The following is a 121,896-nucleotide window of genomic DNA, read 5'->3' on the forward strand; positions in this document are numbered from 1 at the left end:
ACTGAGCAGTGTGGAGCAGCTCAAGGGGTGGGAGCGTTCTTCCAGGCTAGGGCGCAGAAGTGGCGGGTGGCATTCGCGCCCCACTGATCCTGGCAAACGCCTTCCCTCCCCAGCTGGTCCCGGCTTCCTCCCCCACCCTCCGCCCGCCCCATCCCCGGGCCCGCCCAGCTCGCGCCAGCTGCGGGCCGCGGGGGCGGGCGCCGGCGCCTTCCTGCTGCCCTTGTATGGTGACCCGGGAGGCCGGCCCAGGGGTACTTAAGCCGGGGCGCCGCCCAGGGCGCCCAGAACCCTCCTTTCGGGCAGCGCGGAGGCCGTGAGAGTCCGGGAGCGCTGCGGATTACAAGAAGAGGAAGCGCGGTTAGAGGGGCCCGAAGAGCCACGGCCGTCGCTATGGGGCTGGAGGCGGCGCGCGAGCTGGACTGCGCGGCGCTGGGCGCGCTGCTGCGGGAGCCGCGGGAGGCCGAGCGCACGCTGCTGCTCGACTGCCGCCCCTTCCTGGCCTTCTGTCGGCACCACGTGCGCCACGCGCGGCCTGTGCCCTGGAACGCGCTGCTGCGGCGCCGAGCGCGGGGCCCGCCCGCCGCCGCCCTCGCCTGCCTGCTGCCCGACCGTGCGCTGCGGGCGCGCCTGGCCCGCGGGGAGCTGGCGCGGGCCGTGGTGCTGGACGAGGGCAGCGCCTCGGTGGCCGCGCTCCCGCCCGACGGCCCGGCACACGCGCTGCTCTCCGCGCTGCTGCCCGAGACCCGCGCGGGGCCCACGGCCGTCTGCTTCCTGCGAGGTGAGCGCAGCCCGCGCCGGCCCCCTCCCGGCCCACGCTCCCAACCCGCCGCCCCCGCCGGGCCCACCCCGCTAACCGGCCCTCTCCCTCCCTGCAGGCGGCTTCGACGGCTTCCAGGCCTGCTGCCCCGATCTGTGCTCCGAGTCCCCCACCCCGGCCATGTCGCCTGTTGGGGCCGAGAACAGCCGTTCTGACGCCAGGGCTCCCTTTTACGACCAGGTGAGTTGAGATCAGGGCTCCGTGCACTGCTCTCCCCGCTACCTCCGTATTTGCCCGATAGGCACCTCTGGGGAAAGAGGCCGCCACTTGTGGATGCCAGGAGTCTCTCCATGTCCGTATTCGTGTGTGTGTGTGTGTGTCCGCAGCAAACGGGAGCACATCTATGTGTGTATGATACGGGCTGCTCACGTGAATCTGTGTGCCTGAAGTGTATTTGGGGCCTTGATGGGGGAGGTGTGTGTTTGTGTGTGTCCCCTTGTGTCGTCGTATTCTTGAGTGTGATCCTGGTCAGGATAGGCTGAGGGCTCCTCTTGTCCAGGCCAGCCTGCCCTGTCTTCCCTCACTGGTGTTCAGGCTCTCCAGGCCTGGGCCGGGAAGACCTCACCATCACCCCCGTCCTCCTCCCCATGCAGGGCGGCCCCGTGGAGATCTTACCCTACCTGTTCCTGGGCAGCTGCAGCCACTCCTCCGACCTGCAGGGGCTGCAGGCTTGTGGCATCACAGCTGTCCTCAACGTCTCCGCCAGCTGCCCCAACCACTTTGAGGGCCTTTTCCGCTACAAGAGCATCCCGGTGGAGGACAACCAGATGGTGGAGATCAGTGCCTGGTTCCAGGAGGCCATAAGCTTCATTGGTAAGAGGGGGGCCCTCAGCCCAGGGACCTGAAGGGGCACCTGTCAGCTCCCCTGCCTGCCTTCTTGTCTGACCCTCCTCCCCTTCCCCACCTCCTTTGCAGACTCGGTGAAGAACGCTGGAGGCCGGGTGCTCGTACACTGCCAGGCGGGCATCTCACGCTCCGCCACCATCTGCCTGGCTTACCTGATCCAGAGCCGCCGCGTGAGGCTGGACGAGGCCTTCGACTTTGTTAAGCAACGCCGGGGAGTCATCTCCCCCAACTTCAGTTTCATGGGGCAGCTGCTACAGTTTGAGACGCAGGTGCTATGTCACTGAGGCAGGGCCGCACCTTGCTGGCTCCCCCAGGGCCACCGGGTCCCTCCGTTCAGGGCAAGCTGCCCCTTCCCTGGAATTCCAAAAGCCCCCAGCTGGTGGTGCTGGGAATGTGGGAATGCTGGACTTTCTCACCTGGTGCTCTTCTGCTAGGTTTGAGGGCTGGCCCTCATCCCGGGGGGACCAGAATGGAGGGCGTGTCTGCTTCCCCTCGCCCCTCTGTCTCCTGGCAGAAACTGACTGGACTCTACACCCATGGATTCCCACTGGTCCCACCACCGTGTTGAAGCCCTTGGCAGCCCGAGAGCTCTAAGGGAACAAGCTGTGACAATCAGGAGCCCCGCCTGCAGGGGCGGGGGGGGGGTTTCCACTACAGGCCTGGAGTCTGAGCCCTGAGCTCCTGGGGAGCTGGGTGTTGGGGAAGTGACGCGTCTGTGGCGTCCGGACCTCTGTGCTTGCGTGTGCGCACGTGTGTATGTGTGTGAGTGTTTCACGCCTGTATTGGCCAGGCGCTGGAAAGTTATTTGTGTTCAGCTGACATTTAACACTCCCTCCCCCACTTCCTCCCGGCCCTGTGGGCGGGGGTTGGAAACTTAGCACTTTATATTTATACAGAACATTGAGGATGCATCAATAAAATATTGTTTTGTTTAAAAAACAACTTCTCGAGCGTCGGTCTCAAGTCAGTGCCTGGGAAAATGCTCGAACGCTGTTTCATCAGACCTCGCCTTTCCTCGTGCCGGCAGTATCCAAGAAGTGGAAGGAAGAAGGTGCTGGTGGGGGGCCTCACCTGCAGGAGGAGCCCCTCGGCTCTGCCCCCCACCTCCGCCCCACCGTGTGGGTGTCCTGGCCCAGTTCTGTCTGTCTCCAGAGCTGAAGGAGGCAGTTTCAGGGAGGCTGTCTCCAACCTTATTCCTGTTACTGGCTTTGGACCCTGTGGGGAAAAGGCCATGTGTCCATGGCTCGGGCCCCACTTCCTTTTTGGAACGTGGGTGCATATGTACGTGTGCGGGTCTATGTATGTGGCTGCTGCCACGGGTGTGGGTGTCTGTGCTCGGCTCGCACACACCTGCATGCCGTGTGTACTTGAACGTATCTGTGTGTGTGCCCATGTGTGTGGCTCTTCCCGTGGCCGTACGCACGTGTGTGTGCTAGGCTGGGCCCCCTTTTCCCTACAGGAGGGCAGCACAGCCTCTCTCACCTCTTCTCGCACACACCCGGGCCGGGCCCCCAAGCCTCGGAATGCCCGTTTGCGCCGGGGCTCCCGGAAGCCCCGTTCCAGAGTTCCTTCTTGTCCCCAGGAGTCATGTGGCCCGGGGTCTGGTGTGGAGAACACGTCACCAGGCATGGGCTTGGTTGTTCTTTCCACCCACTCAAGTAGCATGCCTTGACCGAATATTGGTTACTTGCCTGGTTTGAGACTACGCTGTCTGGGGAGGCATGAGTCGTGGGCCCAGGCCAAGCCAGAAGTGGAGGGGTGCATGCTGGGGCGGCCGGAAACGGGTACTGTGATTTGCCAGAGGGCAGGGGTGCTGAGGCCCTTGAGGACAGCTCTGGGACAGCTCACCCTGTGTCATTCAGCCTCCGCTCTGATGCTCCTGGCCGCTTGGAGTGTCATCTAACTCTGTCTTTCCAAACTCAGCTCAAGGGTCATCCCCGCGGAGGGCTGGCTCTTCCTTAGGAAATTCTGAGCGCCTGGCAGGGTGCACCTGAGGGGTGTAGTTTGATGGTTAGGGAGCCAGCTTTGCTCGCTGTATTTCAGTTCCCTTATGTGTAAAGTGGGGTTTTATTATGAGCCCCTGGCAGTTAGGGTGGTCTTGAGAATGACACAAGTCAATCCGTTTAAGGGGCTTAGCCCAGCACCTGCACATAGTAGGTGCTCAGGACATGTTAGCGGATGGTCGGTGAAGGTTTTCAGGCGTGCGGGTGTGAAGGTATGCGTCTCCACTGGGCTGGATGCTCATGAGGGCAGGGCCTGTGGTCTGCTCTGCCCTCTGTGCCCGGGGTCTGGCACACACGGGCACTCGTTCCACAAGGCCGGTGAAGGACGAACAGCCCGCCCCCAGTGTCTAGCTCTCTCGGCCGTCTAGGGGTGGGTGAGAGCTGGGCAGAGCCGGGCTTACTATCCGGGCTTCCTTAGGTCCTGAGTGGGGCTTCCGTTTGGATCTGCCACCAGCCGCTCAGCTTGGGGTTGGGGGGCGGGGAGAGCATGGGGGGCCCTGAGTCCCGGGAGCCTTCCCACCACACGGTCACATCTCACAAACAGCAGGACTGGTGGCTGCCCACCCCACCCTCACCGCTACCCCATCCCTTCCATCTACCCTCCCCATCCAGCCTCCCTTGCCTGTGTTTTTAAGTTTGTTTTCTAAACAAACGGCATTTCTGTCTCTCCCCCTCCTTCCTTCTTATTTATTTTTTAAATATATATATTTTTTTATTTGAGAGAGAGAGAACATGAGCAGGGGAGACGGGCAGAGGGAGGGAGGCGGGGAGGGGGGAGAGAGAGAGAAAGAATCTTAAGCAGGTTTCACGCTCAGCGCATAGCCTGATGCGGGGGGGGGGGGGGGGGGGGGGGCGGTGCTCAGTCCCACCGACCTGGAACATGACCTGAGCTGAAATCAAGAGTCGGATGCTTAATCGACAGAACCACCCAGGCACCCTTCCTTCCTTCCTTCCTTCCTTCCTTCCTTCCTTCCTTCCTTCCTTCTTTCTTTCTTTCTTTCTTTCTTTCTTTCTTTCAAACTTTTAAATTGTGGTTAAAAATATACGGGGCGGGGGGAGGGGGCGCCTTGCCTCAGTTGGTTAAGCACCCAACTTCAGCTCAGGTCATGATCTCACGGCCTGTGGGTTCAAGCCCCGCATCGGACTCCGTGCTGTTGGCTCAGATCCAGGAGCCTGCTTCAGATTTTGTGTCTCCTCCCCTCCCCTCGACCACCTCTCAAAGATAAGTGTAAAAACAAAACAAAACAGAACACTGCAAATATACAGTCGTCCCTCCTCATCCGAGGTTTTGCTTTCTGTGGTTTTAGTTGCCTCTGGTCAACCGCAATCTGGAAGCAGGCGATCCTCTCCCTGACCTCTCATTGGAAGGTCAATACTACCTAACACTGTGTCACAGCGCCGACACCGTGCGCCTCACCTCATCTCACCACGCAGGCATTTTATCTCCCATCGGCACAAGGAAGGGCAAATGCAGTGCAGCATGACATTTTGAGAGAGACCAAATTCACATAGCTTTAATTACAGCCTCAATTAGTTGTTGGGGCGCCTGGGCGGCTCAGTCAGTTAGGCATGCGACTCTTGATTTTGTTGTGATCTCACAGTTCATGAGTTCGAGCCCCACGTCGGGCTTTGCGATCACGGTGTGGAGCCTGCTTGGGATTCTCTCTCTCCCTCTCTCTCTCTGCTCCTTCCTCACTCTCTCTCTCTAAAATAAATAAATAGACTTAAAAAATAATTACAGTGTTTATTAGTTGTTGTTAATCTCTTACTGTGCCTAACTTGTTTTCTTCCTTCCTTCCTTCCTTCCTTCCTTCCTTCCTTCCTTCCTTCCTTCCTTCCTCCCTCCCTTCCTTTCTCTCTCTCTTCCTCTTCCTTCCTTTTTTCCTTCCTTCCATCCTTCCTTCCTTCCTTCCTTCCTCCCTTCCTTTCTCTCTCTCTTCCTTCCTCCTTCCTTTTTTCCTTCCTTCCTTCCTTCTTCCTTCCTTCCTTCCTTCCTTCCTTCCTTCCTTCCTTCCTTCCTTCCTTCCTTCCTTCCTTCCTTGGCACTATATCCAGCATGGCGCCCAACACAGGGCCTGAAACGACCCTGAGATCAAGACCCGAGCTGAGATCAAGAGTCGGACGCTTAACCAACTGAGCCACCCAGGCGCCCCTACTATGCCTAATTTGTAATTTAAGTGTTTATCATAGGTATGTTTGTATAGGAAAAAATACTATATATAGGGGTTTGTATTATCCACAATTTCAGGCACCCACTGGGGGTCTTGGAATGTATCCCCTGCAGAGACATTATACATTCATGTATAACATAAAATGTATCATCTTTACTATTTAAAAAAAAAATTTTTTTTTAACGTTTATTTATTTTTGAGACAGAGAGAAACAGAGCATGAACGAGGGAGGGTCAGAAAGAGGGAGACACAGAATCTGAAACAGGCTCCAGGCTCTGAGCTCTCAGCACAGAGCCCGACGCGGGGCTCGAACTCACGGACCGCGAGATCATGACCTGAGCCGAAGTCGGCCGCTTCACCGACTGAGCCACCCAGGCGCCCCTCATCTTTACTATTTTTAAGTGTACGGTAATGTTGAGCATATTCAAGGTCTCCAGAACTTTCCCATCTTGCAAGGTTGAAAGTCTGTACCCATTAAACAACCACTCCCCATTTTCTCTTCCCCCAGGCCCTGGCAGCCACCATTCTTTCTGTCTCTGAACCTGACTGTATACTTCATAAGCAGAATCATACCATATTTTCCCTGCGGTGAATGGCTTATTTTGCGTAGCATAATGTCCTCAAGTCAAACTGTATCTCTCAACTGAGAATCTGTTGCTCTGCCCAAGCAGGGCGATTATTATTACGATTATTTTACAAAGCACTCATCCGAAGCGGCCAGCTCATTGCATTTTTACACACATTAATACTGTGTCCGGGCACCAGGGGCAACTGTCTGTTCTCCCTGTGATTCTGACTCCTGTCTTTTGAGAAATGCTGGATTCTAGGCACGGCAGGATGCGGAGAGGCACTTGTGGACGGCGGCTGGTGACCTTGCCTCGTCTCTGTTGCTTCTTTTCACTGGGCACTGGCTGGGGAGGTCCCCAAATCCCTCACCTCCAGGATTTAAATCCAGGTGGGACCCTTGGCGACCAAGCTCTGAGAATGGGCTTCTTCAGAGGCCAAGGAGCAGAGAGGAGGAGGGAGATGGGTAAGGAGCCTTAGTTTCTGGATCTGTGAAATGGGGATAAATGCCAGTCTTGCAAGGCTGTTGTGGGGGATGACAGGGGTAGTGTCCCTGCGAGGGTCCAGGTATGCAAGAGATTCCCCCTTCCACATGGCAGGCTTCTCTGGGGTGCTGGTTACGCCGGGCGTTCAGCGTGTAAACTTTTCCTGATCCCTACGCTTGTGATTGTCCGCTTATAAAAATTAGTGCCCTTTCCCTCTTCCCACAGATAGACTGTGGTGCCTCAGGGTCTCAGGCAGCTTTCCCCATGTCTGCACACAGGGCGGGGGCAGGACCGGGTCTCCACATATTGGAGGATGAGGTCCACGCCAGGGCGCCCACCTCAGCACCCTTCTGTGGTGTTCCTCTGCCCCCTGGTGGTGGGAGGGGACCTCAGAAGAGGCACACTCCCAAGTGGGACCCTCCCTCCCTGCAGGGCGCTTTGTGCCTGGATTCTTGCCTTCTTGCCCACTTCAGCCAGGCTGGGAAGGGTTGACTAGGGTCCAGAAGGCTCGGCCTGGGCTGGGGGTGGGGAACACACGTAGGGGTGGGTAGGGCTGGGGGTGGGGAACACAGGTGTGGGTAGGGCAGCAGGTGGAGTTGGTTGGGGCAAGGCTGCAGGTGGGGGCTGGAGACGCTGCTATTTAAGCGTGGGAGTGGGGGTGGGAGTGGCTGGCTTGTCCCTGCCTGGGAGTCGTGCTCCCACTTGCTGTAGGGCTCGCGGGGGCGGGGGGGGGGGGCACCAGAGCATGAATATGGGAGGCCTCTGGCCTTGGGTGCTGGGTCTGGTCTCTTTGCCAGGTAAGTGGGCTGCTAGCCTGCAGAGTGCTGAGTAGAGGCAAGAAGGGTGTGGCTGGAGCCTGCAGGGATCTGAACGGCGCAGAAAATGGGCTCTCCAGGGATGTTCCCAGAAATCAGTTCCTAGGGGGCACCAAGCGGAGGCATCCTGAAGATCCTGAAAGCAGAGGGCCTGCCTGGCAGGAGGTAGCAGGTGTAGCCCTCAGGCATCCTTGTTTTGCTGGTCATGCCAGGCTTGCTCGATCTGAGTCTGATTTCCAGAGGCCTGGGCTGAGAAGGGAGGCATGGGGCCGGGGCAGCTAGCCCGGGCTCACCCTCACTGTTAGAGCCTGAGGTCTGGTCCCGCCTCTCTCTTTTGCTTCCTCCCCTATCTCATATACACAGCTATTCAGAGCCTGGGGCTGCTTTTTGGAACCCAGTGTTGGGCCCCTTAAAGAAGCTCCTTCCTCCAAGTTGTCTAGGCCTTGCCATCAGCTTGCACTGAGGGGAGGCCAGGCAGTCTCCCAGGACTACTTTCTGGGGGTCTGCCTTCGCGAAGGGCCTGGCTGTTGTGGTCTGATACTACCCAGCCCCCACCCCCCAGGCCTTGTTGTCCTCTCTCGCCAATGAGGGCACTTCGGGCATCATGGGTATGTGCCCGTCTGGGCCAGGTTTGATCCTAGGAGCACCCTCAGCCTCCAGCTGCTCAGAAGCCTATGGAACCAGCTTCTCGGAGGGCCTCAACCCCGAGGGGACCCAGACATCCTGGGACAAGGACATCCCTGAGATTAACCAAGGTGAGGGCGCTCTGTCTTCTTGTGGGGTGGAGGGGCTACGAAATTGTCCACGTAGTGTGGTGAAAACCACGCAGAACACGCGGATGAGCAGAAGGAGCTGGAACTGTGCCAGCTTACTGGGCTCTGGGTGAATAGCAGTTCCTCGGTCTATGGGCAACTCTTGAAAAGTCTATATTTCTGTATCTTTTCCATGAGATTGTTGCTTTCATAAGAAGGGAGGAAAGCCTACGTTTTTAAAAATGGCCTGATAGGGGCGCCTGGGTGGCGCAGTCGGTTAGGCGTCCGACTTCAGCCAGGTCATGATCTCGCGGTCCGGGAGTTCGAGCCCCGCGTCGGGCTCTGGGCTGATGGCTCAGAGCCTGGAGCCTGTTTCCGATTCTGTGTCTCCCTCTCTCTCTGCCCCTCCCCCGTTCATGCTCTGTCTCTCTCTGTCCCAAAAATGAATAAACATTGAAAAAAAAATTAAAAAAAAAATGGCCTGATAAAAACGTGGGTCTTCAGATGCTCCGGCTGGTGTTAAACTAAGTCATCAGCGGATGTTGGAAAAGATGTCAGCCTCCTGGTGCAGGATAGGCTGCAGGTGTGAGGGTATGAGCTGGGCTATAGACACAAAGAGGCATGAGGCCCATGGCCTTCTTGTCTGGGGATCCCTGCTGAAGAAAGGGAACGTCTAGGGGCGCCTGGGTGGCTCAGTTGGTTAAGCCTCCGACTTCAGCTCAGGTCATGATCTCGTGGTTCGTGAGTTCGAGCCCCGTGTCAGCACGGAGCCTGCCTTAGGTTCTGTGTCTCCCTCTTTCTCTGACTGTCCCCCACTTGCACTCTGTATGTGTGTGTGTCTCTCTCAAAAACAAATGAACATTTAAAAAAAAAATTAAAGAGAATGTATAGATAACCTGGAATGAAGCTGCGGGGGTGGGGGGAATACTGGAATTCGGGTGTTGGAGCTGAAGTGTCGGGGGGACGGGGGGGGTGGACTTTGGAGGGATGGGGATCTCCCGAACGTGGCGGCTACCCTGTGGTCTGAACCGACTTGGAGCCCCGGAGCTACGGAGCCTCAGGGCAGTGCGTGACCTTTTGGTAACTGTGACTGGTCTGGAGGTAGCCAGAACCCATCTGAGGCTTCCCTGGCATTGATTTTGAGCTGCCATGGATGCTCTCAGCTCGGGCTGCTGGAGCCCAACTGCTATCCGAGAGGCCCTTTACCGGGAAGCACACCCCAGCCCCAGCTGCCGGGAATGTGGGCCGCTAAGGCCTCGCAGCTGAAGGCCCTCTGCCAGGGATGCTTGGGAAGCCACTCCCTCCCCTGCCCAAGGTGGCCCGCCGTGACTCCTGTGGGCCACGGGTCAGTCCCCTGCCTCAAAGTGGAACAAGTCTGTGGTGCCATTTGGGGTCCAGAGCTCCTGTGGGATCAGACTGGGGCTGCACCCCGGCGGAGTCGGGGTGTTCCCCAGCACCCCTCAGTAAATCGCTTGCAGGTGCCTCCCCAGCCCAGGCTCTGCTTCTAGGGAACCCGACCTAAGGTACCGCCAGGGTGCCAGACCCTCCTCTAAGACTCCTCACGGGGCTGTGGCAGAAACGGAGGCTGGAGACAGAAGCAGAGACTAGCTGAGATGGGGGGGCGGGGGGAGCCAGACTCAACCGGATCCAGACTTCCCTCCCTTCTGTGGTGGCATGAGCTGAAATTTCACTTGTCCCCCCAAGGGTCCTGAATATCCTACCAATCGGTGGGCATTAGAGGGGGGACGAGGTAGGACAGGGGGGTCCAGGGCATGTTCCTAGAGTATGGCCTGTGCTGGAGAGGGGGGTGAAGGAGACAGCTGGAGAAAAAGTCTGCCTCTGATTAGCAGAGAGGTTCAAACGCAGAGGGAGGCGTGTGGGTGGCAGGCGCTCTGGGCTGTGTTTGAGCAAGGGAGAGATGTGACTGGGCCAAGGGGCCATATATATTATGTAGAGGGGAGACTCGGAGGGGCCGTGTGACTAGCCCGAGGCCACACAGCCTCAGGGGCCCCGGGAAGCTCCAGCTTCAGAGTCAGGAAGGACAGACTTTGGGGTTGCTTCTGGGGCCTGTCCTTAGAGTCTGGATTCTGGGGGGCATGGGCTCACACACTCCTTCCCTTCCTTCCCAGGGCTCATCCCAGAGGAAACCCCAGAGAGCAGCTTCCTCCTCGAGGGGGACATCCTCCGGCCGGTGAGCAAGCATACACATCTGTGTAAATAACTTCACGATGTTGTTGGAGGCCTTTGAGCCCAGCCTCTGGTGTCATGGGGGTGTGACGTGTGAAGGACCTGTCTCTGTCGCTCGTAGCTTGATAGACCCCCCCCGCCCCCCTTCTTGCTAAAGTCACAGTGAATGTTCCACAATTAGCCAGACTGAAGGGAAAAGGAGGGAGGGTAACTTCTACAGTGGTAACAGCAATCAGCCTCGGAGGGCTTCCTGAAGGAGGGCATTTGAGTCCTCAAGATCCAGCTTGGTACTGTGCCCAGGGGAGGTGCTCAGAAAGTACTGGAATGAAGGAAGAGATGAGCACAGATCGGCAGAGGGGCTGGTGGGGCTGTAGGACGGTGGTGGTCGTGCACACCGGGGTGGTGGCCACGGTTTGGGGAGGTAAGGCAGGGACCCCATCCCCGTGGGAGGTGAGGGGTGGAGTCAGAAGGCTGGGTGGGAACTGGGGTGACTTTGCCAGAAGACTGGGTGGGAACTGGGGTGGGAACAGGGAGCCGAGAATGCACGGTGTTCAGGGGAACAGAGCCATGTTTTAGGAGACTGGGAGGCAGAGGTGCCCAGACCAGAACCGCGACCTGGTGACAGCAAGACCCTTCTGGGGTTTGGTGACCACCCACTGAGGGCACAGCGTGAGGCTGGGCTGCAGAGTCAAAGGCTGGGGCTGGGGGTGGGGTGAGGCCCCTGTTTCCGGTTATTCAGTGAGGCCGGGCTAAGAGCGGAATCCAGCGAAGCCTGTGGTAGCCAGTGGGGCAGGACCTGCTGGGCTTCCGTGAAGCCCGCACCTCCCAACGGTTTTGGTTGCTGGAAGAGTAGAAAGAGGAGCTGCTGAGGCCAGGGGCGTTGCCTTAGCATGAGCCCTAACATTCAGGAATGTTCGACTGACCGCTGTGTTTCTGGAAGGATGGGGCTGCTGGTGGGCCTTTGAGCTCTTTGGAACTAGGCCCCCCTGGGGAGCTGGGACGCCTCGTCAGCCTCGTTGGGAACAAGTAGTTTTGTTTTTCTGTTGGATACAATCGGTAACAAGTTCTGTTGTGTGGAACAAAGAGTGGGGGTGGTCACCACGGCTCACCCAGCAGGCCCCCACATCTCCCACCGCTCTGTCCTGTTTCTGATGTCCTCCTCACCCTCCTGGACCTGTGTCCTGCTTCTCACACCTTTAGGGTTCTTATGGCCTGAGATTTGGCACCACTGGGGGCAAGACGCTAGGCTAGTCCTACCCCAGGGGTCTAGTCCTACCCCAGGGGGCTAGTCCTACCCCAGGACTCCCCAGGGGTCCCTGAAGTGCCCTCTCTCTTCAGAGTCCCTTGCGGCTGTTCTCAACTACCAGCAACAAGTGGCCCAAGAACGGGGAGGTCGTGGAGGTCCCCTTCCTGATCTCCAGCAGATACGGTGAGTAAGCACGCGCTCTGGGTCCTGGGAGCCGTGGGCCTCCCTCCGGCCCCGGCCCCTTCCTCCCCGTGCAGCCTGGGCTCCTCTCTGGGTTTCTTCCCTCTGCCTCTCCTCACGGATACCACCAAAGAGCCTTTCCACAAGAAGCCCTTTTATTCCCGAGAGCCTCCTGAGCTGGGAGGGCCAAAACCCCAGAAGAGCTGATGGGGGGACAGCCAAGGACTATCTGACCCATTTCAAGACCAGTCCATGGGGCGCCTGGTTGGCGCAGTCGGTTAAGCGTCCGACTTCAGCCAGGTCACGATCTCGCGGTCCGTGAGTTCGAGCCCCGCGTCGGGCTCTGGGCTGATGGCTCAGAGCCTGGAGCCTGTTTCCGATTCTGTGTCTCCCTCTCTCTCTGCCCCTCCCCCGTTCATGCTCTGTCTCTCTCTGTCCCAAAAATAAATAAACGTTGAAAAAAAAAATTTAAAGACCAGTCCAGAGGACAGGGACCTACCTAAGGTCACAGAGCTGGGGCCTGTCTGGGACCCAGCTTTCTCTACCTCCTCCCTGAGCCCCAGGCTACCCCCTTTTTTTTCTTAATTTTTATTTTTGAGAAAACATAAATTTATGTTTTGAGAAAACATAAATTTATGCGGGGGAGGGGCAGAGAGAGAGCGAGAGGGGGGAGACAGAATCCGAAGCAGGCTCCAGGCTCTGAGCTGTCGGCACAGAGCCCGACGCAGGGCTCGAACTTGCAAACTGAGAGATCATGACCTGAGCCGAAGTCGGACGCTTAACCGACTGAGCCACCCAGGCACCCCTACCCTTTCCTGACCTTCCGTTTTGGAAGAGGGATTTGAAGCTCTGTGCTCACCCTGCACACGGACTCCCAAGGGGTCACAGGGGCTCTGGGGTCTTGGTGGGAGGTTCAGCCGGGGTGTTGCCTCCCCAGATAAAGCCAGCCGCGACATCTTCCTAAAGGCATTTGCCGAGTTTGAACGCTTCACATGCGTCAGGTTTGTTGCCTACCAGGGCCAAAGAGACTTCATTTCCATCGTCCCCATGTCTGGGTAAGTACTCCTGGGGGCGTGCGTATCCACGCATAAGCGCGCATGTGCAGGGGGAGTTCCTCGGCTTTCTTCTGCCTTCAGCCTGGCTTTAACTAGGCCATTGTCTAAAACCTATTTGGGGGCCTGTCTTCCCAGATCCAAAGCCCACCCCCCCCCCACCTTGAGTGGTTTGCCCTATGGGAGTTAGACCTACAAATACCCAAGGCAGAAGGTGGAGAAGGAGGGGAATCAGGTGCTTGATGTCCCTTGCAAAACCCTCCTCTGGGGAGACCTCACGGTCTGGTGAATGGGGACAGCTTTCATGGGACACACCTGGCCTTGGATCTGGGTTTCAGAGTGTAGGAACCACCCAACACCAGGCAAGTGCCTTATCTTGCGAGGCTCTCCTGCCTTCTCTGTGGAAGCAGGGATAACGGCAATACCCATTTCCTAGCTTGTTAGAGACCTAAGATCATGTGTGAAAACTTTGACTTGGGGGCCCTGAATGGGGATGCTCATTCAATGAGCCGCTTCCGGTATCTGTGCTCCTATTCATGTCTACATCTTCCTTGTACCTCGGGTTGGTAATGGGTTCCAGTGTACCCATTTCACGGATGCCCAAGTGGTGAAGGGACTTGGGAATTGCAAACCTGGGACTAGAATCCGGGATGGAGACTACCCGTTGACGGTCATTCATCCCAGGACGTGGGAGGAGAGGGAAGGGGCCTGGGTCTGCTCTGGATCTCTGGGCTGGTGTCTACCCAGTGTCCTCTCCTGGCCCTGCAGGTGTTTCTCCAGCGTGGGGCGCAGTGGAGGGATGCAGGTGGTATCCCTGGCACCTACATGTCTCCAGAAGGGCCCAGGCATTGTCCTGCATGAGCTCATGCATGTGCTGGGCTTCTGGCATGAGCACTCACGGGCTGACCGGGACCACTATATCCGTGTCAACTGGAATGAGATCCTTCCAGGTAAGCCAAATCGTGCAGAACCCACGCTGGACCTGGGGGTCTTGGGGTGAGAGGGCAGCAGGCACTGGCCAGGGCCTGAAGAGTTGCCTGCCACTTTAGAAGAGGTTATCAATCTTTCCTACCACCTGCTTGTCCACCATTGGGAAGGTGGGGCTCCTGCTTCTCTTTGAGACCTGGAGGTGGTCCAGCTACTGCTGCTCCGGGCCCCGAGCCTTCCATCTGCCCACCCAGAGTCATGCCTGAGTTAGGGAATCACTATGTTTGTGTCTCATTTTTTTTCCTCATGAACACAACCTGGTGCCTGGGGATGGAGTTGGTGGTATCTTTTGACCCTTGTTCATGGTGCACTCAACTAGCAGTCCTTCATGTTCCAGATGCTGCTGTGTGGGGCGGGGGCAGGGCTTGTGTGCCCGCTGCAGGGGCTGAGCGGAGACCGAAGGCCTGGAAGAAGTGGACTGTGTGTGCCAAGTCCCAGACGCAGGAGGCTCCGCCCTTGTGAGATGGGCACCGATGGGCCTGCGCGATAGAGGAAGCACAGGGGGGCCATGTCCTGACAGGTGGCAGGGGCAAAGCCGAGGCTGGTCTGGGAGTGGGCCACTGACTGTGTCGGATGCTGGTGAGCAGGAGCTGTGTGCTGGCCGTGGTGCTGACCCCCGTGATGGTGGGATCCCACCCTTGTTGGGGGGACAGCCTGATTCAGGGAACAAGAAGAGTAGAGACAATCCCTTCATGAAAGAGGGAAGCAGAGGAGATACATGATAAGGGGTTTGGTCTAGAGGAATGGGTATAAAAGGGGAAGGGTTCAAAGGCTTCCTGTAAGTGGAGAACTTGTGGCATGAGCACTTCCGCTGTTGTGGAGGGAACCAGGTGAAGTAGGCAGGGGGCTGCTGCTCAAGAGATCCGCATTCATGGAGCCCCAGAGAAAGGGTGTTCGGGGGGAGACTTGGGTAGCACCTGATAATGAGAGGAGGGATGAAGCTTGAGATCAGAGCTTAGTCTAAGGAAGGGGGTGATGATAGTGACTGTACCCTGAAAACAGGGACTATAATCCTTCCAAGGGCTCATGGAATACTTGCGAAAACTTACCATATGATAGAAAAATATCAAATTTGAAAAAGTTAATTCCAGTGTTTTGTTGGTGATGTAAAATGCAAAGTAGAAAATAACAAATCAAAACTGAAAACTTCTTATACTTGGAAGTTCAAGTCTAAAAAAACAACAATAAACCTCTCTTTTAGTTCCAAGGTTAAATTGCAGGAGTTCTTTAAAAAAAAAAAAAAATCGTAACACATTAGAACTAATCATTCACAGCTAAGGCAACGTTCAGGGAAATTGTGTAGACTGAAATTCTTATCAATAAAAATAGAAAAAATTTAAAAAAAAGTAGAAAAAATTAAGCATGTAAATCCAATTTAAAAAATAAAGGAAAGCAGGAGGGAATGAAATTAAAGACAGAAGTTAATGAATTAGAAAACCAACGACACTCATAAACTCAGCAGTGGTTTTCTTAACCATAAAACAGGTTAAGACACTAGGTACTCTCGTGGGGAAAAATTGTTTAAGAATGAAGAGAAATGAGGGGTGCCTGGGTAGCTCAGTCAGTTGAGCATTCGACTCTTGATTTCAGCTCAGGTCATGATCCCAGGGTTGTAAGATTGTGCCCCATATAGGACTCCGTGCTGAGCGTGGAGCCTGGTTAAGATTCCCCTCTCGCCACCCCCCCCCCAAAATTAATAAAAAAAAATTCTAAAGGATGAAGAAAAATAGAATACATTTGTATTAGTTGATATGTGTAGAACAAACTAAGATATACAAACTAATAACTGTAATTGGGGGTGGGGAGCTGGGAACTTGGAAGATAGAGGGGGAGGTTTATCACATAGCTCAACATTTTTTTTTGACTTTTATTTTTGTAATCCATTTTATTTTTTTATAATTTACATCCAAGTTAGCACATGGTGCAAAAATGATTTCAGGAGTAGATTCCTTAGTGCCCCTTACCCATTTAGCCCATCCCCCCTCCCAAAACCCCTCCAGCAACCCTCAGTTTGTTCTCCATATTTATGAGTCTCTTCTGTTTTGTCCCCCTCCCTCTTTTTATATTTTTGCTTCCCTTCCCTTATGTCCGTCTGTTTTGTATCTTAGAGTCCTCATATGAGTGAAGTATTATGATATTTGTCTTTCTCTGACTAATTTCGCTTAGCATAATACCCTCCAGTTCCATTCATGTAGCTGCAAATGTCAAGATTTCCTTCTTTGTGATTGCTGAGTAATACTCCATTGTATATATACACCACATCTTTATCCATTCATCCATCGATGGACATTTGGGCTCTTTCCATACTTTGGCTATTGTTGATAGTGCTGCTATAGACATTGGGGTGCATATGTCCCTTCGAAACAGCACACCTGTATCCCTTGGATAAATACCTAGTAGTGCAATTGCTGGGTCGTAGGGTAGCTCTTTTTAATTTTTTGAGGAATCACCATAGTGTTTTCCAGAGTGGCTGCATCAGCTTGCATTTCCACCAACAATGCAAAAGAGATCCTCTTTCTCTGCATCCTCACCAACATCTGTTGTCACCCGAGTTGTTAATGTTAGCCATTCTCACAGGTGTGAAGTGGTATCTCATTGGGGTTTTGATTTGATTGGGGTTTTGATTCCCTGATGATGAGTAATGTTGAGCATTTTTTCATGTGTCGAACATCTGGATGTCTTCTTTGGAGAAGTGTCTATTCATGTCTTTTGCCCATTTCTTCACTGGATTATCTGTTTTTTGGGGTGTTTGATAAGTTCTCTGTAGATTTTGGATACTAACCCTTTATCTGGTATGTCGTTTGCAAATATGTTCTACCATTCCATTAGTTACCTTTTAGTTTTGCTGATTGTTTCCTTTGCTGTGCAGAAGCTTTTTATTTTGACAAGGTCCCAATAGTTCATTTTTGTTTGTTTCCCTTGCCTCCGGAGACGTGTTGAGTAAGAAGTTGCTGCGGCCGAGGTCAAAGGGGTTTTTGCCTGCTTTCTCCTCGAGGATTTTGATGGCCTCCTGTCTTACATTGAGGTCTTTCATCCATTTTCAGTTTATTTTTGTGTATGGTGTAAGAAAGTTGTTCGGGTTCGTTCTTCTGCATGTCGCTGTCCAGTTTTCCCAGCACCACTTGCTGAAGAGACTGTCTTCATTCCATTAGATATTTTTTCCTGCTTTGTCAAAGATGAGTTGGCCATATGTTTGTGGGTGCATTTCTGGGTTCTCTCTTCTGTTCCATTGATCTGAGTATCTGTTTTTGTGTCACTTTTGTTTTTTTGACTTTTACACAAGATGAATACATTGCCAGTTCAAAACTGTTTACTATCTTAAGGGTTTTTAAAAGGAAGAGGTGAGTGTACCCTAGAGGCTGGTATGGCAGGTTGTGGAAGAGGCTGGCGGGGCCTGGGGGGTGTTGGGAGAGCAAATACCCAGGGTATGGCTGTTTTTTCAGAGGCTCACTGTGAAGGGCAGGATAGCGGCTGGGGGAGGGAATCTTGTCCCTCTCAGGCCTGGGGGACCCAACTGATGGGGGAAATGGTGCTCTAGCCAGTGGGGGAGTGTTTCACTTGAACCTGGGGGATGGGTGCTGCTAGCCTGAGGCAGGAAGAACAAGGTGATCTGCTGGGGAGTGGGAGCCCAACAGCAGGTGATGGGCGAGCGGGTCTCTAAAGCTGGGTTGAAGGGTAGGTACTCTATCTCGCGGGTAGGGGGCGTCAGAGACCCTGCGTAGCATTTGACTTAGCGGAAGCTGTTCTGTAAAGGTAGATGCATACTGGTGACCTTGACAGGGGAAAGAAGCAGAGTGAGCTCTAGGAAGCTGTGAGGTCCCTGTGCTTCCACATCAGCTAGTGCTGGTCTGGACCCATCGCGGGGAGGACAGGAGTTGGCAGTGAAAGCACCAAGGAGATGGGGACCAGGGACTGGTTGGTACTGGGAGGGGGGCACATCTGGCTGTAGTTTTAGATCTGTCAGCTCAGGTAGGGTACAAGTACCTCGAAGGCCCCTATCACCCCACCCCTCCCTTCCCTGCCTTCTTCCCTTATCACCAGGTTTTGTTGGTTTTGGCTTCTGTTTTTCCCAGGCTTTGAAATCAACTTCATCAAATCTCGGAGCAGCAACATGCTGGTGCCCTATGACTACTCATCAGTGATGCACTATGGGAGGTGAGGACCCCCTTTCCTTTTCTACGTTCCTTCCTTCTACATTGCCCAGCCAGCCCCCGCTGTGATCTGGATTCAGGTCCCCACCTACTGGGTTTCAGACTTGCCTTCAGCCGGCGTGGGCTGCCCACCATCACACCGCTCTGGGCTCCCAGTGTCCACATTGGCCAGCGATGGAACCTGAGCACCTCGGACATCACACGGGTCCTCAGGCTTTATGACTGCAGCCCAAGTGGCCAAAGTCCCCGTGGGAGAGGTGAGTGACTTGAGAAATTGGAAGGATCCTATATTGAGGTGGTGTCAGTGAGGGTGAAGTGGGGGACTGAGGCTGCAGGACAAAATCACTGGGGTTACCACAAGACATGTAAAACAAAATATGTGAAAATGATCACGCAGGATTAAGAACCCTTAGGAATAGAGGTCCCTTTCTTAACCCTAACATGAGTATCTTCCAAAAACCCAGAGCAAAAATCATTTTTAATGTTAAAGCACTAAACTTAGGACCAAAACAGGTTTTTTTCCACTGTTGTCCCATCTATTCCATACTGTAGTGAAGGTCTTAGCCATTGCAGTATGGCAAGAAAAAAAATTAAAAATCTGAGTATTGGGAAGGAGGCAAAACTGTCACTATTCACAGACGATGATTCTCTACATTGAAAGCAACCAAACCTATTAAATTATTGGAAGCAAAAGGATGTTAAAAGGTAGATGTATAGAAACAGAATTTCTTTTTTTTTTAATGTTTATTTTTGAGACCGCGAGTGCAAGTGGGGGAGGGACAGAGAGAGAGGGAGACACAGAATCCGAAGCAGGCTCCAGGCTCTGAGCTGTCAGCCCAGAGCCTGACGTGGGGCTTGAACTCACGAACCGTGAGATCATGACCTGAGTCGAAGTTGGACGCTTACCTGACTGAGCCCCCCAGGCTCTTAAATGAGACACAAAGCAAACCATAAAACTGCAAAGATTCATAAATCCAACTACATTAGTAACTGTCTATCATATACTCTATGATAACTACTACTTCTGTAATGACATAATTACTTATCAAGACAAAGTGAAAATACAAGTTACAAATCAGAACTCTTGCAACCCATAACTAACTGTATCTAAAATACATGATATATATTACATATTAATATATAATAATATAGATAAACACATGCTGAGCAAAATACAAAGCAGGAAAAAGGGCAAGAGACCTAACGGGGGGAAAAAACCAAATGGGAAATAAACACAAGACCATCAACCTTATTCATAATTGAGGAAATGGCAAGCGAAGACCACAATGTTACCACTTTTTTACCCCTTAAATTGGCAGAAATCTAAAAACTTGATAATACCCGATACTAATAAGAAAATGGAGTAATGTCCTGTCCATACCCTGTGGACAGGAGTATAAATTGCTACAGCCACTTTGGTGAACAGTTTGACTTTTTTTTTTTTTATTCTTTTTTTACTTTTTAGAGGGTTTAATTGACTTGGCCAATGTCCCATAACCAGTAAGTGGCACGTGAACACCCCCCGAGGTAACCATGGCTCTATGCTCTCTCTAGGGTTGCCTAGTCTGGAAATTTTACGTAAATGGAATTATAGGATACGTGATCTTTTGTGACTGGCTTCTTCATGTTTTCAAAGCTCATCCATATTGCAACCTATAGAAGCACTTCATTATTGTCAAATGATACTCCAACTTGGATGGATGAGCTACGTTTTGTCCGTTCATCAGTTGAAGGACGTTTGGGTTACTTCAACTTTCTGGCTATTATGATTCACGTTACCATGAATGTTTGTTTACAGGAACTTATGTGAACCTATGTCTTTTCCTTTGGATATATGCTTACGAGTAGATTGCTGGGTCCTAGGGTAACTCCAGATTGAATTGCTAAATTGTTTTCCGAATTGGTTGTATCATTTTTCACTCTCACAAGCAGCGTGCGAAGGTTCCAACTTCTCCATGCCCTTGCCAACACTAGCTATTATCTATCCTTTTATTTCTGTCCTCGGTATGAAATGGCAGCTCATTGGCGTTTTGATTTGCACTGCATACAGATGATTGGCCATCTGTATATCTTCAAAGAAGTGGGTTTTGATCCTTTTACCTGTTTTTCATTTGAGTTAGCTTTCTATTGCTGAGTTGAAAGTGTTCTTTGTGCATTCTAGATACATGTCCCTTATCAGACCTATCATTTGCAAATATTTTCTCACATTCTCTAGGTTGATGGTGTCCTTTGAATGCAAACATTTTTAATTTTGATGGGGTCCGATTTACCTGTTCTTTTACTGTGGTTTTGGTGTCCTATCTGAGTAGCCTTTGCCTAAGCCAAGTTCATGAAGATTTAATCCTAAATCTTTTGCATGTGACTTTTGCTACCCAGTTCTAGCACTATTTTTTGTTGTTGTTGTTTATTTATTTTTTAGAGAGCATGCAGAAGTCGGTGGGGGTGGGGGAAGAGGGAGACAGAAGTAGGCTCTGTGCTGAGAATGGAGAGTCCGATGTGGGACTCAAACTCACAAATCATGAGATCATGACCTGAGCTGAAGTTGGATGCTTAACCAACTGAGCCACCCAGGTGCCCCTCTAGCACCATTTCTTAGACTATTCTTTCCCATACATAATATCAAATATTACATACTTTTTGAAGTTAATAAGTATAAGATAATGTGGCAAGAGCTTTGTGGGTAACTATTGTTGAGGTTGGACTATTAGGAGAAATGAAATTGGGAAGTGGCTGGAAGGGGCTGTAGGTCTAGGGAAGGTTTACCATGATGGTAGACATTCAAGCATGCTTGGATGCTGAAATAACCCAATGGAGAAAGAGAAAGGTTGGATTCAGAGGGCAGAAGGATGCATATCTAGAACATTTGGGTAGGAGATGCCCTTGGTGGATAGGTCTCCAAGGATATGTCTGAGCTTCGTTGGTCCTAATGAGAAGGAAGACAGGTGCAGACCTAAATTTGCATGTGGGTCTTGAGGTGCAGATTCATGCACTTCTGAGGGCTTTGGTCACAGAGAATGACATGAAGTCACCAGCCTCGAGGCTGGGGAGAAGGGGATGGATGTGAAGGGAAAGGGTGTGATGTTGCCGACTGGGCTGCGGGAGAAGAAACCAGCTAGAGATACCCTGCAGGGCTGTGGGTGGTGCTGGGGCAGCCAGGTGGAGGCATGGCATAGGTTGGTGACTTGGTTCTCCAGGACTGGGGTTTTGTGGGCAGGTGTGACAGAGGGGACGGTGCTTGAGGCGTAATTGCAGTGAAAGTGTGTGGAGCCCAAGTCAGATGAGGAGAACGGTCGGGAAGTGAGGAGCTTGTAAGCAGGAAGACCTCGGCGTCCCTGCGCTCGAGGGGCTAGATCGTTGTGATATTTAAACAAGCGGGCTGGAAATATAGGCGTGGGCTGCCAGGAACCGAGACTTCTGCAGTGGTGGTTTCTGGTACTGACCAGGTCTGATGGGGAGCAGGGAATGAACTGTGAGATCAGTGGGACCAGGGGGGAGAAGAGTCGCCGTTTGAAGCCGATCAGCTCTGATTTGGTCAGTATCTGGTTTTTTTTTATTTTTATTTTTATTTTTTTAACATTTATTTATTTTTGAGAGACCGAGCATGGGTGGGGGAGGGGCAGAGAGAGAGAGAGAGAAGGAGACAGAATCTGAAGCAGGCTGCAGGCTCTGAGCAAGCTGTCAGCACAGAGCCTGATGCGGGGCTCGAACCCACAGACTGTGAGATCATGACCTGGGCCGAGGTCGGATGCTCAACCGACTGAGCCACCCAGGCGCCGCCCCCTCCCCCCCCCGCCACGGTCAGGGTCTGTTGATGGAAGGGTGGGCTCATCATGAAGCCTTCAGCGCCTGGGCAGGGGTGATGGGTGAGAGGCAGCACTGAGAGGGTGGAGGGGCCTGGCCAGATAACTTGGGCTTAAGATGAAGAGGTTTACAAAGCAGTGGGTGGCAGCAGTGGTCCAGGAGAGGCAGCGAAGAGCAAGGAGAGCCTGTCTCACTAAGGACATGGGCCCGACAGGGCTCAGTAATGTCCTCCTGATGCTCTGGGTTTGGCAGGTGGTTGCAAATGCAGGAAAAGTTCTGTAGGAGGCTTCAGACATGGGGTGGTGAGAGCAGGGTGTCCCTCAGTACAGAGGACCCCAGGAGGTGTCGGAATGGCGAGGGCTGCAGTGCTTTCCGCCCTCAGCTATCTGGTGGCTTGACCATCAGCAGCTCGGGGGTATGAGTGGGAGACCATGGAAGAGAGCCCGAGGGCCTTTGTGGTGGTGACTGAGGAGTTCTGTGGTCCTTGTCTTTAAGTGTGGGTTGAGAATTTGGGTCTTGAAAGCGTTAAGCAGGGGCGAGGCACGTTATCTCTGATGAGCTGAGCTATCCGTATGAACGAAACTGAAGGTCACTCTGGCTCTCTACAGCTGGGCCACACGTTTTCCTGCTGTGTTTCCCGGCCATAACCTCCTGTCTTTCCTGCTTCAGGGTTCCAGCCCCACAGCGATGGTAGGAGCCCTACTCCTGCTTCTAGACCATACCTGCAGCAGCTTCTGAAGGCATTGTCGGCAGAATCTGGGCGCCCCGACCCCAGTGGCTCCAAGGCTAGAGCCCAGCGCATTGTTGCAGGGCCTGGAGAGAGCCCACGTAGCTGGAAGCTCCCTGCGCTGAGAAAGTTGGGTGTGGGGGCCTCTGCAAGGCTGCTTCAGACCCCAGCTTCCTCCCTAAACTCCAGGCCTGGAGCAGACTTTCCTGGTTTGGCTCTAGAGAGGTCCTGGCTGGCCCAAGTGCCCTCTGTATCACTCACTGCTTCTCCGGAAGCAGAAGACCAGCCAGGACCCATCCAGGAGGCTTTGGGGAGCAGCTCTCCCAGGAGCACATGTACCTGAAAGTCCTTTCAGGGGGATGTGCAGAAGTTGAGCCTGTGGCTTCTGTCCCCAAGTGCGAAGGGCATCTCTGTCTAGAGTAGCCCCTAGCCCCCTCCGGGCAGTACCCTGTCTTCGAGCCTCAATCTGGCTACCCTGTGTGAGGCCTGGGACTCTCCCTCTGCCCCTTTCTTCTCCATATGTTCTCCTAAGGGCTTCTAGGGACTAGGGGCTTCTAAGGGACTTCTAGGTTTATCCGGGGAAGGTAGGCCAGTCAAGAGCTGCCTGGTTCTGCCTGCTTTCAACTTCTGCCCTAGTCCCGGAGGCTGCTGGGAAGGGGAGGTGACATTCTCTAGGGCTCCAGGGCCAGGGGTCTGGAAAGGGGGGCAGAGGCAGGCTCCAGCCCTGAAGTCCCCTGGGAATCATTCTGTAGGTGAGTCACAGCCTTCCCAGCATGCTAAGGTACTGCCTCTGTCTCTCCCTTGGGCCAGGACTTGCAGGGGAGCCCATGGCTCGTGGGAGAAGTCTCCCATCCCTGATGTCTGGGTGCTAGGAGTGTTGTCCTGCGGCTGTAACCTGCATCCCTATTCCCCAGGAGGCTTTCAGCTTGCTCCCCTGCAGTGCAGGAAGGTTCTAGAGGCAGGGATGCCACTCCATGGGGCGACGAGGAAGGGTTGGAGGCACCCTCTAACACTGCACAATGGGGAAACTCAGCAAGAATGTGAGGCCCCTGAACATAGGACTCAAAGCTCCTTCCCAGCCTGCTCTGCTTTCCAAGAACCCTTCCCTTCCACACAGGGACTTGGCCAGAGGAGGCCCTGGAAGGTGTGAAGGGGCTGTAGGGGAGGGGGCTGGTCACCCTGCTTATCTTCCTTCAGCAAAGCCCTATTCCTGGCTCCTGCTTCCTGTGTGAGGGCTGTTCCAGGAATGAATAAGGTCTCCACATGGGCTGACAGGCCAGGAGCACCGCCCCCCCCCCCCCACCCCCAGAGCTGGAGTGGCACCATCCTTATGAACTGTCAGAAGCCCCAGGAAGCCCTGCCTGGAGGGAAGTAGGGGCCTGTGCCCTGGCCCCGTGGGGCCAAGTTCCTCACATGTTTTGGGGGAAGGCAAAAATAAAATTGGGTACTTGCTCCAGGAGCTAGGTACTGGGCTGTGCCTGAGTGCATTTTAACCCTGCCGACTGACCTGGGAGGGGCCCTCAGGTGGTTACACCCACTTTCTTGGGGTGGAGAGCGGGGAAGCAGAGGGTCAGCAGCGCAGGGCTGAGGCTTGCTGTGCTTGAGTTTGGGGAAGAGCGTGGCCTTTGCCAGCCTCCTGGGCCGAGTCGGGGTAGGGGGGCATCCTTGCAGGAGCCTGGAGCCTCTGCCCTCAGTCTCTCTTGGGTTTCAGTCTTGAGTTCAAGGGATTTTCTCAGACTGAACAGGGGCCTGGTCTCAGGGATTAGCCTTAGGGAAGGACCGTCGGGTGGGGGAAACGCTGTCCCTCTGCTTGCCCCCCGGACACGAGGGGAGGACTGTCTGAGTTTAAAGTGGGTGACGTGCTCCTCGCAGGGTGACAGCTCCCCTGGGAGATTCCCAAGCAAAGATCGAGAATGTAATGTAGTGCCCCAGCCTATCAGAGAAATGAGTGTGGCCGCCTTAGCATCTCTGGGTCTAAGTAGTGGAGCCAGGCCTCTGGTTCTGGGCTGGGGGTTCTCGGTGGTCACCCTACGTCAGAGCAGGTGAAGTGCTGGGTGACCACGAGGAGGCCCTCCCCGTTCTTAGAGGCTGCCCGTGATGAGCCTCCGTTAGGATATGGCTTTCGGTCTCAGAATTTGGGCTCTCCAGAGGGTGGGGCTGGCCGAGCCCGGCAGCTCAAGGGGAAGAGTGTTTTGCCCTCTTCTTTGGGGGTGATCAGGGATGAGGCTGCCCTTGTCGTTCCCCCATGGAGCCACCTATCACTACAGCTCCCCTTTTGCAGGCCTGTTCCACAGGCGCCACCCTGCCCCTGGGGTCCAGCCCCTGGAGCCCTGGCATGAGGGGTGTGCTGTGGCTGGGGCCCTGGGCTGTCACCCTGGTCTGTGGCCTATTCCCCAATCCCCAGGCACATAACTATATGGGCTCACTCATCAATTTGTTCACTCATTCGACAGAATCGGTTGTATTACATGCCAGGCTGGCTCGGCTATAGGCACCAGGAGTAACACGGTGGGCAAGGCAGGGTTTCTATTCTTGTGGAGGTTATTTGGGGGGTGGGAGAGGGATGGGCCGTGATTAGATAAATAAGGACAGTGATTAAGTAAGATTGGTAAATGATTGGGGGGGGGCATTCCTTTAGGTTCGTATTTCAACTGGGACCCAAATGATAGGAGGGACTACCTTATAAAAAAAAAATCCAAAGAAATAGCCAGTGCAAAGGCCCTAAGGCACGAAGAAGGAAGGGGTGATGGGAGGGGTGAAATGAGGTGGGATGGGGGATGTTGGCAGAGCAAGGTGAGTGAGGGATGGTTTTATTCCACGAGCAACAGGGAGCAGCCACTGGAGGGTTCTAAGTAGGGGAGGGGCAAGATCCAAGATTTAAAAAAAATTAAAAAAAAAATCACTCTGGATGCTCCGTGGAAAATAGACCGGAAGCAGGGAGAACAGTTGGAAGCCACTAACTACGGTTGTACAAACCAGAGTGATGGGGACTGTGGAAATGGGCAGAAGTGGATGCTTCTGGAGTATGTTTTGGAGGTTGAGGCAACCACACTTGTGACTGACGCAGGCGTGAGGGCCCCACATACAGCACCGAGACCTCAGGAGAGGAGAGAGTGTGTGGGCCGAATGAGCCTGGAGTTCAGGGCTGGAGATGTAGTTTGGGGAGTCCTCAGCCTCTAGGTGGGAGCTGTGGAGCTAGAGGAAACTACCAAGAGGAGTTTGGGGCCAGAAGAAAAGGGACCCCAGGACTGAACAGCGGTGCTGCGACATTTAGGCCAGGGTCTCTCCGTCTCCGCGTTACTAGTGTTTTGTGTCATAGTTGTCGTGGGGGCCGTCCTGTACGTTGTAAGGTGTTTAGCAGGGCCCTTGGCCACTACCCACGAGATGCCAGTAGCTTCCCCTTCCTCTTGTGACAATCGAGAAATCTCTTCAAGTGCCAGATTGCCAAATGTCCCTGGAGGAGAAGGGGCAAAAACCACTCTCCGTGAGAATCGGTGATTGGGAGTTTTGGGGGAGAAGAGGGGCCTGAGAAGGAAGGGGTGACCCGTGAGGAGGGAGTCAGGCCTGCAGTGTCCCCAGGGTGGGCAAGAGTCTGTCGTCTAAAATGTTGCTGAGAAAATTAAGAGGACACACTCGGGCATGAGTCCCGAATGACCCACCAGCAGTAGATTCAGCCGAGGACAGGGTGCAGGTGCCCCATGGAGGGTCAAGGAGAGAATGTGAGGGGTTAGAGACCGTGCAGCAAAGAGTTTGAGAAGCCAGAAGCTACAGAGGACATAGAGGGCTTTCCAGGGCAGGGCCTGGCCCTGTAGCAGGGGAGGAGTGACCGTGGAGGGTGATAATTGCAGGAGCAGAGTCCTGGGGGATAGGAGAGGGTTCGGGACACACACGAAGGACTTGCCCTCGGAGCAGAGATGGAGCTCGGATGCAGGCGCTTGTGGGGGTGACTTCCTGCCTAATGGCTTTCATCTTCTAAGTCCGAGGCAAAGTCACAGCTTGGAGGGGGGGAGGGCGTGCGGGGCGAGGAGGAGGAGAGGGATGTGGATTCTGAAGAGTGGGAAAGGTGAGCACATTAGAGAAGTCTGGAGATCTGTGGTCCTGACTTTAAAGCGAGGCCAGTGGATGCAATGAATGTTTTGCACCGGAAAGAGCAGCTGTTGGGGTAAAAGCTGGGGGGGAGGGGTGATTTAGGTCTGACCAGGGTTGGGGTTTTGTCGGGTGAGGTGTGATGGAGGAGAGGGTGGTGGCCTTACATTATAGAGGGCGTGGCTCAAGGGCCTGGGAAGGTCAAGGGGTTGGGTCACACAGGGTGGGGGTTCGGGGGATTTGAAAGGTTGCGGCTACTGGGGAAAGCTGGGGTGCGAAGCCCAGTTGGGCGTCGTCCCTGCGGAACCCTGGCACAGGAGAATCTGGGGCCGGTGTCCTCTCTCGGACCCGGAGAAGTGGCTCCAGCGCGATCAGCTAAGGTGGCACATCTCTTGCTGTGCTCTCACAGTTAGGGATGGGACAGCTGTCCCTCTTCTTTGGAAAAGATGGTGCGAGGTCAACTTCCCCCCCACCCCCGGCCCCTCTTCCCAAGGGCACCCCTCGGGGACGCCTTCATTTGGCCCTACCTTCAGAAAGGCTCCTGTGGAGGTCATCCGTGGACGCCAGGCTGCCACTCCCCCTCGTCATTCAGCAATCTTGGCCAGGTACTGGGGACAGAGAAGGGATGTGTGCTCCAGCGGACGGTGGGGGAGGGGTGCGTGATGCAGCAAACCCATCCACCCCCACCTCAGTACCTCTCTGAGCGTGAAAGCGGTACTGTGGACGTAGCATCAAAGAACTTGAAAAGCAGTGTCTCTTTCTCTCTGCGAGGGCAGTGGGTGAAAGGTGAGTGGACCTTGGAGAGTCGGGGAGGGGGGGTGGTGCCAGCCCCTGGGAAGGACTGGAGATGTGGGAGCTCAGGGCTTGCCCAGGGACCAACAGGTAGCCTGGTGGGGCCGGGAAGGCAGGCCAGTGCCCATCACGGCCTTCCTCTCCCACCACAGGTGGCTGGGTGCTCCTGGCTGGGTCCGGGATTGAGTCCTGCCAGCCCTGGTGGAAGTGGTCAGATCCAGTTGGGGAAGAGCTGAAGGAAAGCCCTGCTAAGGCTCTGATTCATGCGGGGCTGGGCAGAGCAGGCAGTACTGGAAGGTGCATGCGGGGGATGTGGAAGCTGCAGAGAAGAGGGGGAATCAAGTCATAGGATGGTCTCCACTGCCCCAAGAGCCAGCTGCACATCTTGGAGGTGGCAGCAGGTGACACCCTGGGGCTGTGTCTCACAGATGCCTGTAGACTCTCCCTGGCTCCCTCCCCCCTCCCCTGCTCCCCGCCCCAGGCTTGTGCCCATTAGGGCGTGACACTTGGTAGATCCAGAGCTGCCCCTTCAGTGAAGACCCAGTGGGGGGGGGGGGGGGGGAAGGAGCAGGGGAGAGAGTCTGAGCAGCCCTGGCTTCAGCTCCTTCAGGGTCCTGGCAGCCTCACCTTTCAAGGAAAACTTGGGCCAGGAGACAAAAGGCTGATGCTGATTGCAGTGTTGGGAGATACCCAGTGCCCCCCCCCCCCAGTCTGAGTATGGTGGGAGAGAATGAAAAAGTGGTCCCTCTTAATGTCCCTATGGGCCACCACAACGCTCAGACTCCTCAGCCCCCTCCGCCCCTGGGACAGGGAGTCTCGGAGACAAGGCAGGAAACTACCTAAGTGGCTGCTTTCCAAGTTCCGGTGGCCACCCCTCAGTCCTCCCTCAGGGAAGGGGCTACCGAGGCTTCTCCATCCCTGGCAACCTCAGGGCCCAGGCCTATCAGCCTAGCCCAGCCGGTGGGAGGGATGTGTCCATAAAAACCTGTCTCTGGAGGAGGTGAGACAGGCTGGCTGCCCTCTCCCACCATCAGGCTGTCGGGCGATCCACCTAAGAAAACAGCTGAGTAGAATGGCAGGAGGCAGGGGCGGACTTGTACGGAGGAACCCCGCCACCCCCTGCCGTGTGAGCCTGGGTAGGGGTGAGATATTGTCTGTGGGCACTGAGCGGTCATTCCCTGGTCCCGTGAAGATGGAACAGTCAGGAAGGGAGGTGCAGTATGCGTGCTGTCTCGAGGCCTGGTCCTCTGGAGGAGGCCCACTTTCAGCAGTGGCTCGAGGCTTATTTATACAGAGGATGTCATGCAGAGCTGTGGGCTATAAATATGGGGCCTGGCTCTAGCCTGGGGTTATAGCGTCAGGGGCTCCAGAAGCGGTGAAAAAATGTGCCCTTGAGGCTGCCCAGCCTGACGCTGGTGGCAGCAGCCACAGGGAGAGTGAGTAGGGTGAGGGTGCCAGACGGGGCTCCTTCCACAGCCACTCCAAGAGGGTGTGCAGCAGATATGTGGGGGGTGCAGGAATGGAGGGGGGTGGTGTCAAAACACAAAGGGATGCTTCTCCCTTCATAGCTTCCCCTGACACCTACTTTTTCTCTGAGCTGTGTTAAGAAGACCCCACCCTTGCCTGAGTCTCCATTGCTGCTGCTGAGAGTGGAGTCCAAGCCAGTTTTCCTCTTACCTCTTTGCCCTTAGTGGAGGAAACCGAGGCAGCTGCGGGGAAACAGAAACACTGAAGTCCTAAATCTTGGAGCACTGGCTTGCCCCACCGACCTTGGGAGCCTTTTCCGTGCGCCCCCCAGAACGCGGCGAGGACGCGGGTCTCCCGGCTGGCCGCGGACTATCGCCACACGCGGGCGGCGGCAGGGGGCGCTCGCAACCTGCCACGCGCGCCTCCCTGGGCTCCGCAAGCCCGACGGAATCCGCTCCGGGAGAGACAGCATTTGGGGAAGGGGTTCCAAGGCAGTCTTCCCGCTCCCCCAACTCCTACTCGGCTTCCTTCGCGGGCACCGGGTAGGAGGGGGTGGTTCATTATGTTCCGGTGGCCCCAATCCACCCACCCACCCACCCACCCTCTCCTTGGGGCTCCTGGGCGGCGCGGGGAGAGATCAGCTGGCGCCCACCGTCCTAGATCCTGGTGCTCGGACCCGGTCTGCAGGAAGAGAGGACCCTCCCGGGTCCCAGCGCCCCGTGCGCACCCATCCTTCCACTTCTGCAAACGTCCTTCCCGGAGTCCCGAAGACCCCAGACGCGGATCTCTGGCCTTCCGTGGCGCGGAGGCCAGGAGGCAAAGGGGTAGGAGCGCCAGGGCGGAGGCCCTCGAGGAGGGCGGGCTGCTGCCGGCCGGTCCTCCCGCTAGGCGCACCTTCCACCCATCCGTGGTCTGCCGCCCGCCCCGCCTCCCTCCCCTCCTCCTACTCCCGCCTCCCGTCTCCTCCCTCCTCCGGCGCGCTCGCTCTCCTCCCATTCCCCTGCGCGGCGGACTGCTTGCAAGCGCGGCTCGCGGCCAGAGCCAGCGAGCGGAACGGGCGCCTCGGCTGCTGCGCCTCCTCCGAGAACCGGTGGCGCGCCCCCCTTCCCCCCAACGCCGGGCCTGCCGGGTCCCGGGTCCCAGCGTGCGTCCAGCAGCTTCGTAGCGGGAGGGCGCAACTTTCCCCCGGTCCCGGGCGGGGCGGGGACGGCAGCGGGACAACTTGGAAAACTTCTCCGGAGAGGACGGCAGGGACGCCGGGTGTCGGTGGAAGAGGATGTAGGAGGGCGGTGGCTGGCCCCAGGCATCCCTCCGTCTCCTTGGCCGGGTTCGGCCTGGCCATGGGGCTCCAGCGCCTTGTGCGCCGCCAGGGGGTCGATCCCCCCTTCTAGACTAGCTGCGTAGGACAGTACCCTCTCCGGCTGAGCACGCTCTGGGCGAGCAGCGACCCCTCTGGCCGCGTCCCGCCCCGTCATGGACCACCAGGAGCCCTACTCGGTGCAGGCCACCGCGGCCATCGCGGCGGTCATCACGTTCCTCATCCTTTTCACCATCTTTGGCAACGCGCTGGTCATCTTGGCTGTGTTGACGAGTCGCTCGCTGCGCGCCCCGCAGAACCTGTTCCTAGTGTCGCTGGCCGCCGCCGACATCCTGGTGGCCACGCTCATCATCCCTTTCTCGCTGGCCAACGAGCTGCTGGGCTACTGGTACTTCCGGCGCACGTGGTGTGAGGTGTACTTGGCGCTCGACGTGCTCTTCTGTACCTCGTCCATCGTGCACCTGTGCGCCATCAGCCTGGACAGGTACTGGGCCGTGAGTCGGGCGCTGGAGTACAACTCCAAGCGCACCCCACGCCGCATCAAGTGCATCATCCTCACCGTGTGGCTCATCGCAGCTGTCATCTCCCTGCCGCCGCTTATCTACAAGGGCGACCAGGGGCCCCAGCCTCGTGGGCGCCCGCAGTGCAAACTTAACCAAGAGGCCTGGTACATCCTGGCCTCTAGCATCGGATCTTTCTTTGCACCCTGCCTCATCATGATCCTGGTCTACCTGCGCATCTACCTGATCGCCAAGCGCAGCCACCGCAGAGGTCCCAGGGCCAAGGGCCGCCCTAGGGAGGGTGAGTCTAAGCAGCCCCGCCCCGTCCCTACTGGAACTTCAACCAAAATGCCAACCCTGGCCTCTCTGGCTGCTTCTGGAGAGGCCAATGGTCACTCCGAGCCCACTGGGGAGAAGGAGGAGGGGGAGACCCCTGAAGATCCTGCGACCCCTGCCTTGCCACCCAGCTGGTCAGCCCTTCCCAACTCAGGCCAGGGTCGGAAGGAAGGCGTTTGTGGGGCATCTCCAGAGGAAGAAGCTGAGGAGGAGGAGGAAGAGTGTGAGCCTCAGGCCTTGCCAGCATCTCCTGCCTCCGCCTGTAGCCCACCCCTGCAGCAGCCACAGGGGTCCCGGGTGCTGGCAACACTACGTGGCCAGGTGCTCCTGGGCAGGGGCGTGGGCACCTCGAGCGGGCAGTGGTGGCGGCGGCGGGCGCAGCTGACTCGGGAGAAGCGGTTCACCTTTGTGCTGGCCGTGGTCATCGGCGTTTTTGTGCTCTGCTGGTTCCCCTTCTTCTTCAGCTACAGCCTGGGTGCCATCTGCCCACAGCACTGCAAGGTGCCCCATGGCCTCTTCCAGTTCTTCTTCTGGATCGGCTACTGCAACAGCTCGCTGAACCCCGTCATCTATACCATCTTTAACCAGGACTTTCGCCGTGCCTTCCGAAGGATCCTTTGCCGCCAGTGGACCCAGACGGCATGGTGAGCCACCTGCCCGCCACCCGTGTGGGGTTGGTGCCAGGCGGCACCAGGGCCACTCTGATTCTTGCCCTATTTTATGTGGCCACCTCCCTGGGGCTTTCTGGTCCCTGCCTGGGTCCTGCAGGCTTCATCTTGGGAGCCCCCTGGGAGGGGCAGGGGCCGGGGTGCTGTTCACAGGGGTCCAGCTGAGGCCTCCGATTGCTGGCTTGGCTGTGGGGGGACATCTTCTCTACCCCCGTGAACACAGGCCCACGGATGAGGCTTGGACCTTCCTGAACATAGCCAAGGCTGGGCCAGATAGAGCACTTCTCTCCCAATGCCCCAGACCCCTGCAAGCCCATGGGTGGGCTTTCCTTCCTTAAGGACCCTTTGTTCCCTGGCTGGTCACTTGCTTGTGGCGTTTTTGTTTCTCATCTTCCCCGGGTAAAGAGCAGGAAGCCAGCCTTCCACTTTTCCCAGGAGGACCCGCTGCTGAGGAGGAAGAGGCAGAAACGAGGGATCCACGTTGGGCGCCCATGGTCCCCATCAGGCACTGGGTGGGGAGTTAACGGCCTGGCCCTGTTTCTGGTCCTTCTTCCCTCTCCCCCTACCTTTAGATTTGTAGCTCCTTTAAAGGCCAGAACCTTCTCTGGAATCGTTTTCCTTACCTGGCAGCCCTCTGGCAGGCGGGTGTGTGCCAGCAGAGGCCTCGCCTTGGTGGGGTGGTCTGGAGGTCTGGCCTCTGCCTCGACGGGAGATCCCTGATCACTAGCATTCACCCCCTGCAAAAACCTGGCGACAATGGCTTGCCGCCTACTTGCTGCAGGGAGATGAAAGGCTTTGCGGAAAGCTTTGAGCTCCGTGGGGGAACGCACTAGAGAACCAGAAAATATGATTATTTGGAGATATAAAAATCCCCTTTCTCTGTCTTTACCACCACCTGTCTTCCTGTAGACTTTTTGTTCTGCGCCTGGGGTGCGGGAATTCTTACCCCAAACTGGAAGTGGGGAATGGTAGAGAGAACCAACTACTTCACTTAAAGGATTTCTTCGAGAACACGTTCTTGTGCCTGCAAGGGTTTAGTTGTTATGCTGCATGACAGCTCCTCGACATTTCACCCGCGACACCGAGAGGGTTTTCGGTGGCCTGGGCCCCCCCCCCCCCCAACGGGGGACAAGTCTTTTGTCATCAAGCAGGCAAATTGTTTCCCCAAGATGGCCCAAAATACCCACCCCATCAGAACAATCTGAGATGAGAGTCTGTGGTGGGTGACAGGGCCCCCAGGCAGGCGCTGGGGCTGGAACGGGCGAGTGAGGGCCCTGTGGACTCCTTCAGGAGCCTTCCACCAGAGCGCCCAGGCGGCTCTCCAAGCCCCACGTGGGTCCCTGTGATGTGTAACTGATCCTACCTTGGGTGGGGGCCGGCTGGCCATCTCTGACCCAGCCATGTTGCTTCACCCCACTGATGAGGCTCCAGGGGCCTCTCCTCTCCTGGTTCTCTCCCCAACCCCAGGACCTAGCACCCAGAAGACTTGGGAGCATTGGAAGGATGTTTTCCAGTCTTCTCCAAGGAGCTCCTGGCTTCAGCATTAAGCCAGCGGGCATCTAGCATGGGGGGTAGGGCTGAGCAGCCAAGGCACTGTTGGCACTCTGAGGGGCCCGGCCGGATTTGGAGAGCTTTCTGGGGTGGAGAGAATGGAGGAGACCAAAGAGAGTCCTTTCTGGGGAGAGGGGCTGTCTAGCTCCTTCTTACAGTCTCATTGTGAGGCCAGGGCATTGCCTTGGGGGGAGGCTGGGGAGGCTGGGCCCAGGGGAGTGGCTGACTTGTGACATCTGCTGACTGGTCTTGCGTGTGTCCCGGGAGACTCCTGCAATTATTGCCTGTGGCCCCCTTGTTGTGATATGCAGGTATTTTTTTTTTTAAGTCTGAGCTATTTTATCAATAAAGGATATTTTGTAATAAGCAAGCTGTGTCCTTGTTGCCCAAGGGCTGCCGGGAGTAATTATTTCTCAGCTACTTGAATAGCATCTGTAAGCATGGGCTCCCTCCCAGGGCCAGTTGCCCTTTCCTCCCCTAGGTACCTGGTACCTATCCACCTGCCTGTCTGCTTTGTCCATTCCGCGTCCCTTATCATTGCCAGTCAGTGGGACGAGAGTGGCCAGAGAAGCCTGAGACTGGCTGCCTGGCAAGGGAAGAAAAGGAGGGCTTCCCGGAGGAGGGGGCCTTGGGGCTGGGTCTTGGGGGAAGAGCAAGGGTACACCAAGAAACAAGACAGGAAAGGTGTTTCGGGCAGAGGACAGCACGCGCCAAGGGTGCGTTTGGGGGATTTGTGATAGTTTGAGAGTCAGTCTAAAGCCAGCCCCGCCTCGCGGTCAGGTGCAGCAGCTGGGGGCCAGAGGAGGTAGTTGGACAGCACCCACGGGAGGCGGGAGGAACACGGGGAGGAAGGCAGGACTGTCACTCTGCAGAATGTTTTCAGCTGCTGTCTTCGGCGAGGGCAAGAGTGGAATAGAACCGCTCTGCTCCAGGCTCTTTGACGCTAAGATTCAGTTACGAATATCAGAGCTGGAGGACCTGTGGACGTCACTCCTATCAATCTCATTTCCCAGAGGAGGCCTCGGAGGCCCCAGAGCCACCATGTGAGTTGGGTAAGGAGTTGAGTCGGGGATCCCATCCCACCTCCGTGAGGGCAGCCTCTGGGGCCCGTATCAGGTTGGCCCGGTTCTGAGGGCCAGGGAGGCCAGCAGGCTGGGGGCAGGGGCAGGACCCAGGGAGGCGCGAGGGCTGGGAGGGAAGGGCAAAGGGAGGAGCAGTGAGGCCCCAGGGTCTGGTGGTGGGTGGCCATCTCCCATAAACAGGATTCACACTTTCCTGGGGCCATGGCTTCCTCCATGGGCAACGGATGGAGACTCCTACATATCTACCATCACTGGTGAACGTTGGGGAGGGACAGTGGGCTTCATCGAGGACTTGGTAAGAAAGCCACACTCGGTGGGGCGCCCGGGTGGCTCAGTCGGTTAAGCGTCGACTTCGGCTCAGGTCATGATCTCGCGGTTTGTGGGTTCGAGCCCCGCGTTGGGCTCTGTGCGGACAGCTCAGAGCCTGGAGCCTGCTTCCGATTCTGTGTCTCCCCTCTCTCTGCCCCTCCCCTGCTCATGCTCTGTCTCTCAATAATAAATAAACATTAAAAATAAATAAATAAATAAACAAACAAACAAACAAACAAGCCACACTCGCCCGGGAGGAGCTGCCAGCAATTCCTACCCGTCTGCGTTCCCAGCGCCAAAGCCGGGAGGCTTGATGGGGTTAGATTAAAGAAGTTCATTTGTTTCCATTGACCGAGCCAATCAGTCTTCTGGCACTTCGTCCGATTACCTTGTTTAATCCTTATGCCCACTGCGTAAAAGAAGGATCTGCCCATTTTTCTCAGGGGAAACAGAGGCTCAGAAAGCTGTGACGGCTTGACAGAGGTCACCAGTTGCAAGCTCTTTCCACTGGGCCACACTGTTTTACCTGAGGGTCTGTGGGAGGCAGGCCCCTGTGGCTGGGGGAAGAGCTCCCTGCCCAGTCTCTGGCGCTGGTGGCAGAAAATGAGCCCTTCTGGAGCTGGACTTCTGGCAGTCCAGTTTGAACACGTTACCTTAATTCTCCCAACCTTGCTGGGTGTGGCCGTTTTTACCAAGGAGGAAACTGAGGCCCCAGGTCACCCGGCTGGGCCCCCCGAACCACAAAGCGTTAAAATGCAGGTGCGGAAGAGTTGTGGTTCCAGCTCTCTCTCGGTGGCGCTGGCCGTTCGGGGATTCCGCAACTGCACCTGGCTGGAATCGACAGGCGGCCGTGCTGCGATGGGCTGCTTGTGCCTGTCACTGCTGCAGACTATGTGAGTGATGGTATGTGTTTCACAGGTTTTCCATTCCTGACAGCTCAGTCTAAACCCCGAATTTTAGTAAAGAAATGACTGAGGCCCAGGGAGCGATGGCTTGCCTTGGACCCCCACCCCCACAGCCACGTGGCGGCAGACGTGGCTGCCCTGTCACCGTGCCTGCCGTTCCAAGCCTTCACACTGAAGGGATAGCATCTAGACTCAAGGAATGACAGCACGGGTTCAGGAAACGTCCCCTGACAGCCGGCTGCGTGCCAGGGCCAGGGCTGGGCTCATCCCCGTTGTGCTACTTTATGCAGTTCTCAGATCCTCAGAGTCTGAGGATCAGAGTCCTGGGTCGCACAGTTAACAGGTGGTGCAGCTGGAGCTCAATCCCAGGACCCCCGGCTCCCAGGCTGCCTTCTCCTCCTCTTACCGCCGCCCCCCCCATTCCTGCTGTTCTGTGTGAACAGCACCTACGTTTGATTTCACCCTGAGCCCATCTGAGGGTTAGTTTGTTGAGGAGGTGGGCTCAGAGCAGCAGAGATGGGGGGGGGGCGGTATAGCACGCCTCCGCCCAGGAATAATCCCCCAAACACCTTGAAGGTGAGGGTGGGGGGACAGAAGGCAGCAGGGAGGCTTGGCAGTTCACCAGGTGGATGTGAGCTGTCTCGCCAGGGCGCGTCTACCTTCTGCGGACCTTTCTAGCTTCTGTCTTAGGACGACCTTGACAAAGGGAGGGACCAACCGAGAAGGCCGTTAAAGAAGCGGCGGAAGACATCTCCCCTCCAGTTTCACTCAGCGTGTAAGAATCTGGGTCCCTGGATCGCAGGGGATACCCTTGAAAGGGAGTTCAATCTCAGCCTCTGCCTCGGGCCAGCTGCTGAGAAATTCAGGTCCGCTGGAAATTCCTCTTTGGAACATTTCTGCGGGAGGGACACCCCCAATCCGCCTGCTCAAAAGGCACCTGTGCCCCTAGGGCCGACTGACCTGCCTCCAAGGCTCAAGGTGGAGCTCAAGGGGGAGGGAGTTTGTGAGGTCATTAGGCCCCTGCAACTCCCATCCTCCGCGTGACCTCCCTTTTCTGTGTGTGGGGGGCGGTGCCGAGAACGGGATGTGAGACCTCGCTCAGCTACGGCCTGCAGATGGGGTTGCTGCTGGCTGGGCCCGAAGAGCCCTCTGTCCAGGTGAAGCTGGTACTCGGCGATCTTCCGCTTCCCCGCTGCTGGCCAGGCGTTCTGCCTGGAGGGCCTGGTCGCTGTGCGCGGCAGGGCTGGTGTGGGACTTCGTGCCCGTGAAAATCGCACTGGGTGGGGGGGTGCTGGGGAGGCCGGGGTCATGCTCTGCCTTTGTCTGCCTTTGTCTGCATTTGTCGGGCTGCCCAAGCAGGGCTTGGTTCTTCTTGGGGCTTCACTGTCCCTGCCTGCCCACGAGGGGTTGACTCCATGGTCAACCATGGGTTGACCTAGCTTGAGGCTCCATCTCTGCCCTGCCCCCAGCTTTCTGGAAAACCCACATTCCGAGGGTGGGGAAGCAGGCCTCGGGCCTTCCCAGCCCGGCAGAGCCCCTGCCCTGTGCTGGCTGGAGGATCTCCCCCCAGCAGAGACCTCACGGCTTTGTGGGGGGTGATCTCCCTGCCTGCGGGTACCTCCGTGAGAGCCGGAGCTGGGCAGGGGTGGGAAGCTCTGCTCACGGTTGTTAGCAGGAGAGGCGGGAGCACTCAGCTAAAATTAGATTCTGGGATTCTTCGTGCTCCTGCATCCGTCCGTCCTTCCGTCCGGCGTGGGGACGGCTGTTGTCAGCACGCCAGGGCTGGAAGGAGCCTGGATGTCAGCTTGCACCCTCCCCAGGGCTTGCCGGCTCTGATCTTCTCACACCCTCGCCTGGCCTTTGGCCAAAGGCTCCTGCCCTTGGTGTGGCCTTGTGGCCATCTATCGATTAGCAGTGATTTAAAAGGAAGAGTGCCCTCCCCCCTTAATACCCACTCCCTCCCCCTGGGATTTTACCCCCCCCCTTCCTTCCTCTCTCCCCTCCTCTCCTGGCCCTTCCCACTTCCGGGTCCTCAGAGGCTTCTCCCCCTTCCCTGAGTGTCCCCTCTGCCTCCTGCTGAACCTCTGACTTCTGCCTCCCCCTTGGGGACGGTCCTGGCTCTTCATGGGACCTGCAGGCTCCATGGACCATTGTGGTTGCAAGGGGACCAGAACATACTAGAGACTAAAAAAGAGCCTCCCTCCCTGGCAGTTTGGGGCTATTTCTGGCCCTGCTGTAGCCCTCTGGGGTCCCTGGCGCTCTGGTGGCTGGGGGGGGGAAGGTGCTGGGCCCCAGCCCCAGGATGCAATGGTCTTAATCTTTGATTTCCCTGGGGAGGGGGCAGGCCCCTTCTGGAGCTGGGGGTGGGCCCTCCAACCTGAGGGCAGCCAAGGCTCAGATGGAATGCCACTACCTCTGCTCCCGTGGGGGCCTGGGCTGCTTTAGGAGGGAAGAGGGCCAGACCATGGTAGTGTGGGTGGCAGTGTGGAGTCCCGGTGTGCCTGTCATCCCCATTCCCACCGCAGGCTGGCTGCAGCTGGGAGACAGGGAGCGTGGGAGGCTGTCTGAGCCTGCTGCTGGGGTCCCTGGACACTGAAGTGGGGGGGGGGGCAAGGGTTAAATCCAGCCCTCCCTCCCAGGCTCCACTAGGTCCCCGGTGCTCTTGGTCAGGTGCCGCTGTGACACTGCTGTCCTGGCTACAAATTTGGACAGGCTATGGCCTCTCCATCCCATGCTGGCCTGGCAGCTGGAGTTATGGTGGGTGCAAGACTGGTGACTGCCGGAAGGATTCCCTCAGCTGTTTCTGAAGCATTGGCCAGGGTCCAGCGGCTTGGGTCATGGTCCCAGTAGGGCCATCAAATTGCTCGGTGACCTTGGGCAAATCCCTTCCCTTCTCTGGGCTTCAAATTCCTCGTTGTCAGATAAAGGAGTCGGTCGGATTGGAGCATGTTCAAGTCATGTCCTGGGTTCTGCCCTAAGAACCGTGGAGCAGGGGCAGGGAGAGAAAGGGGCCCAGTCAGTGGCTTCCTGTCCCCACTTCACCCCTGCTTTTTTCTACCTATCCATTTTTAGGAAGCAACTCCCCCTTCCCGCCCACCAGGCTTCCTCCTCTGGGGGCCCCTATGACCTCCATCCCCTTCCTACCCCAGGCTCACGTAACACACGTCAGCCACCTCCTTTGCAGGGAGGTCCCAGCAAAATCTCACCGGCGTGAACTTCAGAAGGGCCGCCTCGGAAGACATTCCTCCATGGCAGGCTGGGGGCTGGTGGCATGGGGGTGGACACGTGCCTGTGGTGTGGCAGAGGCCAGCCCTTGTTTTATGTTGGGTCTAAAGAAAGGCAGGGAGGGGCACCTGGGTGGCTCAGTCGGTTGAGTGTCTGACTTCGGCTCAGGTCATGGTCTCACCATTCAGTTCATGGGATTGAGCCCCGGGTTGGGCTCTGTGCCGACAGCGTGGAGGCTGCTTGGGATTCTCTCTCTCTCTCTCTCTCTCTCTCTCTCTCCCTCTCTCTCTCTCTCTCTCTCTCTCTCTCTCTGTGTGTCTCTGTCTCTTCCCCTCCCCCAGTTCTCCCTTTCTCTCCAAAATAAATAAACATTAAAAAAAAGGTGGGGAAGGGGAAGGGACGTGGGTGAGGTCCCCTGGGAGAAGGGCTCCTGGAGAAACCATGCTGCCATAGGGTCAGGACCAGAATGACACAGAGAGAGGAAGCCCACGTTAACCCCAGCTGCGGTGCGTGTGCCTTCCGCCTTCGGACGACGGAAGCTGAGGGCAGAGGGGGTGCCTGTGCTCCCCTCACAGCCCGGCACAGAGCGCACCAGGCAACATTGCTGATTGCGTGCGTTTTCCCAGGAAACTGGGGCAGCGTTGGCCTTAGTCACCTAAGGCTGGGGCCCCTGTGCTCTGGGAATGAATCTCTGATGTGGGGGCTTAATCGTTCTGTTTTGTTTTGTGTTCCAGAGTTTCCTAGAGAAATTCTGTTGGAAGGTTCGATGCTGGTCTTGGCTGAGCTAGGCGCGGGAGAACTGTCCTGCGGTGCGGGCGAAGCACCAGGACATCCCAGGAGGTGGTGGCAGGGACCTGTCCAGGAGTGTGGGAGCCTAGACGCGGCCGGTCAGAGAGAGGACAGGTAGAGAGAGCACACCGGTTGGATCATCCCACTGGCAACGTGAAAAGGGTACTGACTTTGTCGTCAAACCTGGCTTTGTTGCCTGTGGGCCACGTGGCCTCAGGCAAACCGCCAAACCTCTCTGAGCCTCAGTTTCCCCCCATTTCAAGTGGTAGGTTAACTACATTAGGATTGGAGAGGTGTGCTGAGAGGTAGACGTGTGTAGAAAAGGTCCTGAAAGAGTGCCCGGGAGTGGCAGGGCCAGTCTGATTATTCCTCTCAAAGTCCAGGTCCTTTTCAAGGTAAGCTAGTAGAACCCCTGGTCCCCGGTGCCCCCTGAGTCACCGCTCAGCAGCCTGATGGAAGGAGGGTGGGCTCTGTGCCCTGGAAGATGGCCCCCTCTGGCATAGGGAGTCTGCTCTTTCTACCTTCCCTCACCCCTTCCTTCCCTGGGCTCCAAAAGCCTCTCCCACCAAGAGCTTCTGCCAAGCTCTTTCCAGGGTATAGCTGGGAAGGGAAGGTCCTCAGGTGAATGTGTTAAATGTAGCATGTGTATACCTACCCCTCTACTGCTGTGTGCATGGCAGACGTCAGCTTTGGAACCCAGAACTCCCTATGCACTGAGACAAGCCCACAGGCAGTGCCAGCCAGGCATCCTCCAACAGCAGCAGCTGCTGTGCGAGATGAAACCCATTTGCCCCTCAGGGTGGGGAGAACCCTTGTTCTGGGCAGGCGTGGGGGAAAGGGCTGCCCGGCCTGATGGCAGGGGAGCCATTGAGGGCGGGAAGGAGGGCCGTTTCTGGAGACCTCTAGGATTTCTGCAGCCGCCACAGCAGCAGGACCCAGGGGTTGAACGTCCGGGCCCGGGAGAACCCCAGAGACTGAGAAGATTGCACAGTTGCCAGCAGAGGGAATGGGGCCAGGCAACATGGCAGAGGTTGGGTGAAAGTGGGGGCTTCTTGGGCCAGCACACCTTGGCCTGGGCCAGAGATGGGCAGGAAGAGTGGGAAAGGGGTGCAGGGGCACTAGGAGGTCTTATTCTCTCGAGAGTGTGTAAAGGAAGGCAAGGATGGTTCAAGAGTCACCCAGCCCCCGCAGTTGAATGGCCTATTCTGCTGCTTGTGAGTTCAATCACCTGGTTGGAGCGGATGGTGTTGCTTCCTGTGTTCCAGACTTTGGGCCCGATTTCCTCCACCTGCAGAGCACGAGGTCACCCTGCAGCCCCCATCCCCCAGTGTGCATCCGTGTGGCCGTGTGCTGAGCCTTCCCTGGCCCCTCCTAACATGTATCCCGTTTTCCCGCTGGAAGTTTCCTCAGCACTTATGACCAGCTAGCATCCTGGATATTTCACTTACCTGTCTGCTCCTTGTCATTGTCCCCTACTGGAATGTAAGCTCCCTGTGGGCTGTGATGGTTAACTCTCCCGTCCGCCGTGGATCCTAGGCCTGACTGTGCCCGACAAACAGTGAAAATGTAAGGACTGGCCTGGTTGGCCAGTTGCCCTTAACGCAGTCTCCAGGGTTATTAAAATATCCTTGGAAATGTGGTGAGGGGAAGAAAACCATATTTATGAGAATTCCTTCCAGGGAGGGAGGAAGAGTGGGCAGGAGGGTGGGAGGTGAGAGCCTCAAGGGATGGTCTCGAACAGTAACGGGTGTTGGTTGTTGGCTGAGCCACTTTTGGGGGCCGGGGGGGGGCGTGAGTCCCCCCACAGCATAGCTTTGGTTTGGCTGGGTGGACTGAACAAGTCTGGGGCCCGGGGGGAACTTCTGGGGCCTGTGGAGGTGGGTAGAGGCTGCCCCCAGTAATGCCCTCCACCCCCCACCCTCTGCCCTATGCCCATCTTGGCTGTAGTCACAGGCTGGACAGCTGGTCCAGGATGAGTAATTTCGAGGACCTGTGTCTAAGAGAGAGACAACACCACACTGCACCCTAGGGGTGAGGTGGGGGGCTCCTGGGGGGACCCAGTGGGCAAGGAAGAGGCCCCCGGCACCAAGGTTACAGAGCACAGAGGGAGGCAGTACAGAATAGGACACTCAGTATTCTAGGAGGGAAGGCGGGGCGGGGGACCTTGGTGAGGGCAGGAAGCCAGGAAGGAGGCCTGCGGGAGGGCTGCGCTCTGCTGAGGACTGATGGCTGGCGTCTCAGGCAGGAGGGGGACGGAAGGGGGAACAGGGGGGCAGAATACTGTCCCCGCTATGGCTTGGGTGTGGGTTTGCTCACGATCTGAGGTGCCTTCTGGCCCTAGGATGCACCCCAGGGGCAGGGGACAGGGCGGGGTGAGGCCCAGGGCCAGCAGCCCTGCTCCAGAGGCAGCTGACTAAAAATAAGTCGGGATGTCAGGGTCTCCTGGCTCCAGGAAGTGGGGAAGAATGATGAGTGTCAGGAGGAGGAGGAGGCAAAGGGGAGGAGACAGTCACAGCTGAAGGCGGCCAACAAACTTGTTTGTTTATTTTCTTCTCTCTGGCCTGAAGTCTCTCAGCTGGCTGCTCCCTGGGTTTGGGTGAGGGGCACTGGCCTCCATGGACCTGCGGGCCTCCCCAGACTCCTGGCTACATGCGGAGGACCCCGTTTCCCATGCATTCCTTTGAGTGCATCAAACCCTGTGCATCCAATTTCATTTCTACCCTTTCATTCTGCAGATGCAGAAACCAGGCCCAGGTAGCTTAGGCTCTTGTCTCAGTCACTTGGGTGGCTTTGCCTGGAGCCACAGCTGAGCCCAGGTCTCCTTGCGGCGGGGTGGGGTGGGGGGAGGGCTTCTGCAGGGGGCTTCAGCCCAGATAGGGCACCAACACCCACACGGCTCTTAGAATGAGGGGCGATGTGAGGGTCTGCGATGAAAAAGGCTGCTCTGCAGGTGTGGTAACAGGCCTGTGGGTATGACACCGGCCGCCCCACAATTCTTCAGGGTTTACACGGCCCCCACCTTAGCCCCCCTGCCAGGCTTGCTGATACCTTGGGGGCATGGTGTGTCTTCCCCTCCACCCTGCGCTCCGGGGGCTGGGAGGGCTTTTCAGATGCCAGGGTAAATGTGGAGGGCCCTCTCCCCTCCTTCCTCTCCTCACGCCAAAGAGCCCCTGTTGTGGCGAACCCTGACCACCCAGAGGTCATGGTCCCCTTGGCTGTCCTTGAGCCTCCGTGCCGGGCCACTCTTGCTCTGCCGAATGCCTGTTGCTTCACCTGTGCCCCTGTGGTCACGGTCGGGCCGGGCAGCGTGAGAGGGCAGCGAGGTCCTCAGGAGGGGGCTGGGCTCAGGTCCTGTGCCACCTGAGGCTGCAGGGACAGGCCTGCATCCCAGGGCTGTTGGAAAGGGCCCAGGGTTGCCAAGCAGCTTGCAGGAGGGACCCCTGTGCAAGGCTGTCAGCCCCCTTTATTCCCTCGCCTTCATTTCTCCTCCTCCTCTTCTTCCTTTGTTTCTCCAGGTCTGTTCATACATTCTCTAGAAGGGCTCAGAATCCTCAGTCTTGCCTCACTGACCACAGCTCCAGCCCATGAGCGCCCCCGTTCCCCTCTCTCACTCACATGCACGTGCAAGCACACCCTCCTTCCCCCTCAACAGCCCCACTCCCTGGTGGCAGGCAGCCCAGAGCCTCTGGAAGCCCGGAGCCCCTTGGCCCTCTCCCCTCCCAGCTGGGTCATGCTCCAGTCCTGGCTAGCCTTTCTAGATTCTGGGGGTTATTTTAGGGAAGCCCTGATCTGGGTCTCATCCTTGAGGAGGCTCCCTTGGGATGGGCCTGGGGGTGTTAAGAGGGCCCCTGCTGTCACCCTGCCGCCAGCCAGGGAGGGCTCTGGGCCCACCGCATGGAGCCCTGAAGGCATGTGAAAGGCCAGAGCCTCATCCTCCCAGAGACTGGGATCACTAACAAACATGCCCTCCTTCCGAGGCCAAGCATGCGCTTCCTGCTGCCCTACGATTGCCTGGCTAGGGCCAGGCCACTCCCTCCCCTGCTCTGGGAGCTGGGATGTCCCACCCCCCCCTCAGCCTGGTAGCCCTGAGGTAGACATCTGTCTGGAGGCTCTCTGGACGTGAGGCTAATGGCCCAGAGGACGCGAACAGAAAGTGCAGCTGTGGACATCACGGCTTCCTGGTGGGGGCTGCTGTGGGCCGCAGGGAGCCTCCTGGGAGCCTTGGCCTCTGAGCTTCCCCAAGCCCCCAGGCTCAGGAGCACGACACACAGAGCCCAGGCCCTGCACTCACCGCGCAAGCAAGCTCCCGAAATTCTCGCAATCCTGGGGTATCCAGCTTGATCAGGCCTGGAGCAGCCCCAGAGCGGATAGCTGCTCGTTAACAGGGCATCTGTTCCCGACCAAAAGGGGTTCTTGGGCAAGTCTCTTCTCTGTGAGCCTGTGTTCTCAGCTACAAGATAGAAGGATCTCAAGACAAAACGGAATGTCTGTAGAGAGCATTTTCTGAACATTTTCTGAAATGCCCCCTCCCCGTCTCGCCCACAAACGCTGTCTCTGACCCTTTCCGGCAGATGCCGGAGGGTGAGATGCTCTGGAATAGCCTGTCTCTAGGCCGACCTAGGACCGGCCTTGGTCCCAGGAATCATCTGGGGAGCGGCTGCGCGGAGGAGCAACGCTGCATTCCGATCCTGGCTTATTTGCTATGTGACCTCATGAAAGTTTCTCAACTTGTCCGAGTCTTGTATTGTCATCTGCAATATGGCGTCCCTGCTGTACCTCACCCAGAGGGTCGTGGGGAAAGTTACGTTGAAATGCTTGTCACAGAGACGGTGCCTGTGTTTGCCGGGAGGACTAGGTAACCTGGGGACGTGGGTGTCGTTCAGAAGGTCAGCTCCGGGGCAGACTTTTGAACTGGAAAGTTCCCGGCTAGGCAGAGAGGTAAGGGTGTGGGCTGGGGCAGGGGCAGATGGGGGCCCAGGGCTGCCTCCAAGACCACCCCCTCCCTCTCTGGGCTGCTGCACCAGCTAGGACTGCTACCTCTTCTCTGTTATTCACCAGTAATTACCCTAAATGCTACATCTGTTGTCATGACAACATATTACCCATCCTTAGGTAAAAGCCCTATTTGCAGGGGAGTCAGGCTCTCTCCAGCTCCCTGGGCTCCATCATCGTCCCTGCAGCACCCCCCCAACCCACCCACCTCAGGGTTCCCCAGCTGTCCCCCTCTCTCCCTCCCTCCCATTTTGTCCTTTCAGAGAGGTCACTCCTGTTTTCGAAATTTCCAGAATTTTCCTGTTACTTTTGTTTTTGGTCTCACTTTGTGACTGTGGGTCTCATCTCTCCTTCCTTCTCCCCTTGTCTTTCCTTTTCCCGGATCCTGAGATTCTTTCTTGGTTTCTGTCTGTCTCCCTCTCTCTGCTTGTCTGTGTGTCTCTCTCCCTCCTTCTCCTCCCCACCCTTGAGTGCAGCAGGGATAGCATGAAGGGGGGGACAGGGGGCCTGCTGGATGGGTCTGCAGGGGCCTCGGGAAGCCTATGGGGCTGTGTGGCCTGGGCATAGGTGAGCCCAGGTTAGGCATGCCCCAAGAACCCCCCAGCCTATAAGGTGTGTGGCCAGAAGGCTTCCAGCTACTTCTGGAAAAGTGTGGGCCAAAGGTGCTGCTTTGGCCCCTTTGCTTACTCCTCCCTGACCTCCACCAACCCCTGCCTTTGGACTGTCCCTCTCTGGAACCCCAGTTCAAATGCTCTCCTGACTGGGGACCTGCACACTTACTGAGTGCCCCCTACACGCTCAGCACCATTGGAAGAATGTCTGTATAAGAAACCTTGCAACAGCTCCAGGAGGTAAGTGGTACTATTGTGTTGTACAGGCCGGGAAGTGAAAGGTCAGAGGAGTCAAGGAAGTTGCTCAAGGCCGCACAGCCGGCCAATGGAGGAGGCTAGACTTGAAATTCCTTTCCATAGCAGTGCTCTTCACCATGGTGCTCCAGTAACACTATTTATGTTCACTACGTGTCAGGTGCTGTGCATTTAGTAACATGTGGAACACATTTAGCCCTCACGGCAACCCTGTAATTTGGGACCGTGAATGTCTATTTTACCAATGAGGGAATCAGGGCACAGAGAGGCTAAGTAACTTTCTCAAGGTCACTCTGTAGTCAGAGGTGTGCCGGCACTTGAACCCAGGTCTTTGTGCCGAGCCTGGGCTCTTAACCCCGAGTGCTGTTGCTACCCTCTTCCTCTCCTAGGGGGAGGGGGCCGCAGAGGAGCAGGACAAGGACATGGGCTTCACATGCATACAAGTCCCTCCTCTCCCCCTCCCCCTGAGCCCCTGTAAAGTTCCCTCCAGGCCCAGCCAGGGATGCTTTGGGGAAGCAGAGGAGGAAGCCGTGTAGGAAGAGGCAGCACCCTCTTTTTTGCTGGGTTCCATGCAAGGGCAGGAGGGAGTTCTAGATGACCAGGAGAGGCCCACAAATCCTATAGGTCCCGTGGGCCTCCCAGGTGACCACAGCACCCCACAGGCACCCCCGGGGCTCTCCCCACTGGACCCAATACCCCAGGACCTTGAGGCGCAGGAAGACTGATGTGGCCGGGAGCCTGAATCAGGCCTGTGAGGCGCCGGCGTCTGCACGCTCTCCTGGCCTGGGCACAGCCCTTCTTGCCCTGTTGTTCCGGTCCCTAGAGAGCGTCTTGGGCCTTGGAACATGCTGTCCCAGAGTGCGGCTGTCGGGATGATGGAAAGGCAGGTTATTTTTAACAGTGGAGACTCACTCCCGGACAGAGCCTCTTCCTCATGGGGGGGAAGAGACCTCGAGGCAGGGTGGGGACCAAAACGTCAGGTGCTTCTGCCTTCTCCTGGCCCTCCCTTCTCTTTCACTCCCCAGCCTGTGAATCTCTGGCTGCCAACCATGAGGGAGGGCCTGGTGGCGGTGGGGCCTCAGAGGTGCCCCCCCCCCACCACTGGAAACCACAGGTCTGGGAGCTGGTCAGAACTGGTGCTAAGCCGGCACTACCCGGAGGCCAGGCCTGCCTCATCCCAGCAGTCCCGGACCCCCTGTCTTTCTGTGCCCCCAAGGGACTTAGCTCATTCTCAAAGTCCCCCAGCTTTCCTCAGCTTGAGCTGGAACCCCTCTATGATGGAGTGTGGGCCCCACGGCGTCCCCGACTTCTTCAGACATCTCAGAGCTCACTCCTACCGGTCCTGACACCCCGTTCATTGGGTCCTACACTGAGCCAGGCGTGTGTTGAACACCTGACCTGGGTTCCTTCTCCCCTGCGAATCATTCATCCGGCTGAGGATGGGTGGAAATGCCTTACTCACTCCCATCTGGCTGCTGAACTTTTCAGTTCTTAGAATGACCCTCTCCCGCCCTCCTGTGTCCCTACTTCGAGGTGTCCTTTTAGGACTTTCAAAGGACATGCCATTACTTCTCACAGAGCATCATATGAGAGCAGCTTGCTGCCTGGAGTGAGTGAGCACCAGGCCAGGGGGCCAGGACTTGGTTTCTGCCCCGCTCTGCCACCACTCCTGTCGGGCGGAATGAGTTCCTCCTCCTGTCTCGGCCTGAGTCTTGTCACTTAGGCCAGGGTGGCGTGGGAGACCCTCCTTACCTGACACCCAGACTGAGTCCACCCTGAGTTCAGGCCCGACCAGCCAGGTCAAGGACATGCTTGCTGGGCGACTGTGACAGTCACAGCGCAACCCCCACTGCCGACCTAGCCCCCTGCAAACCCCTCTCCACTCTGCACTCAGAAGGACCATGGGTACAGCTCAAGGGCCCTTTCTGTGTATGTACATACCACCCAGAGCAAGGTACAGAGCATTCCCTTTACCCCAGAAAGTCTCTTGTCCCCCCTTCCCAGTCAGCGGTCCCCAGGAGAGAACATCATTCTGCTTTACATCACCAGAGATGAGTTTGCCTCCCGGAACTTTCATAGACATGTAACCAAAACACGTGTTCTTTTGTGTCCGGCTTCTCTTGATCAGTATAACATCTGGGCGGGCTGTCCAGGCTGTCTCAATGTTGGTCTAATACTACAGTTTATTGACTCATTCCCTGCCACTGGACATGTGGATGGTTCCCAGTTTTTGGCGACTATGAACAAAGTCAATATAGATGCTCACGGACATGTTTTTGGTGGACACAAAAGACCCATTTCTTTTGGGTGACTACCTAAGAGTAGAACTACTGGGTCATAAGATAGGCGAGGATTTAGCGTTAGTGGGTATACCAATTCCACTTCTCTCAGCCGCGGAAGAGAGTTCCTGCTGCCCCGCGTCCTCGCCAGCACGTTTGGCCAGTCTGTTGGGTGTGTAGTAGTATCTCCTTGTGGTTTTAATTTGCATTTTCCTATTGACTAATGATGTTGAGCATCTTTTCAGGTGCTTGTTGGCTACTTGGATATCTTCTTTTGTTTAAAAAAGAATTTTTTTAACATTTATTTATTTTTGAGAGACAGAGGATGAGCAGGGGAGGGGGAGAGAGAGAGAGAGAGAGAGAGAGAGAGAGAGATACAGACTCCGAAGCAGGCTGCAGTCTCTGAGCTGTCAGCACTGAGCCCAATGCGGGGCTCGAACTCCCGAACTGCAAGACCATGACCTGAGCTGAAGTCGGACGCTCAACCGACTGAGCCACCCAGGCGCCCCTGGATATCTTCTTTGGTGAAGAGTGTGTTCAAGTCTTTTTGCTCATTTAAAAAACTGGGTTGTCTTTTTCTTATCGATTTATAAGGGTTCTTTATGTACTCTGTAAGGATTTTGTCAGAAAATGTATTTTTTTATTGAGATAAAACTCACATAAGATTAACCATCTGAAAGTGTACGATTTAGTGGCGTTAAATACATTGGCAGTGTTGTGTGACCATGCCTCCTGCCACCCCTAGCAACCATGAGTCTACTTTCTGTCTCCATGGATTTACCTATTCTGGATATTTCTTGTATAGGGAATTGTACTATGTGACCCTTTGCATCCGGCATCTTTCGCTTAGCATGTTTTTTCCAGGTTCATCCTTAACTGTAACAGGTATCAGAACTCATTCCTTTTCATGGCTGATTGTTATCCCGTTGAATGGATATACTCCATTTTTTCCTTTATTTTAAAATTTAAATTTTAGTTACCACACGGTGCAATATTGGTTTCAGGAGCAGGATGCAGTGATTCATCACTTACCTACAACCCCCAGTGCTCATCACAAGTGCCCTCCTTAGTACCCATCACCCATCTAGCCCATCTCCCACCCACGTCCCTCTGTCAACCCACAGTTTGTTCTCTATCATTAAGAGTCTCTTGGGTTTTTTTTTTTTCCCCTCTCTTCTCTTGCCTCCTTCCTTCCCATGGGTTCATCTGCTTTGTTTCTTAAATTCCACATATGAGTGAAGTCATATGGCATTTGTCTTTCTCTGATTGACTTAATTCGCTTAGCATAATGCATTCCAGCTCCACTACCCTCATTGCAAATGGCAAGATTTCATTCTTTCTGATGGCTGAGTAATATTCCATCGCGTACCCACCCACCCACACACCACATCTTCTTTATTCAGTCACCAGTCGATGGACCTTTGGGCTCTCTCCATAGTTTGACTATTGTTGACAATGCTGCTATAAACATTGGGGTGCACGTACCCCTTTGAACCTGTATTTTTGTATCTTTTGGGTAAATAGCTCATAATGCGACTGCTGGATCGTAGGGTAGTTCTATTTTTAGTTTCTTGAGGAACCTCCATACTCTTCTCCAGAGCGACTGTACCAGTTTGCGTTCCCACCAGCCGTGCAAGAGGGTTCCCCTTTCTCCACATCCTCGCCCACATCTTTTGTTTCTTGTGTTGTTAGTTTTTGCCACTCTGACAGGTGTGAGGTGGTATCTCATCATGATTTTGACTTGTATTTCCCTGACAAAGAATGGTGTGGAGCATATCACATTTTTTAATCACTCGGCAGGCGAGAGACTTTTGGGTTGTTTCCACCTTTAGACTGTTGTGAATAGTACTCTTATGAACACTTGTGTACCTGTTTTCAGTTCTCCTGGGTATATATCTAGGAGTGGAATTGCTGATTCATATGGTAATTCTATGTTTCTATTTTTGAGGGACTGCCCAACTGTTCTCTAAAGCAGCTTTCCCATGTTACAATCCTACCGGCAGTGTATGAGAGTTCCGTTTCCTCCATATCCTCAACAAGACATTTACTGTTTGTTTTAAAAATTCTGACCACTGTAATGGGTGTAAAGTGGTATCTCGTTGTGGTTTTGATTTGCATTTCCCTGATGATTAGGGACGCTGAACATCTTTACGTGTGCTCATTGGTCATCTATATATCTTTTTTGGAGACATGTCTATTCAGATCTCTTGCCCGTTTTTTTAGTTGGACTATTTATCTTTTTATTATTGATTTGTAAGGTCTCTTTATATATTCTGGAAACTAGATTCTTTTGAAATCTGTAAAGATCTGATTTACAGATACCATTTCTTTTCCTTTTCTTGATGCACAAAAGTTTTTAAAATTTTTTGATGGAGCCCCGTTTGTCTCTACGTGTTCCTTTTGTTGCTTGTGCCTTCGGTGTCGTGTCTAAGAATTCATTGCCAAACCCAAGGTCATGAATATTTTCTTCCAAGAGTTTTATAAGGTTAGCCCTTACATTTACATATTTCGAGTTCATTTTTGTGTATGCTGTGAGGTAGGGGACCACCTTTGTTCTTTGGCAGGTGGATACCTAGTTATCCCCAGGACCATTTGTCAAAAAGATTATTCTTTTCTCATGGAACAATCTTGGCACCCTTGTTGCAGATCAATTAGCTGCAGACATATGGATTTATTTCTGGACTCTCAGTTCTACCCCATTAGTCTATGTGTCTATCCTTATGTCAGTACCACACTGTCTGGATTAGAAAAAGTATTTTTTTTAAGTTTATTTATTTATTTTGAGAGAGAAAGTTCATGCACATAAGCAAAGAGGGGGAGAGAGAGGGAATCCCAAGCAGGCTCTGCACTGCCAGTGCAGAGCCCGATGCGGGACTCAAACCTACCAACTGTGAGATCATGACTCGAGCTGAAATTGAGAGCCAGATGCTTAATTGGCTGAGCCACCCAGGGGTCCCTGTAAAAGTACTTTTGTTCCATCTCCCTTTCTCTCTGTTCCTTCCTCACTCATGCTCTGTCTCTGTCTCAAAAATAAATAAACATTAAAATATATATATATATATATATATATATATATATATATATATATATAAAAGGGGGGGCACCTGGGTGGCTCAGTCGGTTGAGTGTCCAACTTCAGCTCAGGTCATGATCTCGCGTTTGAAGAGTTCGAGCCCCGTGTCGGGCTCTGTACTGACGGCTCAGAGCCTGGAGCCTGCTTCGGATTCTGTATCTCCCTCTCTCTCTGTCCCTTCCTCGCTCATGCTCTGTCTCTCTCTGTCTCAAAAATAAATAAACATTAAAAACAAAAGGTACTTTTGTTCCCTGAAGAAGACAGGCTTGTCTTCTTTGCGCTTGCTGTTCCCTTTGCCTAGAATGTTCTTCCCTTCAGTGTTATGTGCCTCCTTTTTATCATGAAGATCTTCTGGAAATGTTTCCTTAGAGAGGCTTCCCTTTGTCACTCTTCACCACAGGCTGTGTTTTATTTTCCTCATAGTACTTAATTGTGTTTGAATTTGTAAACTCCATGAGAACAGAGTCTTCTCTCCTAGGTATGGGACATAAGGTGCCTGCACACAACAGGCACTTAAAATATTATTGAATGGACAGTTTATGTTCCCTAGCCTGGAACGCCCTTCCCTACCTCTGCCCTGATTTCAGTGCTCCGTATCTTTTAATATCCCATCCGAGTGCCACTTGTAGCTTTCCCAGACTGCCTTTGTTGATGGTGCTGTTGGTGCCTCTTTGTCATGGGGAAGGTTGGGCAAACCAGTCTCCTGCATTGATGGGATGCTCCCTGAGGGTAGGGCCTCACCTCTGCCTCCCCACCCATACCCCATAGCTCATATAGAGGACCCTTGCTGCGGACAGGCTCTTAGTCTCGACCCTGTCTGAGTATAGAGGACTGGAGTGAAGGCAAATTTGGGTGAGGGGCTCTTACCCAAGCTTGGTGACCATGCGTAGAAGGATTTAAGCCAAAAAGCAGAGTCAAAGATGATTTCAGAGCTTTTGGCCCCCGTGTCTAGGATGATCACCATTCTCAGGTCAGAAATGTGGAACTTAAGTGGGGGACCTGGTGTGGAAACCAACAATGAGTTCAGCTTTCCAGAAGTTGACTTGGAGGCAAAGCGGACAGACCGTTCCTGGAGGTTGCCAGGATCGCGGGCAATCGAAGTGGGAGGTGACAGAGCTGGCCCTCGAGGACCATGAGCCCTGGTGTGGTCTGTACTGGAGGCATGGGATCCCCACAACCGTGCAAGATAGGCTACGTTGGTCCATTTACATTACAGGAAGCTAACGTTCAGAGAGGTGAAGCCACCTGCCCAGGGGCACGCCGCATCCAATAAGGGGGCCAGAATGACACCCACGTCTCTGATTCCAAATGCTGCCTGTCCCGGCAAGGCAAGTGCTATGGGGTTACATCTTCCAGAGAATTGCCCTGGACCTCTGTTCCCCGGGTGCATCAGTTAAAGGCAGAGACGAGGTGGGACGAGGCTCAGATACGGAGGAGGTGGTGAGCCATAACTTCAGGCAACTGTAGCTGTCGGTGAAGGAATTCGAATATGAGGAATTTTCATTTGGGCTCAGGCCTGAAGACGAGACCTCCTTATACCAAGCTGCTGAGGTGAGTAGAGATCGTAAGACAGCACTGGGCCTCCCTTTGGCCTTTTCATACTTCTTTCGTGTCCTCTTCTGAAGTCCCACCCAGCTAACCCTTCCACCCTTCCAGGGACAGAGGGCACTCAGGGCCCATCTATAGGTGAGCCTCTCACTGCCAGCTTCCCCTGCTTCCCATCCGAGGTCCTCGCTGGCTGCTTCTGCCAGTGGAAGGCACACATCTGGTTTCCCGGTGTTCCTGGGCCACCAAGGAGGCATGTGGGCGTGGAGGTAATAACATCCTTGGCTCCATGGGGAACTGCCCACTGCGTGCAGCTCCTTTAGGGGCTGTTTTCCTTGAAGTTATTCCTGCCTTCCCTTTGCTTCTGTCCACTGGGATGGAGCCCTAAGGCCACCCATCAGCTGATGTCACCCTCCCAGATCTGAGGGGCAGCTTGCGTCCACAGGACGGATGGGACAGGGCCAGGAGGGGGGTAAACGTAGCACTTCTGGCTCTGGCCCCTGCTGCCGTGTGACCTCCGGCAAGCTCCCTGCCCTCTCTGGGCAGCAGCCCGTCGTCTGTGGATCTGGGAAGGACGGTGCTCACAAGCTGATTCATGGTGAGGTGAGGTGACGCGAGTGGAGTGTGAGAACAGGCCTGCCCGTGGCCAGCACTGGGGAACTGGGATGGTGGTTATGGCCGCCACTGTGGTTAGCTGGGAGGCCGTGAGGGAGGGTGAGGACAAGGGAGGGGAAGAGCCAGTAGCTGTGGTCAGGGGCAGGGGGCCTTCCACCACTCTGTGAGAACGCTGGGGTGGGGGCTGTGGAGAGGAGAGGGTCTAGAGGGGACAAAAAAGGCAAGGTGTTGTCACCAGGCTGCGTAGGGACAAGAAGGGGTCTGAGGAGGTTTACAGGGGCTGGAAACACCTGTCCTCCTCAGGCAATGAAGAGCCAAGATCCAGGGCCCGATGATTTACCTGCCCCACCAAGGCTTCCTCCTGGGGAGGGACACCCCCAGCCTCCCCAGCGGCCCCACCGTACCCACCCCCTTGGGTCTCGCTGCAAGGCCCTGTCCTAATGAGGCTTCTGGGAGATGGTTTCCCCGCAGGGCACACTCGATCTAGGTTAATGGCTCCTCCCTGGGCCTGAGTGATGTGCGGGCGCCTGCAATGAACAAAACGTGGTTATCGGTCCCTCTGTCCTTGCCAGCTCCCAGACACTCACAATAGAATTACAGCCACATGTCCGCCCTCCCAGAGCAAGGGCAGCCTTCCCTTAGCTGTCCTTTGGGGTGGGGCTAGGGCGTCCTGCTTAGGGCTCCTGCAGAGATCCTGTGGCCGGGCTTCCAGAATGGGCTGGGATAGAGGAGGATGAACACCGGAGTGGGGGTCCAGAGACTCAACTGTGGGTCACCATGGATCCTGGGCCGTTCACATGACTTCTTGGACTTGTTTCCTTTACCTCCCACCCCTGCCCCTCCCCTCCTACCCAGGCCGTCTTATCTCTTTAGAATCCAGACTTACCCATGGCACTTTCCTGCCTAAAGCCTGTCAGTGGCTCCTCGCTGCCTGGGGATGAAGTCCAGACACCGTGGCTGGTGCTATAGACCTTCACATTTAGCCTGCAGCCCTCTGAGGGCTAGTCCTTCCCCACCCTTGCATTTGAGCCATGCCAGTTCCTTACCTTGGAGCCAAGGTGCCCGGTTCTTCCAGAATGTGTGGGAGGCAGCAGACTATGGCTAAAGACACAGGTTCAGGGTCAATTGCTCAGGGATCAGTCGTTCAGTATCCCTGATGTCCTTGGGTTTCTCTTCTTCCTGAGCACCCAATAGACCACATTTCCTACCCCCTTTCACCCAGGCATGGATAGGGCCAATGGGAAGGGGGCAGAAGTGACACATGCCACTTCTACTTGGCCCAGAAAAGTCTCCCCTGTGCAGTTGCCAGCTCAGTTTCCACCCCGCAGCAACCTCAAAGGCCAATGGCCTAAACCTAGTGGTCCCAGAGGATGAACGGAGCCTGGGTCTCTGAGTCACAGCTTGGAGGCGGGTGCCTGACTCACACAGGACTATGAGGTGAGCAAGGAAATCAATTTGTGCTAAGCCACAGAGATTTGGGGGTTCTTTGTTATGGCAGTTCACCTACCCTAACGTACAAAAATCTTAGAGGAGTAACTGTGGGCGGGCCATTAGCAAACCACTCGGTTTTCTCATCTGTGAAATGACACAAGAATACCTACCCTGCAAAATTAGGCACTGAGATAGCGGCGGGCACTTAGTAGGGTCTCAGGAATTGAAGCCACTTGACATCATCACTAAGCCTTTGCACGTGCCATTCCTGTTGGCCTTTGCTCCCCAGCCTTCGCCACTCCGGGCCTCGCTGCTCTGGGAGGCTCTCTGAGCCCCTGTCGTGATGGCTCTCATGCCTGGGCTTGGCAGCCAGCCCGAGGACACATTCTGCTGGCCTCCTTCCCCACCGCACTATTCTTGGTTGTCTCTCTGTCTGTCCATCTCCAGACTGGGCATGCCAGCAGCCTGTGCAGAGCCTGTCACAAAGCAGGCCCACAAATGGCTTTTTTGTTTGTAAGATGGGGCTTGTCCTGCCCGTCTCTCAGGCTAGGGGCTGAGTCTGGAAGGTGAACGAGGCCCCGCGTGGCAAACTGCTTCAGAAAACGGAAAAGCCTGTCCAGGACTTTTGGGGGTCGGTTCCTGGGCCCAGAGCACCCCCTGTCTCTTGCCTTGGCCCCACTCCCAGGAGCCCTATCCCCTGAAGTTCCTCTGTTTGCCTTGGCTCGCTCTGTCTCTGAGACCTGAGGACAGCAGTTGCCCAGGTGGCTGGCCCCAACCAGAGCTCAGGTGAGACCTGTACCTGGGACAAGAGCCACGCCCCAGACCCTGACGGCTGCTGGCCAGAGGTGGTTGAGGACAGGTGAGTTTGACCAGAGCCTGGTCAACCATGCCAGCTGCTGGATCCTCCCTCATTTCCTCATCTCCTCTGTCCTTCCTCCCAGGTGCAGGGGGTCAGGAGTGTGGGTTTTTCTTTGGCTCAGGTAAGGTGGTGTGGCCAGCCTCCTTTGTCCCTGTGACATGGATGCGGGGGTAAGGGCCCCGAAGGCCTGCAGGGAGCCACCCACAGGAAGCATGGGGCAGGGGAGGAGGGGGTGGGAAGGCACTGAGGTGAGGAAAGCCTGGGCCCACTGGGCCCACGGAAGGATGGGAAGGGAGCTGTGCTGAGCTCGCTGGGCCAGACCTGGTGCAGCCAGAGGAGAGGCCCAGCCAGCCCCTGCCACCGCTGCCCCAGCTTTCAGAGAAGAAGAGCCCTGCCTCGGGCAGTGGGGCATGGGCTGGACCATGAGGGGACATCTCCCTCCCAGATTTCCTCCTCACTCCTCCACTGATGTTTTGGCCCTAGATAGTGCCAGAGCAGAGGGGCAAGATGCGGAATGAGCCACCAAAGTCTTTGTCCAGGAGACATTTCCAGTTTGGCACGAGGCAATGATTCCCCCCAGAGGGAGCCCCAGTTTCTCCTGGGGGGCTAATCCAGCCAAGTGAGGATGCTCCTCCTGGACCTCCCCACAGTCCCTGGCAGCTGCCCCCCGGGGGACCCCTGCCCATCAGGGACCCCGACTTCGAGGCAGCCTGGGGAGTAGCTGCTTGGCTTCCTTGTCACTGAGTCAGCCTGCCCCATGAGGCAACTGCAGCCTACGGGTCACCTGTGCAACACACACTACACACGGAGAAACTGATTTCCACCTCGTAGGTCATACAGGCACCGTGGTGGTGACGTTTGGTGGGTTTCTCAGTAGAAGTGGGACACGTGCTCTATCTCACGGCTTCTCCCTGATGCTCCAGCTCCAGTCTGTCCCTGTTGCACTCTGGGAACGTTTACGTGGTCCTGGCCTCCTGTCCTCACTCAGCCCTGTCCCCGCTTTGCACCAAATGTCACAGCAGCAGCCTTTCCCATGTTTATTGGGATTTTTAGGCCCCGTTTTAAATGGCACAACTGCTGTTTATGTAACTGTTCTATTGTGGTTGGGAGCTTAGGTGGCTTCTGGTTTTTCAGCTCTACAGAGAATGCTGCACGGAACATTTTTGAGCAATAGTGCTTTCTCCTGCCCGAGGATGGCTCTCCAGGCGAGATTTCCAGAACTGGGGCTGCTGGCTCAAAGGGCTGCCACATTTTGAGTCATTACACATCAGGGGTGAAAAGGCGCTCAGATGTCACCTGGTCCCCCCACTCTGGAGATGAGGAGACAAGCTCCAGAGAGGGGAGATGGCCTGGTTAAGGTGACCGGCACATCTGTGGTGCTGCTGGGGACTAGACCCAGAACCTTCTGCCCCTTCCTCTCCTGGAAAAGGGGACTGAGCTACTGCGGGTGCCCCTCCAAGGAGATCTAAAACGAATCTTTACTGAGATATAGTTCATACACAATTCTCCCTCTTTGTTGAGATAGACTTTATAATGTACCATATAATCCACCCGTTTAAAGTACACACTTCAGTGGCTTTCAGTATATGCATGGGCTATGCAGCCATCACCACCATCAACATTAGAACATTTCTGTCACCCCCCAAAAGAAACCCTGTACCCTTTATCCATCACCTCTCAACCTTTGGCTCTGCTTCCTACCCCCAGTTCCTGGCAACCACCGGTCGCTTTTCTGTCTCTATGGATGTTCCCATTCTAGGGATTTCATGTAGATGGAATCGTACAATATGTGGCCTTTTATGACCGGCGTCTTTCACTTAGCGTAGCGTTTTCAGGGTTCCTCCTGTTGTCGGATGTATCCGTGCTTCATTTCTCTTTAAGGCCAAATGATCCTTGCTGGCATAAATATACAATTTGTTTATCGGCCCATCAGTGGATGAACATTTGGGTTGTTTCAACCGTTTGGCGGCCTGGAGCCTGCCTGGCCCTTGGGGGAGGGCTTCCGCTCCCCAGTGCTGGCCCACTTCCCTCTCCGCTCACGAAGCTCCACCTCCAATGAACCTTTCCCTCGCAGCCTGCAGGGAAGTGCTAGGAAGCCAGCCGCCCTCCTGGGTCCATTTCCCTGGAGTGTGGGTGGAGGGCAGGGGGCGGAAGGAAGTGCCTCCGGGAAAGGTACAGGACCAGTCCGGGACTCACCTGGAGGACCTCAGGCCAGTGATCTGGGGGCAGCTGCCCCATAACATGCAGGATCCAGCACCCAGTATGGATTAATTTGTCCATCCGTTTACTCATTCACTCACTCACTCATTCATTCATTTCCCAGGATGAACATGCCCTGATACCGGGCCCTGTGCCGGAATGAGGCCCTCGAAAAGCCATGGTCTGGTGGGGACAGAGGCCAGTGCCAAACCCTGGTGACACTGGGTGATGCCGCTGGAACCCAGGGTGGCTCAGGGCCATGGCCCAGACAGGAGGGAGACCAAACCACAGGAGGGAAAGAGGATATTGGTCTCTCCTTGGGTATTTATATAGTCGCAATGAATAATCTGACTTCATTGTAAGATTAAAAAAAAAACAATTCCATTTACAATGGTATCAAAGAACAGAACGCTGACGAACAAATGTAACAAAAGAAGTGAAAAACATACTCTGGAAACCACAGAACACTGTTGAAAGAAAGCAAAGCAGATCTAAAGAAATGAAAATAGATATCCATAGATCAGAAGACTTGATACGGTTAATATGGCGATATTCCCCCAACTGAACTACAGACTCAATGTAATCTCTATCAAAATTCCAGCTGGCTTCTCAAAAGAATGGAAAAGTTGACCCTGCTATTCAAACGGAAATGTAAAGAACCCAGAATAGCCAACACAATATTGGAAGAGAACAAAGATAGAGAATTTCTGACTTCAAAACTTACTACCAAGTTACTTTAGCTAAAGACTGTGTGGAACTGGCACAAGGTTACATTCCCATCAATGGAGCAGAACTCAGAATCTAGAAATAAACCCTCGCATTTACATCCAAATTATTTTTTTTCAACTTATTTATTTATTTTGTGTGTGTGTGTGTGTGTGTGTGTGTGTATGTATGTGAAAGAGAGAGAGAGGCTGAGAGAGAGAGAATCCCAAGCAGACTCCACACTGCCTGATGCAGGGCTTGATCCCACGAACTGTGAGATCGTGACCTGAGCCAAAACCAAGTGTCAGACGCTCAACTGACTGAGTCACACAGGCGCTCCTACATCCAATTGATTTTTGACCACGGTACCAAGAGAACCCAGTAGGGGCAAGAATAGGTTTTCCGCCAAATGGTGTTGGGACACTGGATGGCCGCAGGCAAAGAAAGAATTTTGATCCCTGTGTCACAGCACATACAAAAATTAATTCAAAATGGAGCAAAGATTTAAATGGAAGAGCTCAACGACAAAACTGTTACAAGAAAACAGACATAATCTCACGGCATTGGACTGGGCAGTGGCTTCTTAAATGTGACACCAAGAGTACAAGCAACCGAAGGAAAAAAAAAACGGATAAACTGGACTTCTTCGAAAAAACAAAACAAAACAAAAAAACCCCATGCTTCCAAGAACACCGTCAGGAAAGTGAAAAGATGACCCGAGAACCCAGGGAGAGGTGGCCACCCAGGCGCCCCCCTCTAACCCCCCCCCCCCCCCCCCCCCCCCCGTGATAACGGCGGCCTCAGTGGGAAACCTGATTAGAGACCGGATGTACACAGTTCATTAGCTCCGCCCACAGCCAGGCTCAGACGCAGCACAGGTAACTGTGCAGAGGTCGTTTCTCCCCAGGGTCCTCAGCGCCGCGCTCTGCGATGTGGGAAGTGACTTCCTCAACAACGTCCACACCTGCCAGGCGGCATCCTCCGGGTGTCAGGAGCACCTCCCCGCCCTTGGGGTCTAGACGAGATGGCCAAGAACCCCAAACTCCGTGCTCCGGGGCCGGGGGGGGGGTGCCTGAAGCCCTCTAGGAGGAGGTCTGTTACCACCGGGGCTCTATTCTTCCCCGTTTGACCCCCACACTGGTGCCTGCTCCATACCACTGCTCCCCTCCTGGGGCCCCTCAGAAGCCCCCTCATATGAAGCATTGTGGGAAGAGAGCAGATGCCTCGGAGCAGCTGGTAGTTCTGAGGAGGGGGGGGGTCTCACCATATCCCGCAGAGCGAGTAGCTCTAAGGTGACGTTTTAGACAGCTCCGAATCTGCCCATGGGACTCCTCACTTGGCCTCCCCCCTCCCCCCCCCCCCCCGCCCCCGCCACGGCAGCTCCTTCCTTCCTCCTCCCTCCTTCCTCACCTTCTCTTTGGAGACACGTGTCCCCTGCACCCTAAGCTTGCCTTCTTTCAAACATCAGCTCCTGCCTTGTCAGGAAGCAAAGACTTTTCCAAACGAGCACGTCCTCTCTCGTCTCATCATGCCAGCTAGTGGAGCGGGGACAGTCCTGTGGCTCGGGAACAATCCGACAGCACCTAGGATACGAAGTATGCGTAACTCTGTGGCGTCCCACAGGCAGCTCCCACGCAGGTCTACAGGAGCCTTCACGAGGATGGTTCTCGAAGTGTTGTTTATGGCAGGGTAGTGTAGGATTAAATCAGCGGTCCAGCGTCAGGAGGACAGATAGGTGTGAGCCACGTGGCCGTCAGGAGCCAGGAGCAAGGTGACACATCATCCCTGGGAGATCCTAAGAATATGGTGCTGAGTAAAGAGGTATGTGATGGGCAGGGGCTATACTGTGAAAACACTTCTGTGAACTGAGAGCACCGACATCCATGAATCATACTAGATAGTTCTAAGGATACCTGGGTATTGAAGGACATCCCTGGGAGGCTAGAGGGTGCAGAGGGGGAGGAAGGACACTGAAATAAGTCTGCCCGGGCACCTCACAGGGCCTGAGTGGAGGCCTGTGCCTTGGCTCACGCGCCTGGGAAGAAAGAGGCAAGAGTGGGGAAGGGCATCGTGGCTGGAGGGAGAGGGTGAGCCGCCCCAGGGGGTGTGAAGCAGTTGCGGGGGGTGGGGCTTGTGTGTGGGGACCCAGGCAGGGCGACAGCCCTGAGGGTCAGCATTTGATCGTGCAGCCCTGGGAGAGAGCAGGGGCGGGAGGGCTAGGGAGGCATGGCCTTCCGCGTGCCTCTCTGCCGAGGTCGGAGTAGGAGGCTGAGCCAGCCAGAATTCTTGGGCCACCTCTGGCTGAGTGCAGAAGGCGGCTGTCCCCAGTGGAGGGGTGGGAGTCTTGGGCCCTGGAAGCGAGCCAAGGGATGTAGATGCTCAGAAATGTGCGGACGTGAGCAGCTCTGCAGTTCCTGGCCTGTGGCTGGCCAGCCCTGAGCCAGGCCTGTATTCTGCCTCTCTGGTATCCACCACCCTGGAGGCCAATGGCTCCGCACCAGGCTTGAGTGGGAGGGACCCCTAGGGCAGAAGTTCACTGTACATTGACTCCAGGATGTGGAGGACCTGCCAGGGCTGGGGGGAAGAGGCAGGAGGGGCGGGCTTCCTACTCGCGTAGACACAGCCCAGGAGCTGGCCCACGGGTGGGTAGGCTCTGAGAAGCTGGAGACGTGGGTCCCTGCCTCTGCCTGTCCTTTACCAGTGGTGTGACCTTGGGCAGGCTGCTTCCCTCCTCTCCAGGGGTGTTGTGAGGTCAGGTACACTCCTGGAGGTGGAGGAACTTTGTAGCTGTCAGGTGCTGCTCGAGTGGGAGGTGGAGTGAAGGGCTGGCCTTGCAGCCCAATTCAGCGACTTCAGCGGGGCAAACGGAGTGTTCCCGGGGGGCAGGCAAGCATCTGGGCTGCAGGCTGGGTCCTTCTCTTTTGCCTGCCCTCCCAAACTAGCACCTGTGCTGGGGCATGTGTGAGCCTGGGACCGGATCCCTGCCCTGGCCAGGACGCAGGGGTGGAGCCCGCAGAGGCTTCAGCTGGAAAGTACTATGAAAAGGGTTATCACAATGGCAAGATGGGCCTGATATTTTTGAGAAGCGAATCATCTGCTAGAGAACAGGCGTCTCTCTACATACAGCGGGCACCCCGGGGGAGTGCGGCTCACCGGAACTGCCTGCTTGTAGCCCTGAGTATGTCGTGGGAGCCACACTGGACAGCTGGCCAACGCTCTTTCCATGTGGCTCTGGCGGATGCACTCAGAGACCCGGAGGCGCAGGCCAGGCCCATCTGCTTGAGTTACTCGCAAGTGCGCTAGGTCAGTGCCCCCTCCCCTGCAGCTATACCCTTGCCAAGGTCATAGGTGCTCAGTGATAGTCCTGGCCAGCATTCCAGGTCTCAGAGCCCTGGGCAACTGCCCAAGGCTGGAGGTTTCTGCCCTTGTGGTCCCCTCCCAGAAAGCATGCTTGTTTGGAACCCTGGTTATGAAGCAGCCCAGTTGGCAGTCCTGTGAGGGGCAGGTGATGCCAAGAGAGAGAATAGAGGCCCTCCCAGGTGCCCCCTCCCAAGGGTACTTTGGTGGGGGGGTGGGTACACTCTGGTCTGACCTCACCTTTCCCATGCAGGGGTTGCATCCACGGCACTGTCACATGGCCATCTGGGCTCTGCTTACATCCTTCTGAGGACAAGGAGCTCACTGCTTTGTGGGCAGCTCGGCTGAGTATTTTCAGGCAGATAGGGAGGATGGAATACAATATCTTTAAGTGCTGGGCACCATGCAGGGCCCACGGAGGTGCCCAGGTAATTTGTGCCCTCCTTGCTCCCAACTGTTGGGTGGTCTTTGTTAGCAAGTCCTTCCTGGGGCACCTGAGGGGCTCTGTTGGTTGAATGCCGGGCTCTTGGTTTCAGCTCAGGTCATGATCTCATGGTGCATGGGTTCGAGCCCTGTGTCAGCACTGACAGCATGGAGCCTGCTCGGGATTCTCTCTCTTTCTCCTGCTCTCTCTCTGCCCCTCCCCCGCTCACGCGCATGCATTCTCTCTCTCTCAAGATAAATGGATAAACTTTGAAAAAAAGAAAAAGAAAGTGCTTCCTGTGGTGACCAGTCACTCCCAGCCATTGGAAACGTCCTTAGGCTGCCACTGGAGTGGTGCAGAGCAAGTCTCGTCCTGTGTCCTTCAAAGTGTGTAAAGAAAAGCATCATGTCATCCCCCAACCTCTTCTCTCATAGTCCTCTCACCCTTCCCAGACTTCACACATCCTGATGGAATCCTCAGAGTAAAGCAAATCACTGTTGGCCATGGTCTACTGTACCTCTCCCCACAGGAGAACAGGGCATCCGCGTCCAGCTGAACCAAGGAGGAGCCATGTTCCTTGTTTAGGCCGATGATCTGTGAGCAGAAATGTCACATGTCCCTTTCAGGCCAAAGCTGTAAGACCCAGTCTGTGGTTTGCTCTGTCTCTTTTCCCTCTGTCACCGGATAGAATGTCCCAGAGGGGCGCCTGGGTGGCTCAGTCGGTTGAGCATCCGACTTTAGCTCAGGTCACGATCTCACGGTTTGTGAGTTCGAGCCCCGCGTCGGGCTCTGGGCTGATGGCTCAGAGCCTGCAGCCTGCTTCTGATTCTGTGTCTCCCTCTCTCTCTGCCCCTCCCCCAATCATGCTCTGTCTCTCTCTGTCTCAAAAATAAATAAACATTAAAAAAAAATTAAAAAAAATTAAAAAAAAAGAATTTCCCAGATAAAGGCTACTTTATTAGCTTGGGTTCCAGAGCTAAGATGACATGGGTCAGAGCCACCACAAACGTGGACCATGAGCGAGAAGCCATTGAGATTTGGGGATCTTTTGTTACTGCAGTGAAATGCAGCATATCCTGATTGATACACAGTCATTTGCTAATGTCTCTCCCAACAGGATCTCCGGCATCAAGGGGATGTGAGCAGTATGGATGCTTTCTATGAGCAGGGATTGTGGAAGCATCTATTAATTCAGCGTCTTTTACAGGAGCAGCACATGTGCTCGTAACAAACTTATGAGCTGAACGTGAATATGAATGTAAACAGCTGGCGAACCGAGATGTGCTCACTCCTTGCTCAAGCAAAGAAGCACCTCTAGCTGAAGAGACCATTGTCCTTCACTGGCATCCGATTCACCCTACTGATTCTCGGCCATCTCCCTATCCTGGTGGGTTAATTTTTTTTGAACATCTTACTATGAAATTTTCAAACCTGTAAAAACGTTGAATGAATCAGATGGTAAACACCTGTGTACTCACCACCTTGATTCTGTAATTTATATTTTAGTATCCTTTACCACATATCTACCCACCTGGATATCCATCGTACCTTTTGGTAACTTCCAAAGTAAGTTGCAGACATCAGTACTCTTCTCCTGCCGCTCCCCCCAATATTCCAGCGGGCATACGTTGACTAGAGATCAATATCGATTTACGTGTTTTTGATATAAACAACGAAATGTACGAGTCCCAGGTTTTGACCGACGCGAACACCTGTGTAGCCCCAATCGCTCTCAAGATAGAGAACATTACCGTCACCCCAGAAAGCTCTTTCAAGCCTTTCCCTGGTAATGTCCATCTCAACCCTCTAGAGGCAAGCACTGTTTTGATGGGTTTTGCCTATTCGAGAAACTCAGATAAGTGGACTCTTACAGTGTCAGACTTTTTTTTTTTATCAGCAACACGTTCTTGAGAGTCACTGACCTTGCTGCGTATGTCTGTGGCTTGTTCCTTTTTGTTGCAGGGTAGTGTTCTGTTGTATGACTATACCACACTGTGTTTAGGTTCCATCCTACTGATGGACGGCTAGGCCATTTACAATCGTTGGCTGTTACGAACAAACCTGCTAAGAACGTTTGTGTTTGAGCCTTTGTGTGGACATATGTCTTCATTTCTCTTGGGTAAATATTTAATACTGGAATCGCTGGCTCATATGTAGATGTATATTTAATTTTATAAGACACTGACAGATTTTTTCCCCCAAAGTGCCTGTATTCTCTTCACTCCCACCAGCAACGTCTAAGAGTACACCCACTGCTCCACAGTCCTGGGTTAATTCTGAATCTAGATCCTCATTCAACGAGCTCGCCATCCTTTCTAGCCGGTGTGACCTCGGTGTTGGTTAATAGATATACTGTGGTCCATCCAACTCATTGTCAAGCTCTTGGACTAGGATAGAGTCCCATGGCTGTGTCAGAGGCCCAGTCTGTGAATAATTAGTTGCTCCTTCATCTGTGTAAATGCACCGAGCTATAACCTGTGCCCATCGCCACCGAGGGGACCGTGAGACAGTTTGTCAAATCGAGAAATACTATGCTTCTAACATCTTCTTCCTAATGCCAGTCAGGTACCAAAGAGGGGAAGGGGTTTGGGTTGGCATGGCCAGCGGCGGGGCCCTGCATATCAGCCACTATTGCTTCCTTCCAGAAGAGCCTGCAGACGCCATTTCCCGGTGCTTGTGAATCAAGCCACTGAATAGTTTGCGAATCTTGCTGGAGATAAAATTCAAGCTTAACCGTATGTGGGTCTTTAAATGTCTTCTTTGAAAATGGGTACAGAATCCCCCCATGACTTATCTGTTGGCACCCCTCGTGCCTCCCTGATTTTTCAAAGGTCACGTAGTCAAGACAGTGAGTGCTTGGTCGTGTCTGCAGGTTTCTGTAGTTCCTACCTGGGGAGGGGAGGGAAAGGAAGGAGGCAGACAATGGACATTACTGAATACCTGTTTGTGAGCTAGGTGTATGTCGTACACGAGCCATCTCCTCTCAGGTGTCATCATTCTCCTTTCAGATGAGGAAACTGGGTCCCACGGAGGCTAAATAACTGCCCGAGGTCACAGGGGGGATAAACGGCAGAGCTGGTATCTGAACAAGATTTGCATGGGTTCAAAGCTTCCTCCTACAGACTCAGAAGAGCCCTTTGGTGTCCTTGAGCATTGGTTGTGAACCTCAGACCTGTGTTATTTTGGGGGGAGGCTGTTCCAATGGAGTCGTAGGAAAGCTTTCCCACCACTGAGAGCAGTGTTTGGGCCAGCCCACACTTGATGGAGGTCAGCAGAGGACATGGGCCTTGGAAGTGAGCATTCTCTTCGTTCCTGGTACACCTGATGCAGTGCCCTGGCCTGTCCTCACTGGAGGCCAGATAAGTGGAAAGCAAATGGCCAAGTTCAGTCAATAAGTGGGCGACCAGGATCTAAATCCAGGCCTCTCTACTCCAAAGAGTGGAGGGTGAACTCACCCTGCTCATGCCTTCTGCCACGATGTGAGCCCATTAGAGTTATGGCAGGCCCAGGTGTCTGATATTGGGGTCCGCTGTGAGCCCAACGGGCTTGCCCAAAGGATCTATTTCAGCATGCTCCAGGGAAGGGGTGGGGATGATGACCTAGTCCTGGGAGATGAGATTATTCACCGGATTTCAAGGTTGTCAGTCACCACCACCCTGCAAATCAGGGAGCATCTCAAGGCACCATTTACTTCTAAATTTGTGAGAGGGAGGTGGGATTTGGGAGGGCAGGGCTGAACCGTGACAATAATTAATTTTGGGAAAGCGACTGCGCATCCAGAAAGACAGCCTCTCAAGTGCCCCAGAGGGCAAGCAGCCCTTGAAGGTAGCAGGGCCAGGGGACTGGGACAGGGAGAAAGAATGTTTGCAGGCATTTCATATGTTTGCAGGGTTTGGCCAGATTGCCTATGAAGATGAAGGATTATGGCATTATTGCCCAAAGCCTGGCATGCAGCAGGCACTAAATAAGACACTTAAGGTCAAAATTGTACACGTCGTAAACAGAGCCATTTTCTGTGGGCTGTTAATATTTCTTGGAAGGAAAGGTATAGCAGAGGGACCCAGAGGGTTCCTTGGTCCAACAATGATGCCTTTGTGATATTAGCTGTTAGCTGAGCTACTGGCCCTGGGAAACTGGGTTTAGAGGGTTTCATTCAAGTGGCTAGGGATGAAAACGCAGGGCTGTTTGGAGTCTGGATGGAACCAGAGGACAAGTTGTGCATGTGTCTTGGAGCATGAGTAGGGCAAAAGTACAGAGGGTACAGGCAGCCCGTCCCTAGGGCTTTGGAGGTGGGGTGGGGTGTCCTATAGGCTCCTTCAGTCTGGAGGGCCCCCAAGCCTTGCTGGGGTTGCTCGAGCTTCCCTCCACTCTGAGAGAAGGAGTGGACACAGGGACTGAACAGGGCCAGGGAGACCTGAACCCTAGGGTCCAGCTCTGTGCGGTGCCTCATGGCCCACGTGAAGCGGGGTTGACAAGGAGCCTGATCACGTGAGCAGGAGCCCCATGGCAGAGTCCTGCGGGGAAGGGCACTGGGCTGGGGAGATGGGGTTCCAGTTAGGGCTTCATTATGTCTTCTGAGCGTTCACAGACCCTTCTAGTCCTTTGTGCCCTCAGCTGTGAAACAGGGACGATGATGCCAATCCCTGACCTGACCAATTCACAGAGCTGATGGGAGATAATAGGCCCAGCTCTGGTAGGATATGGAAGGTTGTGAAAGACCATTGTTCCTGCCATAGCAACAAGGATCAGGGAACTCAAAGGCAGATTGAAATAAATTATCCAAACTGAAGAGCACAGCAGACAAAAATTTTTAAATGTTTCCTTTAAAGCCATAGGAAAGCTGTGGACACACACACACACACACACACACACAGTCCAAGTGAACTAAATTACAGAGAGGGCAAAGCCTTTCAGGAGAGAAGAGATTGGCAGTTGCTTTCATACTCCCTGGGGCGGGGGGGGGGGGGGGGGGGCGGTGGTTGCCTAAACTGGGTAATGGAGGAGCAGGCCTGACAGGTGGAGGGACTTTCCTGGGAAAGGAGACAATGTCCAAACTTTCAACAACCAGGTGAACTTGTCTGGTATATTAGAGTCTAGAGGAGCCCCCAAAGATAGAGCTATCCTCTGCGAGCTGGCCTGCCAGTTTTTCTCCAGGGAGCTTTGGCTGAATAAGCATCAGCCGGGGCCAGGTCTGGAAAGTATGAGATACATGATAGATTAGATAGATAGATAAGCAGATAGAAACATAGATAGAGGGGCACCTTGGTGGCCCAGTCGGTTAAGCAGTCGACTCTTGATTTCAGCTCAGGTTGTGATCTCTTGGTTCGTGAGTTTGAGCCCCATGTTGGGCTCTGTGCTGAGAGCATGGAGCCTGCTTGTTGTTCTCTCTCTCTCTCTCTCTCTCTCTCTCTCTCTGTCCCACCCCTGCTCATGCTCTCTCTCTCTCTCTCAAAATAAATAAATAAACATTAAAAAAAAAAGAAACATAGGTACACACACACACACACACACACAGATATCTCACGGTGCTTAGATCCAAAGCCCTGATGGAGGGGGATGGGACCTGAACTCACCCTTGAAATATTAAAACCTCAGTGAACTGAAACTAACCCAGCTGCCATCTTGCTCTACTCTTGACAAAGACCAATGAGATAAACCCCTCAGGCTAGCAATCTGACAGGAAATCCAAAGAGAACATCAATGAAAACAAGAGTGGGTTCTTTGAAAAGATCAATAAAATTGATAAACCTTTAGCCAATCAAACTAAGAAAAAAAGAAAGAGGACACAAATTACTAATATCAGAAATGAAGGAGGGTTCATCACTCCAGCTCCTTTATTAAAATGATAATAAGGGAATATTATGAGCTGACCTATGCCCACAAACTTGATAATCTACGCAAAACGGACCAATTCCTTGAAAGATACAATCTGCCAACTCATGCACGGTGAAATAGACAATCTGAATAGGCCTATATCTATTAAAGAAATCGAGTCAATAACTAATAACCTTCTAAAACAGAAAGCACCAGGCCCAGATGGGTTCACTGGTGAATTCTACCCAGCATTTAAGGAAGAATTTATACTAATTTTCTACAATTGCTTGCGGAGGATAGAAGCAGAGGGAATACTTCCTGACTCATTTTGTGAAGCCAACATCACCCTAACACCAAAATCAGAAAAAGAAAACTATGGACCAATATCTTTCACGAACATAGATGCAAATAAAAGCTTGGAGAATCATTGCTAAGAGACTTATACTACAAGAAATATTAAAGGAAGTTCTTCGGGCCAAGGGAAAGAAGCCCAGACTACCAGAAAGAAATGGAGACTCTAGAAATTGTAAACATTTGGACAAATATAACAGATCAGTCCCCCCCCCCCCCCGTTTTTAAAAAGGCTTTTGGCCATTTAAAGCAAAAATAATAAGAATGCAGAAGTAAAATATACAGTAACACAAGCACAAAGGACTGAGAGGGGTAAATAAATTACACCATTGCAAGACTCATTTGTTATCCTGATGTAAGTGATGGCTGCAGGAGTGTACCCATTTCAGAGATTCATTGAGCTGTATACTTAAGATTTGCACACTACATTGCATGTTAATTATACTGTACCGCAATAAAGTACTGTTAGCATGAAAAGAGAGAAATAATGAATATATGGAGCTCTGTAAGCTGTGGAAAACTCACAAATAGAACAGATGTTTATGTTTGTCAGGGAGGGAGTCAGGTCCTGCTCCCCAGAAGAGGCTGTTACAGGCTGAAGGTAGAGACGGGCTGAGAGGTTCAGTCTGCTTCCTGCTGTGCTGACAACGCAGGAATTTCCCTCTGTGATTGACTCCTGCTGGAGCCCATCTTCCTGCCTTCATGGGAGCCCCAACAGGACTTGGCCCATGAGATGAAAGGTCCTGAAGTCTGCCTTCCTGTTCTGGGACCTGGGGTGGGGTTGTGGGGTGGGGGTGGGGAAGCTGGGGAGCTGGAAGACTGCTCACACCCTTTCTGGGACCCTCTCCTTGTGGTGGGGAAAACTAGAATGTCAGCCTGGAGGGGACTTCTGATTCAGTCAATTCACTGCTGCTGTTTTGCAGAGATAGGACGTGGGGCTTAGAGAGAATAAATCTGAGAAATTGGACTTGAAAGCAGACCTCCTCTTTGCACTAGAACAGCTGCCTGGGGTCCATTTAAGCTTGTCTTCCCTGAACAAAGCCAGAGAATCCAGTTATCCCTTTCTCTGCCCTTTAAAAAAAAAAAAAAATTCCCCTTCCACCAATGCCCATGCTTTGTTAGCTCTGGGGAAAGCAGCTGATAAAACTAGTTCATACTAAGGTATGAGTGACTGATACCCATTTAAAGCCTTCCTAAAAAGGGCATGCAGATTAACCACCTCCAAGAAACTGTCTTAATGATGTGATCCCATCCAGTATGGCAGGTTGAGGAGAAATATTTGGGGTCAGGGGCAGGTAAAGGAGGTGAGAAAAGAGTTGTCAGTCTGCGGGCAGCATGGTGTAGGAGAGACGGCAAGGTCTGTCTCCAAGTCACTGGCTCATCTCGGGCACATTATATGACCTCCCTGGGCCTGTTTCTTCCTCTGTAAAATGAAGGCTGGATGCGAGAACAGCTCAGAAGTCCTTCACCTCTGACATCCTGGCCGTTTTCACTTACATCCTTCTAGCACTCACTTTACAAGAGTGGTTTTGCTACTATCTTTGGCTCTTATCACTTTGGAAGGAGACTAGAGCCTTGGGTGTGGGGGGTCTCCAGAAGGAAGGTCACTCAGTGGGATGGACTCTGAGTTTCCCCCTTCCCCCAGGCTGCCTAAAGGGGCTGGAGGGGCCTTCTTTGCACACCAGAACCCCGACTGTTTCCCTGGCCTGCCCAGGGCAGCAGTACTCTCCCTGGATGGGAGTGGGGGTGGGGAGACAGCCCCACTCAGGGGCCCCAGAGGGAAGTAGGGGGCCACCGCCAGAGGGGCTGTTCTCTCTCAGCTTCTCCCCAACATGGGGCCTCACAGCCACCTCCAACGTCTTCACCAATTCCCAAATTCCCCTCACCTGCACCTCTGGGCCTTTGCCCAGGAGCCCCCTCCACCTCGGCTCACGCTCCTTCTATCACTGAAGTGGCTCCCCGTGGCTCCCCATGGCAGGGTGCGGTTCACCATCGAGGATGGACGGCCATTTCCAGCTTCACTGGGGGGTTCCCTTGCTCCCGGCAAACCCCCCCTGTGGGGAGGACCATGTCTCGTCCCTCTTGTCCACCCACTCCCCAATGCACAGTGTCTGCTTCCAGTCAGGGTCCAGGTCATGCGTTCTGATCACCTCAGTGGGATGGCCCAGCACAGTGTCGCTGAGTCCCCTTGCGAGACTGAGGAAGGGACAGACTGAGAAGCCACAGAGGCAGAAGATCCTGGTTTCAAATCCCAGCTCGTAACATAGGAGCAGGTGAACTGGGACACTTGGCCTTATGCCTCTGAGCCTCACCATAAAATGGGGGACTAGCGGGGGGCCTTTGCAGACCACGCTCAGTGAAAGTAAGCGAGACAGTGTATATGGAGCAAAGTGCTCGGTTAATGACAGTTCTCATCCTTACCATTTATACTCCTATTACCATCTGGCAGACCCCGGCCAGGCCACTCAGCATCCTGTTTCCTTGCTTTCAGGATTCAAAACTGTTTGTTTCCAAAATAAAGAGAGCAAAGCCCGTCAAATGGCAGTAGTTATGTAATAATAAAAGGAGACTTCATGGGACTAAGACTAAGGGAATGAGGCATAACACTGAGAGCCACCAGTGCAGACTGACAAAGAATCATCGATGCCACTCCCCAAGGGATCAGGGGGAGGGGATGGGAGGGTGGGGGAGAGCCCAGAGGACATGCGTTCCTGGCCCCTCCCCTTGGGCTGCAGATTCTACTCCAGGAAATGGGATTCCAGGCAAAAGGCTCAAGAGTAGACCCCTGGGGCCACCGGATCTTCATCTGGCCTCCTACAGTGGTCTCGGGGAGCCTGAGGCCTGTTGGCAGGACTTGCTGTCTGGTCAGAGAAGCAATGAACCCGTGCCAGGACTGGACCTTGGAGCACATTCGCACTAGGCTTGGCGGATCCTGGGCCACGTGTAACCCACTCCTGGGCCCATCACGCACCTGTTGCTGCTGAACCTGCAGGAGCCTTGGGGTTTCTCCTAAATCCGCGCTCCAGACTGCCAGGCCCGGCGAGTGGACAACTGAAGAGCGGCAGCCAGATCCGGAGTGGCCCCGAGCCCTTGCATGACTGGATCCATTTTCTCAGCTCCGTTGTCCACAGGGGAAAGCAGTGACTTGGGCCTGGCCGAGGGACCTGGACAGTTCCTTAACATCATCGTTCAGAGCCCTGTTTCCTCTTGCTCAGGCAAGGAGGTTGCGTTGAGCCCTCAGGCCTCCAAAAGCCCACGTAAGTCCTTGTCAGTGCTGCTTGGAGCTCCTGCCTGGTTTTGATGGAACATCTCTTCCCAAGATTCCCCGAGAAAAGGGGCCGATGAGGCAGCTATGTCTGCAAATGTCTTCAGCGTATCGTCACGCTTGATGCGTAGTTGGGCCAATGTATTCATCCAGGTTCTTGTAGCAGATGGCTGGCTCCAGGGAGGATTTGACCCCCTGGCTGGTTGACCCTTTTGGCCCCCAGCTGCTGCTGGGGCAGCTCCCCCTGACCTTGTGCACATGTCCCTCTCTCGACCTCCATTGTAACATCCTGTCACTAACCGCCCTCACCGCCCCCCTCCACCCCCTCCTGGCGATCATTACAAACAAACACAGCAAATAGGCAAGGAAAACACTAACGGGCAGCAACTTTAATTCCCAGCCAGGCACATGGAGATCACATTCCAGGAAAGTATTTTGACAAGACGCACCTCCTGGGCAAAAATGGAAAGCATTAATAAGAAAAAAAAAAAAGAGAGAGAGAGAGAGAGCCCACCCCTGCCTCTCCCAAACTCTGCTCTAGCAGTAGCTGCCTCCTGTTTGAGAAGACCTACATCTCAGGAATATTGTTTTTTATTGGGGTTCCTCCCCCCTTTTTTTCTTTGTTTTGGCAGAGAGGGCGTTTATTTTTTGAATGAGTACAGCAGCAGTCGAGGTAGACATGGGGTAACAGCTAAGCTAGGCTGAGGCCTCCTTTTGCCTTGGCTGGGGGCGGGGGGGAGGTGGTGAGGCGTGGGGCCTTTTGCCGGGCCTCACTGGCCACACAGCCTCCCAGTCTGTGGCATTGTTTCAGGACTCCCGGTATTAGAACGAATGGACAAATAGGACGTCAGGTGGCTCGGTCGGTTGAGCGTCTGACTCTTGGTTCCGGCTCAGGTCGTGATCTCATGGTCCTGGGATGGAGCCCCGGGATTCTCTCTCTCTCTCCCTCTCTCTCTGCCGCTCCCCTGCTCGCTCGCTCTCTCTCTCTCTCCTCTCAAGATAAATAAACTTAAAAAAAAAATTAAGAAAAAAGAAGAAACGGACAAGTAGAGCGCAGGGAGCAGGCACAGTGGTGCCCAGTCTGGGATCCTGGCCGGGGGTTGCTGGTGCAGATCAAACACCGTCAGCAAGCTCATGCTGCTGAACTGGGGCCATCTCCTGGAGAGGCACGGGGAAGATGTGACCCCCTGCTCATTCTTGGGGAGGCAGGAAGGGACTGGACTGACTCCATCACTCTCACTCCGACCTCCCGTGGAGAAACTCAAGGTTGGTGGCGGGCTTGAGGTCACCAGCAGCTAGTCCGGGACCCTCTGAGTGCCCCTCGTGGATGCTCGCCATCCCACTATGCGCACCCGGACTCCTCCTCCAGCTCTGCAGACCCCAGGGAGGGGTCCACTGCAGGGACTGGGCCAGGTTAGTCATAGCTCAGCAGTTGGGAGAAGGGACGCCCCAGCAGCCACCTTCGCGGTCTTTCTGGGTGTGCAAGGAGAAGCCTCTGAGAAGCAGGACCGCCAACAGAACATGACCCCATTTGTGTAGAAAACAAGGACTATGTATTTTGTGAGAAAACAATGAATATCTTACTCCCGTATTTGGATTTTAGAAGGTTCAGAGGAAGACCCCCCAAAATTGTTAATATTGATTACTGGGGAGAAGGAAACGTTTCATCGTAGACATTTGGTACCTGTTTACCATGAACAAGTATATATTTTTGCATGGAGTATTTTTATGAAAAAATAATACCAGCTGAAGTTACTATCTCTAGGGACAGAAACTTGTTTGGGGGAGCAGGAAGTAGTTAAAAGACACATTAGCATTGCCTAGAATATTCAAGTGTGTGGGGTTTTGTTTTTTTTTTCTTACAAAAAGATGTTCTTGAGCAACTTAAAAAAATCTTGAAAACCTAGTAAATAAATAAAAAATAAAACTCTTGGCTGCAGCTCCTGAGCACTGCCCCGCCCCCCCCCATCCCTCCTCCACTGCCACCCCACCTGGGAGGCTCAGGTCTCAGGAAGGCAGATTTGGTCTGCAGCTGAAGGAAGGCCTGCAGAGGCCACACTGGCTGGACTCAGGCAGGAGCCAGGCCCAGAGTGTCTGTGTGCTGTGGCCAGGGCAGCTCGGCGCTCAGGAACCCAGCTCCATGGGCCTCTAGGATGGGGGCTCAGAAGTCACAGCATATATCTAATCCTGCCATTAGCTTCAGGGGAGCAGGGCTGGCCCCAGGAACCCGGTCCACATCCCCAGAAATGGCTGGTGCTCTTGCCACTGAACCCTGCTCCCTCCCCACATGGGCAAAGCACCATTCCAGTCTCCAAAGCCCCTCTAGGCCACTCTTGTTGAGTTCCCAAAGGGGCCCTGGCTGACCCTGAGCCCACCGGCTGCAGGGTCCACACCTTTGCCTGGTGAGAGGCTTGACTCAGCATGGGCTGGGGGAGTGGGTGTGCTTGGGAGAAGAGGTCCCAAGCCCCTTCCGGGCACCAAACTCCCTTCCCCCTCCCCACCCCCCTCTGCTCTTGGGTGGCTGGCGGGCGGCATTGTTCAGCACCTGACAGCTCCCTCTGCTCCCCCAGCTCCTGCCTCCCTCACTGTCACGTCAATTTGGACAGCTGTCATGCCAGCTCTGAAACACACCCAGTTTCCCCCACTCAGTTCTGGAAAGAGCCCTGGACAGGAGCCAGGAAACCCAGCCTGGAGTCCTCACTTTGCGTCAACTAGTCTGGCGACCTTGGCATTCTTTTCCCTGGGTAGTGAGAGGTATACCACCTTCCTGCCCAGCTGGACAAGAACATCAGGAGAGTTGAGGGCTGGAGGAGGGAGGGTTTTTATTTATTCAGCATTCAGCATTTACTAAGAACCTGTAGCATGCCAGATGCAGTGCTAGGGAGACTCTGATAAAGAAGAAGGGGTCTTTAACATCGAGGAGCTCACAGTGCATTGGGGTGAGCAGCTGATGAGTGGACAGAGAATTATCTGGGAATTCTACCGTGAAGGCGTTTGAAGTAACAAAACAGGGCCTTGAGTTCTGCCTGGGGGAGCTTAGAAGTTTGCAGAAGAGGGAGTTTTTGATCTGGGCTTTGAGGGATGGCTAAGAGTTCACCAATTAGAAGAGACCGGAGGAGGCCCATCGGCAGCAGGCAAAACAAAGAAAGCAAAACATGTTTCACCTAGAGATGCATTAGAAAGGTTGTGGTGGAAGATGAGGCTGAAAAGGCAGGTGGGCACCAGATAGTGTTTGGCCTTTGTGTTAGAGTACTTTTGGCTGCAACTGAAGGAGTTTGCCCATCTAAAATGTGTAAATGTACGTGATGCTTTTATTATGTCACATAACAAATAGAGGCAGGGCGCTGCCAGGGCTGGCTAATTTAGCAGCTCAATGATGTAGTCAAGGACCATTTTTCCCGCTTTGGGCTTGTTTCCTCATGGTCACAAGATGGCTGCCACTGCTTAGACAACATGTCCTCACACATCCAAAGACAGCAAATGGGGAGTTTCCCCAGAAGTCTCAGCAGACTCCCCCCCAGGTCCCTTCACACACACACACACACACACACACACACACACACACACACCAGTTCTCACATTATCCCCTAGAGGGAGGAAGGAAGGGTAATTGGCACGGGGTCACCCCGAAGAGCAGAGATCTAACTTGCTCAACGGTTCCCTGAAGGCTGGCTGTCTCTGTGGGGAATGTGCAGATGGCAGTGGAAAAGTCAGGGAACCCGGAGCTCAGGACAGGCTCAGGACACATGGCGGAGTGGCGGACACCGTGCCAAACTCTTCCCCCTCAAGGCTGAAATCTCTCCATTAGAGCTTTGCGCCTTTGGATTAAGCATCACCCTCCTCTGTTTCACAATGTGAACACCAGTAGCAAGGCAGAGACACTCAGGCCACAGTGGGAGGCCTGTCCAGAAAGGCCAAGGGCCCAGGGCGTCTTGTTGGGGAGGAGGCTCTAAGAGAGAAGAAGGGGCCACCCAAGATGATCTCCGCTGATGTCCCTGGATGCCCCCAGTACTTCCTCATAGAGCCCTCACTCTGCCAATGACGCCTGTCATGGTTGTGGCCGCACAGGCCCGGGCTGAGGGTGGGTCAGTCGGGGGGACAGTGCGGCCGGGGGCAGAGTCTTCCCTGAGTGCTCCCTGATGGCAGAGGCACTAGCATTCTGCCTTCTTTCCAGACCAGGCAGCTGAGGCCCAGAGAGCCCTGGCACACAGCTGAGCGTAAGCAGAGGGAAGAAAGGCAAGGCTTCTGTACGTGCTGCCTGGGGGTGAGAGGGCTGTGGGCGGGCTAGAGGTCCCCCCTCCCTCACAGAGCAGTGCCATTAGGTTGGCTCCAGGCTCCCCACAGGCAGGTGTGAGAGAGAAATAAACTTCCCTCTTGTTCACACGCTGTTACTCAGAGCCGAAATGAATCCCAAGGGGCATGAGCCCGTCGCCTTTTAAAGTCCTGCGAGGTGGCCAAGTGGCTTCTGGGAATGAGTTCCTTCGCCACGCACCCCCTCCTCGACCATCCCTGAGCCTCCACCTCCCTTCTCTTCCACTTGGTTCCTTGATACGCGTCATGTCCCCCACTGTCCTGTGAGTCACCCCCATCCCCCCTCACCATCTCTCCCACACAAGTGGGACACATCATCCCCGCCTCCCCAGTCCGCTCTTCCCCTGAACGCTTTCCTGAGGCTGACTGGAGGTGGGGGCGGGCAGGTGGGCAGGGCCCCAAGCACACCCTGCCTCTCACCCTGCCTCTCACCTCCCAGCCTACCCCCTGCAGGGCGCTCTTCGGTCAGATGTGGAGACTGACCCCGTTGGAGGGGCAGTGTTGGGGGAAGGTGTTCAGTTCCCAAGAGCTGACAGAGTGAGCTTTCAGAAAGTGTGACCGGCTGTGGTACCTGGACAGGCTCCTTACCCCTCCAGTCAAGGCCCAACTCTCATTAGCTGGCCGTGGAGCCCACACGCCCAACACTAGGCGTGTACTCCTCTAGGTGATGGCACTGTGTCTCCAAGAGGGCCCCTCTGAGAGGCACAAGCTCCAGTAGGGCCGCTGGGGTTGAGCTTCAATTCTCCGCGGTTGGTTCATTCCTCAGCTGCTCTGGCCAGCCGCCCCCGGCTGGGGACAAAGCCAGAGAAGGCACCGGGCGGGAACTGGCAGGGCTGGCCTTCAGTGCTGTCCGCCCTCCATCCTGCTCTGTGGTCACTTTTCTGGACCTCAGGTCCCCTTTAACAGAATGGGGGTAGATGTTCTTTGAGCTTCCTCCGGGTTCCAACGTTGAAACTGACACCTATTTCCGTTTGTAGCTGTGTGACTTTGGTCACATTGCTTGCGCTTCCTAGGCCTCAATTTGATTCCATGTGAGTGAAATAGACAATGAGAACCCCTGGAGATTAGATCTTTGGGATGGAAGAATTGTAACAACAGTGACCCCATGGCCCTCTAGCATTTGCAAGGTGCTTTTACCCAAAATATCTCATTGGACCCTCCCAACAACCCCGTGAGGCGGTGTTACTTTCACCGCCGGTTCGCAGTTGGAGAAACAAAGGCCCAGCTAGCTATAGGGGAACAGGTGGAGAGATGGGCCTTGCCATTCTGTCCCCTGTCACCAGATGAAAGGCCAGATCCCCAGGGAAAGGCCCGGGCATAGCACGAGGGAATGGTGGCCCAGAATGCCCGCCTCCTCACCTTTCTCTCCTGGGTTGGGATCTCTGGGAAGGCAGATGAGAGGTGGCCCCTCCCCGAGTGCGGGTTCGAGGGGGCAGAGAGATGCTGCTGACAGCTGTGCAGATAATTGTCACTTCTCCGTCGCTGCTAATAGCATGTTTAGCTTGCGACTCCTCTGTTTGCCTGGTGCCTCCCACGGGCCCCGAGCTGGGAGTCTCTTAGCTTCTGCTTGGGCTAGGAGAGTGATGACAGAGAGTGTTCCCCAGCCCTGACCACAGCCAGCAGTCTACTTGGACCCTGGACTTGGTGGGGGTGCCCCGCAATTCCATGCCTGGGCTCTGCCCCACCCTAGGAAGATCCCTCCAGGCTCTGGGAAAATGGAAAAGGCCTCCTGTTCTTGGAAACCCGGCTTCTCCATCCCTCCAAGCCCCACTGCTCTGTGAATCTCTTGCCCCCACGCAGGAGGACCTAGTGAGGGAGGATTCTGCATCTGAATGGAGTGGGCTTCACAGAGTGGGCAGGACTGGGGCCGGGCCACCTCTAGATTACACTTGGACCCCTCCTTCCTACCTGCTTACCTCCACGGGCCACCATGGGACACATCCTACATACAGATCTGGTCCTGCTAGGACAGGTTGGACCCCTAGTCCCCAAGGCACAGTCAATCCTGAGCCCCTACTTGCCAGGTTAGTAGACAACCTAGCTCACACTCCGGGGGGCTGCTTCTCCCCCTGGCTCATCCGCAAACCCAAGCGTTCATGGGCTTTCCAAAAGTGCCCTGCCAGATTTCCCTCCTGAAGACCCTTCAGGCTGGCTGTCTCCATTGCCCTTGGCCTGGTAAGTTATTGTCGCACGGTGGCCCTGTCTTCCTCACTCCGGGGTGTAGCCCTTGCCTGATGAAAGGCTTTTCCCTTGGGAGTCCGTGGTCCTCTGCTGGGCTACATTCTGGTGACCCACTTGCCCAGACAAGATGGACCCCACAGTGAGCAGCAGAGAGCAGCTAGGGCAGGGGAGTGGGGGTTGGGAGAGTCTCTCTGTTCACTGCCTGTCTTAGGGAGGCACTTAACTGATGATGTTATGATTCCTTGTTTACCATATGCATCACTTCTGGAATGTTCCTTCCAGGAGGGTAAGGGCTTGGTCCCATGCATGGCAGTCTCTCCAGTGCCTAGAGCAGTACTAGTCTGGCCTAGACCCAGTACTCAGTTACCATTTGCCGACTGAATAAACGGGTACACGTTTTTGTTCTCTTTTCCCTTAACATTATTTCACGAAGAATTTTCCAAGGTTGCCGTTTTTCCTGGCCGCATCGTAAATATTCTGCCTTATTGACACATCATCCATCCGCTCCACAACTTGCAGAGCATTTTGGCTGATTCCAGTTTTGTACTATTATAAATAATGTTGCTATAAACAGCCGTGCACATATAGCTACTTTCCCCTTGCAATTATGTCTTTGGGAGGAATTCCAAACAGTGGGATTACTGGGTCAAGGAACATGGCATATTTATGGCCCTGGTTATGGTGGGACTGGATGATGATCAGTCCCCAGGATGGCCCTAAGCTTTGTCTCTCAGTGCCGTCCACAAAACCCTTTGGTGCCTGGAGAGGCGCTCTCCCTGGCTCCTGATGGGCTGTGGGGCCAGCTGCAGTGACAAGGGAGTTTGTGGAGGGGTCAGAAGGAGGTGGCTGTGGGAACAGCAGAGATGGGGCGTGTCCCCCAGTTCCCGGGGCCAGGAACCCTGCTCTGGGAGCCTGGGAAGGCCACTTCCTCTCTCAGACCGCCTTCCTTCTCTGGGATCAGCTCCCTCCCATCCTGGAGAACCCACCCCAGTCTCTGAGAGGGGAGCAGTATCCACCTGGGAGCTGCAAGAAGGGGCAGACTCTGGTGCCTCAGCTATTTCTGGCTTCCCTCCTCAAGGGCCTTTGGTAGAAGGCCACATCTGGGGAGAAACAGGAGGCGTGGAAACAGGTTTTGAGCAAAGGTCGGCATTACTGTAGAGAAAGGGTCCGCTGTCTCCAGTCTCCCCCCAAATGCTCCGTCTGCCTCGCACTTCCTTGCTCCCTGAGCTCCCTTAATCCATCATCAGTCCCCAGACCCAGGGTCCTGGATGGTAGAGGGGGAAGGGTCCACATCAGCCCCTTCTGGACCCTGATCTAGAACCTGCCTTCTACTGGAGGGGAGGGTGGCCAGGGTGTGCCCCTCTCCAGGCGTACCTGTCCAGTCCCGAAGAGACTCAGTCACAGTTGGTGAAGCCGGCCTGCTCCTTGGATGCCTGCACTTGATGGGGACCTTGCAGGCTTTATGCCTGATGGAGCCTGGTCCTCGTGATGAATGGTGTGCTGGGAAAAGGGGCTGCTGTTTCCAAGAACGGGCGGAACCAACCCCAGCAGTGCTGGGTGGCAGAGACCTGGGTGCCCCCAGCACGGGGAGGGAGCAGTTGGGGCTCCCAGTGTCCCTTGGCTCTCCTTGAAACTCCTTCCAGGCTCTTCTGGCTTCCAGGCCTCCGGTGGCAAGAAGGTCTGGGAAAGAGTACAGAAAGAGCATGGGACTTCTCATCCTGCCTGTCACTAACTGGCTGTGTGACCCACGCTCCCTGGGTGGGTCAACAGCCGTTGACGCCAGGGCACTGACACTCACTCCTGCCCTGCGTGGTTTCTGCAGTGGCTTGGGTCAAGGCCTCAGCAGGGTGGGCCTCGCAGGGTGACTGACCTGATCCAGACCTAGCTTCGTGGCCGGAACCAGACGGGTGGCAGCCTGGAAGGAGCCCGGTCCCTGCCTCCTGAGGTCAGCCCTTGGCCAGGTGCTAGGAGCCCCTCTAGGTAGGGGTGCCAGCCCTCTTTCCTCAGCCTCCCCTCCTCTTCCCATGCCTCACTCGGCTTCGCAGAGATGGGAAGCTTTTTGCTGGCTGATGAGGGAAACAATGGCTTTGGGAGCGTGTGGGTGCACACGGGGGGGAGCGTGTGGGTTGTGTGATTTTCCCGGACAGGCAGGCGTGAGAGGGAGAAGAAATTATTCTGTCTAAAATCTCAGAGATGAGTTCTTCTCCAGAGCTGGCAGAGTGACTGTTTCATGGCTGGGTGGGGAGGCACGAGAGAAGGTGGGCCATTCCCAGGGGCAGGCGTGAGGCAGGGCAGGGCCAGTCCCTCGTGAGGATCCCCGGCAGGCCATGACGACAAAGATAACCTTTTATATTTGCCCAGGCATCACCCCTTGCAAGGAGCCGTGACACCCATCATAGCAGCCGGTCCTCACCAGAACCCAGAAGGACCATCGGGCAGCCAGACATTGTAATTAACCCAGCTTACAGATGAGAAAACTGAGGCTCCAGGGTATTAACTGACTTGCCCAGGTCAGAGAGCCAGTTAGTGATAGAGCCAGGGCTTGAACCCAGGCCTCTGAACCCTGAAGCTCACCTCTGCCTGGCACCCACTCCTTAATGTCCACATGGTTTCTGAAGATGAAGACGGTGAGGGACCACCAGAGCAAGGAGCTTATGTTGTGGATCCTTAGGTAGAATTTTTCAGAGGTTCCCTCCCATCCCCCACCCTCTCCCCAGACTCGACCTTCAGAAGTATTGTCTTTCATGCTGGAAGGGGGAAAAGGTTGGGTTGAGGAGAAGGCTGTCCTCCTGGGACCCCAAGTTCCGAAGTGTGGGGAGTGGGGGCTTTGGCAACCCTGGGATTCACAGGGAGTCTCCAGCAATCTTTCGGACTTCTAGCTCCCAGCCTTGATGTGTTTTTGTCTTTGTTTTTGCACCACAGAAAAGGAGCAAGCTAACAATGGCAGAAACTGAAGCCTCCCCAAGAATCTCTTCCTCCTTTGCTGGCAGCATTTCATTAGCATAGTGGGACTTCCTGTAGGGATGGGCCAGTGAAAGGAGAGTGGTCATTCTGGTAGTCAGTGGGGCTGTTTCTTCGATTCCAGGCTCATCGTGGTTGACTTCTCCGTCCACTGCAGTTCAGGCCTGCGGCATCTGATTGCTCTGACCAACCAAACGTCACAGGAAGCGATGTGCGTGTGACTTCCAGGAGGAAGCTTTAAGAGCCCATGTTAGTCTCCCCCATCTCTTTCCGTGTTTGTGAGGTCCTGGATGCACCTGTTGAGATGCAGCCTCCATCATACTGGGTCACTGAGTGACGATACCCACGGTGGACATGTTGCATGTGTAAGACATTTTACTGCTTTAAAGCCATTGAGATTTGGGGGCTGTTTGTTACCACAGCATACCCGAACCTGTCCTGACTGATAGTCACCAAGTTGGCCAATAAGAACCTTGCCTAAGACTTTAGAATTAGGACCTAGGCCTTTCTAGTGGGCTAGACCCATGATATGTAAACCTTATTGCTTTGTTTTTTTTCCATGGGGATGTGGAAGCAGAGAAATCATTCTTTAAAGAGAGAGAAGAAAACAGGAACACAGGTAAGGAGAGATGGAGAGATATCCCTAGCATTATTCTTCTTGCCTAACATCTGGATGCATAAAAATCCCTGTGTCCTTTTATGAAAGGCTTCTCCCCACACCTTTTTTAAAAGCTTATTTATTTATTGGGAGAGAGAGAGAGAGAGCACAAACCAGGGAGGGACAGAGAGAGAGGGAGAGAATCCCAAGCAGGTTCCATGCTGTGGAGCCTGTGCGTGGAGCCTGACACGGGGCTTGAACTCACAAACCGTGAGATCATGACCTGAGCCGAAATCAAGAATTGGATGCTTAACTTATAGCCATCCAGGCACCCCGAAAGGCTTCCCCTTTTTATTATACAAGCTTGGGTTGGTTTAGGTTGCTTCCAACCAAGAGCCCTAATACAGAGTAAAAGGGGATTTGAGGACAAGTCTCCCTTTTACGGATGAGGTCGCTGGGGCTCATGGTGGTCAAGTGGTTTGTCCAAGGTCATAGCCATTAAGGACAAATGTTCACGTGCTCCCTTTCTTGGTGAAATAATTCAAACGGTAACAATAAAAATGTTAGTCTTGGGGCGCCTGGGTGGCGCAGTCGGTTAGGCGTCCGACTTCAGCCAGGTCACGATCTCGCAGTCCGTGAGTTCGAGCCCCGCGTCAGGCTCTGGGCTGATGGCTCAGAGACTGGAGCCTGTTTCCGATTCTGTGTCTCCCTCTCTCTCTGCCCCTCCCCCGTTCGTGCTCTGTCTCTCTCTGTCCCAAAAATAAATAAATGTTGAAAAAAAAAATTAAAAAAAAAATGTTAGTCTTCACTTCTCCTTCTCCCAACCCACCCTCCAAAAATTACTGCTCATCAATTTGGTGGGCATTTTACTAGAACTTTAAAAAAATGTGTTACAAACATATATATATATATATATATATATATATATATATATATATATATTTTACCCCACTCAGTTTTATTAGAAAAATGGGATCATATTATCCCCATTTTTCTGAACTTCGCTTTTTTTCACTCATCAGATTGTTGACACTTGCAAATTCTATCTGTGCCTGGCCAATCTGGTGATGTGCCAGGGAGAGAAGGGGTGGATGAGGCCAGGGGCCAGATTCAAAGGACTGAAGGTCAGAAAACCCTCTAGGCAGTGGATGTGGGGATGAGGGGGAGACTCAGAGTGGGAACCTTCCAGGCACCTGCACAGCCCTCTTTGAGGCCCCTGACAACCCTCCCAGGCAGCCAGCTCCTCTGGCCAGCTCTGCAAGGATGGGGAGTTTGGCATTTCGTTTAAGTTAAAATCTGCTTCCCCTGTGAGTCCTCCCACCGGCCTAGGACCTCTCCATGAGTTCCTGGGGCAAACTGCTTTATCTGCCTTCCTGCCCCCCACAGTAGATCAAGAAGGAGTGGGTGCGACTCCCTCATTCTCACACCAGGGCCTCAGCAGCCCCAGTGATCAGCTCTGTAAAAGGCGGTAACAAATGGCCAGGAAGAAATCCAGAACTCAAAGGCAGAGAACCAAAGGCCCAACAGCTTACAGAGAATGGCGAGGAAACCAAAACAGCCAGAAGGCAGGCAGGCAATTAAAGGAGGGGGCTGAGTTTTCAATTAACAGGCTTCACCGCTAGCAGCGGATAATTAACAGATTAGCAGGGCCGGTAGCAAGGACTGGGGCAGGCACTAGCGGTGGAGGAGAACTGGGGCTCCAGCTTCCACAAGAATGAAAAGGAATCTTCCAGCTTAGGAACCTGAGGGCACTGGACTAAACAGGGACATAGTGTGCAGGCTGGAATGCAGGGGAGAGGCCCAGAGGGCAGGGCTAGTGCCCGATTGCCTCCTGGCCGGAGAGGGCCCTTGGTTTGCAGAGCCCTCTCTCCCTGGGGAGGCGCTGAGGAGGAGATTTATGAAACTCTCGGGGAGTCATGGTGTTGACATCCCTTGAACTTGCGCATTGCCGTACAGCTCACAACAAGCATTCAAAGTCACTGGGGGCAAAGCTGTATAATATAGACTTGAGAGCAAGGACTGTGACATTAGACACTCCTGAGTTAAAAACTTGCTCTCACTTCCTGACTGCGTGTGCCTCATTGGACATCCTCGCTGCTCTCTCAGACTTCCCTGCTCCTTTCTAGTTAGGCAGGGCCACACCAAAGCATAGAAGAGCCAGTGTGCAAGCCTCCAGCTGTATCCTCCCCTGCCAGGGGGTTTGGGAAGGCCACTGTTCCAGAGAGCAGAGCCTCAATCAGCCTGAATCCCTGAGTGACCTGGGCGGAGACGATGCTCCTGCCAGCCCCCTAGAGACATATAGTGGGAGCCAGAATGAACTATTGTGTTGGTATGAGATTTCAAAGATGCTGGTTACAACAGCAAACCAAGCCCTGTCCTGACTATTCCACGGAGTCACCCCCACCTCCCCGAGGCTCTGTTTTCTCAGACATGAAATGGCCAAGAATGATCCCCACCTCGAATGACTATGGTGAGAGTAAGGGAGATGATGTGTAAGTTGGCTGAAGGCTATTCTCAGCTCCTAGGTCCCATACCCCCTGTAGAAAACGGCAATGTTGCCACAGGCCAAGGTCAAAGACCAAGGACGTTTTTTGGCCCCAACTAGTGGCTGGAACCTTTAAGTGCTGAGCAGATTTTAATGGTTGAGCTCCATGGGATGCTGGAGGCCTGGGCTGCACCCTCCTGGGGAGGGGGGACGCCAGGTCAGCTCCCCCCGCTTTCTGGCTTCTCCAGCTCTCTTCTGTCTGCAGTGTGGGGAGAGGGGCTGAAGGCTGCTACCATCATTCACGCCTGGGGAGGGCTGGCTGGGCCAGTCGGCCCAGAGCTGCTGGCCCGGCCGACTTCCCTTGGTTCTTTCAGGCCCCAGGGCTATAAGTGACTCCTGTGACCTGTCCACAGGTGGCCCCCCGCCCCAGGCCCTGCCTCTGCTCTTCTCCTGCAGCTGAGCTTTCCTCCCTCTCCTGGCCACCCCTTAAGGCTACCACCGACATCACCTTCAGCCTGTTCCCAGCTGGTCCCACCTTCCCCCAAAGACGAGGAACAGAGTTACAGCCATGGAGGCGGCTTTCTGTTCTCCTCCACTCTGGTTTTGGCCTGTTCCCCACTGTTCCTGTTTGGTCTATAAGATCAAACCCATTTTTTTTTTTTTTTCAGCTGATCTCATTCCTCCTGGAGTTTCTGATGCTCCGCATCCAAAGCCCAAGCAACGGTTTCTGTCTACTTTCCAAATATGAAGCCGTCTCACACTCTCTCTGTAGTTGGCTCCCTGCTCCGAGCTCACCTGATTCTTTAGAGGCAGAATGTTCCAGGCACAGGCTTTTAAAATTTCCTTCTTAGCCTGTGCGTGTTCCCGTGGGACTCTCCACCCTCGATCCAAGGAGCTGTCATTTCCCCCAAGCCGGTAGCCACGCCTGTCTTCTCTGGGGCCTTCCTGTCCACCACGATTGAGCCCACTGACCCCTCTGGACTCTCAGATGCACAAACACAATCGGGGTGCCCCCACGGCCACTGAGGATCCTGATTAGGAAAGAACTTGACTCTCAGATGTCTTACCCATAGCCGCAGATCAGCAGGGGTTGGCAGTTTCCCTTGTGTCTCTCACAAATGAATCCCTGTCCAGGCTACTGCTAGCTGTTGCCATTCGAGCAACCAGAGGTATGGCCACTATGCAGTCCACCACGGTAGCCACTGGCCATGTGTGGCTCATGAGCACTTGAAGTGTGGCCGGAAAAATTGAGATGTCCTGTGAGTGTAAAATGCACACGGGATTCTGAAGACAGGATGAAAACAGAATGTGGAACATCTCATTAATAATATCTAACACATAGATTATCTAATTAATACCATAAATGTCTCATTTATTTGTATCGATTATATGTTGAAATGACAGTATTCAGAACACGTTGCTTTAAAACATTATTGAAACTGATTTTGCCTGTTCTTTAAAAAAATTAAAAAAATTTTTTTTTAATGTTTATTGATTTTTGAGAGACAGAGAGAGACAGAGCACGAGCGGGGAAGGGCAGAGAGAGGGAGACACAGACTCTGAAGCAGGCTCCAGGCTCTGAGCTGTCAGCATAGAGCCCGACGCGGGGCTCGAACTCACGGACTGCGAGATCATGACCTGAGCCGAAGTCGGATGCATAACCGACTGAGTGACCCAGGTGCCCCTTAAAAAAATTTTTTAATGTTTATTTATTTTTGAGAGAGAGAGAGAGAGAGAGCAGGAGCAGGGGAGGGGCAGAGAGAGAGGGAGACGCAGAATCCATGAAGCAGGCTCCAGGCTCTGAGCTGTCAGCACAGAGCCCAACACGGGGCTCGAACTGGTGAACTGTGAGATCGTGACCTGAGCTGAAGTCAGATGCTTAACCCATTGAGCCACCCAGGTGCCCCTGTTGTTCTTATGTGTCATATGTGGCTGCTAGAAATGTAGAAATGCAGACATTTTTAATATTTTATTTCTGTTTTGCAGCGCCCGCCCCGGATGCCTCTCCATCACTCCCACCATGTGGAAGGCTGCTCTTGAAATGCTGTGTATTAACTTCCCATTGCTGCAGGGTAAGCACTTACCACCAACTCAGTGGCTTAACACAATACAAATTTACTATCTTATAATTCTGGAAGTCAGAACCCTGACCCAGGCATCGCTGGGTTAAAATCAGGATGGCTCCAGGGCTGTGTTCCTTTCTCCAGGCTCTATAGGACAATTTATTTTCTGCCTCTTCCAGCTTCTGTGAGCTGCCCGCACTCTTTGGCTTGTGGCCCCTTTCCATCTCCAAAGCCAGCAACTGCTGCTCGAGTCTCAGATCACGTCTCTTCTGCCTCCCTCTCCATGTTTAAAGGACTCTTGTGATGACATTGGGCCCACCTGGATAATCAGGATCATCTCCTTATTTTAAGGGCAGCTGCCCGGTATTCTTCATTCCATCTGCAGCCAGAATTCTGCCTTACCGTATAACCTGTGTCGCATAACTGTTTCCAGGGATCAGGACGTGCATTCATCCAGGTTCATTCTTCCGCCTCCCATCTGCTTTCTTGTCCTGTTCAAACTGGCAAGATCTTGGAGGTGACTGATGTGGGGACATGTTTCATTTCCCCCATTTCCCTCCCCCACGGTCTCCTGGGAGCTGTTTTGGGATCATATGATCCCAAGGAAACGGATTCCATCTTGAAGAGGGGGTGAGGGGAGAGGGAGCATCCGACTTGACTGAAGTGAATGAAACTTTGGACATATAAGAACACGTGAAGTCCGGGGGCACCTGGGTGGCTCAAGTGGTTAAGCGACTTCAGCTCAGGTCACGATCTCGTGCTTCAGTTCCTGAGACGGAGCCCCGCGTTGGGCTCTCCGCTGTCAGGGCAGAGCCTGCTTTGAATCCTGGAGCCCCGCGTTGGGCTCTCCGCTGTCAGGGCAGAGCCTGCTTTGAATCCTGGAGCCCCGCGTTGGGCTCTCCGCTGTCAGGGCAGAGCCTGCTTTGAATCCTGGAGCCCCGCGTTGGGCTCTCCGCTGTCAGGGCAGAGCCTGCTTTGAATCCTCTCTCTGTCTCTCTCTCTTTTTTCCCCCCTCCCCTGCACGCTCTCAAAAAAAAAAAAAAAATGCATAAAGTCGGCCTTCAACCAGCCATCCTTCCCACGGGACCCTGCCTCCCGTAACCCCAAGGAGGACTCTCCTGCCTCTGCGTCACCCCTCCCCTGATGGGCAGTGCTTTGTCTCGGGTGTGCTAGTCAGCCTCAGCTAATCCTACGGCTGGACCGATGGGATAAGAGGTGGACGCAAGTATGAGCTGGACCATCAGACCCTCTTCCCCACAAATCCGCAATAAGAATGCAGACACGCCGGCCGTCCATTGTCCAGGGGAACGTGGGAGCTGTAGGCTGAGGAAGCCTCTCTTCGTCCAGAGGGATAGAAGGTGCAGACAGCATGGGCGAAAAAGCCAAGGCGGGCTTGGAGGCAAGCCCGAGGCCAGGAGAGCCAGAGAGGGCGGCGGCTCCTGTCTCTAAGGGCTCTCCAGCTTGTGGTCCAGTCCCGCCTGAGGTCTGACCGCTCCCCTGGCCCAGCGGGTCTGAGATGTGCCACTCATCCTCAGAATAAATCCCCACCCACCTCTTTTTTTCTCTGTAGAGAAGTTGAGTGAGTTTCTATCACTTAAAATCAAAAGAGCCCGAGTAAGCCACCCTTCCCATTCCCACACCAACCCTGGGTCCCCAAACTAGCACCCCAGCCTTTTGGGGACCCTCGTGCGGATGCCAGACAGATGAGGCTCCTGAGACTCAAGACTTTCACCCAACTGCCAGGGTCACAGAGGCAGCAGCAAAGACAAAGGCACTTGCCGAGGATGACAAGGTAGGAAGCTGAAAGGACCCCAGTCCCTGATAACCTCACCCAAACCCCAGTGGCCTCCTGGACTCTGGACTTCTTATTACTTGAGGTAAAAAAAAAAACCCCAAAGCTTATTTGCTTAAGATGCTATTGTCAGGCTTCTGTGGTTTTATGAGCCTGTGACTGATTCTCACCCGTGTCCTTTTGGTCATGGATGGAGTTTCCCGGCAGGAAAGGAAAGGGCTTCAGGGACTCTCTATGGTCATCATTTGGCACTATCAGGTTTGCAACGACAGACGGAAGATCGGCAGGAACTTGGCGTTCCTTGGTGGTCTAAAGGGGAAATTCTAGGAGGATTCCTTCATCAAAGAGGAGAACCCAAAGGAAGATGGCCACCACGGGAGTCAGTCGTTTCATTTTATTAGTAAAGAAACTGAGCTCCGTGTCAGTTAAGGTATTTTGGCTACCAGTAAAGAGGGCTCAACCAATGGAGGCCTAGTTGAATGGGAGTTTATTTTACCCACGTAACAAATCCATGTTTGTCTCAGGATCGTCTCACAGCCCAGTAACGTGACAATGTGAGGTTAGCAGGTCTGAGATTTTCTTGGCATTTCCCTCATTGCAAAATGGCTGCCACGGCTCCAAAAATCACGTCCTCGCTTACCGGTGAACAAAACTGGAAAGAAGGGAGAAAGGCAGGGGAAAGAAAAGAGGTGAGGGCCTTCCCCATCTTTTCCAGAAATACCGCAGCTGGGTCCCCCTTCTGTGTCATCACCTGGGAATGGGTCACATGGTTACACCTCGTTGCAGTGGAGGCTGCCCAGGCACGTATTTAACAAAGGGCAGAGGTACTGTCACAACTGCTTACACAGTCGTGATCTCTCCTCTGGCTGGGCGCATTGCCACCAAGCTGAATCAGGGGTGTGTTTGCAAGTTGTGAATGCCTGCCACGTGGGTGACTGACAAGGGGATCCGACTTGTCCAGGATCAGACATTGATTGGTGAAGAAAACAGGGCTAGAACCCCAAACCCCTCTCCACTGACTTGTGAAGGGAAGAACCTCTGCGTCTCGGTGTCACAGATGCTGCTGGAGGGTCAGAATCCGGTACTGTTGGGGTAGTCCACACCCTGTAAGCCAGTGCCCTCTGCTGGAGACTGGCCAAGAATGAGTGTGTGATGAAATTCTGGCCAGTGAGATAAGACACAGAAGCTGCTAGGGGGATTCTGGGAAAAGTTCCCTTACTCTTAACAAGATGTAACCAGGAGAAGAAAAAAAAAAAAGAAGAAGAAGAAGAAGAAGAAGAGTAAACCAGGAAGAGGTGGTCTCCTCTGCTGTGTGCAGTCATGTCTGGATGCGATGCCTGGAGCTGTGGCAGCCATGCTGTGATCATGAGAGAAGCTGCCCCAAGAGCAGAGCTGGCCCATTGAGGACAGCACGGGAAGCTGTCTATAAGATCAAACCCATTTTTTTTTTTTCCAGCTGATCTCATTCCTCCTGGAGCTTCTGATGCTCCGCATCCAAAGCCCTGGGTCTCTACTGATGTCACTGTAGCACTGAACTAACCAGCCCTGAGCCGTCCTCCCTCGGGGCTTCCTCGTGCAGGTGACCTCTCTTTTATTGTTGAAGCCCCTTTGAGTTGGGCCTTCTATTTCTTTCAGCTGAAAGCACTCTAATCAATCCGTACATCTCTCTCTGCTGCATTTCCTGCTCCAGAGGCAGGTGCAGACCCGCACCAAGCCTCCCCATTCTGGGGGAAAGCAGCGCTACCTGTTCTTTGCCCACAGTTGGAGCTCAGCCTCTTGTAGCTGGCTGTTCATTAGGCAACATGCTGCCCACTACGGCCATGAAAAAGCCTGAGAACTGCGTTCAAAACCCCAGGCAGCGGGAGATGTGGCTTGAGGGGAGGTGTCGTGGGGGCCACATAAAGAAAGGTCTTCAGATCCCCATGCCTCCCCCCGCCATTGCCCTGCCCAGCGCAGCCCAGCATTGCCCCCAGTGCCCTCAAGAGACAATGCAGCAGTCACCCACCAGGTGCTCGTGGGCCGGGTGGGGCAGAAAGGCTGGTGGTTAAGTGCTGGAGAATCCCCAGACCCTGGGGCTGGCCCAGAATGGGTTTTTGTTGAGGGATTGGGACCATTCTGTCTCTGCAGCTCTCCTGGTGCAGGATGAATACAGGCCAGTTAAGTACTTTTCTGGCAACTGATTATATAGATTTGCTTCCATATGAGCTCTCTTGCAATGACCCAGGACCCCAAGAGGGCCCTCCCCCAACCATTTATGTTGAAAACACTCTGAGCCTGCTAGCCTCTTTGCTTTCTGGGAAAGAGACTCTGGCAGGGAGAATGGCTTAGAGGGGGGCACTTCTGGAGGCATTTTCTTTGTCAGAGGAAATGCGAGAGGGCCTGAATGTCGCCCGCTCCCCCCAGGCCACCCACCTCTAGCTGCCAAGTGGTCTGCAAATTGCAGATCTGATCCTTCTGCTCAGAGACTCTAATGGTGCCTGCCTCCCTGGGACGGCCAGGCCTGAGCCAGGCAGCAAGGAACCTCATATTCTGCTGTTCCGTCTTCATGTTGCTAAGCTCTTGCTTGGGCCATTCTCTCTATCAGGATTCCCAAACGGTCCCAGGTGATTATGCCACCCCGGCGTGGCCATCAGAGCCCTGGGGATTGGTTCAGGTGTGGGCATGTGACTCCGTGACTCAGGGTTAGTTGTGGGACTTTTGTGGGAACCTCTGGACGAGGGACGCCCACACTTCTGGGTTCGTTGGCTGGAGACTGTACAGCTGGCATTGCTAGGGACCATCTTTGTCATCCAATGGGGTCAGCCTAAGAAGGAAGACAACCCAGAGGCAAGCCGATTGGAAGAGCACCCGGGGACATCCTGATGACATTATCTCAGTTCCTGAATCCGTCTATACCTGAAACCTACCTCTAGGTCGTTTGAGCCGATAAATTCCCTTTATTAAAAACAAATAAACAAAATTGAACAATTTTAGGCTCTCTGTCATTCCCATTACAAGTTGTTACGTATATAAAGGCAGGACTCCCTCTGGGGCAGAATTAATGTCTCACTTCATTAGCATCCCCTGTCCTTTCGCTCCCTGCCCAGCTGTCTCCTTCTGCGGGAGTGGACCTTACTGTCGCCTCAGCTGCTGCGGGGCCTCAGGTACAGTTCATTGTACTCTCAAGGGGAGTTAAGTTCCCTGGTGCATTATCATCTTTGGTCAATATAAAACGCCTCTCTTGTTTTCCTTATTCTCTTTTATCTCTACCCCACTTCCATTCCCTTCCTCCGCAGAGGCAACATGCTAATGGAACACGTTCCTCCACCCCCTTGTAGGTGCTTTTGCAAGATGGATATTGTCTTTATGGGGTTTTTTTTTTTCCCTTTTTTTCTGCAAATGGTAGTGTTTTGGTTCTGGTGTCATTTCTCACATTTTACACTCAGCATTAAGGCCCATCCACGTTGCTATGTGTGCATTTAATCTCTCCTGCCTGCTGCATAATTCACGGCGTGAGCCATTCCCATGCTTCTTCCCACTCTCCCCGGGATGGACACCTAGGTTCTCTCTGACAACCCTTGTCCCCAGAACATCATGCTATACATGTCCTACGGACCTGCGCCCACTTCTTTTGCATCTCTACCTGGGAATGGAGTCACGGGGTTGTAGGGCTGTGTGCTCTTCACAGCAATATCTCCACCACGGCTGCTCTGGTCTGTCCTCCACCGCAACACCCTCGCCGACATCCCCACATTTCCACCTGACACTGACATTGGGCTTTATTCAGCTAAGTCTGGCCTGTCTGCAAGATTGCCTTAGTTCTCTGCTGCTGTGCAGCAAGTTACCACAAACGGCGTGGCTTGGAATAATATGCATTTTTTTACCTCCTATTTTCTGTGGACCAGGAGTCTGGGTCTGGCTCAGCCGGGTGTCCTGCTCAGCCCGCAATCAAGGTATTGGGCAGGCTGCATTCTCATCGGCGGCTCAAAGAGACAGAGAACCGCCTCCAAGCTGCCTCAGGCTGTTGGCAGAATTCATCTCCTTGTGGTTGTAGAACTCAAGGTGGCTTGCTTTTTTTGGGGTCAGCAGGAGAGTCTCTGATCTCTATATCCTTTTTTTAAAAAAAAAAATGTTTATTTATTTTGAGAAAGAGAAAGAGAATGAGGGAGAGTGGGGGGAGGGCAGAGAGAGAGAGAGAGAGAGAGAGAGAGAGAGAATCCCAAGCAGGCTCCACAACACCAAAGCCCACCTGGGGGCTCGATCCTATGACCTCGAGATCACAACCTGAGCTGATATCAAGAGTCAGATGCTGGGGCGCCTGGGTGGCTCAGTCAGTTAAGCGTCCGACTTCGGCTCAGGTCATGATCTCGCGGTCTGTGGGTTCAAGCCCCGCGTCGGGCTCTGTGCTGACTGCTCAGAGCCTGGAGCCTGTTTCAGATTCTGTGTCTCCCTCTCTCTCTGACCCTCCCCCATTCATGCTCTGTCTCTCTCTGTCTCAAAAAGAAATAAACGTTAAAAAAAAATTAAAAAAAAAAAAGAGTAAGATGCTTAACCAACTGAGCCACCCAGCACCCCTCCACGTCCTTTTTAAAAAACAACTCGCATGATTAGGTTTGACTCTCCTAGGATAATCTCCCTTCTGAGTAAATTAAAGTCAACTGACCAGGGGCTTTCATTACATCAGCAAATTCTCTTCACCTTTTCCATAATGCATAACCTAATCAGGGGTTGACATCCCATCCCCTTTGTTATATTTCACTGGTTAGAGGCAAGCTTATAAGTTCTGCCCGTAGTCAAGGGCAGAGAATTATACAGCGCTTGGGCAGTGGGGCTCATCTTAGAATTCTGCCTACCACGTAGGTGTAGCATGATATTTTGGGTGGTGGTGGTTTTTAAATTATGGTGAAGAATCCACATCATTAATCTTTCCATCTTAACCACTTTACGTATACAGCTCAGCGTTGTTAATTGCATTCACACCGCTGTGTAGCTGTCACCACCGCCCATCTCAGGAATGCTTTTCATCTTGTAAAACAGAAACTCCGTACCCATTAAACACCGAGTTACCATTTCCTTCTTGCCTCTGCTCCTGGCAACCACCATTCTGCTTTCTATCTCTATGCATTTGAATGCTCTAGGTACCTCATATAAGTGGAATCATACACTTACACCAGTCTCTTTCTGCCTGGCTTATTTCTCTCAGCCTCGAGGTTCATCCGTGTTGTAGCATGTGTCAGAAATTCCTTCCTTCTTAAGGCTGAATAATATTCCATCGTATGTATGTATCACAGCTTGTTTATTCATCTGTTGATGGACACTTGGGTTGCTTCCATTTGTTTGGCTACTGTGAATAATGCTGCTTATGAACATGTGTGCACAAATATCTCTTGGAGATTCTGCTTTCAATTCTCTAGGGTATGTACCCAGAATTAGAATTGCCATATCTTGGAGCTCCTAGGTAGCTCAGATGGTCAAGCTTCCAACTCTCGGTTTTGGCTCAGGTCGTGATCTCCCAGTTTGTGGGATCGAGCCCCGTGCCAGGCTCTGCACTGAGAGCATTGTGCCTGCTTGGGATTCTCTCTCTCCCTCTCTCTCTGCCCCTCCTCTGCTCTCTCTCTCTCAAAATAAACAAACGTTAAAAAAAAAAAGGATTGTTGGATCACGTGGAAGTTCTAGTCTTAATTTCTTGAGGAACTACCGCATCGTTTTTCCTATTTTACATTGTTTACCCATGTTTCCATTTTATACTCCTACCAACAGCTGCAAAGGGTTCCAATTTCTTCATATCCTCACCAACACTTGTTGTTTTCTGTTTTCTTAGTAGCCATCCTAATGGGTGCAAGGTGGTATCTCATTGTTTTGATTTGCATTTCCCTAATGATTAGCAATGTTGAGCATCTTTTCATGTGCTTCTTGGCCATTTGTATGTCTTCTTTAGGGAAAAGTCTGTTTGGATGTCTTATTGTTATCATCTGAATTTCACTGCTAGTGATTTTGACCATATCCACATAGGTTTCTTAGATTTTGGGGGGGTTTCCTCTTCCAACAAGTGCCTGCTCATATCCTTTGTTCATTTATTTTTCTTGCTGATTTGCAGGAGTTCCTTGTACACTAAGGCTGTACTAATCTTGTAAATTTTAGACTTTGCACATATCTTCTCTCATTTTGTCATGTGTCACTTGGGACAGATATCTTTCATTATGATATAGTAAAGTACCCCTCTCCTCCCCCCCCCCTTTTTTTTTTTTTTTTTGCTTTATGGATTGTGCTTTGAAATTTTGTCTATTAAATCCTTTCCTCGCTCTGGGTTTTATAGATATTCCCCTCCATGTGTTTTTTTTTTTTTTTTCCTATCAATGTTATCATTTGGCCATTCACATGGACTCTTTGACCATCTGAGCACTCTCCTTGTAATGGGATAACATCATTTTTCCCTATAAAGTGAGTCAGAATTTTCCCAGTAAGACCAGCAGACTTTGATGCACCTTTTATCATATATTAAGCTTCCTTAGAACTAGGGATCCATTTCTTTTTTTTTTTTTTATTTTTTATTTTTTAACGTTTATTTACCTTTGAGACAGAGAGAGAGACAGAGCATGAATGGGGGAGGGGCAGAGAGAGAGGGAGACACAGAATCAGAAGCAGACTCCAGGCTCTGAGCTGTCAGCCCAGAGCCCGACGTGGGGCTCAAACTCACGGAGTGCGAGATTGTGACCTGAGTTGAAGTCGGACGCTTAACGGACTGAGCCACCCAGGCGCCCCTAGGGATCCATTTCTAAACTCTCCACCATGTCCCCATGGGTTGTCTGTTCTTTCACTAACATCAGACTGTTCTTTTGTTTGTTTTTAAACAACGTCATTGTAGTATGCCTAAATATTTGGGAGAGAGAGATTCCTGTCCATTCCCCTTTTACGTAGGCATCTGTAGAAATTTATTCCTCCTCACACATTTTGGAGTAAGCTTTCATAGCTGGAATTTTTATTGGGATTACAGTGATGTTACAGATTAATTTAGGGAGAGGTAACATCGTCGTATATTAGGCCACCCCTCCCAAGAGCAGGAGATGACTCTACTTGGGGAGTGTCTACACCCACACTTTGCTCCCACCTAACAATTAGCAGGCAATGGATGGAGTTTGCTAAATCAATGCTAGGAGTTGATCTCCAAAAAGGAACAAAGAGTGGCTCTAGAATGTTACTCAGCACCACTTCCTCCGATCCCAGGCAAGTTGGGCAATAGGAAGGGAAACATCCTGTTACAGAACCTATGTTTTCTGGGTAGACGAAATCCAAGTATGATGGATAAAAAGCATATAGTGGGAAGTTGAGCTTCCCACCCAGAAGGGTTGGGTTCCCTTGAAGTGAGAGCAAGGGGCAAGGCGATCACCGAACAACAGAACGATTCCTGGCTTTCCCCAGGGTTGTCCAACCCTCCTGGCCAGCATCACATGGTGGCACTGGCTGGTTCACCATCATCAAGGTTGTTTGGAGGATTGATCATGCTTTTCCAAACCCATCCCCTCCACAGTCTTCCTGAGCCACATTCTAACCATGCGAAGTAAGTAGACAGATTATTATCTTTATTCAATAGAAGAAGAGAACTAAGGTCCACAGAGAAGGAAGTTCACTCATCACTCAACAAATATTTATCAAGAGTCCACAGTGCTGGCCCTGGGACGTAGCAGAGACCAAACAAATGGTCCCAGCCTAGCATTGGTAATAAGTCAGCAGCAGAAACCATGATGGGCATGTTGCTTTTTCAGCCAGCACCCCTTCCATGAGGGAATCAACCTCTCCACATCCCATTCCTGTTGTGGTGGTCAATCAAGGTGTTCCCCTCTCATTTTGCATAGTTAGGGAGAGAGGGCAGTGGTCTGGGCGGAACCAATATGGCACCATACTCCCTAGACACAGTGATTGGGCAGAGGGTGGGCAGACGATCCTAGCAGGACCAATCAGAGTCTTCCCCAGGGTTTTCATATGGATGTTGGGGGACAGACATTTCTTTCTAAGGTTGCTAAAGCAGATGGGTCTTAGGTTGCTGGCAATCATCTTGGTATAGGAGAGAAGTGTCAAGAAGAATAAAACCAATTAGAGACAAGTAGTGTAGACACACAAGAGAGAATCAGAGACTGACAACATCGTTTGATCCCTGGATCCAGTTATGCCTGAAGTTAGCACACCTACACTTTCTAGTTATGTGAGCCAACCCATTATCTTTTGGCTTGGGTTTATTTGAGTTATGATCGGTGGAGAGGAAAAGAGTGCCCCTGGACAGAGACCACAACAACAAGTCCAGCTTTATGCCCACTCCGCTCGACTGTCATTCCTCAGGATCACCACTTTTAGGTCGAGGCTGGTTTTGGTTCTAATTTCCCATTTCGCAGAATCTCTTTGAACCCTAATTCTGCCAGCAAATACCTTTTATTCCTAATGGTTTCATGGCATCTTCTAGAATGCTAAACCCACCTTCTGGGTCAATATTCAAGTTGTGGATAAAGATGTTGGGGTGAAGGACTGAGCCCTGTAACACAAAACACCCTCCTTCCTCAGGCCATCCAGCCTTTAACTTTTCACACTGTTTCTGACATTCCTAGAACCCCGAATTCCAATTATTATACAAGGACTTCATATTCCCACTCCTCATTCCCCACCCCCCACCCCAGCTTCTTGGCTCAAGTGTTCTTCCACAGATCTGCCAACCTCGGCCAGGGAGTGAGATGGTGAGCATCTCTTTGCAGCTTTCGTTTTCCCACTTTCCAGCCTCCAGCACCCGGATTCCACTCCTCCATTCTCAACTGTGCAGTTTATTGCAAAATTTAACAAGACTTTATGGAAGGTTCTGGAACAGTGGAAGGGAAGTGCAACACAGAGCACAACCCAATGGTTACCTCCGAAGGTAACTGGGCTGAGCCCCTAGACCTGGAAAGGGAGGTGGTAATCTGAGAAAGGGACTCTTTCTCTGACACCCCCTGGTGAGTGTCTTTCTCTGTCTGGGGCTCCTGAGTTGCCGTCCAGGTTGGGTGGGTCCAAGCCCAAATGAGCTGCTCTGTTTCTCCCAAGGTCAGGTCAGTCACAGTCATTCTCCGCAGCAGCTGGCCTGCAGGTCTGGCTGCATGGCAGCTCCACATTTTCTGCACCTTCTTGAATCTTCAATTCCCCAACTCAGATCCACGTCTGAGAGGTGAGGTTTCTTTTCAAATGTCCAAATTACAGCAAACAACAAAAACAAAACACATTTTTTTTTTTTCCAAAGAAGCAACATGACTGAGAACATAACTCTGCTCACTGACAGACTTGGTTTCTGCTGTCACAATCCGGGCAACTCTCCAGTCTGAGGCATCTTGGGAATGCTTGGGGCTACGTCTCAACATTGAATCTCCCTCAGGAGGAGAGGTGGGAACCTACCTCAGATAACTGTGAAATTCAACGGCCTATACAGATAGTGTTCCCAGAACAAAGGGGGTGTCAGGTAAACTCAAATCTGTTCTCTTAGGAGTCAACCCACAACTTCTAAATAAAGGTGGTTTTGTTTTTGTTTTGTTTTAGCCTCAGGATCGCAGGATCTAGTTGTGGCCAGTGCACCCAGAAAAGAAAGGTATCATGGAAAACATGGATTTTGCAAGTGCCAAAAGGGCACCGCAAACCTGCGTTAAAGTCAACGGACACAAACATACAGCCTGGGTAGATATTACGCAAAGTGGCACAAAGGAGGCAGAGAGATGGCTACACCCTGGAGGGGTAGGTTGGGGGCAGTCACATCAAGGGCAGTGAGTCGAGGAGGAAGGGATGTGAACCACCTTTTCTCTCTCTCACAGCCAGGCCTCCATGTGGTTTTGCTCATGCTGTGACAACAATATTCTGAAACTGCGTTTCTCTTGTGCATCAAGGGCATTCATTACAGGGGAACAGTGGGGGAACACAGCCGTCATTGTTCCTTCCCTCATTTATTCTATATGGTTTGCCTGCTACTTGCGGGTCCCCTGATGTGTGTTGGGGACAGTCAGAAGATGAATGAGTTAATGCAGTCTTCATTCACCTGAAGCTTAGGGCCGAGACATGAGTTGGGTATCAATCCAAAAACCGCACGAATAAATAAACGGGTCACAGGACCACCTGAAACCCAGGTACCTGGTGACTGCAGCTCGTCCCTGACTATGGTCTAGAGTTCTAACCAAGGAGGGAAATGACACTGGGGAGGACTGACTTGTTTTTCCATGATCCATAACTGGCTTCTGGTGATTCTCTTTTCTAAACGTTCCCAACTTGGAATTTTGCTAGATGCTGAACTCCAGCTTGGGAGGCCATATATACCCCGGGAGAGAAACTCATTTATTAGAAACTGGCTGCCCTGGAGTCCTTGTTCAACCTTCGGGTATCCTCGAGTCTCAAGGACGTCTCCAGGGGTCTCCACGTCCCCACAGGACCTGCCTGGAAGGGCGAACCGGGCGCAGCACAAAAACAGGGGTGCCCCCAGGAGCCTGTGCCCTGCACGCGACTTCCATGCCATCAGAATGCAGCCGCCCCGCCTACAGTCAGCTCGGCCCCCGCCCCCAGGAAGGATCACGTGGCCGAGCAGCGCACGCGTGGCGTGGCGTGGCGTGGGGCGTGGCGTGGCGTGGCGCGGCGTGACGTGGGGCGTGGCGGGGCGCCGCGGGGGCGGGCCTCCGAGACTGGTGCGCGTTCCAATTGGTGAATGGGGCTCCCTTTTAGCCGGCTACGCAGAGGCCGCCAGCCCTTGCCTTCCGGCGTCTTCACGGGCTGCTGTTTTGGCGGGAGTTCGCGGCGGGTGTGAGGTGAGAACCGTGGGTTTGCTCCCGCGCTGGGGCAGGTCAGACCAGGTCTAGGATAGTTACGGGGCCTTCCCATCTTGGGAGCCAGCTCGGCTCGGGCGACTTTTCTAGGGGGTTGGCGAGGGTTGGACGGAGTGCGGACTTTGCAGGGCCTGCCGCGCAGATGAGTCCTACTGTGGCTTCCCGGCAGCCTAGACGCGTCCAGGTCAGACGTTCGACCCCGCCACTGGCGCAGTGGCTTTTTCTTTATCTTGAGACAGCTCGGGGAACGCTTTGCGAGGGGTCTGGTGAGAGGCCCGAGTTACGAGCCCGCTCCTCCCTCCGTTCCCTGGGCACGCCATGTTCAGGCTGCGGCTCTTTGTGGGGAACAGACATTCCACACAGGAGAGCGGGTTTGGATGTTATCCCTTGACCAGGGGCTGCAAACTCAGCTGTGCACACGGGCTGGGTATCAGGTGTGATTGATGTGGCAAATGGTAAGGCAGTGCTTCCGGGCTTCAGCCAGCCCAGGCCAAGCCAGAGACGCCCGCTCTCAGGTTGGGGAGTGTTTTTTTTTTTTTTTTTTTAGTATAACAGCAGTAGTTGGAAACCTGTTGTTTTTAATAGAGCAAGCTCACTAGCTTTAAATTTTGAAGTTAATTAATCAAGTTTTAGAACGTTATGTGGCCAAGTAAAATACGTATATGAACTACATTTGGCCCTTGGGATGTCAGTTTGCCACCTTGCTATAGATGTCCAGGCAGGAGCTACAGAGTGACAGAAGCCCCTATTTTGGGGACTTGAGCACTAGAAAGATCTACCCCAGAACTGACCTCTGGATCTTATGAGCTGAGTAGTTGACTCGGGGTGAATGGGAGTTACCCCTTGCCCGTGTTTTACGCTGCCCCTTTAGGGTTGGCACGGATCTAATGGGGCTAGATTTTAAGAGTGGGGGTGGTCTGAGGCTGGGGAGAAAACATCCTCCTTGCAGAGTAGGCAGAACTCCTCACATTGCAGCCTTGGCTTGGGAGCTCCCTGTGCCAAATGTCTGTGAGAACGTTTTTCAAAGTAGGAAGTACATTTGGAATGAGTCTACCAGAGCTTGTGCACTGAAGGAATTTCCATCCTCCTGCGTCTTGGCTTCATGGTTCTAAACTGTGCTAAGTGGGAAGAGGAGAGACCCAGGGGAATTCTGGGAGAGGAAGTTCCAGTCTGCCATCCAGCACTTCCTGGGTCCCTCCTCTGTGCAGCTGTTGCCCCCAGGAGACTTTCAGATGATGTGGGGAAATGAAACCTTGGCCCTGCAGGAGACTTCTTGCCCAGCAAGCTTGGGCTGGGGGAATCAATGAACAGAGGCAAAAATTAGAGGGTGATCCAGAGGCATCAAGGATGGAGAGCCATGGACAGAATTTGGTGGGATGACGGGGAAGGGAGAAGGCGCTTCCACATGGTTATTTTGTTCATTGTGTGGTGGGGTAACATAAATAATTGGATCAGCCTACCCATCAGCGACATTGTGAGAAATCTGGTCAGAGGGGTTTTTAGCGTCCAGTTTCTAGGCCCGGAGGAGTTCAGAGTCGTTTTGGGGAGGAAAGATGTTTGTTAGTTCAGGGGAGTATTATGGTGGGAAAGAGGGTGCTGAGGAGATACCAGGTGGGAGCGTTTGTGGAGAGTACTATTACGAGGGGATCCACTATGGAAAAGTCTGTCTTGCTCCCAACCAGATGAGCATTCTTTGGGAACAGGTCTGTGTTCTGGCCCCCAACTGTCCCCCACCTAGTACCCATGATTGGATGGATACATTTCTGTCTTCTGGTGCAAAGGGAAGAGCAGCTGAGCAGGACCTGGTAGCCTTGTGATGATGGTCCTGTTCCTCTTTAGCAGTCGGATGCCTCCTTCCTGCCAATCCAGCCTTCTTTCCCTGTGCACAGAAGGGGTCTCAGTTTCCATTGTCACCCCCGTCTGTACTATGAGATGGCAGGGTGCCTGTTGATGGCAAGACAGCTGATCCCTTTCATGTTAGCCTGAGGGAGCCCCTGATCTGGACGTTGTGATATCTTTTGAGGCCAGCTGGCTTCCTTTGTAGGACTTGTCAGGTATAGGGTGGAGCTTTGATCTCAGCCAGTCTCCCTCCATCTTCCATCCTGGCTTCTCACTCCTCCTGGCCCAGGTATTGTCCGTCCGTTCTGGAGGTGGGGGCTGAGGAAGAGTCACTCCAGGAACTTCTGGTTGTGGCCCAAACTACAGTTTCCCCTCCATCCTTCTTCCTCTCCCCAGGTAAGGTTCCTGTGGGGGGGGGAGAGAGGCACAGAAGTGGCTAGTTCCCAGATTTTATAGGCCCCCAATGGATACCATGTTGGAAGCCAGACTCCAGACCAAGCAGAGGAACACCCAGAACAGCCGGGAGGTAGTGTGGCCCTTCCCATTCCCCCAGTACCCTCTGTCCTCTCCCCTCCCCTCCCATCTCCCCTCACTTCTGGAACTTCCTTCCCCTTGCTAAGGACTTTGAGACCTCTCATTTCTTCCTGTGGCCCTTTTCCAGACCAGCTTGTGGTCCTCAGGCTTTGGGATGAAACTGGAGGCTGTTACCCCATTCCTGGGGAAATATCGCCCCTTTGTGGGTCGCTGCTGCCAGACCTGCACTCCTAAGAGCTGGGTGAGTGATGTTGGGGCTGGGCCCCATCCAGGAAGCTTGGGGAAACTTGACTATGAGAGCCATGGCTTTGGGAAGCAGCTTCCTTTATGTCTTTCTGAGTTCGGCCCTCTCCTGCCCATGCCTCTGCTCTTCTCTCCAGGGGATGGATGCACCCGTGTTGGTTGTATTGTCAGCCTGGGGCTGGCTTCCAGGCCTGGGAGAGTTGGGTGGAGAAGTGCAGAGAGAGGAGCTAGGGTGTGGCCAGAGGGCTGGGGTCTGGCCATGCCTGCGTGAGTCTTACTGTTCTGTTCTGGGGACACTAAAGTCACATAATATGCAACACATGCTTGAAGACCTTGTGTCCATGCCATGTGCTGGTGCTGATGAGCCCCAGGGTCCTGGCCGAGATCCAGGCTACATGTTCTCTGATGTTGATAAGAGAACTTCTCAGAGACTTTATATGCTACGCTCCAAGAGGCTGATTCTGTAGAGAGTGCAACACTTCTGTTTTGACCATGGAACTCTTCTTCCTGAGGAAGTCTCCAGATGAGAAATGAAATGCTGTGGTGTAATTGTCTCCTGGTATACTCAATAGTTCATCAGGCAGAGACTACAGAAGATAGAGCAGGAGCTTTCCTTTGTTGGTTTGTGAAGGCCCCCCCCCCCACCAAGGACATGCTGTCCCTGGCCCCTCTCGTGCAGGAGTCCCTCTTTCACAGAAGCATAATGGATCTAGGCTTCTGCAACGTGATTCTGGTGAAGGAGGAGAACACCAGGTAGTCAGAGCTGGGGGATGGGTGGAGGGTGGTGGGCAGGGCCCTTGGGTGCAGGGCTGCTGGGGCCCTGCTTTGTGGTGTCATTATTTTTCCCTTTGGTGGAAAAAGAAGGGCCCCCGTCCTCTGTTCCATACCCGCAGGTGGGGAGAGGCAGCTTGGAACTCTCCTGCAGACTGTTCTGTGAGCATTTATGGATTGCCCACAGTGTGTCAGGCCCCAAACCCGTACCCCACTCAGCAGGGAGAGGGGAGGGATGGGGGCACAGAGGGGCAGGTGCTGCTTCTTCCTGCTCCATGATAAGCCAAGCTCAGGTGTTCTCAGGCCGTGGGACTCAGGTGTGATCCCTTTCTGATGGAGCATGCTCTGTAGACCCTAGTGCAGCGTGGGCCCTCTGAAACATCTTCCCCCTGCTCTGGGGGCTGTGCTCAGGTTTCGGGGCTGGCTGGTTCGGAGGCTCTGCTGTTTTCTGTGGTCACTGGAGCAGCACATACCACCTTGTCGGGACGCCCCGGAGAAGATCATGGAAAGAACTGGGTGAGGAGGCATGGACTGGGGTCTGGATGGCACTTCTGAGACCCTTGAAGGGATGACAAATGCTCTAGGTAGGGGTGGTTGAGAGGGCTGGCTTCTAGAGCATTAGCTTTGCCTGGTGCCCTTCCGTAAAGATGTAGGATAAATACTGGAATCTGTGCTCATCGGGATGCTGTGGTGCTGAGGGAAGTTACCTGAGAGATCTTAGTCCTAACACCACTCCTCCTCACACCACAGGGTGCAGAATGTCATCTCAGGGAGGGACCCAGGAGGGGCTGGAGAAGGCCAGGTGTCAGGCCTTGTGAAGAAAGAGGTACAGCGCATCCTGGGCCATATCCAGGCTCCACCCTGCCCCTTCCTACTCAGGTAACTCTGTGCTGAGGGGCATTCTTTTCTGGGCTGGGGCCTCTGCCCTTCTGGAAAGTGAGTGTTGGTTAAGTTTGGGGAAAGACTAGACTCCCCTCCCGGGAAGTTGGATGGTGTGTTTACCAGAGAGCCCGAGGGAATGCCTGAAGATGCTGTGAGACCTTTTGAGGACAGCTGGCTCCTTGGTGGGGCCAGTCAGGTATGGGATGAGGCTTTGACCTGAGTCAGCTTCCAGCCCAGGTTCTTACCATTGCTGGCCTGGCGTTGTCTCTCTGTCCTGAGGATAGGGGGTTGGGGGTCACCCCAGGAAGCCTTGGTTGTGGTCCAGACTTCAGCTCCTTTTCTGTTCTTCTTTCTCTCCCCAGATCAGGTTCCTGTGGAGGAGGTGAGGTGGCTGGTTTCCTCCATCTTACAGGCTCCCATGCTCTCTCCCACACTCCTGTAACACAGGTCTGAGCTCTTCTGAGATGCAGGGCACTGTTCCTGGAGAGTGGAGGGACGCTTGGGACAGAGTAACACATGGCTGCAAGGACAGAACAAGGGCTAGGATTGAGAATACCTGCAGGGGAGAAAGAGACTTGTAAGCCAGGGACACAAAGGGGAAAAGAGTCAACGTCGAGGGGGCAAGGATGGAGGGAACAGTCCTGGAGGGAATAGCATGAGCTGTGGCCATAGGAAAGGGCCAGGTTTGCTCAAGAAGCTGATGGGGTTGGAAGCTGGTGAGTGAGGGAGAGAGAGAGCTGTTGGAGACGAAATTGAGAGAAGGGACAAGATATGCAGTGCCATTCAAGTTGTTTGAATTTGATTTTTAAGTGCAGTGAAAACCAATGGAAAGGTTTTAGGCAGGAACTGACAAGATTAATTGGAATCAAGAGTAGAGAACAGAAGACTATTTGGGAAGCTTTGTTAGTCCAGGTGAGGTGCCATCCATGGGGCATGGGTGGTGACAATAGGGGTTGGAAAAATGGATTGAGAGACCAGTGTGAAATTAACAGGTCTCCCTGATGGATTGAGGGTGGGGGCAATGAGGGGAAGAGATCTCAATCACGGGAGAGCCAGGTTTTTGGCAGAGCACCTGGTGTTGTGGATGGAGGGGGCAGGCTTGGGGAGGAGTGAGTTTGGCCCACAAAGGATGTTTTGGACATAAAGAGTTTCAGATACCTGACTTGTTGGAGACACTGAAGAGGTAGTTGCTTAGTCTGGAGCTCAGAAGAGATTGGGGCCAGGAGCATAGCTTTGCAAAGCTTTAGCATACGGATGATGTTTAAAGCTGAGAGATGAATGAGTCACTGAGGGAAAGAAGGCACAGGGCTGTGCGTGGTGCTTAGCTGTCTTGAAAGTGCTCAGTGGTCAACTGCTTGGTTAGGACAGGAAGTAGAGGTTGTCAGTAACTTTGACCAGCCTTCCATGTGACAGTTGTTTGACTTTGCTGAGACTTCTGGTCCCTTGACCTGACCATCTTTATACCAGTCATCAGCCCCTCTCTTGTCTTTTCTTCCCTCCTAGACTTGCTTCAGTTCCAGAGCATTGGAATTCATGATGATAATGTCCTGGTGAAGGACTCACTTGGTTCTGTTTGGACTCAGCTACCTGCCTTTTCTGTACCTGCCTTTTCTGTTTCCTTTATGAGATTCTCAAAGAGGCACATAGCATTCGCCCAGACTGATCCAGACTGCTCCTCAGGTTTACCCACTGTCAGCTGATGCCCCCATCTTCTGCTTCATAGAGAAATAGAAGCCACTGGACGAGGGCATGCTGCCTGTCCACCACGTTTCTGTGGTGCTTGCATCTACGCTTCTGTCCTTGTTCCCCACCAGTCCCCCCACTGGGCCTCTGGGGAATGCTGCCTCAGGGACTTGGCCCTTTCAGTTCTCCCCTTTTTGTATCACTAACTCCTTCCTTTATATTTCACCTTTCCCAGCAGTTTTCAAAGACCAGGCTAGGTTATGCCTAGAGAGGGTCTTGGTACTCTAATTTCCTTTGGGGTAAATGGAGGCAGGAGATGCCCTGAAGCTGATTTGAGGCAGTTGCACCATGAAGTCTTGGGAAAGTAACAGCACCTCACAGGCGTGGAGTTTGGTGTCAGGCCTGCCTTCCAGCCTCTGCACCACCACTTAGCTTTCTCTACTGTTCAGCTTCTGTAACCTCCTCAAGGCTCACTTCCTTCTTCCATAAAGTGGGGACAGTAATAGTACTTGCCTTAGAGGAGTGCTGGGCAGCGTTCTGAGGGCCTGTGGGGCCCAGACACAACCTCAGACCGGCTGTCCCTCTCCAGGCTATTCAGCTGGGCGCTGCTGCGGTTCCTGAAATGTGTCTTCCTGAACGTGCAGCTCCACAAGGGCCAGATGAAGATGGTCCACCAGGCCGCCCAGGCGGTAAGGCCCGCCCTCCATTGGGATGGGGATGGCGGGAACAGAGGAGCAGAGGCTAGCCAAGCCCCAAGTTGGGACCAGCCCCATCAGCTGGTGGGAAAAATCCACTGCTCTTTGACGACCTTCTCTTCGTGTCTCACGGTCTTGCTCCCATGGGGCTTCCTCTAACGTCTTTTCATCATGGTCTTAACCATTATGTCAGTGCATTACCTTAAAAGTTGTTGACAGAGCTCCTCTACTTTTGGGAAATGTGCTCAGAGGAAGAACTGCTCAGCTGAACCCTCCCTCCCTCTGGGGCTGCCCTGGGTCCAGAGGTGCTGGGTTTCAGCTTCCTGCATCTTCAGGGTGGGGGCAGATTGGCACTTCCCTCTGGCTGTCCCCAAGCAGGGCTTGCCGCTTGTCCTCCTCTCTACCCACAAGTCCCTCCTGGATGGGATCCTGCTGCCCTTTGTGCTGCTCTCCCAAGGCCTGGGTGTGCTCCGTGTGGCTTGGGACCCCCGCACCTGCTCTCCCACCCTCAGGTAAAAGCTTTGTGCCCCTAGACATACAAGGCAGAAGTCCCCAGCCCAGGGCAGGTGTGTGTGGGGATGTGTATGGGGGTGTTGCAGCTGCCCAGAAGCCTTCTTCATTGTCTCTCTGTTCCCAAGTCTGCCATCTCTGCCAGTGGGGCTCAGATGGAGGGTTTAGCCCTAAGGCCATGCCTGGATTCAGGATATTCAGGCAGGATCCAGGCTGGCCGTGGTGGGCCAAAGCTCTCACTAGCTTATCCTGCCTTGGTCCCATCTCCGGAGCCCCTTCTCTCATCAAGTTTTGCCTTGTGCCCCACAGAGCTCTGCTAAAGAAGCTTGGGGGGCTTTTCCTGCCCCTAGAGGCCAACCTCACCTTGGACAGCTCTGAGGGAGTCCTTACAAGGGCCGTGGTCCATGCCGTAAGTGCCCCCAGTGGTTCCAGTGGGGCCAGCCCAGAGTACAGGGACTTGTTGCTGCTCTGGCCTTGATATCTGCCTCCCCTAATTCTCTTCCAGGCTATAGAGCAGCTGTTGGTCAGCAAGCAGCCCTTGCTTATATTCCTGGAAGAGCCTCCTGGGGTCCTGGGGCCTCGGCTGTCAGCCCTGGGCCAAACCTGGCTGGGACTGGTGGTGGAGGCTGTCCAGGTGGGCGTTGTCCCAGATACTATGCTGGTGCCAGTGGCCATCACCTATGATCTGGTTCCAGATGCACCCTGTGATGCATACCACGTGAGACCCTCCTGCCCTGGGGACCCCAGATGGGTACCATCTCTAGAGAAGATACACATTGTTTTGGTTTTTTAAAATTTTTAAAATTTATTTTCGAGAGACAGATAGTGCAAGCAGCAGGGGAGGGTCAGAGAGAGAGGGACACAATGGAATTGAAAGCAGGCTCCAGACTCTGAGCGGTCAGCACAGAGCCTGATGCAGGGCTCGAACCCATGAGCTATGGGATCATGACCTGAACCGAAGTCGAATACTTAACCGACTAAACCACCCAGGTACCCCATGAGAAGATACACATTATTGTGTCCTGTGGCCAGTTCCCTTTAGGGCTAGGGTTAAGGGGAGAATTCAAAGGACTTCTTCAATCATCATCCTGTGGCACTTGCCAAGGCCCTTATAGTTACTGAGTCATTTCATCCTCACAAGACCCAGTTAGAGGGATTTCTCCTGTTTCATGGTTGAGAAAATAAGCTTGAAGAGGTCATGGTCATGTACCAGTTTGGGCCCAAGATAAAGCAGAGCAGAAAACAGTGACCCCAGGAAATTTGTTCACTCAACCCCTCCCTCCCTGCAGGCCTCGGCCCCACTGGGGTTGTGGACAGGAGCTCTGGCTGTCCTGCGGATCCTGCGAGGCTGGGGCCGCAGCCGCCCAGTCTGTGTCCGTGTTCACCTGGCCCAGCCCTTCTCCCTACAGGTTTGCAGCCTGTTGGGTAAGGCTGGGAGTACCTGGGGTCTGTCCCGTGGCTTCTGGCAGCCTGGCCCTCAAAGCCCTCTGCAGGGATAGCCTTGCCTGCCTCAGGTGGGCTATGTGCAGGTTTCCTGGTGGGCCAGGGTAGGCCACCTAAGAGCCTTGTCCTGGGCAGGAATACACCATCAACGCTAGAAGCTGCTGGGGCAGCAGGCAGACCCTGGAGCAGCTGCTGCAGCCCATCGTGCTGGGCCAATGGTAGGGGCATGGGCATGTGTGGGTCTCAGGGGCAAGGCTGGTGGCCCTGTCAATCCAGCTTGTAAGCTGGCACCCCTTTCCCCCATACCCACAAACACATCACCGTTTCCTCCAGCCTTCCCTCGCCATTTATCCATGGGTCATCTAGAACAGTCCCAGGCCTCCCTCCTTGCCTATAACCTGACTGCGGGACATGGCAGATAGGCCTGGAAGGGGCTAGAGTTACATGGGCCACCTCTTGCCTTGGGAGTGGGGATGGGGAAATATCCTTACCTTTGAGGAAGGTTGGTTTCCCCACAACTGTTTTTAGGTTTGGTCCCTTTATCCTGTGATCTGTGTCTCTATCCCAGCACTACTGTCCCAGACACGGAGAAGGAGCAGGAGTGGACTCCAGCAACTGGGCCCCTTCTGGCGCTCAAGGAAGAGGACCAGCTCCTGGTCAGGAGGCTGAGCCGTCATGTCCTGAATGGTGAGGGGATCTGGGCCTTTCAGGGGAGGCTCCTGAGTAGTGTCTCTACTGGTTCAGCCAGTCATTGGGACCCTCCATTCCAAACGGGTTTCTGCACCTGATGCCCACTCCTGTGTGGCCCACTTGGGACGTGTGAAGAGGAGTGGAAGCTTTCTTGGCTCTGGGGAGCCAGGGCAGCCAGGGAGAACAGGAGGGAGCCACTAAAGGAGTGCACACAGGCCGGCTAAGCCATGGAGGATGCACTGTGCAGGGGGCAGATGCCTGGATGAGCCACGTACCCAAGGCCATACCTGGCCCTGCCTTGGGCTCCTCACTTTACCTTAGCTGTAAATGAGGGTGATGTCAGCTGCACAGAGTTACACATATAAGGGACTTAAGAGCACCCTCTAAAGCAGATACTAGGTTAACCGAATTCTCTTTACTACCTTTCTTGAGCGCCTTCTCTGTGGTGAAGACTATGGGTTGAGTAGGCTTGTGAGGCAGGGATGGTCCCTGAGCTCTCAGCATGTATTTGATAAATGTTGGCTCTCCACAGGAAAGGGTGGCACTCAGGGACCAGGCCTTCTCTCCCCTTGCCTGTGGTGGAGTTGTGTGGGGGGTGTGTGGCTGCTGCTACGGGTTGGGGGAGGAGGGTTCTTGACTAGGAAGACTCGCTGGGTGATGGAAGGAGTGGGCTGCTGGGCCTCAGGCCCCGATCAGCATTCCCACTCCTCTCCCACCGTGGCCCCAGCCAGTGTGATGAGCTCGGCAGTGATGAGCACGGCCATCATGGCGACACTGCTGCTCTTCAAGCACCAGAAGGTAGGGGACAGAGTAGTAGGGGCTGGGGGAGGGGGTGTGGCCCTCCTGCTCGGCTCCTGTACCGTTTCCCCCCCCCACCCCACCGCAGGGTGTGTTCCTGTCACAGCTCCTGGGGGAGTTCTCCTGGCTGACCGAGGAGACGCTACTGCGTGGCTTTGACGTGGGCTTCTCAGGGCAGTTGCGGTGCCTTGTGCAGCACACGCTGAGCCTGCTACAGGCACATGTGACCCTCCTCCGCGTCCATCAGGGGGACTTGCTTGTAGTTCCTCGGCTGGGTCCCGGCCTCACCCACCTGGCACATCTGAGTGCTGAGCTGCTGCCTGCCTTCCTGAGTGAGGCTGTGGGTGGTGCGTCCCCAGGGCCTGGGCTGGGTGGGACGGGTGTAGGGGTGAGGGAGTGGCTTCCTTCTTCATTCGCGGCCCTCTCCTCTCCAAGCCTGTGCTGTCCGGGGACTGTTGGCAGGCAGGGTGCCGCCTGAGGGACCCTGGGAGCTACAGGGCATCGAGCTGCTGAGCCAGAACGAGCTGTACCGCCAGATCCTGCTGCTGCTGCACTTGCTACCACAGGACCTGCTGCTGTTACAGGTCAGCCCTGTCCCGTCAGCCTCCCCCCACGTGGTTGTCGAAAGAGGTCTGGGGCCCATGCCTGCCCAGTCCAACCCCTTAAATCCTCCTACGGCAGGAGGTCTCTGGCCCTGCTCTGGCCAGGCTCCTGCCCATTTCCTGGTTCTCTTGAGGCCATATGGGTGCTTTTTCTCCTCAGCCCTGTCAGTCTTCCTACTGCTACTGTCAGGAAGTGCTGGACCGTCTCATCCAGTGTGGGCTCCTGGTTGCCGAGGAGGTAGGCGGAGCGGAGACAAAGTCCGACTGGGGCCTGGCTGCCTACTCCCCAGAGTGACAGCTGCCCCAGGCTCTTCCTCTGCCCTAGTGTGCTATGGGGGTGGACATGTCCCTGGCCTGGCAGACAGGGAGGCTTGGGTCCCGCCTCTGCTCTTCTTTGCCCTGGATTTGCCACATCTTCCCTATCATGACAGGACTGGACAGCTGTACCTCTGAGGTTCTGTGCATACCTCCTGTTTGCCACCCCCCCCCCCCCCCATTTCTTGTCCACAGAACTATGGTTCTTGAGTCAGTGCTCACTTCCTTTCACCCTGCAAGTTGGCTCAGCAGGTGTCACGGTCTAGTGTGGTCCTGGGTGTCCTCTTGGGCTCCTTGGGTCTCCTTTTCTGGTTTCACCTCCATGTGCCTGGTCTACTATGTACTTGGTCTGGGGAAGTGGGAGGCTTAAGGCTGAACCTGTTAGGGACCAATAACTCCCATGGCCCCCAGACCCCAGGCTCCAGGCCAGCCTGTGACACAGGGCGGCAGCGTTTAAGCGCAAAGCTGCTGTGGAAGCCAAGTGGAGACTTTACTGATAGTGACAGTGATGACTTCGAGGAGGCTGAGGGCCGGTTCTTCAGGGTAAGTTGGGAGAAACCACAGTGGAAGGAGGGGGCAGGCAGGCAGTGGGAGCTGCCCTCATTCTGGTCTGTCCCCCTCCAGCTCAGTCAGCAGTCACGCTGCCCTGACTTCTTCCTCTTCCTGTGCCGCCTGCTTAGCCCGCTGCTCAAGGCCTTTGCACAGGCTGCCACCTTCCTCCACCAGGGACAGCTGCCTGATACAGGTGAGGCCCATGCTTCCCTGGCTCTCCACAGAGGGAGGGGGGAGAGCTCAGGGCAGAGGCTGTGCAGGGGCCCCAGGCCTAGGTTTTTCTCTCCCACAGAGTCGGGCTACGCTGAGCAGCTGTTCCAGTTCTTGCAGGCCACTGCCCAGGAGGAAGGGTTCTTTGGTGAGTCTGCAGCGGCCAGCCCAGACTCCCTGAAGGCAGGGGAGGGTTTGCCGGTGGCTGCTGCCCCCTGCTGGTCAGTGACAACCCCAACTCCAGGAAGGAGGGCTGCAGGGTACAGAGAGGGTCTTCACATCTATTCTGAGCCCTATCTTTTTGGTTAGTTCCTTCTTAACACAAGCCTATTCCCAGTGGTTCCCTGCCACTCCCTATAGCCTTTACTTCTCTCTTCCTTCCAGAGTGCGCAGACCCAAATCTTGCCATCAGTGCTATTTGGACCTTCAGAGACCTGGGGGTAAGAGGGGCCAGTTTTACCATCCTCCTGCCTCCCACCCCTACACCCTGAGAGAGTTGCTCTGGGAAGAATGGGTATGGTGACAGTAGTTGGAGAAGGTAGGATGGTTTTCCTGGCCTTCTTGGTCTCCTAAACCACTCTCCTACCCCTGGGGGACTTAAGAGGCAGCACTTGCACTCAAACACTAAGGCCCAGTGGTCCCCAGGTCTCACGGCAGTTTGCCGAGGGATGGGCACAGCCTCCCGGCTGGGTGCTCACAGCCCTTCTCTATGGTCCAGGTGCTGCAGCAGACGCCCAGCCCTGCAGGCCCCATGCTCTACCTGTCCCCTGCGTTCACCAGCTGGGAAAATCAGGAGAAGCTGGAACAGTTCATCCGGCAGTTCATTTGTAGCTAGAACTGTGGGATGGAGTGCCTGCTGAGATTCTCAGCCCCAGATCACAGCCATGCGCTGGAGCCAGAAGACTGGAAGGGAGGCTGTACACCCTTACCCGAACTGTATATAAAACCTTTTCTTGTTTCATTGTCCCTTGTCGACTCTCTTGCATTCTCCATCCTTTGGTGTGTTAAGTGAGGGGACTGGACTTTTCCCAAGGCCAGTGTCTTTTTTGGGGTATCTTCTCCTTCCCTGTAAGAATGCTCTATCTTGTTCCCTGAAGCCCTAAAAGACGATAAACTATAGCAGAGGCCAAGCTGCTGCTTTGGGCTGAGAATTTTATTGATGAGGAGGGCTCCATCCCTCTCCCTCCACCCAGAAGAGGCAGCTTGAAACAGCTGGGACTGGGCTGCTCCCTGTGATGGACGGCAGTGGATGCTCCCACCTCTTAAGTCCAGGGCTTGTGGTAAGACCCATCACACCACCTTGTTGATGATGACGCCTAGTTCTTCGATTTCACACTGAACTTCATCACCCTTCTGCAACAGCAGGCCATGAGGACATCAGTCCTTTGGTCTCCGAGGCCTGGATTTCTCAAGGCTGCCAGGGATTCTGGGTGTGTGTGCCCTTTCCTCCTTTCAGTCAACCTACCTTGAGAAAGACTGGAGGTTTCCTGAATACACCAACACCTGGGGGCGTCCCAGTCAGGATGACATCCCCTGGGTAAAGAGTCACGAACCTGGGGCAAATGGGACAGGTGAGACCAGGGGCTGAGATGGCCACTGCCAAGACTGGAAGGCTCAGCTCAACCTCAGGTGGGTGTGTGAGGTAGGGCCCCATCCCACTTACTGGGAGACCCAGGCTATCAGCTCTTCTGTCTTAAACACCATCTGGTTGGTGTTGCTGCTCTGGACCACTTCCCCGTTCACCCGGCAGCAGATCTTTAAGTTGTGTGGATCTGAAAAATGCAAAAGCACCATGTTGGGGTTCTTGTTTTCTCTCAAACCCCTTCCTTTACTCAAAGCAAATACAGAGGGAGACTTTATGACTTCCCAAATGAAAGGCCTGTCTGCTGGTCTTGCGTCTACCACCTAGCAGAGTATCTGCCTGGGTGAGTTTAGGAGGGCCTGTCCCAGACCCTCAGTTGGGGGAGAAAAAATGGCTGTTTTTGCCTTAAATGGCCATCTGTCCACAGCAGAGGCTGACAGCTGCAGATACGGAAGTGACTTGGTATCTGTATAGGCAGGGGCACTGAAGTCTCCTGCATCTGACGGCAGGGGACAACTTACCTGTACTAGTGCCCTAATAAGCACTTTTATTTTTTGCCGTATACACTCATGCTCCTTAGAGCAGCTGGAACAGTTTCACTTCACTGATGGCTGGCTACATCAGGTGGTGTAAAGCTGGACCGCATGGACACACCCCCACCTAGATGGCTGTCTGCCCTCCTAATCACGGGCTTTCCTCTTGTTCACTCTGCCCTTGCTGCTTATAACCGGTGCTGCCCTGTTAACACTGGCTGCAGAGGTCCTGATCTTCCTTACTGTGGAAAAGGTGTACAGGCTTTTGACAGCCACTTTCTGATGCTCAATACCTAACTTTTGGTTCTTTCCAACTTAAAGATGCTCCTGGATAGTGGCAGCTAGAGGAAGTCATACCTCTGCAGTGAGGGACGTGAAGGATGCCTGTGAAACTCGTGGCCTAGGCTGACTTGCTCTCTAAGGAGTCAGCAAAAGGCAACTCCATCCTCCCAACTTCCTGAGTGCTGCTTTTCATTTACTCTGATGCATCCATGCAAGAGCAGGAAGAGTCACCACATGGGTTATCTCAAGACCTACCTGCTATACTGTCCTTGGTCACCAAGGCAGGGCCCAGGGGGCAGAAGGTGTCAAAGGTTTTTCCCAGCAGCCACTGCTTTCCATTGCGTCCCATTTGCCAGTCACGAGCACTTACATCATGAGCCACAGTGAAGCCGGCTACGTGAGCCATGGCATCTGTGGCCTTTAGGGGACAGGGGATTTGGCCAGATTGGAAGTTAGATCATCACGGTAACACCAACCCCCATGACCAAACCTTTATCCCATGTTAGTAGCCAGAACTAGCCAAAGATGGGCAAGGAATAAGGCTGGGAGCAGGTAGTTGTCAACCATTTCCCAATGCCACAGACCACTGGCAACTCCTCTTCCACCGTACCTTGATGTGCTTGCCTTTCCTTCCAATGATCACAGCCAGCTCCACCTCCCAGTCCACCTTCTGTAAAGAAAGAAGCAGTGGGCTGCCTGGCTCCATTCCCATGCTGAGGGGTATGCACCACCCTGCCTCAGGCCCTGGGTCTCTAACAGTGGGGAGTGGCTGTGGGCCCACATAGGTGTTCACCATGAGCCAGATGTAGTGAAGGAGGGGGAAGTGTGGCTTGTAGACCCATGATCCTCGAGCACTGGCAGGTAATACCACTCCATGCAGGCACAGCTCTCCGCTGTGACTGCAGAAGGCAAGAGGAGTCTGGACACTGAATTTACAAGTGACTTGATGCCTTCAAAAAAGGGTGAATACCAAGTAATAACAGCTAGCCCTACTGCACGCCAATAGCATTCTATATGCTTTCAGGTATTAACTCATTTAAATGAAAAGAAATGGGCATGGCCACAGAAAAAGGAAAACATGCTCAGCCTTTCCCATAATCTGCAAAGTACAACTATAAAACAGATACAACTTAACCTTTCAAACTGGTTGCTCGTTCTAATGGTAACAACCAGTTGATCTGAGCACCCCGACACCTGATCTTGGTCTCTAGGATTGCTTCCCACTAGACAGAACTAGGTTTCTTAGGGGAAATGGCAAATTCCAGGTCTGAGACAGAATACAAGATAAGCCTGGAATATCTTGGCCAGAAAGCAAGGGAAATACTCAAAAAGTGACAGGGATGGGGCCAACTTGGAGCCCCCCACTGGCCAAATTGAGAGCATTTGAATATCAAGAAGAATGTAAGTGATAGATTACAACATACTGGGTAAAAATAAAAATCAGAAATACACCCTGCTAGGGACAGGAGTATAAAAAGGGAGGCAGCTTTTCTTCACAGGATGCCAGCTAATAAGAGTAGAAGGCGGCATGACAAAAAAATCACCTTTTTCTAACCCCTAATACATACAATAATGGATTCAGGTGAGGATCCCTGAATGAAAAGCTATGTGGCAATAAGAATAGTCACAGGTTCTCAAATTACTACCCTATAGACTGCTTAATTACCACAGTGAAATGCACCTTTCCAACGAAGAGATCGTGAACATCAAGTAAACCAAGTGATCAAACGGCCTCTCAATGGGGTGTGATGCACATCTGTTGGTACAGACTGCATTCATATCATGAACAGGGTTAGTGCCCTTATAAAAGAGATTCTTGCCCTTCTACCATGTGAGGAAACTGCAAAAAGACAGCAGTCCATGAACCAAGCACCAAATGTATCAGCACCTTGATCCTGGACTTCCCAGCCTCCAGAACTGTGAGAAATTCGTTGTTTATAAGCCACCCAGTCTGTGATATTCTGTTACAGCAGTCCAAATGAACTATGTAAAATCCTTGACAAAAACATTTAAATCTAATCATGAGGAAACCGACAAATCCAGAGTGCGGGATATGCTAAGAGAACTTGTCAGGATTCTTCAAAAAATCAGTGTCACGAAAGCTAGAAAATGGCAGGAGGACTGTTTGCTATCAGAAATCACCAAACTATGGCCCACAGGCCGGACCCAGTTCCCTGCCTGCTTTTATAAAGTTTTCCTGGAACACAGCCATATTCACTCATTTATGTATCAGCCACGGCTGCTTTTCCCTGACAGTGGCAAAGCTGAGTTGTTGCAACAGACACTCTATAGCATTCAGAGTCTATTATTTGCTAACTGACCCTCTGAGAAAGTCTGTGGATCCCGGTTTAGATTAAAAGCCCTAAAGAGACATAGCCAAGTACAATGTGTGGCTTTGACTAACCCTGGTTCAACAAAAAATAAAACCGTACCCAAATTAGAAATCCTCTTTGGAGGCAATTGGGAATATTCCCAATTGGACCATATAATGGGTATTATGTTAATTTTCTTAGTGGTGATAGTGGCTATTATGGTCATGCAGGACACTGCTTACTCTTAGAAGATGCATGCTAAATTTTATTATTTTTCTACAATTAAGGTGCACTATTTTTGTAATCAGTAAAAGATATGTTAATTCCTTTTTCTCCTTAGACCAGCCTTCCACTGTATAGTCCCCAGTAGTATCTGCTTAATACACTAAGCAACAGGCGGCTTCTTTAGGCATCCTGAGTGCTGAGCACCCATGCGCTGGGCCCCGGTGACTCGGGAGGACAGTGAGGAAGGAAGCACTGACCTGGCTCAAGGGTGGGAGGATGACCTCGTCGTAGGGCCCCACGATGGAACTGGCAAACTTGCTGAAGATGATGGGCTCCTTGGGCACAGGAACGTTCTGCTCTTTGCAGTGGTCCACATAATTCATTCCCACACACACCACCTTGTCTGGCCGTGTGACAGGGGCCAGAAAGGTCACCTCTGACCGTGGCAGGACTGGCAACTGGGCAGCCAGAGCTCTGCAGAGACAAGAGCAGGAGAGAGGGACTGATTGGGAGCAGGCCAGCAACCCTTGGGCACGCTGGGCAGGTACTGCAGCAGCCACAAGTTTTGCTCTTTAAAGGGGCGCCTGGGTGGCTCAGTTGGTCATGCGTCCAACTCTTTTTCAGCTCAGGTCATGACCTCATGGTTCTCGAGTTCGAGCCCTGCAATGGGCTCCATGCTCACAACTGGAGCCTGCTTGAGTTTCTCTCTCTGCCCCTTCCCTGCTCTTGGGCACAATCTCTCAAATAAACAACCTTACCAATATATACTTCTAGATCTATAAACCATCCCAATCAATGTAGAAATCAAACCCAGCTATTGTCCCTTGGTATCAGAACACTTTATTTTTATCTATGTTGATTTCCTTTCCCCTATTAGGTAATACATGTCATGTAAGGAATTCAAAAGGTGCAAATGGGAAGAATGGAAAGGCCTCCTAGTCACCCTGCTCCAACCTTGGACACAGCTACTGTGTCCTGTGTAGCTCTTCATGGCTGCTCTATGTATACTCTGCTCCTCCTGTCCTTTTTTAAGGCAAATGACACCAAATACATTTTTTAAAATTACATATATTTTTTAGGGGCACCTGGGTCGCTCAGTTAAGCGTACAACTCTTGATTTCAGCTTAGGTCATGATCTCACGGTTCATGAGTTCAAGCCCCACGTTGGGCTCTGTACTGAGAGTGCAGAGCCTGCTTGGGATTCTCTCTCTCTCTCTCTCTCTCTCTCTCTCTCCCTCCCTCCCTCCCTCCCTCTGCCCCTCTACTATTTGCATGCATGCATGCTTGTGCACTCTCTCTCAAACTCAAAAACAAATAAATAAATACATATTTTTGGAGATCTCTCCATAACAGTATATACTTTCCCCTCTTTTTTCATATGGCTGTATATACCTGCACAATACAGATACACCCAATTACCTGATGAGGGATACAGAAGTAGTTTCTTTCTTTTTTAAATTTTTTTAAATGTTTTATTATCTATTTTTTGAGAGGGAGAGAGAAAGAGAGACAGAGTGTAAGCAGGGGAGGGGCAGAGGGAGAGGGAGACACAGAATCCAAAGCAAGCTCCAGGCTCTGAGCTGTCAGCACAGAGCCCGACGTGGGGCTCCAACTCACAAACTGTGAGATCACGACCTCAGCCGAAGTCGGACGCTTAACCGACTGAGCCACCCAGGCGCCCCTGTAGTTTCTAATCTTGCAAGACTATGACAGTATAGGAAGCATACCGTCACCAACGTTGTGTGCTGCCAAACATCTGTATTTTTGCCGGTTTAATATGTAAAAATAAATAATAACTCAAAGTGGTTCTCAATTAATTTCATCAGATTCCACACGGATCCTGGCTTTGGGGAAGTCCCTACCTAATCTAGCCCAAACCCAAGAACTATCTTTAAGAACACCTCTTTGCAGTCCTCTCTCCTTCAAGGAGCCAAGAGTCCAGACCTTCTCTCCCCTCCCTCCCCCACTCCCAGGTCCCAGACTCCTCAGGCAGCCAGGAACTTAATACCCTGGGGAAGGCAAGTGTGATGAAGCAGTTCTGGCTCCACCACCAAATGTGTGGCTTTGGGATAGTTAATCACCATCCCTGGGCCTGAGGATGTTGTCATACAAGATTTCTAAGACTCTTCACTAAGAGAACAGGTGAGAAAGGAAAGGTAGAGTTACCCTGCTCACTTGCAAAAAAGTTACTAGCTGGTTGTTTCCCAGGGCAGGAATGGGTGGAACGAGAAAGAGGGTAGCAGGACAGCCATTGTAGGGCTATGCTGCCTGTTGATTTACCTTCTTGCCACCGAGAGAGTGGCCTCTCCCTGCTCCAGGAACTCCATCATTGTCTTGGGCAGTGTGGGGTCAAAGGCATTGAGGTTAATGACCCCCCCGCCATTCCCTGATTCCAGGCCCAGGTGAGGTCCCATCAGGTGGGGTGCCTGGAACTGCACCAGTCTCATATTTCTGGAGGGTTGAAAGGGCCACTTCTGAGCCTGCAGCAAAGCTGTGAGCAACCTTCTACAAGAGACCAGCATCAGAACCTGTGAAGAAAAAATTAGGTCCTAGGGGACAGAGGGAGCTAAAACCACCATCAAGATCCACAAAGTTCCCTGAGCTGCAGCCCAAGCCCTTTTGCCCACCAGCCATTCCTAGAAGTAGTCTGCATTTATTAGTTATTTCACTGTTACATTTTATAAGGTGACTGTTTTTTTTTTTTCTCAATTCAATGCATGTAATGAAGCATTTCTAGAAGAGTGCCTACTTCATGCCAGGCACTAATCTAGATAGGAGGGATTCCAGTGTTCCTTCAACCAGTGCTTTCTAGAGGTTTACACTGTACCTGGCACATCTCTGAGGCACTGGACAAACAGTATAGATCAGACACATTCATTCCTGCCGTCCTGCTGTCAGGGGAGATGGATATTAACAATGACCTTGTAAGTAAGATCCAGCAATTGGGACCACTGTTGTAAAGACCAAGGGTCCTGCCTTTGTCTGGTTTCTTGAAGTGATACTGAGCTGAGCTGGGCTGGCCTTAAAATAAGCAGGACTAGAAATTAGTTAAGAGTGGGGCACAGCATGGGCAAGTGACCACTGGTAAAACTGGCTTCACAGCTGTCATAGGCAAATTTTTAAATGCCAGTTTGATCCTATTAGCCTCCTAGTGAAAATGCTTTCCACTGCTCACATTACCAAGCTAAACCCCCTACCAGGCTATCCCAGCCTTCTAGAAGCAACTCCCATGAGCCTCTCCAGACAGTAATTATTTAGTTTCTCCTGCTGAAGTACAGGCTACCTGAGGGAAGAGACTGCAGACAAAGGGCAGGGTCAAAGCCTGACAGGCATCATTGGGCTGTCTCCTCTCTGGGTTCTAAGACTACATCTGTCCTTTTCACTGCTTTTTCATAGCATTGTGACTGGCACACAGAAGGCTCTACACTGCTCTCTGTTGAATGAACAAATGCCAGAAGCAGGGGCTTGACTTTTCACTACTTGGGAAAGCTTGGTGATTGTCAATATGGCTATGTCTTCCTTTCTCAAATCACTTAGAAGGTATCAACAGGGCTCAGGTCCTGTTTTGAGTTCCAGGCTTTACTCAGAGGCAAACCCCATTCTCCTGTTTTATTTTTAATCTAAGTCTGGCCTTCATTCCAAACAGTCTCTGCCCTGCATGGGCCCTTGCTTTAAAAAGTAGCCCTTTATGCTCAGTCATGTGGAGGTGGACCCAGACTCCTGGTCCTCACCCTGATGACTCAATTTGCCACCTTCAGTTAAAGATTCATTAGACCTAGGTCACTGATCTGACTACTGTCATGGCCAATAAGTTTGACCAGAAAACAAGGAGCTTTGAAACTTCTGCCCTCCTGTCTTATACAACCATGCTACTGTCAAAAATGTGTTCAAGCCAAAATGCATGCACTCAGATCTCCACACACTGAAAAAACAGTAACCGCTCCCACTGAATGCCAGGTGTTAAGTGCTTTACCTATAATATCTGATTTAATTCTCTTGACAGTTATGGAAGATAGGTACTGTTAGCCCCATTTTACAAATGAAAAAACGAAGGCTTAGTAAGATGAAGGGGTTTTCCCAAGTTCCCAGGGAGAGAAAATAGCTGGGACTTGAATCCAAGTCCAGGTGACATTGAAATTCTTGGCTTGGGCTAAAGTGTCCTAGAGATGGGTGGGGGTTAGATCGCCAACAGATCTCCTAGAGCCCCATGGACACCCTGTCTGCTATCAGCCAGGGAAAACTTGGGTCACATTCTGGCTGCTGCTTCAGGAATAAGGCTGGTCATCTGCTCTCCAAGACAACCCCAGGCCCCACTGACTATGACCTTCCCACATGACAGGCATATTCAGGCTCTCATTCCACCCTACAGCAATCCCCTCAGGCACAAGGTCCCATTTTACAAAAGGGGACACTGAGGCGTAAAGAAATCATCTGCCAAAGTACCAGTTAGAAAGTGGCCCCCGTGCTTCTGCGGTAATCACGGTGCAACAGGGCACGAGCTCAGTTCAACTCTGGAAAAGTGTCCTTAAGCAAAGAGGCAGAGATTCGAGGCAGAAACAGCACACGCATCACAGCCTGAGAGACGCGGGCCCCGTCCCGCCACCCACTCGCTCGGCACCCTGAACCAGTCCCCCAGCTTGGTCCCTGGTACTCAGCGGGCACTCACGACGGCCCACCCCACCCGTGTGGTCAGAGGGATGGGGGGGCCCGGTCCAGTCCTGACCCCAGCGGGAGACCTGGAGGGAGGCTGAGACCGGCCCGCCCCCCACCCCAACCTACCTGGCCGCGGCGGCGGGTCTTGCCGGGCTCCCTGAGTTGTCGGGCTAGGGCTCACCGAGCTGGGGGCCGAGGTCAGCGGGCGCCTAGACACCTGCAGCGCGTTTCGGAAACAGCGACCGGCGGGGAACTGCGGGGACAACACGCCAGGCTGCTTCACTAAGTAAGACTTTTGCACAAGCGGGCGCTGCCTAGTGACGCCAGAGAACAACAGCCAATAGAAGGGCGCCTCATTCCGACCCGGAAGCCAAGCCACGGAGGGGGCGGGCCTAGCGCTAGAGGGCAGCTTGTCTTTCACGGGTTCCTTCAGGCATCTGGGCAGGTCCCGACGACGCAGGTGAGGCCGACCGCCTCCGTTCCGCTCCCCCTCCCCCCACCCCGGGCGGACACTCCTCGTCAGCGCGCCCTGCAACTGCACGAAAACGACAAGGGAGGGTTTCCTGAAATTTTGTGCCCTAGGCGCCTCGCTGGCTTCACCTGCGTCGGGCCCTGCTTCTAGGCCAGGCACCGTTCTGATTGTTGGGCAAAGTGTGGTGGAGACCAAATGATGGCCTGCTGGTTCACAACAACGAATATTTTTGTCTTCTGATTCTGACATATCACAGAGAAGAGGAGGGATGATTGCACCCATTTTACATATAGGAAACCCGAGGCGGAAGTGTTTTGCTCAAGGTGACACAGTGTGAGTAGTGGAACCAGCATTTTTGACCCCAAGTGCAGTCCTTTACTGCCATTCTCAAGCAGCCCTGTCTTCACACGCATTGTGCTGGGCCTAGGGCAGGATAGCGGGAGGCATAACCTCCAGCATCAGAGAACAGGCATTCTCGTGTAGAGCTGTTTTAATTACACAGGCAGTTACAATCCGGCTCTGTAGGCCTCTGGCATATGAAGACATATTAAGTGGTCTGGGCAAGATGCCCAAGACTTAATCAAGGACCAGATCATCAAGGGCTTTACTCGTCCCACGAAGGAGTCTGAGCCTTATCTAAGCACACAGGACATGTCACACACGGTTAGACTTGCATTTGAGAACTTTTGCTCTGGCCACTCCTCCAAGGCAAATGAGTGCAGTGGGGCAGGTGGCTTGGTGTGTGGCAGAGACCGTGAGAATCCAGACATGTTTAGAAGGTAGAACAGACAGCTCCTGATGATGACACGAAGTGGAAGTGAAGGCGGAAGAAGGTCTCAGGCCAACTCCTAGGTTTCTGGCTGGTAAGTGGCAGTGCCATTATGGCGACAGGGGTCCTCCATTCTGGAGGGGCAGCAGGTCTAGGGAGAGGATGATGAGCTCAGTGTTTGGATGGGTTGTATTTAATGTGCCTGTGACACGTTCAAGGAAGCAATGCAGGGTGGACATGGAGACACGGGTCTTAGAACTTGGGGTTCTAGTCTAGCTTGAAGGTAGAGGTCAGCATACAGAGAGAAACAGGACTTGTGAGGGTAAGTGTGATCAGGAGGAATGTGGTAAAGAGAGTCTGATATAACCCCCAGTCAGAAGACCCATCAGGTAAGGATCAGCCAGAAAGACTGAAGGGAAACAGGGAGACGGGAACATATAACTTAGGCAAAATTTGGGGACTGCACCTTCGAAATGCCAAGGAGATGACTTCTGCTTCTGGACAAGATGAAATAGGTGATGTTATTAAAG

The 121,896-nt window shown here is 53.5% G+C and overlaps 5 protein-coding genes across 19 annotated transcripts; 4 read left to right on the forward strand and 1 right to left on the reverse strand.

Annotated features, from left to right (window-relative positions):
* Positions 1-274: 274 nt before the first annotated feature.
* DUSP2 (dual specificity phosphatase 2) lies at positions 275-2,605 on the forward strand. The gene is made up of 4 exons (XM_025927308.2): positions 275-778; positions 876-997; positions 1,411-1,630; positions 1,733-2,605. The coding sequence occupies exons 1-4, from the start codon at positions 391-393 to the stop codon at positions 1,945-1,947; spliced, it is 945 nt and encodes a 314-aa protein (XP_025783093.1). The 5' UTR covers positions 275-390; the 3' UTR covers positions 1,948-2,605.
* Positions 2,606-7,631: 5,026 nt separating this feature from the next.
* Positions 7,632-23,218, forward strand: ASTL (astacin like metalloendopeptidase). The gene is made up of 9 exons (XM_025927200.2): positions 7,632-7,683; positions 8,331-8,456; positions 10,583-10,644; positions 11,979-12,069; positions 13,004-13,121; positions 13,887-14,068; positions 18,179-18,260; positions 18,359-18,513; positions 22,727-23,218. Exons 1-9 carry the CDS (start codon positions 7,632-7,634, stop codon positions 23,125-23,127), a joined length of 1,269 nt encoding a protein of 422 aa, XP_025782985.1. The 3' UTR covers positions 23,128-23,218.
* A 6,886-nt stretch (positions 23,219-30,104) lies between these two features.
* Positions 30,105-41,469, forward strand: ADRA2B (adrenoceptor alpha 2B). Of its 2 annotated transcripts, XM_086700489.1 has the most exons (2): positions 30,105-31,927; positions 39,758-41,469. In XM_086700489.1, coding segments are annotated over exons 1-2 (1,326 nt in total). In that variant the 5' UTR covers positions 30,105-30,602; the 3' UTR covers positions 39,759-41,469. The 2 variants fall into 2 exon arrangements, with proteins under 2 accessions (XP_086556615.1, XP_025783138.1); XM_025927353.2 differs by lacking the exon at positions 39,758-41,469 and having other exon boundaries at positions 30,105-33,872.
* Positions 41,470-59,338: 17,869 nt separating this feature from the next.
* Positions 59,339-111,499, forward strand: LOC112864188 (glycerol-3-phosphate acyltransferase 2, mitochondrial). 10 transcript variants are annotated; one of them, XM_086700496.1, is made up of 27 exons: positions 59,348-60,197; positions 63,365-63,544; positions 81,165-81,289; positions 86,110-86,195; positions 96,721-96,856; positions 97,507-97,702; positions 101,012-101,136; positions 101,272-101,385; positions 102,067-102,140; positions 102,570-102,674; positions 102,909-103,037; positions 105,313-105,412; positions 105,797-105,930; positions 106,238-106,337; positions 106,434-106,646; positions 107,218-107,337; positions 107,507-107,589; positions 107,940-108,058; positions 108,789-108,859; positions 108,948-109,206; positions 109,295-109,443; positions 109,622-109,699; positions 110,188-110,319; positions 110,401-110,521; positions 110,621-110,686; positions 110,923-110,978; positions 111,257-111,499. In XM_086700496.1, the coding sequence occupies exons 6-27, from the start codon at positions 97,561-97,563 to the stop codon at positions 111,371-111,373; spliced, it is 2,607 nt and encodes an 868-aa protein (XP_086556622.1). In that variant the 5' UTR covers positions 59,348-60,197; positions 63,365-63,544; positions 81,165-81,289; positions 86,110-86,195; positions 96,721-96,856; positions 97,507-97,560; the 3' UTR covers positions 111,374-111,499. The 10 variants fall into 10 exon arrangements, with proteins under 10 accessions (XP_086556620.1, XP_086556616.1, XP_086556623.1 ...); XM_086700495.1 differs by having other exon boundaries at positions 59,345-60,197; positions 110,401-110,686; XM_086700494.1 differs by having other exon boundaries at positions 59,339-60,197; positions 108,948-109,191; positions 110,188-110,686.
* A 171-nt stretch (positions 111,500-111,670) lies between these two features.
* On the reverse strand, positions 111,671-120,451 carry LOC112864249 (oxaloacetate tautomerase FAHD2A, mitochondrial). Of its 5 annotated transcripts, none has more exons than XM_086700501.1 (8): positions 120,252-120,451; positions 117,753-118,021; positions 115,730-115,946; positions 113,546-113,605; positions 113,191-113,353; positions 112,202-112,310; positions 112,004-112,091; positions 111,671-111,891 (listed from the first exon to the last, which is right to left on the reverse strand). In XM_086700501.1, the coding sequence occupies exons 2-8, from the start codon at positions 117,992-117,994 to the stop codon at positions 111,829-111,831; spliced, it is 942 nt and encodes a 313-aa protein (XP_086556627.1). In that variant the 5' UTR covers positions 117,995-118,021; positions 120,252-120,451; the 3' UTR covers positions 111,671-111,828. The 5 variants fall into 5 exon arrangements, with proteins under 5 accessions (XP_086556627.1, XP_086556629.1, XP_086556628.1 ...); XM_086700503.1 differs by having other exon boundaries at positions 117,753-117,923; positions 120,252-120,450; XM_086700502.1 differs by having other exon boundaries at positions 117,753-117,977; positions 120,252-120,450.
* Between the last annotated feature and the right edge of the window lie 1,445 nt (positions 120,452-121,896).

Source organism: Puma concolor, chromosome A3 (genome assembly GCF_028749965.1).
Source record: "Puma concolor isolate L17-30 chromosome A3, mPumCon1.1.hap2, whole genome shotgun sequence".
NCBI lineage: Eukaryota > Metazoa > Chordata > Mammalia > Carnivora > Felidae > Puma > Puma concolor.

What these genes read in the sequence shown, in the direction of transcription:
- DUSP2 (XM_025927308.2), top strand. Translation starts at nt 391, where the DNA reads ATGGGGCTGGAGGCGGCGCGCGAGCTGGACTGCGCGGCGCTGGGCGCG. An exon ending in GGGCTCCCTTTTACGACCAG is followed by an intron (nt 998 to 1,410) that starts GTGAGTTGAGAT and finishes CTCCCCATGCAG; the next exon opens with GGCGGCCCCGTGGAGATCTT. An exon ending in GGAGGCCATAAGCTTCATTG is followed by an intron (nt 1,631 to 1,732) that starts GTAAGAGGGGGG and finishes CCTCCTTTGCAG; the next exon opens with ACTCGGTGAAGAACGCTGGA.
- ASTL (XM_025927200.2), top strand. Translation starts at nt 7,632, where the DNA reads ATGAATATGGGAGGCCTCTGGCCTTGGGTGCTGGGTCTGGTCTCTTTG. An exon ending in TCAGTGATGCACTATGGGAG is followed by an intron (nt 18,261 to 18,358) that starts GTGAGGACCCCC and finishes ACTGGGTTTCAG; the next exon opens with ACTTGCCTTCAGCCGGCGTG. An exon ending in CCAAAGTCCCCGTGGGAGAG is followed by an intron (nt 18,514 to 22,726) that starts GTGAGTGACTTG and finishes TTCCTGCTTCAG; the next exon opens with GGTTCCAGCCCCACAGCGAT.
- ADRA2B (XM_025927353.2), top strand. Translation starts at nt 30,603, where the DNA reads ATGGACCACCAGGAGCCCTACTCGGTGCAGGCCACCGCGGCCATCGCG.
- LOC112864188 (XM_086700490.1), top strand. Translation starts at nt 97,561, where the DNA reads ATGGAAAACATGGATTTTGCAAGTGCCAAAAGGGCACCGCAAACCTGC. An exon ending in CACCCTGTGATGCATACCAC is followed by an intron (nt 106,647 to 107,217) that starts GTGAGACCCTCC and finishes CCCTCCCTGCAG; the next exon opens with GCCTCGGCCCCACTGGGGTT. An exon ending in AGGACCTGCTGCTGTTACAG is followed by an intron (nt 109,444 to 109,621) that starts GTCAGCCCTGTC and finishes TTTTCTCCTCAG; the next exon opens with CCCTGTCAGTCTTCCTACTG.
- LOC112864249 (XM_086700500.1), bottom strand. Translation starts at nt 118,346, where the DNA reads ATGTGTCTGATCTATACTGTTTGTCCAGTGCCTCAGAGATGTGCCAG. An exon ending in GACCAAGGACAGTATAGCAG is followed by an intron (nt 112,311 to 113,190) that starts GTAGGTCTTGAG and finishes TGCATTTTTCAG; the next exon opens with ATCCACACAACTTAAAGATC. An exon ending in CTGATAGCCTGGGTCTCCCA is followed by an intron (nt 112,092 to 112,201) that starts GTAAGTGGGATG and finishes CATTTGCCCCAG; the next exon opens with GTTCGTGACTCTTTACCCAG.